Source organism: Sardina pilchardus, chromosome 1 (genome assembly GCF_963854185.1).
Source record: "Sardina pilchardus chromosome 1, fSarPil1.1, whole genome shotgun sequence".
Classification (NCBI taxonomy): Eukaryota; Metazoa; Chordata; class Actinopteri; order Clupeiformes; family Clupeidae; genus Sardina; species Sardina pilchardus.
In genome coordinates, this window is record NC_084994.1 from 46,006,381 (window position 1) to 46,146,268 (window position 139,888).

Below are 139,888 nucleotides of genomic sequence, written 5' to 3' on the forward strand. Positions count from 1 at the left end.
GAAGGCCATCAGCACAAGGATGGACGATACGAACCCTCATCACTAGGGTGGACAATACTAACTCTCATCACAAGGTCTGGATGGACACTACACTGAACAGTACTGACCCTCATCACTAGGATGGACCACACAAACTCTCATCACTAGGTATGGATGGACCACACTAACTCTCATCACTAGGATGGACCACGCTAACTCTCATCACTAGGATGGACCACACAAACTCTCATCACTAGGGTGGACCACACAAACTTTCATCACTAGGTATGGATGGACAATACTAACCCTCATCACTAGGGTGGACCACGCTAACTCTCATCACTAGGATGGACCACACTAACTCTCATCACTAGGATGGACCACACTAACTCTCATCACTAGGGTGGACCACACAAACTCTCACCACTAGGTATGGATGGACCACACTAACTCTCATCACTAGGATGGACCACACTAACTCTCATCACTAGGGTGGACCACACAAACTTTCATCACTAGGTATGGATGGACAATACTAACCCTCATCACTAGGGTGGACCACGCTAACTCTCATCACTAGGGTGGACAATACTAACCCTCATCGTTGGGATGGACTGAACTAACTCATCACTAGGGTGGACCACACAAACTTTCATCACTAGGTATGGATGGACAATACCAACCCTCATCACTAGGGTGGACAATACCAACCCTCATCACTAGGATGGACAATACCAACCCTCATCACTAGGGTGGACAATACCAACCCTCATCACTAGGGTGGACCACACTAACCCTCATCACTAGGATGGACAATACCAACCCTCATCACTAGGGTGGACAATACCAACCCTCATCACTAGGGTGGACCACACTAACCCTTATCACTAGGATGGACCACACTAACCCTCATCACTAGGGTGGACCACACTAACCCTCATCACTAGGGTGGACCACACTAACCCTCATCACTAGGGTGGACCATACTAACCCTCATCACTAGGGTGGACCACACTAACCCTCATCACTAGGGTGGACCATACTAACCCTCATCACTGGGGTGGACCACACTAACCCTCATCACTGGGATGGACAACACTAACTCTCATCACTAGGATGGACCACACTAACTCTCATCACTAGGATGGACCACACTAACTCTCATCACTAGGGTGGACCACACTAACCCTCATCACTAGGATGGACAACACTAACCCTCATCACTAGGGTGGACCATACTAACCCTCATCACTAGGGTGGACAACACCAACCCTCATCACTAGGGTGGACCATACTAACCCTCATCACTAGGGTGGACCACACTAACCCTCATCACTAGGGTGGACAACACCAACCCTCATCACTAGGATGGACAATACTAGCCCTCATTGGAATGCTCGAGTAATTTTTGCCCCCTCTTCCGCAATCAAGGTGTTTTAATAGACTTCTTATAATTCCATTTCATATCCAGTCTCAAACCTAATGACTAATAATTATCTTCACAATTGGGCCAAATGAGTTCACCTGTTAGCGTGTCTGTCGAATGAAAGGGTTCTCTTCAGTTTGAGGAGGAAGAGAAAGTGGCGATGGTGAGGAAGGGCTCTGCCAGGAGATGCCACTTCTCGTTGGCATCCTGCCCGAGCGGAGTGTCCCGTGGCCTGGGGGCGGGCAGGCTTGTAACTGGCAATCTGCAGCGCACGAGCACTTCATTTACTGATTTGAGAATTGATTGGGCAGACTGCGCGGCTGCCTGCGCTCTTTCGGGCCTTTAATAGCTAGTTAATGGAAAGGTTACCCTGCAGCACCCACACACACAAACACTACAAGGGCCTCCTGCAGCATGTATGTGTGCTTGTGTTTGTGTGTGTGTGTGTGTACTATATGCGCGTGTGCGTGCATGTGCATGTGTGTGTGTGTGTCTGTGTGTGCACGTTATATCAGTAAATCTGCTGAACTACCTACCAGATGACAGCACTCTGGGTCACAGACCCAAATCACCACAAAACAGGAAACAGGAGGCTGGCCCATATTATCGATTCCCTCTGCATTCCACGCCTACTGTAATCTTTCCCAAGCAGCCCGTCTGTCAACCTCCCCCCCCCCCCCCCCCCCCCCCAACCCCTCCCTGCTCCATTCTGGGTCGAGGACAGAGATGTCGGAGGCGAAGACAGATTGGGCCCGGCCCCCCCTCAGGTCGGCCGTTTTTCATTAGGCACTCACCGCCGTCCTGATGAGGCGGCCGCTTCTCCCTCAGAATTCACCGCGGCTAAAAATCAATAACGCTTCACGGGACTCCAAAACCCACCCACGGCGCTAACGCTAAATGTAGATCTGGCTTAGACCGAGCTCATTTTAACGGTTTACTGGTGTAATTAGGCGCTTGATTGTTGCCGTCGTCCACCATGACCACAACTGTCCGAATGTGAGCATAAAAAAGTGGAGCCCGGGTTTTTGCTGTTCTATTTCCCATTATAGTCCACAAGGTCACACAACATGAAGCCATTTCATCCATGAAGACTAGCCAGCTATCGCTAATGCTGCCCTGCTACGATGCTGGGAGTTTCTGAAGCGTACTGCAGCTGGATGTCATGTCAATCGCTTAAAAATAGATGGCGATGGCTGATAGGAGAATGTGTGTGTGTGTGTGTGTGGTGCGGTCATTCGCTGAGCTGCCGTCTAGCTCTCGCTGCGAAGACGCCGGTGAGGGAGTGATTGAGTGTTGTGAGGGGGACGCATCAATCTTGTCCCTGTCTGGCTGGAGACAAAAGACCTCCCAGCGCTTGACGTTTCCCTCAGCATGACACCGCCGTCACACGCTCACTTTCACCACTGGAGATGCACACACAGGCCGCAGTGCTTTCAATTACCTATTAATAATACACACACACACACACACACACACACACACACAGCAGTGGTCAAAACAGACTCACATGGTGTCAAAACACGAAAAGACCAAACAGGTAAACAATAACTTGTCCTTGATTATGTTCCAGCCACTTCTTGTTTGCTAATGTCTGCTGGAGCGGCCGGTCAGCCAAGAGAAAGCCTCTATTCTGTGCCTGAGGAAAGGTCAACGGCCCAGGGGCCAGAAGCACCTGATGACCTGATAATGGGGGTTCAGGAATGATGTTTACTGGGAGCGCGGGCATTGTTTACACACCAGAAGCTGCCAATTAACAATGCACAATGGTGATGCACAATGCCATTATCAGAACAAAGAAGCAACCTCCTGCCTGGCAACAGGCAGACTGTTCTGCATGATGGTGGTGGTGGTGGTAACAAGGGGATGGAGAGTGAAGAGGTGTGTGTGTGTGTGTGTGTAGGTGTAGGTGTGTGCGAGAGAGTGAGAATGTGTGTGTGAGTGAGTGAGAGAGAAAGAGAGAGAAAGAGAAAAAGAGAGAGAAAAAGAAAAAGAAAGAGAGAGAGAGAGAGAGAGAGAAAGAGAGAGAGAGAGAGAAAGAAAGAGAGAAAGAGAGAAAGAGACAAAGAAAGAGAGAAAGAGAGAGAGAGAGAAAGAGAGAGATGGGGGGGTTCTCCTGGACCTTCCTGCACACTCCCTCTGCTTTAACTCACATCCTCTGCGGCCAGCAGTTTTTCACGGCGCTAAAAAAAGACGCGAGAACAGAGATCCCTCCGGGTCACAACAAAATTTGGATAATTAATTGAACACCTGACTGCGGAGGGTCTTTTCAGGAAACCACGCACAAACTACACACACACACACTCTCTCTCTCACACACACACACACACACGAAAACAAAGACTTAGCGACACGAAAGGAGAACAGTGTCCCGGCGGCAGATCAGCCCTCGCCCTTGGCTGCACCCACTATGAGAGGCCTGTGGATTGATTACAGGGATCAATAGGAATCCGCCTGTCCCAGGTTTGTTTGGACATCCTGGGCTAATGAACACGAGTCGCTCCCCTGGAGGCCCTGGGGGAACGGCAGCGCTACACAGCGCTACGCAGCACAGAGCACGCCAAGGAGCGACAGAGAGATACGGAGAGAGAGAGAGAGATGGAGACACAGAGAGAGATGGAGGGAGAGAGGGGGAGAGAGAGAATGACAGAGAGGGGGAAGGAGAAGGTGAGAGTGATGGGTAGAAATAGAAAGAGTAATGGAGAAAGATAAATGGAAAGAGATGGAGAGAGAGCGATGGGGAGAGTGAGAGAGAACACGATTGAGAGAGACAGAGAAAGAGAGAGACCGCATGGAGAGCTGCAGCTGCGGAGGAGCCACGCCTTAAAGAGCAGACACTCCCAGACCTGTCTACACACACACACACACACACACACACACACAGATAGACAACCAGAGATAGTCCTGACTGCACCATGGGACAATGCAGTGCTCGGCGACCTTGCTGTTTCTCTGGGTTGTCATGAGCTGCAAAGAAACATGCAGCCAGGTAGGACACACACACGCACACACACAGTCTCTCATAAAAATAAAAATAAACACTAACAGACACACTCCACTAAGATGTGATAACAATAATAATAATAATAATGTGGCTGGAGGATCCCCACAACTGTGTACAGCCCAACCTGTTGTTACATGCCAAAGACAAGGGCACTCACACAGACACATCCAAAACAATAGACAGACACTCAGACAGCACAAAGCCCCCGCCAAGCCCTGGTGCTGTGCCTCGCAACACTACTTTAATGGAGGTACCTTGTGAAATGTACTCTTTCAAAATGAAACGTGTTCCTCTTTAGCCCATTCAACAGGTTTTGTAGTTTTCGCAAATTCCTACTTACAGACAAACAGACAGACAGACAGACTTGACAGTCTCCACTGAAAACACCAGGGAGGTTACAGGCAAAGTGCCTGAATGTTGCTGTGCTGCTGCAGCTCCCAGTGTCCTAACCTTAACCCTTCACCTGTGCTGGTCAACTCCCAGACGGTCCCAACCGTAACCCTTCACCTGTGCTGGTCAACACAGGCAGGTTACTGTGGGACAGTCGTGACGACACGGGTCAGGTTTATTCTCAGCGTCCGACCGGCTCAAAACAAGCTGAGGTCAGCTTCCGAGTGGAACTGTGTGTCGACGATGCTATATTAGGTCAATGACTGAAGAGGTAATGACCATGCGTGATGTTGGGGTGTGTGTGTGTGTGTGTGTTTGTTTGTGTGTGTCAGCGCACATGGAGGTGGGGTCAGGGGGACAGGAGGAGCAAGAGAGAGAGAGTGAAGGAAGAGAAAGATGGAAGACAAGGGAAAGTGTAAAAGCAAGTGTAAGAAAGAAAGAAAGAAAGAAAGAAAGAAAGAAAGGAGGAGGAGGAGGAGGAGGAGATGGAGAGTGTCTGATGCATTATCTTGGGAGAGGCAGCTTTTCCACATTACATCACTGGGTTGCATCCTTGGGGAGGAGAGTGAGAGAGGCAGAAGGAGGGAAAGGGGGAGGGGAGAGAGAGAGAGAGAGAGGAGAGAACGAGAGGAAGACAAAGACGACGACGCCACTACTTGGACAGAGCAAAGGGAAGATGTCTACACCTGCTTGTTTGTTTTGACATCCCGGCGCGCTTCGGCCGTCCTTCCCCACGCGCCAGCAGCCGTGACCTCTCGACCCCTGAGCCATCGCGCCGCCCTCCACCCCTCCCCCTGCCGCTCTGAGTTTGACCCCTGTTGTCACGGCCGTGCCACGCCTGCACCAGAACGCTGTGTGAAACTGCCAGCAGACACTAGAAGCCCATTTCTAATCACACACACACACACAAAACACAAACACACCCGCACACACACGCACACACACACACACACACACACACACACACACCCACACACACAAACAAACACACCGAGCTGGCGGTCGTTGGCACTAGGTCAGCCCTGCTCGTCTCTGGGCGCTGGCTGCATGGCAATCTGTCACCGATTAGCCGTCTGAGGTGGAGGGAGATTACGGCCGCCTCTCCCCCTCCACGCTCAGGACTTAAGGCCAGCCGAGCGCACAACACACCGGCCTGCCCTAACGGCTCACCCCGCGGCGCATGACACCGCACCGGTCAGTCAGGCTGCTCAATCATCCCCTGTCGTCCGTTTCTTAACAACGATGGAGCAGAATGTGCATGCTTGCACTCTAAAGGCCCTGGACTGAGGGAAGGGGGGGGGGGGGGGGTCACAGATGTGAGTACACTGCCCTTAGTCCTCCTTAAGTCCATTAAGGTCTTAGCACCGATATAGCCAATGTCAGGCAGAGCAGCTCTGGCCAGGAGCTGAAAGCTGCAGCCATGCCAGTGAGGCTCTCCAAGACCAGTAAACACAGAACACCACAGCCAGGGAATAATCATGGGGGGGGAGGGGGGTTCCTACGGGGCCGAGGAAGATGGATGTTAGTGATGCGCGGTTCAGCCCATTACCCGCGGATATCCGCGGGTTTACCCGCGGGTCGGGCGGATTTGGGTAGGCCTAATAGTTTTTTCTAAATATTGCGGGTGGGTCGGGTCAAAAAAGTAAAAATGCACATTTCTCACTTGTTAACTTCCGACATATTAGGTGGCGATGCGCCTGCAATACAGGAGGTGTGGTCGAGCGCAAAACATAATTTCTCCTAAATTCAGCACCCAATTGCGCCATGCGTGACTGACTGAAAAAGTCAATCGCGCATTCGCTACTTTATGGACATGGAGCCTAATGATCTGGGATATCGAAGGTTGTGCACAATGCGAGAACACCTCGCTTCTGTCATAGGCTACACGAATAAACAGCTGTGCTTGTTAAATGCTTGGCAGTGTTAAACGCAAAAGTAGGCTAGCCTATGAAGTTGCAAGGGGAAATATGAATGGCAACTTGTTATGAAGATGAGATTTAACACTAGCTATGTCTAGGCTGCAGATTATGAATGGTGTGGAGGAGCGCAGATTGTCAAAATGACCGATCATTGTAACCCGCTGTTGTCCTCATGTGGGCTAATTAGGCTAGGAAAGACGTTAAATGCGTTTTTTCCTTTCCGCGGGTCGGGTCGGATTTGGGTCACAATTCGAACATATTTTTGCGGATTGGGCGGGGCGGTTTGGATCTCCTGAAAAGTCGGGTTGGGGCGGGTTTTAAAAAAAGCCCACCCGCGCATCACTAATGGATGTGGGTGGGGTCTTTCTGTCATGGGGGGTTGGCAACACTTGAGCTGAGCTGGCAACGGTTTCAATCGCAGGACTTCTTTGAATAAAGATGCATCCCCCGCTGATGGCCAGGCAATTGATTTTGTTTGGTGGCACAAACAAATAAAGCAACTGAGGCACAGAATGCATGCATGCAAATAAGCTTTAAAGAGAAACGAAAACCCTGTTATACAGGATCAGACAGGAAAAACACGGCGTGGATTCCAAAACAAAGTCTTAGTATTTCCGTCACGTTTACAGACAAATTAAATTCCTGTCAGTCACTCCATCCGCGGGATGCCGTTCTCAAGGTGTCTCGACGTTCAACTTCTGCAACCGCTCGACTCGCCGCATGTGCTTATTTACGTTTCGAGCAATTACTCAGATTAATTGGACAACGCTGAACAAGGAAGGGGGAGAGAGAAAGAGAAAAAAAAAAAAGTGCTGCCACGGCCTAAATAGATTCGCTGACAGGAACATGCTTCCCTAAGTGAAGAGAAAATGGAAATGTAAAAGCCTATTTAAAGCGATCGCCAGCCCTAATTAGGTGGCGGCTATCGGCAGCCCCGGCACTGGCAGCGCTCGAACACCAGCGCGTACACAAAAGGGCCGGCCTGCAGGGGCTTGGCTGGTAACCAGTCGCCAGGTTCATCCAATAGCAACACGCGCACTCGCAGCCCACAGGATGACTGTGCAGAAAAAAAAAGCAAGCGAGCGAGTTGCGATGCTACATGCTAACGAGCGCTCGTGTGTGTGTGTGTGTGTGTGTGTGCTGCGTAGGTTAGGTCCTGGGCCGGGGGGGGGGGGGGGGGGGTGGAAGCATGGCAGATGCCTCATTGAACCCGCCTGCCTGGGAGGTGTTTATGGGTTCAGTGACATTTGACTCAAGAGGCCCCCACCATCAATCACTGGCACTGTTAACTCCATTTCCCTGAGTCGAGCGCGTGCAGAAACCTGGATGGGGTGGGGTGGGATGGGATGGGATGGGATGGGATGGGAGCGCCCTGCATTCGTCCACACTGGTGCTTAGGACATTGCCAGGAAAGACGTGACTCTTCTCCAAATTGCTTTGGAAGCAGCAGCGGTGTGTGTGTGTGTATACGCAAGTGTGAGTGTGTGAATGTGTGTGTGTCTCACAGCATCTCACAAATATTAAACAGCTCTGGCAATAAACATTCATATTCACCCACGCGAAAGCCAACCTTAGGAGAAACAAAACGAAAGAGCTGGCCACGCGGTTGGAGGCTATTGTTGTGAATGCTCCTGAGGGCCGCATGAAGACCGAGGCTGCGTCTAAAAATGGGGTGTGTGAGAGACTGGAGCGGGATAAGAGGCAGGAGACGCCAGCTCTTCATCAGGGGCTAAATTTAAAATAAAGAGGGGCCAAACGAGCTAATTAGCATAGCCTCCATCTGGCCCACTGCACCCAAGTCGACAGCAGACCTGGCCACATCACTCTCACCCACCCACCCCCCCTCTCCTTTCCATCCCCTCTCCTCCCCATCCCCTCTCCTCCTGCTGTGTCATCTCTCCAATCCTCCCCCTCCCTCCTTCTCCCGCTCCATCCATCCCCGGGGGATGGCCTGCCGGACAGGGCGTTGGCTCCTCATGACTTCAGCGGTGATGGGGCACTTAGCCTCTTCAGGCCTGGGGTGGGGTGGGGTGGGTTGGTGGTGGTGGTGGGCTCTTAAATCAGCTTGATCAACATGCCTTAACTTGATCAGCCTGCCCCACTCTCACTGTTATCTTAGAAAGCGAGACTCGCAGAAGAGCATACAGTCAAGTGTGCTCACTGACTTCTCGCTTTTAGGGACAGAATTTCACACACACACACACACACACACACACACACGCACAAACACACACACACACAGTCCAAGGTGGTGAGGAGGATAGAATGCCTTAGCGGGCATTCATTAAATAGGTTTCAATCAAAGCCGTGTCTGTGCAAGTTGTGCAGTGCCCCGTCTTATTAATCTGAAAAGTGTCTGCCTGCCAAGGATGAATTTCCACAACAAACAAATACTACAAGGCGGTGGGATGTTTTTTCAAAGGAGAAGGCATGTCCCGCTCAATAGCTGATTTTCATTAACAGCCCCTGTGTTGGACCGCGTGCTTGTGATCTCTATGGAGACCAAGGACTCACTCTGATGGAAGGCAACAAATATGTGTCGCATAAAAGCAATCACCTCCCAATGCCTCTACAAAACAGGGTCTTACTGCCACTGTAGAAATGCAACCCCTAAACTAATTGGATTTAGGCCCATCAAAAGGAGTTGAGGACTGCTGTAAACAGTCCTGTCTGGTGGTACATGTCAAAGCAAGGGGAGGAGCAGCAACAACAGCAGCAGCAGCAGCAGCAACCCTTGTTAACAGATGGTGGAAAAGTCAGGGGTTTTGGGGCGACAGCAATTCTGGCAGCGGCGGCTGCAGTCCAGGCCTGACAAATGGCCGTCATGGGATGCAGCAGCAGCACCAGATATAGCACAGTCATCCCCCAAAGATGCCCGGGCATCACTCAGATGGATCAATCTGACCTTCCTTCTAATGGTCTCTCGCCTGCAGCTAATCTGTAGTCGACATACAGCAAATTAGATGCAACTTCTAACCAACAAATATTCAGCAGAGATCTCGTCACTCAACCTTTCAGCCATCCTGAACAGTAATTGGTTCGCAATTATTATAGGGTCAATGAGAATTCACAAACCCACCCCACACAGCCCGGCTTTGATTGAATGACATTTCTAGAACAAAAAAGCCACCGAAGAATCTCAAGGTTGTGTTCTCATGGGGATATAGGTTCCAGACATCAACAGAAGCGAGGCGTGGTTTTTTTTGTAACCTTTTCCTTTTATAGAACTATATAGCATCGCAGCTTGGCTGAAGCTTGGCCGATGGCTAACGGGTGGAAGTCAGAAGAACAGAGTCTGTTTACAAACTGCCACGGACTCCCATTATTCCTCCACAGCCAACAAGATGAGGCTTTGTCATGGGCCAGAGGCCACACACCAGACTCAACCAGAGCGTTTCACGTCCACACAATGGACTGCAATGGGATGCAAGAGCTGGAGCACCTTCTAGGCCAGTCATGCTATGTTGGGACTCTGGTAGTCCCTGGCTGCATCTTTCCTCTGCCCCAGCAATTTGTCATGCATGACCATCCTTTGGTCAAAAAGCTGTGAAGATCCTCGCTGTGCAATTTGCATGATGTGACAGAGCAATTATGTGCTGGAGAGAGATGTCAGACTGATTGTGTCAAGTTTAAATCCTAACACAGCATTAATTAAACTGTTTTTCTACCACCGTGACAGTGATATGCAATTCCAGTAACAACCTTTTCCAAACGCCTCATAGTTGCACGCTGAAAATGGCAGTGAATGCTGAAAAATATTATGATTCTGATGGTCTTTAGGTGGCTTGCGTGCTCGGGACTTTTATCAAGTCAGCAAATGTGGACAGGATATGTCATTGTCACGTTCAAAGTTGTTTGGCAGGATTCCATCAATCGGGCAATGGGTTAACGTTAGCTTTTAGTGCACGGACCTTAGCTTAACTTGTCCTGTATGGAACATGAATCCCTGCACACTTCAGTACACTGCTTGACTGATGCACTGATCCTACATGCAGTCCTTACCATGGCCTGTTATAGTTCTTCCCGTTGCATTTAGCGAGTAGCTGGTTGACAACCAATTTGTTTGAGCTGACTAAGTCAGGTAGCTAGCCAGGCAAGCTAATGCATCAGTGCATTCCTTGCCATATTGTCCATTCCCTTGCGACCTTGCTGGCTAACTACTTCATATCGGGTGTTCAGCGAGGCGTTGTTCTGGATAAGACCGAGTTAGCGATAGTCAGCTAATGAGCACATCTTACGTTAGCTAGCTAGCTGACTAAAATGTTGGTGTGGTGCTGGGCATACTGGCTAACAAACGAACAAACGTAATGTTAGCATAACATTTCCCGGGCGTGATGCCCAGCCAACAATGAAATAGCCTAAATATGGTGAGAAAGTAGCGCTACATTTTACACTTTCAAAAATTACCTTGGTTTCATGAACGTCTTGCTTTACTCCATCTGGATACCACTGCACCCGAACGAAACCTCTTCCCAGAGGCCGTGTCCGCGAGTCCGCAGCACCGTTTTCTGTATCAGAGTTACCGGAGACAGCACATACCCCACAGCCACCACCACCTCCTTTACCTCCGCCATCGCCCGCTATGTCCACATCTATGTCCGAATCGGAGTCAAAATCATCCTCGCCATATATCATTACCACAAGGCCAAATCGGACCGACCCACGATGCCGACCTGAGACTAGGTCGTGGGTGAAAAGGAGTCGTTCAGATCCTCCAGCTGAAGGAGAAAGCGCCATGGAAGGAGGCTCGGATCCTGGGCTAGCTGCCGGGGAAAGGGCTGGAGTTGGGGATGGGGATGCTGCGTCTGTAGCCTCCGATGCCACGGGTTCCGCCATCGCTGCTGTTGTCGGGGAATGATGCGAAAGAGCGAGAGGGATGGTAGAGAAGGGATAATGAGCAGAAACCTGTAACCAGGGACCTGCACGTGTTTACGTCGGGACGTAGCACCGCACGTCGGTTATGTAGAAGAGACGAAGCGAAGCCCTTTCAAAAGAGGGAGTGGAATAACAGCCTGACAACACTTACAAGATGTTAACAAACCTGCAACGACATAAGGGCCACCTGTCAGCCTTTACTCATTTATTTTAAAAAATCAAGTCATCCAATTATTTAGTTAGCTAGTTTCATTGAGTTAAAAGGCAAATTGTGGATTTTAGTTTGACGCATAGGCCAACATAGCCAATTTGAATGCAGAGAATATAGCAGGTATAATCGCACAACTATAATAAGAACACATTAGACAATTATATTTTGTAGGACAAAACACCGGTAGTAATAGCCTATTCAACAATAAAGCACATGTTCAGCTCCACCCACGCAACATGGTAAATTCATTTGGCCGCACGGTGTCAGTATCGTTGTTCTACATGCGCGCTTCATCCCTCCTTGTCTGTGTCTCATACTTCTGTCAGTAGTGCGCGCTGAGCGGCGTTGTACCCACTATTCGATGGTTAGTAGCCTATTGTCCCAATAGCTGCACAGTATACTTAAATTAAGTATGCTATTTGATGTGTGCAAGTTGGCGATTTGAGAAGAATCTTTAGCCGCAGTCTTCACTAACTGGACTGACATCTGTAACTGTATCTGAGTAGGCTACTTTGACTAACGAGTGGTGCATGTTACTAATAAGCCGACCAGAATACAAAGGTGGTTACACAGAGTGTTGTACTTGTGGGTTCTTAGCAGTTCAGTGTTCAGTCGAGGTTGTCTGATTGTCGAGGTCCTCCTGATGGAATTTTCCTCAAGCACTCTCAAACAAGCATGAACACATGGCGACCAGTTTGCCATTGGAGTCATGGCCTAATTATAGAGGTCCATCATTCATCTACCATTCACCTAAAGTTTGCCAAATTTCATGCTATTTCTGCATTGAGATCTAACACTGGAAGTAGCCTATAATGCATCTTAAAAATAATTTAGATTTAGTAGGCCTAGTCTAAATTGAACACATGGCGACCAGTTTGCCATTGGAGTCATGGCCTAATTATAGAGGTCCATCATTCATCTACCATTCACCTAAAGTTTGCCAAATTTCATGCTATTTCTGCATTGAGATCTAACACTGGAAGTAGCCTATAATGCATCTTAAAAATAATTTAGATTTAGTAGGCCTAGTCTAAATTGAAATGAACAGATGCCTTATTGGGGAAAACTGTCAACAGGTGTAAACATTGTCTATAAATAATATAATCCATGTTCCACAAATGTAGGCTCTAATCCCCGTTAAAGTTTGATGATTGTTACCGGAAAGCTAAAGGGAAAATCACGGAATTAGTTAGTCATCAATCGTTTTGAGAAGGATTAACGAAGATTTGTTCCATCAACAAACAGTCTGATAATGACATGTGTGGCCATAGTTTAACAACAGGAATGTAAGATAACACCACTAGATGAGTTTTGAAAGTGAACTCGTGGTAGTCAGGCAATCAGGGGCCCATACATTAAGAAAAAAATGACGTGCTACTACTGACAGATGCGTCACCGCCAGTAAGAACGTGCGTAACGGTTAGGAGGCGAGATAATCTCAATCCCAATCCCCAACAAATGATGTAAACACGCCAGTTGAAAGTTTTCGTGAAAACAAACTGTAAATTGGTCATCACGCCCCCACTTATGTCAGCTCATGACTAAGTGCGCTTAAGCGCCTGCAGTATAAATACGCACGACTTGCTCCACCGTGGCACAGTTTTACGCATTGATCTTGGCAATCAGATGAACAAGTAGTTGGGTTTGGCCTACAGAACACAGAAGACGGAGCACCGAGGAACAGAAGCAAGTCAACTATAAAAGGGCTTCATTTTCAGGAAAAAGACAACAATCCACTACAATGTCGGTTGTGAGTGCCCTACCTTTTTTCAAACCGTTCCACATGCGCGCTCCGATTTCTCCCGGGCGTCAGCGTCGCCACACACTGCCGGCCAGCGAGTTTCGCTCCCTCAGTCCGGAGGACGCTATCAGTGTTTTTGAGATCGAGAGGGAAGGTAAAGTACCACCTTTGCTTTCCAAGTTGTTTCAATTCATGGTCAAGTAAACGATTTATATTACAAATTGTCAGAGTATATAATGAAACATGTTTGTTTTTGTTTAAAGTTGTAACGTAGACTTTATAGTAGCACACAAGGCTTAACATAAAGTAAATCTGTCTAAAGCCAAATTACCAAATAGTAGTTGTATAGGACCCAGGGACATACGATGCAAGTTCTAAATCTTCTATTTTTCAACAGCTTTTATCTCCGTGTCCGGTGAATGTCCCCTGCACTTGGACGAGGTGCGTCATTTTCTCACACTCTGTCCGGAGCTGTCTTTGGGGTGGTTCGAGGAAGGCAGGCTGGTAGCCTTCATCATCGGCTCTCTCTGGGACCAGGAGCGGCTAACAACGGTTAGAAACATTAATTCAGTCTCTAGCTCTTTTATCGCATATGGAGCGTATGCTCTTCAAGTTTGCACATTCAAATCCGTCAGCCTAGAGAAATAGATATTGTCCGTTGTATATTATTGCTGTTCTCCTTGGTGTAGTAGTCTTACTAACTTTTACAATTACAATTGTTTACTGACAAATTTAATTATTGCATTGTTGCTATTATGCCGCTTTGGACAAAAACGTCTGCTAAATAGCCTACTACAACTATAATCATAAGCACAGGAAATAATGTGAATTTACTTAGTTAACACTGGCAGAAAGGAAGACCAATTAGACAGCTTCTAAAGTAGTTTTACCTTGATTCTTTTTTTTTCTTTTGTCGGTACAGGATGCGCTGACTCTTCACAAACCCCATGGCTCCACTGTCCACGTCCACGTCCTGGCCGTCCACCGCACCTTCCGCCAGCAGGGCAAGGGCTCCATCCTGATGTGGCGCTACCTGCAGTACCTGCGCTGTTTGCCCTACGTGCGCCGCGCCGTCCTCATGTGCGAGGACTTCTTGGTGCCTTTCTACCGGAAGTCCGGGTTTAAGGTGCAGGGCCCCTGCGAGATCACCGTGGGCCCCCTTACCTTCACCGAGATGCTGTACCACGTCCGTGGCCACGCTCTCATGCGTCGCAACAGCGGTTGCTGAGCCGCCGAATGGTCCCCTGGACCGTGTGATGTGATTGATGTTGCTTGCGTGTTTTGTTTGGTTTCTATGGTCAGTCAAGTGAAGACGGGGAAGATGTGCTTTTGGCCAGTGTTTGGAGTTGATCATCAGCTTGTTGTGTAGGTGTAAACGTCTCACGCTTTGTTGGCTCTATGGGTGTAGATGTTTGCGAGGTAAAGTTTTCCTTTGTGTTAAGGAATGATGCGGGGGCATCCACTGCCCTGATCAGTAAAAACGACCCATAGTCAGCAAAGGACCAATATGAGCATAATTTGCTCGCTGTGCTGCTGGAGACTATACAGCAGCAATTAGAAAAGAATTACATTCATGTTTTATTGTCAGTTATTTTTATATTTATATGTGGACAACTTATTTATACTTTTTATTTTGCATATTTTTTTTTATTAAATGTTGGAATTTTTTTTTACTTAGAACATTTGAAAAGATAATTTCTATCATTATCTCTAGTGTCTTACAATGTTATCAGATTTCTAGTTTGAAGAAGAGGTTTGAGATGGCAGGAACTGGACTCTTTATTAAGTCTTTATTGTATTCATCCCTGCCCCAACAATTTGTATGTATTCAGCAGGTCCATCTTACTATGGTGCAATGATAGCCCTTCTTCTCTGTTAGTGTCTTGGCTGCACTGGTTGTGTATGTGTGCAATACAGGCATTAAAATACTCGTATAGCATCAACTCAGCACCACCTTTTGATTGTGGTCTCTTGTGATTCAAGACGCCATCACAGCTATTTAAACTATATGAGTAAACAATTTGCTGAGCATTGTATTTTTTTCATTGTGATTATTATATTTTTACTTGTCACATACGTATCATGCAGTCAAATGCAAGAGCGTCTGGTTACGGGTTTTAAATACGTAGCTCAAGCACAGAATTGCTCATTAGAAAGAGGAAACCTATTCAGTTGTATTGTAGATGTTGATGTTGGCTGTATGGTCCTAATGTGGTTAAGAAAGTTTCTACTGTTATTGATCGTTGTTTGTGTTGGGTGGGACTGACTCTGGATCAGCTTGAGCCACCTGTGTGTGCACCCAAAAGGCACTGACCCCATCACCTCCAGATGGACCTCTTCACTCCTCCGTGTGCAGCTTTAGCAGCTCAAGAGTACCACAAGCCCCTGCAGCGCCACCACAGAGCTCTAACGAATGTAAACATCTGATCTGAGGATTTGCTGGAGCAACAGTCTGCCATCTCTTTATCAGGCCTGTCAAAAGTGATACGATACGACAGTGATTTATCATGACAACTGCCCCCCTCAAAAAAAAAAGCTTAGAAACGTGTCATCTTCAATCTGCTGACCAGGTTGTATGGAGAACTGGTCATTACACCAACCAATGTGTCCCCAAATGCTGTAAGGCTGTAAAGCTCTGCTAGAAGGACTTGGTTATTTTTCTATCAGATGAAATAACTACCACTTTTGCCTCAAGTCTTGAATCAAGACACCTTTACATGTTTTACAAGACTTTTGATGACAGTAAAAATAAAAAATAAAATTGATGAAGAATTGATGCTGCTCTTTGTCTGATTCCAGGCAGACATTAAACAATAAACCACTAGCAAAATGTCCCAGAGTTGTAGTGATTTGGCTGGTAACGCACCATAGATGGGGAATCGAGATTATACTTGATGGTGCGTAAACGGTGGCACTGGGGAGGCCAATCCACAGAAATCCACCAGCGCCACCTGTTGCAGGTGCTCAGTCAGAAGCCCAGGACGCCCCACCAGTTAACATATGTCAGCCAGAGCGGTAGATAAAACAGAGTGGCGACACTCCCATAGACCTCCATAGGAAAAAATGGCAGCGCTTTTTCCAGGCTATTTCCTCGTTATGGGGCTTTTGGAACTGTTTACAGCCAATCTCTTGGTCAGTAGTCAATGAGTTAATTGATTACACCTTCCAGCATCAGAAGTACATCCCACCCTCCCGCGATTCAGCCATTCAGCACAGGTTTTTTTGGAACTTTTGATCGTGGCGGCAACATCAAAGAGTGTCGCAACTCTCTCTATCTATGGCTCTGATGTCAGCTAGTAGTACTGGTAAACAGACATAGGAGAAAAACATTTATTTACATTTGTTTTAAAGACGAAAACATCTTTTATAATCCACACATAAAGGAATAACATATAAAATCCATCAAAAATATCAGTATGTATAATTTTACAATTTCCCTTTTTTTTTTTTTTAAATAAATGACTATCTATTTGGTCCAATCCCACCTGTACAGTTTGTTAGTACAAATTAATGCAATCATAATAAAAGGCAGTCAAACTTGATTATTAATTTTTTTTTAAAGAAAAAAAGGCACGCTGCATTCCAATGTCAACAAGATCCTACTGAAAAAAAAACTGAAGGGGCTATAGGTCTCCGCAACACACTTGTGTGTCAGAGAAACAGGCAGTAGGGTACTAAAAACAAAACACGGCAACATCCATATCCATGAAGAGTGATGATCAGAGAGATAAGCAGTGGTACAGTATCTCTTCACCATCTCTACGTTACCAGTCATCCCCATGAATCCTAACTCCCAGATGTGATACGCAGAAGGGGATACATGATCACGCATAGCTGCATATTAGCCCCAATTAGGCCGTAATCCATTTCACAGTCATCTTTTCACAGCGGATAAAGCCAGACACTCACCACGGCTAAGAGCTCTAATCCAAGTGCACACGGGGAGCAAGGCGGGCAGTGGTGACGGATGTTTTTCCGGTAAACAGCGAGGGACGGCTAGTCCAGCGCCGGAGTGAGGCACAGTAAATGCAGTCCTGATGTTGGAGAGGCGTTTGCTCAGCTTGGCACAATCACATCCCTTACAGTTCATGACTCAAACGCTTCCCATTCAAGGCAAATGCAGCACTTTATATAAAAAAAATGGAGACAAATGAAATGTGATATTTGATATTGAAATGCATGTCTGACCATCCATAAAATCAATATAAATACTTAGGCAAAATTCCACATGGAACTTACTGAAAAACTTGAAATGTTCAGTTTGGTCAACTGAAATGATCCCAGAAAGGCGCTGACATTGATTATCAAGCTGCACAGTATTATGAATACCAACATGTTCAGTCAGTCTAACGGATGGACTCAAAGCAACTTGATGTTAGTTAGCTGACTTAAAAAGAATGTACCATCTATCAAGGCATTAAATAACAGCAACATTTACAGGAACTGACAATTGGTAGATCTGAAATAATGCGCACCTTTTCTTCTGTAAGAAAAAGGCAGATTTTGTCTTAGGTTTTCTTGGCTTAAATGTGAAATTCAGACTACTCTGTAGTGTAAGGCCTAAGAGCCATCTCCTATGATGACTTCCCACTGCCCAAAGCCTCCAGCCCAATAACATGTCTCACAAATACTTGAAAGAAAAACGTCTAAGTCTAGGATGGCTTCCTGTATGTTCTAATTAGGTCCTAAGCCATGTGTCCTGATGAGCCCCTTGATGAACACTTTAGTGAACATTTTCTTTAGTGTTGCAAAACAACAAATAAGCAGGAAGTGTAACAAATGTTGTGAGGTAACATGTCCATTCTCAGAGTAGATGTCCGCAGTTTCATGTCTGCTCGCAGTTTCATGTCTGCGCACGAGGTCCTCACAGACCTGTGAATTCTCTTTGCCCCTTCAGCAACCCTGTGAGAAGGGTAGAGTAACTCTCTCTCTAGTAGTGCTTTTGCTCGCTCGCCATACGCCCTCTCACAAGTTAACTTGTCCCAACTGCATGCAAACGTCCGACTGTCATAGAGCATTGAATGCTCGCTGTCCACGCTGAATCCAAGAGATGTGTCGTTCTATTGCGTTACGCTTGTATAATTCTAGAACAGCGCGAGCGACAGACAGAGAATAGAAACAGGGCGTTCCCGACAAAAGTTCTTAAGTTGTATTGACACGCATCCAGTTAGGACACTCTCACCGAAAACAAAGCAATCAAACTGATTTTTGTCGCCAACGCTCTCTCGCATTCGCATGCACTTGGGACATACGGTGTTTATAGCGTTAGCCATGCGACGGTTCCGACGTGTCCCGACGCGTCGCGCCCTCCCTAATGCACCACGTGGTCGATGTCGTAGCGCTCGCAGAACTTGCTGGTGAAGGGCAGGCAGGTGAGGTGCTCCAGCCAGTGCCAGTTGATGGGGTAGATGTAGAACCAGACGATGAGCGAGGCGAAGAGCCCCACGAAGACCAGCAGCGAGAGCAGGATGAGCGCCCGCTTGCGGTACTTGTCGAACGTGTTGAACGTGATGTACGGCAGGAAGGAGAAGGAGAGCAGCAGGCCGCTGAGGAAGCCGAAGATGTGCGCGATGTTGTCGATCCAGGGCAGCAGGCCGCAGAAGAAGAGGAAGAGCACGATGCCCACCAGCTTGAGGAAGGCCTTCCAGGGTGTGGCCAGGATCTGCCAGCACTGGATGAGCTCCACGAACAGGCACGCCAGCAGACCGAACTGGGAGCCGGCCGGACCCACCTGCACAGCAACACACAGAGAGCTCAGTCGTTACTGGAGAGCACATCGACTCCGAGCCTTTAGGGTCAAGTCACTTAGCTACACAAGTCATGAAAGAACCATCCAATACAACAGCATCAGCTAGTGTTGCCACTACTGCTGCTATGACAGACGACAGAGAGAGAGTGACTAAGGGCTTACTCACACTGGGCGCGGTTCACTTGTGCCATGCCGGAGTATGGTTGCCTCCTGTCCTTGGTCCGTACTCACACTGCACGCTATCAAACTGTACGCAGCCACGGTTGAGCTGCTGTGTTCTAGAATCTTTGTATACCAGACCAAAAACGGGAGAGAACTGTACTCTCTGACCATGCCCACTGCCCAGTTTGAGTGCGCCCTTAGCACAAGAAAGCTAATGTATGTAGCAACGCTCAATGGTGTTTTTTGCCCCCAACAGCACCTTCCAGGCAGCACAGCCTAAAAGGCACTACCTTTACCCTATTCCTAACCTTAATAACCCCCTCAACCCTCATCCTACCCCTAAACTGGGGGGGAGTAGTGCCTTGAAGGCAGCGCTGCCTGGAAGGCACCATTGAGGGCAAATAATACCAAAGACCATGTAGCAACTGCAAGGTTTCATTCAGCCAAAGTCACTGTTTGTAGGGAATCCATGTGAGAGGGAAAAAAAATCACAGATCAACATGAATACAAAAAAAGGGACAATTTGTTGTGAATGATTTACATTTTATGAATGAATCATTCAAATACAACTTGCCACTATTTCTAAATCACACACCCTGCTTGCATTGTTGGGCTTAATGTATCCTCTGTGAATGAAAAACGTGACCATTGAAAGCCAATGTCACATGTATCTCACTAATGGCAGTGTGGAGAGGCAAGGCTGTTATTATTTTACAGAGACATCACACACACACACACACACACACACACACACACACACGGAAGTCAGATGTGCTGGCTGAATGTGCAGCGTTGACCCCGTGGCGGTGGAGCGTGGGGTCAGATGCGAGCGGATCGTCATGTGAATGCTAATACTAGCTGAGCAGCAGGGTCGCCACTAGCCATCCATTACCTCTTTGTGTGATATTAATGAGCCACTCAAATATGGCCGGGGGAAAGAAGAAAGGCTCCCATCAAACAACAATTAGCAAAACAGACAACCAGGCAATTATCGCAGTAACCGACAGGAGTTACTCAGGCCGGCAGATGTTGGTGCCGTCAATACGGAGTTACACTTAGTAGGCTACTGTTCGTATAACGACTGTTCTTTCTCTCCTTTTCTGCCACGCACAACAAAATGTTATTGTACACAAGAGGTTGTTCAACTCATAGACTCTATAGAACGTTGAAATATTAAGGATGTAACGATGCACCATGAATCGGCTAAAAATCAACACAAATGTCTGAAAATGACAAACAGTCAAGATCAAAAAAATGAATCGCAATTCAATTTCTGAACAGAACAGGCCATAATCTGCTGTTGATTCCACTTGTTCAATTTCAGATGTCTACGAATGTTGATAATAATAATAATAATAGTAAAATTGGAGTCAGATCGGTCAAAATATTTAAATGACCTCACCATGCAGGGCGCTGGATAAGACAGAATACACATTAACTGTGACACTCAGGATTTCAGACCTTGTTGTTCCTCTCAGTTTGAAAAATATTCCTTTATTTATAGTTATAATTTGTCTGTAGCTTATTAATATTGTGAATCATACCGAATTGTGAGTTGAGTGTATCGTTACATCCCTATCAAATATGCATTATATTTCAATCACACATACATTTGCACACAGATTCCAAACACGTGCAATAGGCCTACCTCAATTTAAAGTGCAGTGTGCAACATAATGTATGGTTGTAATTAATGGTGTGGCTAAAGGAATTGTGCTTTCCAAAGACACTTTCCAAGTTCAACTTCAGTTCAGCCGTCAAAGCCCTTTCCCTCACACTGACTCTCTCATTTAGAAGTAGAGCAGGGCCTGCCTGACTGCCTGATGATCACCTGTCAGGCCTGACGTCAGGATGGTGGCGACAGGTCAGCTGAAGCAGATGGCTAATCTGAGGAGGGCACCTACTTCAGCAGGCAACAGGAAAGACAGGGATGGAGAGAGAGACAGGGAGAGAGAGACAGAGAGAGAGAGAGAGAGAGAGGGAGAAAGGGAGGGAGAGACAGAGAGAGAAAGAAAGAAAGAGAGAAGGAAAGAGAGAGAGAGGAAAAGAAAAGAGAGAGCTCTTCACATGCTCATGCAACACCCCCTAACACACGTCACACGCCCATAAAAAAGTGTCTCACACACACAAACACCGCCTGTGGCGTGCTAGCCACAACCACGTTAGCATTAGTGTTAGCATTAGGGAGAGTCACGCCGCACCACGCGGCCATGCTCACGTTTCTGGAGAGTGAGAGGTGAAAGCTGAGGCTGGACGACTCCCTGACGCCTGACTGCCGAGCATGTGAGAGGACTGAACTTCTCCAGGAGCTTACAGGGCTCACATTCTCTGACATAACATCAGACTCTCTTGTGCGTCTTTTAGAAATACCTCACCCAAAGAGAAGCTTAGCAATTAAATAGCTGAGATGTTTGCTCTCATTACTCCTGCACACTACGCACATTAGTTAAGTAGAGGTAAGAAAGACCTCATGCTTCTAGGTTGATCATGTCCAACCCATCATACAAGACACTTCAAACATCAGAAGGTCAAAAAAGTCAGATTGTAATTAATGAACTCTGCTCATTTGCTCTACATACAAATTTGGCACCAAATCAAATATTCACATGACCTTGTAAAGGGGTCAACATTGTGCTGCATAAGAGGGTCACATAATAAGGTGAACAAGGCCAGATGAAGTGTGGTCGGGGGCTTGCCATAGTGGCCCATGCCCAACCTTACAATATCACAGGAATCATCCAGAACATGTCAAGGGGTGAACAACTATCAACACTCTACGACACTGCATAGAAACAAAAAAAGAGAGTGTGGTTACTGATAATTAAATGCAAAGCACTTGTATCTCAGTAATTAGTTTGTGTAAGCACCACCTGTAAATACCTAGGTCGTGTCATGATACCTTGGCTAACAATTGCATAGCTGGTCAGTTTGGCTGTAATCTAGTGGCATCTAAGAGCCATCATGCCCCTCAGGGTGTGCAGATTGGACTAGGATGACCCCGACCGCCCAGTGAAACGTGCACTTAGCCGGGGGCACGTGCTGACCAGACTCCCTGCAAGACCAAAGATCACACGGAGAGCGAGAGTGCTAATGTTGAGATTAGCACCTAGCTACTCACCACCAGCTGCACTGGAGCGATGATGACAGGGAATCGGATTTGCCCTCAGGTTCCCAAACACAACCCAGGGTTAGTGCCAAGCAAGCAAAGGAGGAAGAGTGTGCTTTGCCTTTGAAGCGCCAACTGACTTGACTGCACAGTGCTCTGACTACAACACTTTGCCCTGTCAGTGCCCCTTAACTGAATAGCGAAAGGTGAGCATCCGCGGCAGTGCAACAGAATCAAGCCCACGGGCCCTGCTGTGTGGGCTAATAGGATAATTCAGCCTTATTACTGGCGCCCTAAGTGGCTTGGGGTTCATGGCAAGCCGTGTGTTGTGGCCACTATTTCAGTCACGAGAAAGGCAATGGGTTTATGATGCCTTCCCAGCACTGCAGTGACGCCAGAGCCTGACGGAGAGTCTACTTGACAGCCGGCCTCGAGAGAGACAGAAGCCACCTGAAACGCTGCTGAACACCTCAGCACAGAGACACATATGGGTCACATACATCCACACCTCTGTGAGTCTTTTAACATGAAATAACATATACAAACACACACATTGATGTATAGAGGTGATGAAGGCATAAATGGCAGGTTATTGCCGTTTTGGAGGAATGCCTTTCACAAATGGTGCAATTCCATCTTTCCGTAGCTAAATAAGCAAAACGAGAATCTTTAACATACTAGAGGAGTAGCAAACAAATATTTATGAGCAAATAGAATGTGTTGTGTTCTCACTTGACCAGGAATGCACTGGCAAGCTGTTGTGGTCAAGTGGTCTGCTTGGACGGTGAGAGTAAAGCTTAAAGGGTTAAAGTTGAGTTGGAGTGACCAGTGCCAATTAGGTAATCCCCCTCTCTGCTCAGCATATTTCTCTCTCTTCCAACTCTTCACATGCTTAGCTTCCTTCTAATCTTTGATAGAAATGACCATTGCCAGAAGATTGACGCACCAATGTATGGCAAAGAGCTTGATGGATTGCTTCCAATCAACCCAAAAAGACGTCAACTAGATGTACTGCAGAGCGGCAGTGTGAGTGTGTGTGTGTGTGTGTGTGTGTGTGTGTGTGCCTGCTTGCCTGCGTGTGTGTGTGTTTTTATGTGTGTGTGCGTATGGGTGTGTTTATGTGTGTGTATGTGCAAGTGTGTGTGTGCTTGTGTGTGTAAGTATGTGTGTGCCTGTGTGCATGTGCATGTGCATGAGTGTGTCTGTGTGCCTGTGTGGGTGCATGTGTGTGGGTGTGTTTATGTGGGTGTCTGTGTATGCGCATGTCTGTGTGTGTGTGTGTGCATTGTGTGTAAGTGTGTGTGCCTGTGTGCATGCTTGTGTGTGTGCATGTGCATGAGTGCGTGCGAGTGCATGTGTATGAGTATGTTTATGTGTGTGCCTGTGTATGTGCAAGCCTGTGTGTGTGTTGTGTGCAAGTGTGCCTGTGGGCATGCCTGTGTGTGTACATGTGCATGTGTATGAGTGCGTGCGTGTGCATGTGTGTGTGTGTGTGTGCGTGCCTGCGTGTTAGTGTGTGCCTGCCTCTGTGTGTGCATGTGCGTGAGTGTACATGTGTGCTGTGTGCGTGTATGCACATGCGTGTATGTGTTTATGTGTGTGTGCATGCATTCGTTCAGCTGATAAGGCCCTACATATAATCATATAGAAACCAGAAACTATCAGGATTGTTACTAAAGGCTCAAAGTAGTCAAACTGTCAGGATTCTTACTAAAGCTCAAAGTAGTCGAACGATCAAGACTGTTACTCAAGCTCCTGGTCTGTCCAAAGTAGTCTAACCGCGGTCAGGTAGCACACCTGTAGTCTAAACGTCCGCGGCCAGGTAGCACACCTGTAGTCTAACCGTCCGCGGCCAGGTAGCACCACCGGCCGTGTGGCCGTCCACCTGACTACCAGTCACTTCCTGCACGGCTAAAGTTAGTGTCGGCTGCCCCAGCGCCTCAGGCCCATTTATAGCAGGCTTGCTGAGACACTATTAATCCGCCCTTAAAGAGGATTGTGTCCTAACTTTCCATCAGCACATCAAACACACGATGAGGAGAATGGGATTAGCCGCTGATGACTGAGCTGATGGCACGCATCTATCGGGAAGTCCTTGTCCAGCGGATGTACACAAAGAATCTGGTTGTACTTCATATTAATTCGATTATTTATAACTGAAGCATTAATGCAGAATAGGGATAGATGCTTCAGCAACATCTCAAAACACAACAGGTCCAAGTTACTAGTTATTCTAACATTAAGAAGCTGTGACATATATTCGTGTAAGAGTATTGTCATTCAAAAGTTAGAAATAGTAAATGCAAAACAAAGCAAATAGTCCGTTAAGACTAACACAAACACTGGTGAAAAGGTCATAAGGTCGAGACGGTCACCGTAGACAGATAATCACAACAAAAAGCTCCTCCAGACAAGACAACACACACAGGTCCACAACAGACGCTTCATTTTCTCGCCAGCACTTTCTCTCATCTCTCTGTTGAGCTTTCACACCCCCCCAGGCACGTAACCGACCACGGCACCCCGTAACCAAGTACGTCACCACGTAACCAGTAACCACGTAACTAACTAGGTCAGTATTATTCACACCATCTTTAATACGTGCTGGTCAGCACAGCGTAGACGCTACTTGCCAGAGCGTGGAGAAGTCTAGAGTACCACAGGCTTAGAGAGAGAGTTCAGGAAAGCTGGGAATAAGCCATGGCCCACACAGCTAAACCTCAGGGGACCCCTGCTGACTGAGCCAGAAGGAGTTTTTTTTGTGTGCTTTTGTTTCTCTTGGTCTCAAAACTGATCACACACTGAACCCTTGTGTTTGTGTTCCCTCCTGAGTAAAAATGCAGTTCACAATTACCCAATAACAATTAAATGTTCATATCACAGCTTAAACAAAAAGGCAGAAAAAGAAGGGAATACCCTCTAATGAAAGAAGAGCTGTGCCAAAGGAGGGAGGGATGAAATGAGAGGAGTCGGGAGAGATAGATAGATAGATCATAGTGGTGGGTGAGGGGGGTGTGCATTGTGTCCTGCGGGGCTTGCCGTACCTCGGCTCTGTAGGGGAGGAAGAGGGCGCTGGCCAGGTTGCCGGTGATGCCGCTGAGGATGTAGATGATGGAGATGCGCAGCCAGCCCGCCAGCTTCTCCAGGTCCCGCAGGATGGTCATGTGGAACACCACCGACACCAGGCAGTGCAGCAGTCTGTACACACACACACGCCCACGTACACATGCCCACGTACGTACACACACACACACGCACACACACACGCACACGCACACACACACACACACACACATACACGTACACGCACACACACGCCCCCTTACACACACACACACACACACAAACACAAACACGCCCACGTACACACACACACACACACAGAGAATACACTACTTAGGAATAATACAAAATGACCTGTTATGTTTTCCCTCCATGACTGCTGCTCTAAGGACGGAGGGATAGAGGGGAGAGGTGGAGTCTTCCTCACCCGGCGTGGAGGAAGAGCGACAGCCACAGCCTGTAGAACTGGTCCGGCACATCTGGATTCAGGAAGGGCAGCAGCCCACACACATCATCTAAACAATTTACCTTTGGCCCGAGGAGAGAGAGGGCGGGAGAGAGGGAGGGAGAGGAAGAGAAAGAGAGAGAGAGAGAGAGAGCGCAATTAAAGCCAGCACGGAGCTCCTAAAGGGCTGTGTGCATTAAACAGAAAAGTTTAATATGTGCACCAGATCCTCTCTAATGCACACCAGAAACTCAAAGCCCCTGACAGGACATGGGCAACAAAAATAGAACTCGATTTCTGGGAAGCATCTTGTGTGCATGAGAAAGGTCTTATTTGTGACCCATATCCTGCTCACTAGGCCAGTAAAGCGCAGCTTAATAACAGAGCGTTCAGGTATTCAAATGAAAACGAGTTATACGACTCATAAAAGCACCTGTGAGCATAGCGTGGCCTCTTCGTGAAAGTATCCCTGCATGAAACTACAGTACTCCCGCGTTGTAATCTCACACCTGATCCAGAGAGAGAGAGAGAGAGAGAGAGAGAGAGAGAGAGAGAGAGACGAAGGGCAGGAGGGAGGGATAGAGAGAGAGAGCGGGAGAAAGAGAGAGAGCAGTATGAAAACAGATCACACAGAGCAACACCATGGCATCAAGTGCAGACATTTCTGAGCTACTTACAACCACTGCTGCCGACTAATTAATTTAATCCACTTGATCCATTTAACCAGAATGTGTGTTTCTTTTTAACTATGTGAACTCTAGAGCGTGTGTGTGTGTGTGTGTGTGTGTGTGTGTGTGTGTGTGTGTGTGTGTGTGTGTGTGTGTGTGTGTGTGTGTGTGTGTGTGTGTGTGTGTGTGCGTGCGTGTGTGTGTGTGCATGCCCTGAGGAGCTGTGGGTTACCTGCCCTTGGTGCCTATGCAGCAGGGCCGCCCTTTAATCTTGCAGTCCATGTGCCGAAGGCCTGTTTGGTTCAACCTGCCACGCTTGGTACAGATCTGAGAAGAGCAGAAAAGGTCCAATGTTTATCGAAACAAACTCATGCACAAGTACAACATAATTCTGAGATATCAATTTGAGGCTTGAACTGTTACCCAGGATGTAGAAGACCCACAAACACACTAAACAGTACATGAAGTAACCACACACTAAACCCACCAGGAAAGGCAGGTAAATATTAAAGGCTAATTTACATGTTGATGCTTTTAAATTTGCACATTTGTTTGAAAACTACTTCAAAATGTAAGATGAAAAGGAAGACAGCCAGACAGATACACCATTCATTTCCTGACTGGTCTTTCTAGTTATTTGCTTTCCATGAAATCCCGCATGATTTCCCTATTCCTACCCCACAAGGCTCCTACTTGAGCAAGTCTATTACACCGAACATCCAGCTTTCATTTGACACATCTGAAACGTCATCTATAGTGAGTTGCAGCAGCTTTGAACCTGACGGCAGTTCCCTTGGCTCCACAAAGAGCTTCCTCAGGAGACTAAACCTGTTCCACTTACCGGCCACTCGGTGATGTCATCGGGCCATATGTGCGGTGCTATGGAGCCGGGCTCTTCACAGATCCTTTAGCCAATACATGTTTATGGGCGAGAAGACCACGGAGGAACATCATGTTAAAGCATCAACATAAAACACGTCATGGATAAGCATAAACATAAATGTATCACAGAAAAGCATGAACATAAACATATCACACATAAGCATATCATGCATAAACATAACCATATCACAAATAAGCATATCACGCAGAAGTATAAACATATAACGCATAATAGACATATCACATATAAGTATAAACATATCACGCATATACATAAACATAAGCGGACGCAAGAGCATGAACAGATCTCTGCTGCTGGCCTTTATGAACAGCTATGGGAGTGGCCATCTTGTGAGGTCTCCCTCCAGGCAGTACCTTGGGTCCTGATGACACACAGCGCCGGACGTCCTGACGATGTCCACATCTTCATTTGTCCACTGGATGAAAGTGCCAAGTGTTTCCTTACAGGGGAGAGGAGAGATTGAGATTCACGATTCAAGTGAAACAACCCATGATAGTGGCCTGTAGGTGGCAGTATAGGGCTATGTGCTGTGCATGTGGATCAGTATGAGCTCGAGTGGTATGTGTGCATAATTTGGTGCAGCTTTGACTAGGAAAAATCCTGAAACAAATTAAGGTTAGAACACGCAATCTAATAGCATTCCTGCTATTAGACTCAAAAGTCCTGCTCAAAAGTTAGGAATCACAGAAATGGTCTTTTGCATCCAAATAACCTACAATTGATAAAATATAATGCAAAAGTGATCATTCTGAAAAGCAATATTATAGCTGGATTATTTTGGATTACGTAGGAGCAAAAGGTTCATTTATGGTAATCCTAATCCTATTTTAAAGTGTAAAAGGCTGATTTATCATCAGGGAAACACAATCATGTTTTAGCAGCTCAACATTGTCTTGCAGAGTCAAGTCCAGATAAATCAACTCATGTTCATTTATATACAGTAGCACATTTCATACACAGAAGTCATTCAATGTGCTTACATACACCTCCATGTATTAAAAACCTTTTTGGGCTATCTGGAGCACTAGACTAGAGAATGGACAGAAAAACAGCTTTCTATCGACTTAAAAAAAAGAGAAATCCCAGAGTTATCTTCAACGGTAATGAGTCTCAGGAATGCTGGCTGACCTCAGTGCAGTGTCAAAGAAAACAAAACCTATCAGACTAAGAAAAGGAACAGACTAAAATGGACAAGAGAAAACAGATGCTGGGTGGACAATTCTTATTAAATTACCTGTTATACATTGCCAAAAGTGAACTAATGTGTTGAGCAGAAACATTGAGAGAAACACAGCTTCAACATTTCCTTTTCAACAGCCTCATAATCTCTCAAGCAGAAAAAATGTGATAGTGTGAGGGTGCTCTGGTTTTGCTCAAATGTGTACCTCGTAAACACCGAGTATTAGGAATCTTAGGAAACAGGGAAGGCCATTACTCCATTCTACCATAACTCCATTGCCATTTCATATCCTATCCTAGACTTCTTTTGACAAATGGAGCACTCTTTAATGCGCAAGAACAAAAATAACATCTTCAAGCACTAACTATGAGTTTTCCTGTCACTTTTGGGGTGATTCAAAACTGAAAGAACGGTAGAGTATCAGCTTGGAGAAAGGTGTGTGCATGTACATATATGCAGAGATAAAACAGGTGAGCACACATAACTCTCTTTCTCTCTGTGTATACGTGTATGTGTGTGTGTGTGTGTGTGTGTGTGTGTATGTGTGTGTGTGTGTGTGTGTGTGTGTGTGTGTGTGTGTGTGTGGATGAGATGATGCGTATGTCAGGAGAGCCCACTCACTGAGCAGTCTTTGTTGAGGGTCTGCACACAGCCGGAGTTGTCGTTCTGGACGCAGCAGCCCGTCTGCCGCTCCAGGTCTTTGGCCTTGCGGATGAGCTGCACGATCTGCTGGTCCTGCCTGATGCAGGGGGAGAACTTGGCCCCCAGGTGGATGAGATCATCCTGAACGCGCCCAAAGAGCACAGATGAAGAGCCGGCACAAAGGCTTACAATAACGTGCATTACAGCGGTGTGCAGTTACATTCATCCGTACAAGCAAAAATGATTTTCTGATTTTTAAGGTTTCATGGTCATAATTTTATTGCTAAAGGCTTTCCGCACTATAAAATCATAACATTTAGTTTCGAGTTTCCTTGCACGCCGGGGTAGAAGAACGCCAGAGAGAAGGAGAGCCCAAACTCACAGAGGACGGCCCAAGCCAGAAGTTCTCCTGCTGGATGTACTTCACGCTCTCATAGATGCCTTTGTTCTTCAGCACCTGGAGGAACACATGAAAAACAGTAGATGAATGAAAAGCCACTGACAGGGCAGAGAGTGTGACTCCTCTGCGGGTTCGCATGAGAAACTCTTGAGTTTGTGCTAGCGGTGGGCAGGGAGCGGTGGGCAGGGAGCGGTGGGCAGGGAGCCGTGGGCAGGAGCGCTGGTCTGCTGTTAGTGTCTGACAGGAAGGCCACACTGGGCTCGTAACTGAAGCATTTCCGCTCACGCTCACGGAGCATCTGCTGCTGCGATTAGCCTCCATTATAATCAATGGAGCTGGCTGCACCAGATGTGATAGCAGCAGTCGTGTGTACAGTACGTAAAAAAAAAAAAAAATCTGCGAACGGTGCGCTTCACTTCCAGACCCGGTGTAGCGCAGGTGTGAGGCATCACCTGGCCATTCCATGCCACTCCTCTCTCCAAGATTATATCTAACATGTCTCTATATTATTGGTGTTAACTAACCTTTTTGTGGCAATGTATGCTTTTGTCTTTTTTGTCTAATCTGTGTCATCTCACTCCTAGGAGACAATAAAGACTCATCTTATCTTATCTAAAGCCCACACATCACTCTCTTTGTTTGTGGTAAAGAGCGGCGGGTGAAAATGGAGGTAATGACTGTGTAAGGGGAGCACCAACCAAGAAGCACCTTTCATGGCCTGAGCGTACAAGAAGCATCCCCAGAGAACCATTAAGGAGACCTTGCCCTTAAGCACCATAGAGGACATCTTGCCACTAATACCACCAGCAGTTATTAGTGATCTGGTTGTTTGGTTGTTGTGTGACTGGTTGCTAAGGAAGTGGTGTGGGGGAGCTGAGTGTGTGAACGTGGTGGGGGTCTCAGGAGGATGTGGGGGGGAGGGGCTGAGTGTGTGAATGTGGTGGGGGTCTCAGGGGGGCATTGTGTGTGTGTGTGTGTGTGGGGGGGGGGGGGGGGGGGGCGGGGAGTGCATAGGTGTGTGTGTGTGTGTGTGGGGGGGGGGGGGGGGGGGTTGGGGGGGGTGTCTCACCAGCTCGGTGGTGGAGCGCTGGGCGAATCCGACGGGGGCGAAGCCGTACGTGCAGATGGCCAGGAGGGTGATGACGATGTGGACGAACGTGATCCAGTACGTGAAGTACGGCCTGGAGGGAGTAGAACAGATGGTTTAGATCGAGTGTCCTCAGCACAGGCTTCACTGAGTGCCCATTACAGAACACACTGACCACTGGTCAGGTCACCACAGCAATTTAATAACTTTAGAGGCTTCACTAAGTGTCCATGAGGAAAAAGACTGATAACTCCATATTTTAGGATCTACAGTATATTCTAATAGCATGGGCAGCCACTGGCCACCGTGGTTACTGAACTTGATAGCAATCACTTTATCATGCCTGCACTTCTGCACACGTCCAACATTGTTTTTGATACTAATGGATGGGTTCATGTTCATTCCAAACATTTGAAAATATTATGGCCCAATCCCTCATGCTGTCCTAAAGCCCTGTGCACAGAGAGCTGGTGGTGGTGGTGGTGGTGGTGGTGGTGGTGGTGGTGTTGGTGCTAGAGGGCCTCACCGGTGGCTGTGGAAGTCCTCCAGCTGCTTCTGCACGTTGCTGCTGAGGCTGCGGCGGTAGTGGCGGTTCAGCCACTTGCCCACCACGCCCATGCCGTACAGGCGCTTGTGCTTGTCGAAGGCGAAGTGCTTGACCTGCGAGGCGATGCGTCGCCCGCGACGCTGCTGCGGCCGCTCACAAGGCAGCGGCGTCTTACTGATGTCCCGTCTGCACACGGAGAGGGAGGAGAACACACACACACACACACACAGATCATCAGAGACTGAAAGACAGGCTTGCTGTATATATATATATACAGTATATTTATATATGTATACTTTATACACACACACACATATATCAGATCAGATGCATTCAAAAAGTCACAACTTTTTTTTTTACAGTTTTAAAATATTGTTTTATTAGACATTATACTGTAATAAGATGCTGTAGTAAAAAAAAAACATCTCACAGACTGATATCAATCGGCTCTTTAGCAGTAGCTCAGTGCTGATTTCACATGGAGGTCAGCAATGTTTCAAACCAGTTCTTATGAATATACAGATTACAGATATACAGATTAATAATAATAAAAAAAAATAATAATCCAGATATTCATTTGTTATTATTTATTATCTCCCAGTCACCACCAAAATGAGCAAGTGGACAGAGGAACGTAGTGCTGTAGCACATGCAACAAGTATGCCAGGTCACCAGATTGGAATGGGGTTCTTCGCACTTTTCTTTCTTTTGCCGTGGATTTCCAACACATATCTGTTAATGTATATGTAGTTCTGTGTTGTATTGACTTGTGCAGGAACTAGATCTAATTAAGGCAGCAAATCTCAAAGAGGCTAAAGTCAAACAAAGAAATACGCATAGACACTTTTCTGGTCGACCTGTCACAGCACAGATACTGCACTGATAGCAGTGAGTGTGTAACATATCAATGTGGAGCATGGTCAGTCGGTGCCAAAGTATCTCTGGCCAAAATGTGTTGGAGCCACTGGGTGAACTTCCGTTGTCAGTATGGTGATGTCAGGAAACTCCTGAATGATTGATTTTGCGCCGTGTGGTGTAGAGAAAAGGCTGAGGAGGATGATGTGTTTGGCTTGCAGTCTGTGCTCTCGCAGAACTCGGACCGCTTCGATAACAGTGTTTCCTGTGCTGAGGATAGGGTACATGAGCAAAACCTTGCGGCGACTGATGTCAGGGGGGAATTTGGAGTAGTAAACTTTGGCTTTCTGTGTCTCCTCGTCGCTCTGGATGAGGATTTTCCCAATGCAGATGGACCGGCAGCAATCCCTCAGACCCTGTTCCATGGCCTCCCCACTTCTCATGATGCTGACTCCACAGTTCCCCCTCTCAAACTTGACGCCATCATATTTGTGCCCTGTTGGAGTGGTGACTGTGCACTCACTGTATGGAAGCTGATTGAGTCCTTCTTCAACCACTAACCTGATCAGTCTCTCTGCACAGAACACGAAATCACCTCTACTGGTCGACTTATCTCTTATGATGGTCTGTAGTTCTCGTATTTGGTCATTCAGTGGAAGGAGTTTCAACTGGGGTCTTATCAGACACCGCGCCTCGTTACTTAATGTAACGGTGTCGTTATGTTGTCCGTTATCTCCGTCGGTGAACGTTTCCGATTGTGTCTGGAAGCCGCTACTGTTGAACCGTACTTGTTTAGCCGCATGCTCTTGACTGTCATTTCCGTTATTGTTCATCTGCTGGTTATGGCAAGGCATTGTATTGTCGTTGAAATATGTTTCCATAGAACAAAAAACAGGACGAAGCTAGTAATCGGCTACTATGCAACCAACAACTGTAAATATAGTTCACAGCGCAAGGCAGTTAGGTAAATTTCCCTTGTCATCCCTGTAAATAATGTTCCGATCTTGAGTTTATTTAATCCGCATGACGTTGAAGTTACAGGAACAGTCACAACTGAACTTGTGAAGCAGTACAAAGTGGAGACTCCGACATCATCCATGCGTGCCCACAATGAGCAATGTTGCAGGGCAACCACATAACCGGTTTCATCGTGTACCGTGTATCGATGATTAAAGTTCTCAAGAAACGGATCATGAGTTCTCAAGAAACTTGAGGTTGGTGTGAGCGGGAGTGTATTGTTTGTGTGTGTGAAGGCCCGATCACATTACAGGCGGCATGCGCTGCGCTCACCGCTAGGTTGCTCTTGGTTGAGATAACGTTCTATGAGTTTTGTTGCTGTTACCGCTCCTATTTCTATGGTTACTGCTGGGCTCCGCGCAAAAGACCATTCACTTACAGCGCGCCACGGTCAAAGTTCAACATATTTCAACTTTGACCGCGGTACGCGCAACAGCGGCAAAACGACAAAATGCCGCCGGCGCTGCACTTTGCTGAGCACAGCGGCAGACCCGTTTTTGCGCTCTCAACCCATTGAAATGAATGGGTTTCATAGCGCATGCCGCCTGTAATGTGATCGGGCCTTGAGAGAGAGTAACCAAATGACTCATCCTGCACTGGATCATCTTCCTGAATCTCAATATTCCGATCACAACAAGTCTGGGCAAATGACTAAATCAGTCAGAGGCTGCATTCATTGTTTTACCCTTGATGTCATCACATCAAGGGTAAAACAAAAGTAGGCTATTGGTTTTATCAAAACTGTTGCCAGTATTTTTAAACTTAAACTAAATAAAATACAACTGGCAAAATACGATTTTGAATTTTAAATACATGCATCAGAAATACTGCTCATCCCCGGACGCTGACTGCAGCAACTCGAGATAGGTAGTTATGATTTTTTTTATGAGTTTGTGTTTTGCGTTTATGTCAGTGTTGATCCAGTTTGACTGCTTTGCTATGTTGCCCACCCAAAAGTAGTCGTCTAGAACCGGTCCTGGACCACTGCACATTTTTCTGAGGTCATCCTACGGTTGCTGAGTGACATTCAAATGAGTTAACGGTCACATTCAAATGCGCAGTGATCTCTTCTTTTTGAATATGACCGTCAACTCAGTCAAATGTCACTCAGCCGTAGGAGGACATCAAATGTGCAGTGGTCTCTTCATTTTTTTCCAGAGCTGAACATATACTGTACATATACAAATGTATATCTGGGAGACTGGAAACACAGAGAGAAAGGAGCTGAAAGGAGAAATGAAAGAGAAAGAGAGATGGCAAAGATAGAAAGACTAATAGAGATTGTAATGAGTGAAAGAGAAATTGGCCTGTGGTGTTGCCCAACCCTGGTTCTCCCCACTGTGACTCACAGGCTGTAGAAGGGGGTGCCGTCTCCAAAGGGCATGTCTCCTGGGCCGTACGCGGCGGACAGAGGGGGCGACTCGAACACGTCGTCGGCCATGGAGTACATCTCCTCTCGAGCGTCAATCTGGGACAGGGGACAGCACAGTGAGCTCAGCAGCAACAACACATTTCTACTATATACTCAGTCATGGCTACGCAGACTAGCTACCAGCAGGTACTGGGAATATGTAACTTGAGAGAGGTGTGTAAAAGCGTTTTGTAAACCCTCTATAGTATAACCATTTATATCACCATTGATATACTTATTAATACTTAATATGACTTACAGTAATACTAACACACTCTATTTCTCTTCCCTTTCCCCTATACCTCACCTGTGAGGTAAACCATTACCAGCCATCAACCATCTCTGTGCCTGTCCCTCATCACACCTGAAGTCACATCCCTCTGACTGCCCTACCATCGCCATTGCCTTCGCCATCCCTATGACTGCCCTAACATCGCCTGCTGTGGTTCCCTGCCCGAATCTTTGGCCCTCGGATCCCAGCGACCCATCACCTTCCGAAATAACTAATGGATTACTAATGGACAATTTATTCCCTACACTGGACTATTTGAACTTTCATTGTCATTGTAACTTTCAAACTACAAATGACTGTACTGTAACTGACCCAAGGCAGATGGGTTGGGCCCTTGAGTCGTGGGTCTGTCTGAGGTTTCTTCCTATATGTATCTCCAATTCTAGGGAGTTTTTCCTTGCCCCTGTTACTCATGGGCTCTCTTTGAATGTCTAACACTCTGTAAAGCGCCTTGAGACATGTGTAATGTATTGGCGCTCTATAAGCGACATTAAAATTGAAAATTGTAACTTCTATGCTAACTCATTAGCCTGGCTCCCATCACTTGAATGGGTACATTTAGCTTCCTTTTACTCCGCTGTCATACAATGGGATACATCTCCTCTTGTGCATTCAACCAAAACAAGAGGGAAACTAAATGAGACACATACATCTCCCTTTTGTACACACATCCATAGAAACAGACAGAAGTTCCTTCCCAAGCCTTTCACAACTGGCCACATACTCTTCTGCAAACATATCAGTCTGAGTCTCATTATGGATTCTTTCTATCAATGATTCATTTGAGTTTTACAAAGAAGCGCATAAATCCTGGTACACGGCTCCTTCTCAAAGAGTGGTCCTGACACGCTAGTTCTAATGGGGGACTCTGTGAGCCAATAGGCCCACAGGAAAACCCATCACGGTGAATGGGAACCAGCTCATCCAGTCTGCCAGTGCAGGGGAACCAAAAATAACATCTGACATTTCGTTTTAATTATCCAGGCCGAGGCTGATTCAAAGCTGATGTGCAGTGGGTGAGTGATTTACCTGTACGGAAAAAAACCCCGGAGAGAGAGAGTAATAAACACAGGAAATGGGGAGACGATAAACACAGAAAAGGTTACAGTCACACACAGAGGGTGGAAACTTCCCTTATTAGTGAAAAGTCAACAGAAAAATAAGAAACCACTTTTTCTATCCATCCGAAACCAAGCACGCAAACTTTGAGTGAGATAAACACTTGAAAAGGCCTTTCAGCTACTTTGGATATGACAGATACTAGAGAGAGAGAGAGGAAATGTTCAGGAAGATAACTGTACATTGAACACTAAACATTTCAGAGAGACACAGAGGGCACAAAAGGACAGCAGGTTAAATGTTGGACAGAGGGACTCTCTCTCACTCTCACTCTCTTTTCTCTCACTCTCTCACTCTCGCTCACTCTCCCTCACTCTCTCTCTCTCAATCTCTCCCTCACTCTCTCTCACTCTCTCTCTCAATCTCTCCCTCACTCACTCTCACTCTCACCTTGCTGAAGAAGACGGAGTCGGAGGTGTCGGCCGTGTCCACCGTGTCCTCCTCCATCCAGCTGGGCCGGGCGAAGCTGCGGCGTGGGAACCCACGGCCGGTGCCGGTGACCGATCCCTGCAGCCCCGGACGACCCTGCGCAACACAAAACCCAGCGGTCACTCAGGCGGTCTCACTCGAAAAAACACTGAACAGAAACCAACAACAACAACAACAACAACAACACCTGGGCATTCCCCATTCAGTCATGAATGACATCACCATCTTTAACCAGCATAAAGCCTCCAAAAGTTTCCAAAAGCCACACAGGTTATTTTTGCACTTGTGTATGTTTATTTGGTTAGGAATGTTGCAAAATATACCAAATGCCTGAGCTAACGACTCCAATTACAGAAAAATAAACAGGAACATCAGTACAACCAGATGCAACACACTTTTTTTTCCAACACCAAAAAACTATAAATTGCACATTTACCACAATAACCACACTTTACTGCAGCAGACTAAACTAAGACGCTCCACAGTTCTCTGTGCCCTTAAATTTGATCTCCGTAACCTTTGCCCTTTGACCCCGGCGGCCTGACCTTGATGAGGTTGGAGGCGGCGCGGATGCTCATGCGGGCGACGGACTCCCTCTTGCGGCGCGGCATGCGGGCGTAGCCGGAGCGCTGGCTGGAGAAGGAGCTGAGCGAGGTGATGCGGGGCGTGAAGGGCGTCCGCGGCGGCCGCTCCGTCTCGCTCGGCTGACGAAAGGCCCGGCCACGGGCCAGAGGGTCCACAATCTGGAGGAGGAGAAGATGTATTAGTCCTTTAAGGGACAATTAGGGACAGGAAAACTTTACATTTACATCTACATTATTATCATTATCTACATTCATTATTTCAGGGTCCACAATCTGGAGGGGGAGGAGGAGAGATGAAGATGTGTTACAGGATAGTGCTTTAAGGGACAATTAGGGACAGGAAAACTCGTCATACATCTTCGTCTACATTTACGTCTACATTTTCATTATTTCATGTCCCTTCATTTTGTTCTCTTGCCACTTTTAGGCGGAGGACTGGCCTACAATACAGTCAGTGCTTGGCTTGTATAGCATCTTCATATCCTTCATAACCTCACAGATGTATCACAGCCTCTCCTCATAACAGAGCAATCAAAACAACATATCGTCATTCAGGAACGTAAGCGTGGGGACAACAGAGGGATTACTGCTACTAGGTCAAAGGTCAGAAGAACACACCTCGTCAGGACATCTGAGAGAGCAGACACGTGAGACACCCAATACACTAACTAACTAGCTGCATGACATGGCATGGCCCTCCAACAGCAGTGAATGTTGGCGAGGGACGAACAGGAGCATGCCAAACAGAGAAGAGGAGAGGAGAGGAGAGTGTGTGCTGATCAGAGGAGGCAGCAGCCAAACAGGAAGAAACTCTGAGAGAGTGACATAGTGAGAGAGAGATAGATAGATAGATAGATAGATAGATAGAGACATAGATAGAGACATAAATAGATAGAGAGGAAGAGAGACCGATAGATAGATAGATAGATACATAGATAGATAGATAACGAGGAAAAGAGACAGATAGATAGATAGATAGATAGAGAGAGAGAGAGAGAGAGAGAGAGAAGTGAGTGTCAGCTGCAGCTGAAGCAACCCTACTGCACTGTGCCATTATTTCCAGTATTATGGGGAGTAGTGATCTCCTGAGATCTTCTTCACCCTCAGTCATCACTCCCTCCTCCTCCTCCTCCTCCTTCTGATCTCACCCACCCAGCAGAACTTCCCCATGTCCCAACCAGGGCCTCATCCACCAGCTAAACTGTCTAGGGCTGCCTCCATTAACCAATTTTATTATTGACTATTAAATTAATCACTATTTTGATAATCAATTAATCGGTTCTTTAAGGAAAATACATCAACATTCTCTGATTGAAGCTTCTTAGGCTTGAATATTTCCTTTACAGCTTTACTGTATACTCCTCTATGACAGTGAACTAAATATCTTTTGTGTGTGGACAAAACAAGGCATGTGAAGACATAATCTTGGAAAATGACTATTTTCTGATATTCTAACGATCAAACAACGGATCGATTTATCAAGAAAGTAATCATCAGTTGCAGACCTTGCCTGTTCTGTGGTGTCTGTTACAGTCTGCATATCTTTTCAGGGAGCGGGCCATTTTGTTTTGTGTTTCTATGCAATGGCCGGAACATAACAACAGTTGTTCTCTCCCACCCAGGCTCATGTTCCAGCTCCTACAGCAGTGTTCCCCAGTAGGCCTCACACTCTGCCACTGCAGACAGCCAGAGAGAAACTCACATAACGCCCCCTAGTAAAGAACTCGTAAAACGCCACATAAAAACAAAACTACTGGGCAGGAGCAAGGTCCACTTTCTTTTCCGGGGCTTTCAGAAATGCAAACTATTTTGGCCCAGCACACAGGTCCCTCGGGGGGAGGGGAGGGGGGGCAGGGAGGGGTGTGTGTGTGTGTGTGTGGGGGGGGGGTGTGTTGGCAGGAGAGCTGGCTGGCACCCGGGTACCTTTGGCATCTTGAAGGTGGCGGGCGACTCGAGCTTCTCCATGCTGCTGCTCCCGTCGGGCGTGTCGCAGTACTGCGGCTTGAGCTTGCCGTAGCGCTGGCTGCAGTGGCGCAGGCTCTTGCGCTGCCACACCTGCTGCTTGCTCTCAAAGTCACTGCCCACGCCGAACCACTGCGCCGTGCCCCTGTGGTCAGGAGGGGGGGAGAGAGAGAGAAAGGGAGGGAGGGAGAGAGAGAGAGAGAGAGAGAAAGAAAGAAAGAAAGAAAGAAAGAAAGAAAGAAAGAGAGTGAGGGAAACAGAGAGAGAGTGAGAGAAAGGGAGGCGTGAGAAGTGTAAAAAAAGAACATGGGAAGAGTGGAGAAAGTAGGGGGAGGGACAGAGACATACAAAACTAAATGAGGAACCATTACAAGGAATTCACTAAAAAACAGAGACCAGACTATAGTGGATAATGCAGCTCAACTGAAAATTAGCTCAATGAACGAATCCACCTGTGCAGTTCGCAGCGCCAGCTGATCCAAAACCAAGACATATTTCTTGTGAGACATTTTTATTCTGCGCGACTACATGTGCCTCGAAAAGAATGCCAACGGGGGCAGTTTTCTGAACATGCTTCAGGAACAGAGAGGCGACTCAGTTCCTTCCAAGGCCGGCTAATTATCTTCCATTGAGGCTGGCTGGCACAGTGGCAGCGCTCCAGCCCTCTAAAGCAATCTAGACTAATGGCACGGGAGTGGAGTGCATTTTCATTAGGAAACAAGATTACGGCCCAATCCAGAAAATTGCGGCGCGGTGCGTCGAGGAATCCAATTCGATTCGATTTGGTTCAGTGTTATTTCCACGAAGCCATTAGAGTGCTCGGTCTGTGTGCGTTTCAAAAGAAAAAAAAAAAAATCTCCTCATGAGTGGAGTATGACAGTGAAGGATTCATTCAACATGCAGGTGAATGTGTGTGAGAGTGCAGATGTGAACACAGGAATGTTGTGAGTGTGTGTGTGTCTTGGCTGCCCGAGTGTTGGCATTGAGGTGTGTCGTCGGTGTATGATGTGTCAGCAGCGACATGTGAGCGTGTGTGGGCAGCAGCGTGTGAGCCAAACGTGGTGGGGAGGTGTGTGTGTGTGTGTGTGTGTGTGTGTGTGTGTGTGTGTGTGTGTGGAGCGATGGCTCACTTGCGGATGCTCTGCGAGAGCGAGGTCTGCCGGCGGAACTGGGCTCTCCTCCTGTCGGCCGAGGGCTCGGACAGGGCCTCGCTGGACTGCTGCATGCTCACGCTCTTCTTCAGCGACGGACGCAGGGGCTGGGGCTGGAGAGACACACACACACACAAACACACACACGCACACACAAGTTGGTTAAATTCCACATGAATCACTTTACCTTTCGAGAAACGTTTCACAGCAGAGAGGAAAGCAAGGGATTGTTCACATGATTGTTCAGTCAAGTTCTCCACATGATAAAGCACACAGACTCCTAGTGCTGACTGATCTCTCCACAGCACTGGAGAAGGTGCACTGTATGAATGTATGTATGTAATCTCCTTACAGGTCATCACTCATCAGTCCCTGGACATCTCTGAACATGGTGCAAAGACCAGCATGTGAGCTAGCAGCCTGCCAGCAGGTGGGGTACCAAGCTGCATTGTGTGTGTGTGTGTGTGTGTGTGGGTGGGTGTGTGGGTATGTTTTGATACATAGAGACAGAGTGAGAGAGAGATTGTTTGAGTATGTATGCGAGTGTTTTTCTGTGTGTGTGTGTGTGTGTGTGTGTGTGTGTGTGTCTGACTGAGTGTGTGTGTGTGTGTATGTGTGTATGTGTATGTGTGTTTAAGCTTGCACATTTCTGATGTTGAAAATGAGCTAAGAGCTTGTTAGACTGTGTGTGTGTGTGTGTGTGCACGTGTGTGTGTGTGTGGGTGTGTGTGTGTGTGTGTGTGTGTGTGGTCTATGATCTAAATGGCTGAGCGGAGGATGGCTCCCTGCACGCCCCACGCTGGCCTGATTGCCTGTGACAGGTAGTGCTGCTGTGGCACTCTCACGCCTGGCGGAGCACATGAGCTCCGCGCTAAAGCAGCCAGTTAGTGCGGCCCAGTGGCTCACAGCCAGACACACACACATCCTTACAGCAGGATCTGGGCCACTCGCCTCTTAAGCGTCGCACCACAGAGAGAGGGTGGAGACACACACCGAGTGGGGGAGAGGAGGACAGGGGTGACATGGAGAGGGAGAGAGAGAGAGAGAGACTGAGTGAGATAGCGATAGAAAGAGAGAGAGAGTGAGAAAGAGAGAGAGGAGAACAGGGGCGACAGAGAGGGAGAGAGAGAAAGAAAGAAAGAAAGAAAGAAAGAAAGATAGAGAAAGAGAGAGAGAGGGGAACAGGGGCGACGTCTTCACTATAAACCAGGGAGGAGTTGTGTGCCATCACCAGGCTAGTGCCATCCATCTCCAAGATCTGTCTGTAAAATATTCATTTCCTGAACATTATGGGTCATTAGCCACTTCCCACTCCCAGCCAGTGCAACAAAGGTGATATTAACAGTAACACAGAACAATGACAAGCACAAGGAAACATCACCCAGGACAAGCTCTGTCAAAATTGCACAAATTAAACCATACCATGTGATATATAGCACACAATATATAAACTATGTAGCAAATATGGTGTATTTTTTAACTCAACAAATATTTGTCCAAACACATTCAAGAAATGCATCCCAACTCCTTATTTCTTGGCTAATAAAGTCCAAAATATAAATAACTTGCATGCCATCATCACATTCCTGTGATATAGAAGGCATTCACAAGATTAAATACAGTCGCGCATTTTCGGTCTTGCAAGACTCAGTTATCACCATGCTGCATAACTGTCACACCAAACCCTCAGTGAATGCCAGTCACCAGCCATGTGCAGCTGTTTCCTTCTCTCTCTCTCTCTCTCTCTCTCCCTCTCTCTCTCTCTCTCTCTCTCTCTCTAGTTATGGCCACACCCAGTCTGTCCTCAAACACTGCGTGCACAGCTGAACTGGTCATGAGGTTTAACCACTGACCTACAAAAGCCATGAGACAACACCATTAGTATTAATAACAGCATGAGAGCCAAACAGAGATGATCACCAGCCAGAGGTATTTGTAGACCATTCAAATAAAATACCTTCTGATAACAAAGACTAACAATTAACTCCAAACGGGTCTGTCTGGTCACTAAACGTCTGTATTAGACATGAATGTAATCCAATTGGTGGTGCAACTGGCTGGGGCACCTGCACTGTACACTGGCGACCCGGGTTCGATTCCCGCCCCGTGGTCCTTTCCGGATCCCACCCCTGCTCTCTCTCCCATTCACTTCCTGTGACTCTTCCCCGTCACGTCATTAAAGGCACAAAAAGCCCAAAAAACATACTTTAAAATAAAGAAATATGGTATGTTAACTTACATTGAACTATTGAATTACAATAAAGATGATGTAAAGAGTGCTACAAAGCCTATATCAGTAAAAGGCAATAACAGACAATAAACCCTTGGTAGTGCGACTGGTGCCAGTGGTCAGTCAGTGATGATGGCATGTGGGGAAACAGGACCTCTCACTTCCCACTGGAGGTCATCTGCGTGTGATGTCACGGCTCTAAGAGTACCTGTTTGCTGGACTCGGAAGGTCCACTTTGTGCGACGTGAAGGTTCTGAGAAGGTTCTGACCTGTTTGCTGGACTCTGCTTCGGGCTCTTCCTGGGACGGAGGGATCGCGATGGTCAAGCTCGGAGGCTTCTTGCTCTTCAGGCGGCTGTCTGGTTGGCTGCCGCTGCCGTTCGTCTCTGCCCCCTCCTGGGCCGACATCCTGACGTCTCTTTCAGTTCCTGAAGGAGACAAGTTTCTTTCCTTTAGCATGAGGAGACAAGTAAATAGTGTTTCTTTCCTTTAGCATGAGGAGACAAGTAAATAGCATTAATTTCCTTTAGCATGAGGAGACAAGTAAATAAAGTTTCCTTCCTTTAGTATGAGGAGACAAGTAAATAGTGTTTCTTTCCTTTAGTATGAGGAGACAAGTAAATAGCATTTCTTTCCTTTAGCATGAGGAGACAAGTAAATAGCATTTCTTTCCTTTAGTATGAGTAGACAAGTAAAGAGCATATCTTTCCTTTAGTATGAGGAGACAAGTAAATGAAGTTTCTTTCCTTTAGTATGAGTAGACAAGTAAAGAGTGTTTCTTTCCTTTAGTATGAGTAGACAAGTAAAGAGCGTTTCTTTCCTTTAGTAAGACTCCAAACGAATTTCTACCATTACATCCTGGCCACAAATAAGGACATATTTATTGGTTAGGTCCCCAGTCCCAATGCAATACACTTTCTCTGATTTCTCAGACAAAGGAAGACTTTGACAAACAATTGTCTGAGAAATCACAAAAAATTCTCAGTCTGTCTGGTGTGTGTGTTCAACTCCAGTGGTCATACACAGTCCAGTAACAATGTGGACCAAGGAGGCCAGACGCTCCAGCCAATGAACATGTTGCCTCAGGAGCACGGAAGGATATCGTGCAATGTGATTGGCTGATAAGCTCAAAATATGAACAGCTTTCCACTAGAATCATGGACAGTACATTAACTGACCTGCAATGTGACGAAATATGCTAGTTCCAGTCACTGACCTGTGGCTATATATACGGAAGTTCCTCGTTACTTGTTCAGGCTCTCATACAAGCTGACCATTCTATTCTGTGGTGCAATGTCCCATGTGAATAAAAGGAAGGACGACCTGTGACTCGTGAACAATACAAGACTGTCTTCTTGACAGATGGCTGTGCTGAACTGTTGAATGAATTATGAAATGATTGGAGAGCAAAAATATTTGCTGATCATAGAATTCCGAGAAAAAGAAAAACAGTCTGTAGACGGTTGGCAAAGAGGTGGGCTAACAGCGCCATCATACAATAAGGGAAAAATAGGAAGAAGATCATATGAGATTATGTTTCGCAATCAAACAAATAAATAAATACAGGAAAGTAAAATAATTGTCAATTACTATCTTAAAAGCCCTTCATTCTTTCTTTCCTCTCATGTCGTACACGATTCTTGGTCGTGATGGATCACGAACACGCCATGTTAGCTCACAGACTTCCTGTCCACTCTGTTCCGATGAGAGTGAGAGTGAGCCGTTTCTAGATCATGCATGACCTGGTGGTGCTCACATCCCATCATCCCCACAGGAGGCTCTGCATGACATCACCAGGATAACACACACACACACACACACACACACACACACACACACACACACACACACACACACACACACACACACACACACACACACACACACACACACACACACACACACACACACACACACACACACACACACACACACACACACACACACACACACACACACACACACACGACCTGTGTGATATCACACTCCCATTTCCCCCCACGCCCCCCTCAGACCCAGGGGAGAGTGAACACAAAAACACCAACACCACACCACCCCACACCACACCACACCACACCACACCACACCACACCACACCACACCACACCAACACCGCTGATGAACAAACAGGATAATCCAACACCCTCTCCACCCTCAAACAGACTAGCGATGAAGTTGGTGATGGGAAGAGCTCATTCTAAACAAACAGAATCAGTGGGACTCTGAACCCTGCTGCTAAACTAACAGAGACGTTCCTCTCCCATGTAGATATGTTTATTTTTGTTCGTTGGTACACGCTTCTATCTATAATGAGTTACAAATGAGGTGTGTGCACACATCCAAAGTGTTATGAGATATCAAAGGCAGCGTATCCTTTGATGTAAAGTGCACCATCAACCTCAGAGTGCTCATGTTGGCTTGGCAGTGGCGGCGGTTATGAGCTAGACCATCACAGACAGAAACGCGATCCTTCCCTCGGGAGGGTTCAGCAGGCCCTTCCTTACAGCGCTGTGGAAGAAGCGGCACTCTTTGGAGCCGATCTCGACACAAAAGTAGATTTGATTCGGTCTAGACTGACAATGCGGCAAAAAAAGAAATCCATCTATACTGATGATATCAGTGAAGTGTCAAAAGTCACCAGTTGTGGCCCCTCCCACTGCCCATAAGGTCCACCCTCCGGTGAGTTATGACTTACAGAAGGCGCCTCGTCATGCTGACAGGGACCGCTTCATCATGTGTGAGGAAACGAATGGCTGGGCTCCCAGGCATGATCAAACGCACAGGAATAAAAGACGTCTGCGGATAAAGAGGGGCATTGATCGTTCCCTCGCTGTGCTCGACTCTCATGCCTGTGGGTGAAGTCCACTGCTCTGGACATCTGACTTTGGCCCTATATTTAGACTGTTCTCACACACACCACAAGGGACACACAGTGGGGGATTTCACTTTCACACGCGTGATATGCAACTTGCCACAAGCAAGTCACAGTATCATTAACAATTTACACACCTGTATGAGACCCCCTTAAGAGCAGTTCAGACACCCTTCATTTCAAATGAATTGGGTGGTAGTTAAGTCTTATTTACCCCTTTATCAGTAAACAAATATTAGTATTGATTATTACTTGGTAGGACACGTTGAATAATGAATACCCCATAAACTGTTTATATGAATTGACATATAGTCTTTTATGTATGCACCATAAACCACTGTGTGATTACAATTCCATAGACACACAACAATCCCTTAGGTTGGATTTCAACAAGAGAGAATGTGGGGTAATACACAAGCACAGCTTTTGTTTTGAGTCCGTTAAAGGGGGAGTCCACGATTCGGATTAAGTTTCCCTAAAGGAGGCTGATATATTTGAACTCAACAACCGATCAAATTACACCCCTCCCTTCTGTGCACACAGCATTAATTGTTTAGAGATTGTTGCTGAGATTGTTTATTCCGCTGTTCAAACCACTGCGATTGGTACCACTTCCAGAGGCAAGCTTGTGTCAAAAAACACCAAACACTGGACAAAGGGCTCTCGCAGATGAACTGAATTTCACCAGATCTGGGATCAGACTCACGGACTGCTGCACCTTCTTTGCTCAACCGCATAATAAACTCCCACTTGGAGGGGAGGAGTGAAAAATCGATGCCAGCAGAGCGTGCGTGCCACGAGCTGATTTGATTTCATGAATGTTGATGTTATGGCAAGCCAAGCCGCAGTCGTGAAAGAGCCATCAGCGTGAGCAGAGCACATCGGGTCGGCTCCGGTTTCAGGGCAGCCGGCGCTCGGGCTTCGGGGAGGCGTAAATGCACGGGATGCTCACTCCCAGACACCTTCCTGGAGCCAAGAGGACCTGAAGGGAGGGCAAGGGAGACCATCCCCCCCCCCCCCCCGTCATACGAATATCAACAGTGCAGACTCACTGTTTCGCCAGACCAATCAGCAAATTCATCACGTGTGATCGTATTTCACAGCAACATCATCTGCTGCCTCAAACAACAGCCGAGAAGCAAAGCAAGCGGACATCATCCGCTGCTGTGACGTTGCTGGTGGAGACACATAAGGTGTTGGCTCAATGTTTCTCTGTGCCTGGTGAAGCCAACTGAGGGCCGGGCCAGTGGTGTTTTCTGATACAAACCACTTCCTCCCCACCCATAGATATAAAAAACACACGAGACACGCGCCGGTCGCCATTAGCGACCACACCTGATGCAGTCGCCATGGATGTCTGAGCACCCCTTGGGACAGTGGAAGCCACTGTGGCGATCAATAACAAAGCTCCACTGCCTCCCCCTCCTTCCCCCTCTACCTCAATCCATCATTAGCCACTCAGATACGCTGGTGTGCGCAGCATGCCAACAACATGATGTGCACCATACATGGTGTGCAGCCACCATCAGTGTGTGTGGGAGGAGGAGGGAGGGAGTGCCAGTGAGTGCGAGTGAGTGTGAGGGCTTTGAATTGGATGGGGCTCTTGCTCACCTCCACAGCCATGGGACTCTGCTCTGCGCTTGTCCCCCCTCCTCCTCCTCCTCCTCCTCCTCCCCCTCCACTCAACGCTAATGAAAAACAACCACAGCGCCCGGGAAACTGCCAGCGCTCCCTCCCCTCTCTCCATCCCTCCCTCCCTCCCTCCCTCCTTCCCTCCCTCCCTCTCACCATCCCTCGTTCCCTAATGGAGTCTTTTACGGTGCTCCTGAAAGGCTGCGGCCATAATTCCCCTACTGTCCGCGGAGGCATTCACTCATGTTGGCAGACAGACAGACTGACTCTCCCCACAGCAGAGACAGGCTCAAGGAAATAAAGGCAGTTTAATTCTTCAATAGCGACCGAAGAATTGTGTCTTGGCAAAAGCTAGGGCGCTGCATTTGAGCAGTGAAGCGGCCCTCTTAAAAACAGCATTGTTTATTGTTTGTCTAGGTGCAAGGACTATAGCAGGGCACAAAAGAGGACTGCTGAGAACATGGTGGACATGGTGGACATTGGAATGCTCCCGGGACGCCGTGGCCACAGGTTGCATCAGTTTGTTTACGGGGGAAGTCCTCCTAATAAGCAGATTAAAACTCGTCATTTTGCATACCGGAAATGTGGGACTCCCACTAATCCACTCAAGGACTCTACAACTAGCTTGTAAGATTAAATGTAGGAGTTTCCCCGGGAGAAAACAAACAGGGTATGGCTATTTACAGAAAGCCTTTAAGGTAAGATCCTGTCACAAGTGTTTGTTGGTATGACTCAATCGACCACAAGTACACAAGCAGCAGCTGTTGTTGAGACACCTGAGCAACTAAGTATTTTGTGGTGTACTACTAAGAGGAAAACAGCGTTAACTTGGGATTAACCAGATTTCCTTTCTTTCCACAAGTTCTTGGAAGTTCTGGAAAAGGTGCGGTGGGACAGCTCTGATCATGTTCACACGAGACTGCATAACAAATCTCTCACAGATGAGCAGTCAGTCGTCCAGCCTTTTGCCTGATACCATTCTGCAAAACTAATTTCTTGAACCAACATACCCAGCACACTCATTCTAGCTCACGCACAGAACACACACACACACACACACACACACACACACACACACACACACACACACACTCACGGGCATTATGGAGTCAGGTCAGGCAAGGACCTGTTGACACACACACACACACACCCATAACGCCCACATCAGAGAGGGCTGACATTTCATCCCGGACACAAGACATTCCTGAGTGGCGACTCCACCGGGTGACTGATGCAAAGTCTTAAGACGCGCTGCTGCCCATGTGACTCATGCTGCTGATGAATGAACTTACCCGCGCGGGCGGGCGGGCGGGCTTTACTCCGACACGACAGGCCTGTGGCTCATTAGTGTGGTCTGGCAGTGAGGATCCTGCCCTTGAGTTTGGTGCCACCATGTGTCAATCAAGTTCATCAGCTGTCTTACACCTTCAGTTTAACACCTTCTCTCTCTCTCTTTCTCTCTCTCTCTCTCTCTTTAAATCAGATCAATTCAGGGTGCTTTATTGACATGTCCATTTCAGGGAAAATAGTGTTGCAACACTACACTCACTACAGCAGGCTGTCTCACAATCCATTTTCCAGTCTCTTTTTTCCCCTACAGAGCCTCTAATGTTTTGACTAGCATTCAAGAGTTTGATTGCAAAGAAAATCTAGTCTAAAAAAGAAACTTTTCAAAATGCCAGGGCTTTGGTTGAGCTCAGGAATGACTTAAACAAAAGCAGGCCCCTGGAGAGCCAGTTAGTCTGTGGGAACGGCATCCAATCTTTCCCAGACATTTTTAAACAAGTACCATTTTGCCACTCGGCTTGACAGACTTTTCCAGAAAAAAAAAGTATGTGATCTCTCAGACGTATCTGGACACCATCTGCCCTACGCATACACTTCGGCATCAAAACAAAATTAGAGAGCGAGGAATGCTCGGTCACATCGAAGGCAAAGGAGCAACACCAGGCACAGAGAGAATCTGGACACTGCAAACTCACCAGAGGAGTGCGTCTCCAGAACATGCCAAACTCATAATGCCGAACATGCCAAACTAATAATGCCGAACATGCCAAACTCCATAGGGTCTCCTTACAGGGCAAACAACAAGGTGCAATGGCCTCTAAAATGGGGTCACTCCAATACTCTCTCACACTTGAGAGAGATAGATAGGTAGTCAGATGATAAGGCCTGACTGGGAAGAAGTCATCTGACTGAGGCATGAGGCTAAACAAACATGACAGGAAGACTTGACAGAGCTGTCTGGATGGACCAACAGTAGGAGGGACTCGCCGGGTAGCGTTGGCTCATCTTAACCCATCCCCCCCCCCCCCCCCCCCCCCCACCAGGTCTCCCAAGCTGTCACCCTATGTGGTAGCCATGGAGACCAACCAGAACAAGCTCTCTTTGAATGTCAAGGCGAGTGCAGCTTAGACCTGACGGGTCTTGCCTAGCACCAGGCAAGTGGCGGGGACCGAACACAGAGGAGAGCAGCTATCGGGTCAGGTTTCATTTCCTGTTGCATTCCAGGCCATCTGTCGTGCCGTTTGTGCGTTCAACCTCTGCTCTCTATGATCTGCTCCATGCCTCCATGTCACTGCGGCCGCACAGACCAACCGTCCGTTAGCCAAGAGCAGCTCAGTTTGAGTACAACCGGAGGTTTTGGTGGAGAGCCACATGAACAGCAGTGTTCATTCTAAAAGGCCAGTGACTTCCACTTTAAACTAACGTTACTGCTGTCAGGGGTCCAAACACATTACACAGCTAGTTGGGATCAGAGACAGTCAAAACAAAGAAGATATATTTTAAAAATAAGATATACAGACCTGATGTTCATACACACAACACAACTGAGAACAGAAATATTTCAACAACTAGCTGTGAAAAAATACTTACAGTTTTCACAAGAAGGGTGTCACTTCTCGGGCGGATTTATCCTAACACTTTTGGCTCATCGAAAGAGGAACTCTCACTGGCCTCAGCCTCATATTGCGACACAAGTGGCCGTCTTTGTGAGGGCTTCAGTCCATCTGATTGGAAAAAAAGTGGTGGGGGTCAGTGTAAGAAAGGAGAAGACAGCACACACATACGGATACACACACACACACACACACACACACACACACACACACACACACACACACACACACACACACACACACACAATGGCAATGGCACAAATAACACACACATCACACTCATATAGCCTAATGCACACACACAATGTGGCTTTCCTCACCGCCTGTGGCTATAGAGACTAGAGAGGAGAGCATGTTGTGTATACGAGAGAAGGAGGAAGAGGAGGAAGAGGAAGAGGAGGGAGCTCAGAGTGCGCCCACTGGGACCACAGCTTCTCCTTCTACAGAGAATCAATAGTGTCAGGCAGAGCAAGCGTCTAAACATGTCACACTGCACAGCCGCTTATATCTTGTCTCAAACACCACATCGCCACCACAGCTTATGAATGTACAGTACTCGCACGTCACAGAGCACAGGAGCCACCGATTACATCTAGTCTCCCACGTCACATCGTCACCACAGCTTATGATGTACTCGCATGTCACGGAACACATGGGTCCAGTTCACTTGAAATGCAATGAAAAGACACTTTGAGAAACTTGACTTGGTTTATGCACTTGTGATGCTTGCTTGAATTGAAATCTAACACACAAGCCATTCCTGTAGATACACTTGAACTACAAAACAGTCATGTGCCATAATGACAAATGTCACTATTCAATAGAAATGACTGTCTGCTGTAATTATACAAGGGAATCAGGTTGTACAAGGTTTTTGTAATGGAAAGGCCTTCACGGAAATTCCTCCACAAGTACATGTCCAGACTTGAAAGGCATGGGAGTCTGAAATCAATCTATACCGGCAGAGCTATGTCTTCAGCCCTTCATCGACAGGAAGGCCAAGTAATCATTTGAGACATTGCAGAAGTTGGATTATGCTTATCATCACACAAATGTGTACAAACTAATTCACAAGTTGTTTCACAGCAGGAATGCAAAAAGGCCCGCTGTCTTTTTCTGATCACACCCTCTGATCACACAGGCCTGAAGTCATGGCAGAGCATTTGTAGTATATGAGCCTTTCAGTCAGACTTCTATACACTACCAGACACTGGGTGACACAAAAACATGGATGCATGACACTGCATGGGAATCATGGCTGACAGCACGGGTAGTGGGGTTTGACTCTGTTGCTAGGGAAGGCCTGAGGTCCTGTTCCCCACAGGGCATGTTGTAGCACAGCAAAGCAGTGTGGGACTGCAGTGAAGTCACTGACATGAAGGGGGGCGTGGGCCTCCGGGCTAATTGTGGAAAACACCATGACAGAGGTACGCAGAGGGACAGGGGCAGGTCAAGAAGCCTTCTCATCTCTACAGTGATATGCTGCCAAAACATTAACACTTGACCCACATACTTTAACAACCCAAAATGTCCGCCCCCATGCTATAGCTCATGTTATATTACAAGAACAAAGAACAGTTTTCCCTTTCGGTTCATATGCAGGGACAAAGTGACAAAATGCACTGCAACAACATTGCAGAAATGCAGTGAACTGAACATGAAACATACAACTACATAACAACTGCAAGTTTCTGTCCCGCAACAACAGTCATTTTTGTAAGAGATTTCGTCACCGTAGCAGACGACACATCTGTGTTCCTCTTTTGTAACTGCAAAATGCTACTATCTCCTTTGGGAATCCAGGTGTTGTGTGGTGTAACCGTATTTTCAGTAGGCCTCCCACGCAACAAGGGTGTTGCATTGGCTAAACAATCGACAAACCAGCAGCGGAGTTGGCCCACAACGCCAACTTAATGGCCAGCTGCCAACCAGGCTACCAATTTGGTTAAATGAGTGTGATGGGAGCAGGGTTGGGTCAGATTACTTTGAAATGTAATGGATTACTGACTACAGAATACATGGCAAATTTTGTAATCAGTAACGTAATCAGTTGGATTACCCAAAACATGTAACGTAATCTGATTCCTTTAGGATTACTTTTTTACACAACTTGTAGGCTACACAACATACACAATCTTATTTTCCACTGTCTTTAATTCATAGATGTGGCGAAGTATTGAATGTTTTTTCCCCGACTGGAACAGGTCTATTCCCAGATAGCAAGAGACTGGCGGACCACTGTCAGCCCACCGGGGGTAGACCTGGCAGTCCGCTGGCGTTTTGCTCATCGGTTCTCTGGCGGTTCACTAGCGAGTTGCCTCAATATTTTTTCACTATAACACTTAATGTATTTTCTTAATATTCATGATAAGTTAATTTCAAGAGATGGTGGTCCAACGGTGAACCACAAGTGGCACGCAACTAGCGGTGAACTATTTGCCAATCTGATTTTGCTATCTGGGTTGGCTGACGTTGACGGTTCCTCCAAGAAACGACACAGGCAATTGGATGATAATGACATCTAGTGCAAACGAATGAGCTGTTTTTGTCAAATTAAAACACTAGCTAGGCTATCATTAAAAAAGTTGAATTGTTTGCATGATGAAATGTAATCAGGTAATCCCCAACAATGTAACTGTATTCTGATTACACATTTTTGTATTGTATTCTGGTCTGATTACAGTTACTTGTTTGTTGTACTCTGATTACGTAATCTAGATTACATGTATTCGATTACTACCCAACCCTGGATGGGAGGAACAAAGCATTGCGTGCTACACTGTTGTTCAAATTCTCCAATTCAAGCAGACAGCCAGTCCGATATGGTCCTCTCTTCACGCAAGCCACAACAGGCACTCGGCTTCACATACACACTCATCAGCCTGGTTAAAACGCAGCATAGTTGTATGGAATGGGGCAGGCCCTCATATTCGCTCAGTGTCGAAAGTTGCTGTGCGTAACCTTCACGGAGGAGACGGGGAGCCACTTGGCAATTTATAGAAGTTGGTCTGTTGCAAATTCTAACGAAACCCGAAATGTTGTGTCTCTCTAAAAAGTCTGTGCAGAAAACAAACAGCTTTGTTGATTCAGCTGATAGTGGGTATGCTACATTTGAATCAATCCAAAGAGATTTGGCGTCTAGTCGACGTTCAGAGCCCTCATCCAGTCTTCGGTAAAGAATAAATGAACGGATGAACTTCAATTTGAGATTAAAGCGGAAGTTCTTGGCAGTTTTATTGTGAGAAGAATGCGATAAGTAGGCTGATTACTACCAGTGTGCTCGGGCAACCGTAGCCCATAAAGCGCGTTTACACAAAAGTACACCGGGCAACGCTATACATAATCAGCCAACTGAATACAGTTCTGAATACGCTTCTGTTTAAAAATCAAACAACGTAACCTAAACAAATAGTCTATAGCCTCGTGTCTCCTTCCATAAAGTAGTCTAGTATTATTAGCGCTCTACACTTTTCGTTGTATGGAGTCTGTTTGGATACCATACATTGCCAACATGTGGAGCATATGCTATAGTCACTCTCTACTCACATAAAAGGACAGACTCAACGAAGTCTTACCTGAAATTTGTCCAGAACTTGGAGGTATTTGGCGTTGAGCTTAATGTAAATTCACTGAGAATACTGCTGTATCACCAAAAATTATGGTGGTGTTTCAAAGACAACCTATCTCCTCTTCCCAAGACAATTTACACTCGGGAGAGGAAAAGTGGGAGGGCTTATTTGGGCCAGTCTTGACAGAGTGTATCAGCTATGGCATTAATTGAGCGAGTCTGCAAAGATGAGAAACCAAGTAAAAATTGTGCTATTTATAGACGTTTACTATGCAAGTGTCTATTTAGAAAGTGTTTAGGCTACGTTCTGTCTGACATTCCAATCGTTAGGCTATTCCAACGCCTAGATAATCTACCCTGTGCCTACACAAAGGGAACCAAAGAAACGTATATAAAACAAAAGAAATCTGATAGTGTTCTATGACTGGAAAGCAAGAATTGGACCCTGGCACTGCGTTCCACTTGTGTAGGCTACCATTTCCGCACGCATTCAACTGATAATGCGGCTGGTGTTTCGCAAGAGAAGACATAACATTCACACTTTTACGCGCCACAGTAGTTTCAGTTTGACAGCTATGACTACATAAAATGAAGCTATAACGTTACAATACATTTACATTTGTATCATATTTATTCAATGCCAGACAAGGGTTAGAATGATTGTGCCAATTGCGCCCTTGCACTAAGACAGCCACAGACTGCAGAAAGTTCCGGGTCATAACATTTTTATGTCATAAATTGACATAGGTTCATGCTTCATAAAACACAGATGAGATTAGATTTTAACACCTACATGTAGTTTACTTTCCTTCTTTATTTACATGTCGTCACATAATAAAGTAAACACTGACATCTAGCGAACACAGTTGAATATGAACATGCACATACTTGACATAAGGTCAGTGCTCACTGCCAGCATAGACAGAACACTAGAATTTCAGGTATTCATTTTAATACTTCTACATTTTAACTTACAAGGCATTTGAGATTGTGATCTGATACGACCACCACAGAGTACTATATATACCAGACATATTGAACTGATCAAAACATAAAAAAAAAAATGGAAAATGAAACCAAACTGCTATTCCATTGGTTTACGGACATAACTCCACTACAAGTAGTAGAATATAATTCAGTTAAGGCATACATTTGCACTACATTACTCAAATAAGCTCAAATAAAAATGATTTATCCATGTAAATCCAATTAACCATTATAACTCATCAGACACAGCTGTGTGGTCAATAAAAAATGTCAAGTGACATGTATAAACCTTTACAGAGGCTGTTAGAAAACTATAAATTTATTTACATCTTTCAAATATTACAGATTTATTTTCCCAATGATTACAATACAATATTTAAAAAAAAAAGAAAGAAAGAAAGAAAGAAAGTGTCTCTATCAGTGGAAGCATAGGATTCACATTCATTTTTGTTGTACTTTAACGGTGGTCCTAAGTCATTTCTTTACCTTGATGAAAGGACAAATCAAGGAGCAGCACTAACATGCCCCTGAATTGACACTGCAAAACCACCTTCAGGAAAACCATTATGATTGCATTCCTTTGAGAGCATGTTTCCATTGCCTTGATTCCATTAAACATATGATATTCTTGATATTCAATTAACTTTGTTTTGTATTCTACTGAACTGGTTAAAGTTCATAGCCTTGAAACATGCAGAGTTTAGTGAAAATATTGAGAGGGCATTGGTTCACATTCTCAATCATGCCTGACACATCCAACTCTCTTCTTTTCTACAGAAAGTTCCCTACCACTTTACCGATCGTGTATGTAACTTACCTAACTTACCTCATGAAATCTATCTTTCAGGAGTAACAATCATCTTGGCAAACGACTTTATGCGTATATACTTTTGACAATAGATTTGTCAACCCGCCAAGCCAATTTATCATGCTTTACACCATATTAAAGATCTAAAAGGTCTTATTTGTATATCTAAAGCATGTTGATTAAAATTTCAATTATTTTTTCCCAAAAAGGTTAGATAAACTGATGTAAGTACCAGTGATGATTGAAGTTAGTGTATAGTGTACTGTAGCTTGTGACCGCTTACGTGCTCTCCCTAGCAGCACTTCTAGCTATGGGTCTAGACCCCACTGTCCCTTAGCTACCAGACTATATTAGAAATTATATGACCAAGGCCCTGCGCCTGTTTGATTGAGTGCAGACTCCCCTTTCTCAGGAGAGAAATGTTTCACCTCCATCTTGGGGTTGGTGGTGCTGACTGTGTAAGTGAGTGGCCCGGTGAAGTCCTCCACACACACACACACACATACATACATACGTGCACACAAACACGCGCACGCACACACACACACACACACAGGCACACAGCTCACAGTTTGGACTGCAGAGGCTTCAGATACTTGTGGTAGGACTGGTGCACCTGGAGAGGGGAAGAACACAGATGACATTGACAAAAATACACAGAAAGTTGTGAACTATTCGGAAGCAATTGCCTTTTGCATTCTGGTACGAGTCTGTGCTAAAATTCTTTTTTGATTGCAATACTGAATAGCCAAAAGCCATGACTGAAGACAACAATACTTTGTTATACTTTGCATTTACAAAGAGCCACGCAATGATGGTTCACTCTATAGTTCCCCCAGCTAATGATGGTTCACTCCATAGTTCCCCAGCTAATGATGGTTTACTCCATAGTTCCCCAGCTAATGATGGTTCACTCCATAGTTCCCCAGCTAATGATGGTTCACTTCACTGTTCCCCAGCTAATGATGGTTTACTCCATAGTTCCCCAGCTAATGATGGTTCACTCCATAGTTCCCCAGCTAATGATGGTTCACTTCACTCTATAGTTCCCCAGCTAATGATGGTTCACTCTATAGTTCCCCAGCTAATGATGGTTCACTCTACAGTTCCCCAGCTAATGATGGTTCACTCTACAGTTCCCCAGCTAATGATGGTTCACTCTACAGTTCCCCAGCTAATGATGGTTCACTCTACAGTTCCCCAGCTAATGATGGTTCACTCTACAGTTCCCCAGCTACCTCTGTGCGGTTGAGTGGAGACTTGCGGGCCCAGTCGAACATGTGCTCGTAGACGTTGCCGTCGTAGCGACCCAGCACGGAGTTGAGCATCTCGTCGCAGTAGTCGAAGGCGTCCACCAGCGCCACGGCGTTGGGCCGCACCTGGGCCAGGATGTCCTTCAGGCGCTGGGAGACGCTGGACAGCTGAGGGATGGTCAGCAGACCAGCCTGCAGGGGCAGCAGAGGAGAGAGGAGCTCAGGAGGGGCAGTAGAGAGGGGACAGAACCCACAGGGTCAGGGCAGTAGAGGGGGGGTAGAACCCACAGGGTCAGGGTAATAGAGAGGGGGTAGCACCACAGGGTCAGGGCAATAGAGGGGGGGTAGCACCACAGGGTCAGGGCAGTAGAGGGGGGGGGGGGTAGCACCACAGGGTCAGGGCAGTAGAGGGGGGGGGGGTAGTACCCACAGAGTCAGGGCAATAGAGGGGGGGGTAGCACCACAGGGTCAGGGCAATAGAGGGGGGGTAGCACCACAGGGTCAGGGCAATAGAGGGGGGGTAGCACCACAGGGTCAGGGCAGTAGAGGGGGGGTAGCACCACAGGGTCAGGGCAGTAGAGGGGGGGTAGAACCCACAGGGTCAGGGTAATAGAGAGGGGGTAGCACCACAGGGTCAGGGCAATAGAGGGGGGGTAGCACCACAGGGTCAGGGCAGTAGAGGGGGGGGGTAGCACCACAGGGTCAGGGCAGTAGAGGGGGGGGGGGTAGTACCCACAGAGTCAGGGCAATAGAGGGGGGGGTAGCACCACAGGGTCAGGGCAATAGAGGGGGGGTAGCACCACAGGGTCAGGGCAATAGAGAGGGGGGGTAGTACCCACAGGGTCAGGGCAATAGAGGGGGGGTAGCACCACAGGGTCAGGGCAATAGAGAGGGGGGTAGTACCCACAGGGTCAGGGCAGTAGAGAGGGGGCAGTAGAGAGGGGGGTAGCACCCACAGAGTCAGGGCAATAGAGAGGGGTAGTACCCACAGGGTCCCAAATGCAAAGTGCCAGACAGCTTATGTGTACCCTCATGCCGAATCTGGTACATGAGCATATTTCCAAAGTTTTGTCACAAGGATTTGTAAAAACACACAGGTATGTGTGTGACAGTCCAGTCGATGGGACACTAGGGCATATTTTGAAAGCAGTGCAAGTGGAATCGGTACCTAAAACATACTGTTAGGACTTTCTATTCTTGGTGGATTGAAATAGCTATTTGTGAACTTCACTGCCACCAGGCCAATACTGTGAATGAAAAGCAGCTGTCTCAATATGGGAGAGAGAGTGCACACACCACCCCTGTGACGTGATGTCTGACTCCATTTAATTACAGAAGTCAATCATTTTACAATAACATTGCTACACGACGAGTGAGGAGACGGATGAATTAAATATTATTCTTGTTTTCTGGTGACTATATACACGACTATCTGAAGTGTGGAGAGACACACTACATTTGGATTCCTCCAACATTTCACAACAACAAAAACAGGAACAAAACTGTGGTAAACAGATGCAAGTAATCAAAAAACAGGAACATGACTCACACCCTTGGATCAGCTGAACAATAATAGTTATTCAGCTAAATTTAGATATTACACAACACAACATGGTTTTGATAAATACTAAATAGCCATTGCAATCAAACACTGAACCACATACTACTACATAATATCACAATGTAGACGCATACCAAGGCTTTGTTGAAAACTCATACTGGCTTGTGTGTGTGTGTGTGTGTGTGTGTGTGTGTGTGTGTGTGTGTGTGTGTGTGTGTGTGTGTGTGTGTGTGTGTGTGTGTCTTATTTTATAGTGTTGCAGAGCCAACCGGGTATTATCAGTGTGGGCCGCGGCGCTCTGCCCCTCTGTGACGGCCGGGGCCCACCTGTGCGGGAGCGTTACCTGCAGGAAGTCTCCGGAGTTCTGGGCGACGCCGTGCAGGGCGTAGAGCAGCGCCAGCGTGCTGAGGACCGAGTGCACCGCCGTGTCCCCCACCTCCGCCAGCTTGGCAGCGAACAGCTTCACCACCACGTAGTGGCAGTGGGCCTGGGGGGGTTACAGTATACACACTTATCAGTTATGTTAGTGGAGATCATGGCAGTTAAATCAAGCAGTTTATAGTTCACAGTGCAATCAATACGTTTGTGCAACAGTGCAATGGATCAATGTATTGTTTATAGTGCAGTGTCACCATTCAATATGGTCTCTCAATTCTATTTATTCTATAGATTCTAGATTCTAGACATAAATGTATTCTTCCATGTAGGCCTCAGCAGTTGTGTTTTCCTCTTCTCTGTTGTTTGCCATCACTTGTGAGATGCTGATTGCTGGGGCTCATTACACGTTAAGTCACCTGTACAGAACACATTAACAGTGTAGTAGTAATGGAGGCTGCGTACGTCAGAGGCGCGGACGAGGTCGATGGAGGAGTTGTTCCAGGCGTCCTCAGGGCTCTTGCTCTTCTGCAGCTCCCCCTGCAGGCTCTTGGCTGCAACTTCCACCAGCCTGTCACACGGAGCATGACAAAACCATATCAGGAACACATTACAGTATTACATTACAGTACAAACATTATTGAGAGCAGACAACCTCCTCTAGGCCCACTTGTTACAACACTTTCAGCTAATTCGAGTGAATTAGACATTAGAACATTGGACATAGTTCTTTCTGATCAAAAGTGAAAGGGTGGTATGAATTAATGATTAAGTGGCAGACTTCTGACTTCCTGTTTACCAACCCATACTTGTCATTAGTCACCATGGGAGCCACACTTCCTGCTGTCAGGGCCAGAGGGTACAGATAAGAACGGTCACTGTGGTCATTATACTGTGCGTACTTGGCAGCGCGTAGCTTGTAGGCCTCCACCAGGCTGGCCAGGTCGTTGATGTTGACCACGGTGGGGCGGGAGGACACGGACTGGGCCTGCAGACGCTGCTGCGCCTCGTTCAGGTAGGACACGATGCCCGTCAGCTGCTCACCTTTACTCGCCTGCCTGTAGCTCTTCACCAGGTACCTATGAGGGAGGGAGGGAGGGAGGGAGGGAGAGTTTGTCACCAGCACATTACCGAGCCATGGCAATAGGGGCATTCAAATTGATGTAGCCGTGATAGATTCTGAGATTCTGATGCGCTTTCAAACCGGATTTGTGCATACGCATTGGTTGAAAAACTTATCAAGATCTCAGATACGATCGCGCTATGCAGTCATCTTAAAACAGCTGCAGGCGACTACATCAAGTTGAATCCCCACTATTGCCATCCCAATGTGCTAGCATGAACGTGCTGTGATTGGTTAATGACGTTAATACATGATCTGCAATTGGTCACTGAATGTTTGAGAAACAGGCACCCGATGACACAGACTTGTGGTGCCTGACGTGAGCACTGATTGGAGTGTGTGCTGCACATGTGAGTGTGTGAGGTCAGCTGAGGGGGGCGGAGCTAGCCGGGGCTCTGACCTGGCCGTCTGCAGCATCATGACCGTGTTCTCGCCCTCGTACGTGCAGGTGGGCGTGAAGGTGACGTAGATGTCGGGCAGGCTGCTGCAGTGCGAGTAGCCGTGGCCGCCGCACGACATGCGGCACACCTCGATGCCCGAGTTGGCCACCCAGGTGGTGAAGGCCTTCAGGCCCGCAGAGAGGGCGTGCAGCTGTGGGGGACGAGGGCAAAGGGAGGGAACAGGGTGGTGGGGTTAGCCAAGTAAACACAAATAACAAATAACAAGGCTTCACAGGACCCTTTCCACAGGTGTATCAAATCAAGCACCTTGATTATCAATGTAGACTGCATGGTGCTTAATTAATACACCTGTGCAAAGGGACCTGATGAAACCCATGAATAGTATTTCAAGAGCAAAACAACAATATTTGGAACTCTACTCATTTAAACACCTTTATTTTAAACCATAAAACTATATGAAGATAAAATATGAATATCTGATTCATTATTGGTATCCATACATCACATTACAAACAAGAACCCTTAATAACTCTGAAGAATTGTGCCTTTCATCCATGACCAGATGATCACATGAGCCAGTGGCAATAAGCACGTAAGCCCAGGTCCCCGTGCCCACCTCAGGGAGCTCGCTGAAGTCGCCCTGGTTGATGTCCCCGGTGATGCGGTGGTAGGTCTCCCGCATGTACTGGCCCACGAAGTGGAAGGCGTAGGCCGTGGCCAGCAGGGGGAAGAGCTTGTACTGCTGCGTCTGGTAGTCCAGGATCTGAGGCTCCGGCTCACTGTTGGACACGGGCCACAATCAACAGGACCGTCACGACACACACACAGACACACACACAGAGACACACACACACAAACACACACAGAGACACCCACACACACAGACACACATACTGTACACACACAGAGACAAACACAGAGACACATACACACAAACACACACAGAGACACCCACACATGCACAGAGACACACAGTGCAACACTTGTGTGGGGGTGGGCACAATCATCCACAGAAAGGCCAAGTGAAGAATAATCAGGCCTTCAATCTAACACACACACAAACAAACAAACATACACACACCTATAACTACAAACACACCACGCCTACATCTACAAACACAGCACTGGGTTTCTGCCCAATGGAGCAACAATTCCACGAGTGATATGCTAGTGAGTTGTGAGTGAGTTGTTTGAAGTCTAATATCAGTTGATTAAAAACGAGCCGTGTCAGGTGAACACAGCTGGGCGCCTGGCTGGAACGAGAGACGCACGCGGACACACTGGGGCCCTTTGTGAGGGAGTGGCCACCGCACCGTCCAGTGGGCCGCCCTGCCGTCTGACCATCGCACGGGACAAAAGCGCCTCACAAGAGGGTGGCCTTGAGGCACACGGACTCAACGGAGGACGACAATGGACAGAGTGTCCAGTGACCAACCGAGCGAGCACATACAGTGTTGCGGTCAGCGTGGGCCTGGCTAGTTCTGCTTGCGGTTGGTGTGGAAGTGAAGGCCAGTGAAAGGAAGTGCTTTAGCGTCCGTGACAGCAGGCTGACTGGTGCCCTTTTGCACGTATGCACATTGCACACTCTGTGTGGAAATGTAGGCCAATGGATGTGACTCATTGGGAGTGAAAAATGTGTGCAAACAACGTCAACTGTTGTCATCAAAAGAACACTTCTGATGTCTGACTAAATGTCTTGTTGCAAAACTGAGTTTTATAAACGCACGTAATTATAAGTGTATGGGTGAGTGAGTATGTAGTGTATGTAACTACATTTTGCCTAAATACATTGTGTGTGTGTGTGTGTGTGTGTGTCATGTGCTGGTGAGAGTAAGTGTGGATGTTCATGAATGTACATGCATACAGAGTAAGTGTGTGTACTGTACATTTCTCTGTGCAGTTCACATCTACTGTACGCACACACTCTTCCAGTCTTCCAGAGAGTGTGCATGTGTGTGTGTGTGTGTGTGTGTGTGTGTCCACGTGGCCTCCACTCACCCGGGCCGTATCTCGGACTGGTGGCGGACGGAGCTGTAGCGGATGGCGATGGTGGAGGACTTGGCCAGCGCGCGGGACGACTCGCCCACGATCATGGAGCGGATGAACACCATGGTGCCGTACGTCAGCTTGGAGCTCGGGGGCTTGTGGTACGTCCCGTCCGGCTCCACCTGCAGGCCGGGGCAGGAACAAACACCGAACTCAGCAAAAGTCCAAACACACACACACGGTATCAGTGCATCACGCTTGGCTCTCTCGCACTGGAATGTGTAATTACTGTACTGTCTGGGCCACAGGTGAAAAGAGTTCATTTTGAGTTTAAAGAGTTCATTAGTTTAGAGTTAATTTCTAGCTCCAGGGGCTTATGGGTAACGTGGTATGGGATTGCGCAATCTCAGCAGTTCATGTGGCCTCTCCACCTCTACTCACCTTGGCATACTTCATGAGCATGTTATCGCGAGGAATGCGCACGTTATCCATCTTCAGGTAACCGTTGTCGACCTCATCGAAACCAAACTTGGGCCCAATATCTCCCACCGTAATGCCTGCAGTGTCAAGCACGAGGAATTCAATCATTTGGACCTATCGATTTCTTTACAGTGTATGAATGGCTTTCTGTAGTCAAATATATAGGTTTACACTTTCATTTCTCAGTCACAAACAAACAAAAAAAAGACACACATATACATACATACAAATAAACAAACAAATAAACAAACACATACACACCTGGAAGAGGCTTGTGTGTGCTCATCGAACGGATGGGGACGATGAAGGCATGGAGGCCATGGCAGGTGCCTTGGGTGTACAGCTGAGCCAGGACTATGGCGTGGTTGGACGTCTTACCCACTGAGCATAGAGACAGACACACACACACACACACACACACACACACACACACACACACACACACACACACACACACACACACACACACACACACACACACACACACACACACACACACACACACACACACACACACACACACACACACACACACACACAAGCACACAAGCACACAAGCACAGACACACAAGCACAGTTGTCAATGCTTTGATATGCAGGTGAGGTGGATTCCTCCGCAGGGCTTTGGCAGCTCAGTCAGCAGCTACAACTGAGCGTATTTGTGATGCTTACCATAATCAGATTATAGCCACTCACTGTATTCACACTCACTGGAGTAAAGGGTGAAGAAACGCTACCAAGCCCAAGATTCTTTACAATCACAACTCCATCACAAATATGCTGCCGCGTCCGCCTGGTTTTAGCAGCTGTGGGGGAAGTCCCCGTCACCTAGCGTGACACCTTGTCAGTAGCATAAGGTAGGTCATAGGTCAAAATGTCAGAGGTGAGCACTCACATCCTCCAGGCCACCATTTGATGGAGCTGATGGTTGGGCTGTTCATGACAAATTCTTGCGTGGAGGGGTCGTAGGTCGCGGTGGTCTCCAACCCTCGGATGAAGGTTCCTGGTGAGGGTTAAGGGGCAGGCACAGGGGACCGCCACCAGAGCAGACAAAGAGCAGGGAAAGCACATCAGCTTACATTGACATCCACCTTAATAAATTGTACTGGATTTGTAATAATTGGAAACAACTGAGTGGGACCACAGCGCATTCAGGTTGCTTTTAAACAATAATGTTATTTAAATAATTAATATTTAATGATCTATTCACTAAAGCTGAACAATGAGAAAAATGTGGCTAATAATAAGTGATAAATGTTACTACACCTCTTGTAGATATTTGACAGCAAGTGACACACAAGTCTCATGATAGCTACCCCAGTGGCTGAAAAAGGTGTGGCGTGCTCTAATGTTGTGCCGTGTTAAAAACGCTAAAGGTCAGACATTCTGCTCTACAATAACAACTCAGTGAGTTCGGCTATAGCTGGAGCTTCAGAAGCCGACATGGAACAGTGAGTGATTCATGAGCAGGCATGCACAGTTGGCATGGCTGGCAGCCAAGCACTGCACATGCCGACCAGAACACATTCCACCGAGGCGGAGGAAAGGGTTGGGGGGATGGGGCCTCAGGTTATGGTTAATTGAGGTTAGGAGGGTGAAAGCCTATTTATCTTACATGTAACCCTTCTTTCTGCCAGGGAACAACTTTTGAATTAAAAGACTTCAAATGTTTCTTCTCAAGTTGATATGTGGACATTCCATGATTCCTGTGGTTAACTTAAACAGACGTCCTCTCAGAGCGCTAGCTCTCAAGGACAACAATAGCCTATATGTCCTTCATTTGAACTCTACTGGTCTGGCCATGGGCCTGGGCATGCAGCTCCACCGTGAGGCCCCGAGAGGACAGTGCAGGTCAGAGCTCTCTCTCTCTCTCTCTCTCTCAAGACAGGAGGCGTTACCGTGGCCCATCTCGGTCTGGGCGTAGGTGCCAATGATCTCCAGGTTCCAGGCGGGCATGAAGAAGGTCTCCTGCTGCTCAGGCGTGGCCTGGTTGAGCAGGGTGGGCAGAAACATCCCCAGGTGCAGGTCCAGGGGTCCTGGGCCCCCGCGGTGCACACAGCTAAGGGTGAGTCAGGTGGGGGGGGAGGGAGGGAGGTCAGGGGTCAGGGGTCAGGTGAGATATTTTAGGGGTTGTGGGGGGCACAGGTGGAGGAGAGAATGGGGGATTGAAGACCAGAACATTTGAATGGATGTGTGTGTAAAAGGTGGAAGTTAGGTGATGGATGGGAATGGTGGGATGCATGCATGGATGGATGGATGGATAAATGGATGGATAGATGGATGGATAGATGGATGGATGGATGGATGGATGACCCAGAAAGAAGAGAAGAGAAAAAAACAAAGACAGCTTATGAGCCAGTCATGCAAGTTGATTGCTGAGCGCCAATTTAATTTTCAATTTTCAAAAGCACTTGATGTTCTTGCAAAAAAAAATTGCTTAATGTTCTTGCATAGTCTTTTGCAAATATCTTTCAAATACACTCCATCACGCAGGATTCAAACAACAATGAGGGCGCTGTGAATTTTATGGTGGAAGCCTTGGATCTCAACAGCCATGTTAGCATTACTCTTCATCAAACGCAGCCTTCATTTATATTAGCTTCGTTAATTCAAAGAATTATTCGGTAGCAATTTTCCACATCTCACAGCTGAGCTTTGAAGTCAAAGCTCCTCATGAACCTTACCAGAGCAATAACACAGGCCAATTGATATCATTGAAGCAAGGAAAGCTTGCAAGGGAAACGTAAACAAGGCAGAAAAACAACAAAACAATGCTGTGTGAAAGCAGATCCATGTGAGACTGGTGTGGCTCACAGATTGGCCTACATTTCCCCCATTGTGCATCTCCTCTATTCTCAAAACACAAAAAGTTCCACTGAGAAAGTGAAACGGGTTTCACAAAGCTTGTGGCTTTTTCAGGGGTTTCAGCAGGGAAGGAAAAAAAACATGGAATAAAAAGGCAAAACTTGATTAGCTACATATCAGAGATTAAGATCAAGGCCGAGATTCATTGCCAGGTCGATTCTTCATAGAGAAGGAAGGGTTTTGGGGAAAGAGCAAGTTTGTCATTGATTTCAGACTGGGCAATGATGGCAGGGCAAGGCATAGTATGGGCTTAGAAGAGGGGCATGAGGGCTTAGCAATCAAAATGCACACCGGCTCTGATTTAGAGGCTACTGTAGGTCAACACAGACTACCAGAGCAGAAGGGGTGCGTGGGAGGAGAGAGAGAGAGAGAGAGAGAAGCCGTTAACTGACTGAACGCCGCCTCATCCGCGGCTAGGTTTAACCGGCCATTCCCCGGCTAGGTCAGTGAGGACAAGAGGCGAGATATTCCAAAGCCACCTCGGTGTAGGCGTAAACATAAGAACTGGGTGTGAAGTTGAACAGTGACGTACAACAACATAGGCGTCGAAGTCTCGTGACACTAGCCTACTGTCATTCTCAAAACAGCGGTGCAGCTCTCTGTCAAGTTCTCTGCTCATCCGTTTGATATTTCTAGATCTTCTGACTAAGTTTACTCTACTTATCCAAACTGACGACATCACCACTGTCACTAGATATAAAGCAAACATTGATTTTCACTCGGTGCTATTCACTGACCGTAAAAAAGTGTCATTAGTAGCCTATGCAGTATGCACCTGTTCTATACAGTCTGGTATGCACTGTTGTTTGTGGCTAGCTAGACTTGCTAGCTCGATGTGACACAATATTGTAGCGCGGCTCGGATATGCTTGTGTTACGTTCATGCAAGGGGGAAATGTAGCCTACGGCTAAGATGGTTAAGCAGCCTGTTGTCAAAAGATAGTTGACGGTTACGCATTATATAGGTGTACTGGACTAGTTAGCTGATGTGTTGTGGGATAAGGGGTTTATGTTACGGGATGCCACCCATGTTGTGGGATATAGCCACGGGGATCTTAAACAGGCCACTTCCATGTAATGTCATTCCTCATATTCATCTGGTAATAAACATTTCCTAACAGAGTAATTCTTGCCTCGTCACAATATCAACTCTCCACTCATTCCGCTTGGACTATGCATTATACATTTCACTGCCTCACGTCTGCCAGGTTCCAAACTGTCTTCCTAACAGTTACAATCAGTATTTTTGTGATAACAACAAAACAGCTCTGCAAAGTTTAAACCAACGATGCTAATCGCGACTAGCGATTAGCCATTTAAAATGCAGAGCCTACCCTCATAAGGAGACCTCTCCAATTCAGAAAAATGCATTAAACTAAAATTAGACAACGTTGTTATGTTTCTTAAACCTTAGGGTGGGTATGATATAGGCCTAGCCTACATGCTTTAACGAAATACGTTGTCAATGGTTATTTGAGCAAGCTAGCCAAGGTCTAGCTAATTTATCCTGGCTGTAGATAAAGCAGGATAGGCTATGTTTTCCCAATATGTTAGCAATTAATAAATAAATGCTGAGATGTTTGGCGATTTAATTGCCATTGACATTTGAAAGAACAGTGTGCTAGATGGACCACAAGGACCAGTGTTAATATGTGAACAGTATGATGATGGTCTGACAGCTGTGCTCAGCATACAGTCAGTCAGCTGTTTGCTGATTTTAAGTCTTTCAGCAGTGTGTGCACAACTCTCGTTGTTGACAGCTCCGCCCATGTCTCAGCTAGCCGCCGCATAGCCGGCTCGCGTGCTCACTGCAGTCGCCCCGGCGATATGTGTACCCTCAGGGGAGGACAATTGGCAGCGTAAATCACCTCGGCGATTAGCCGGCTATCAGTGAGTACAGTCGGGACTAGCCGCCTAAAAGCCCGTGCATCGCCGGCTAGCTGTGCAGTCAGTAAACGGCTAGTAAACGGCTAGAGAGAGGCCTGGCTGGAGGACTGGAAGAGCCAAATGAGACGAAAGACACTTTGGATTCGGCTTTGTCTCCTTCACAAGTCTCTCACTCACACAAATAGCCACACTGGGACCTACTGCAATTGAGCAGAGCTAAAGGGAGCAGGGGTTTTGGTTAGTGTCAATTTACACAGTACTGCGGGGGTTTCATGAGCTCTAATGCCAGTGACAGGGAGCTGTCAAGCATCTACAAGAGAAGCAAATCAGGTACTTTTTCAGTGTCTACTACTAGTTAACTAACTAACTAACAGGGACTTGCCAGTCCTTCGCCTGGAGATTTACATTTAAGTTGCGTAACAACTCCACCACAACAGTACACATCTGGGAAGCACCTGCAACGACAGATTTACAACCAGTTGTGCTCTGCTGAGGATTAGAGCCGTAGATCTCCGAGGAGAGGACCGACTGTGGAGGGGGGGAGGGGGGGAGGGGGGCACGGTGCAGCTCGTGTGTGCGCGCGTGTGGTCCAAAAACACTCCCCAGCGGTTTCCCCTAGCGGGACTGACCGTGACCCATCTCAGTCTGAGCGTAGGTGCCAATGGCCTTGAAGGACTCGGCCAGCGGGAGCCACTTCTTGCGCTGCTGCGCGTCACACTGGCTCTGCAGCGTGGGCACGAACATGGCGTAGTGAAGACCCACCGCCTCGTGGTGCTCCCCTCTGAACGTACTAGCACACGGACACACATAGAAAATAAAAACACAGACACACACAGACATACATACACAGAGGCGGACATGCCAGTTCCAGAAAGTAAAAGTCCGGCCATATATTTTTTTATACCTGTGCACTTAACACAGGTGATCTCATTCATTATCTGATCTACCTGGCTGCTAATCGGGATGAGCTGGTTTATTAAATGGTTGGATCAACTACTTGGCAGGACTTTTACTTTCTGAACCCGGGATGTCCGCCTCTGTACATACATACATACATACATACTGTACCTACATTCACAAAATAGTATACACACAGGTGAAGTGACCTAGCCCTCACTACTAGTACAATCTAACAGCAACAAGGTCCTGTGGGAGTGCTATCACTATAGCTCACAACACAAATACATTTGGTGCAACACACTTATTACCTGTTCAATGTCTCCATAGTATAATAGCTGCATATCAAAATCAAAAGAAGCATATGACTTTTTTTTGTATACAGGAGTTATTGATGATCATTAGCCTTTTGCTATTGTGTACACACACACACACACACACACACACACACACACACACACACACACACACACAAATGGTTGACCAAGTGAGGCCTTTGACACAGTTACTGTACTTTGCACTGTGTGTCCTGTGGTGACCTAGTGGCGGGACACGTAAGAGCCTGTGCAATTTGCTTACATGGAACAGTGCCAGCACTCCGTAGGAAACAGCCTAAAGGGGTCTAGTTTGCTACACCCATTCCCAACACTTATCTTCCATGCTTCCACCACAAAATTCACAGGTCGCTAGAAGTTCAAGAATGCAAACACTGAGGAAATGAGGCGTATTGATATTGGCTTTGGAACTAAGAGGTGGTGTGGCACGTCACAAAACCAAGATAAATATTGAATAGGTCAATAAATCAAAATTACAAGGGAAGGGCTCAATGCAATGACAGTGAGGCAAAATGTTTCCAATGACATACAGTACAACCATTTCTTATCAAAGACCATAATGTCATAAAACGGTTGTTGTACCTCTTGTAATTATAAATCTCTTCAGGATCGGAGATGCCATATTCTCGGAGTTTCATGATCATCTGAGCACTCTTCCTCACCGCTGCCTCATACCGCTCACTCCGAGACAGAAAGTTGGGGTCTTCCTGCTGGAAATCTGGATCACTGATAACCATTGCTTCTGTAACATGCATTTCAAACACAGGTTCAGCACGCCTGTTCCTCCTGGATCACAAGCCCATTTTAACGTTAGCCATTTGGTTAAGGGTGAACTGTAATTGGTACATAACAACAACAACAACAATAGACAACACCACGCTGAGGATGAGTAGACCAACAGTTAAGTCTCATTACAGATTATCCTCTTAGAACACACCGGTTGAGGAACATGTAGGGATCATGCGAAATGGAGTGGGCCCAATGTGTAACATTTGAACGGTTTGAAGTGACAGAATTGAAATCGCACGATAATATTAACGTTAGCCCATAGTTTATAATTCATCATTAACGTTAACAATTCTAGATAGTAGTTGATATTATTTGCTTTATTTGACAACATCGTTGTTGTTAACCAATCTAAACAAACTTCGTATAAGGCTTCTCTGAACTTGGGGAGACTTCAGGACTGACCTATTTCTCTCCTTCGTCTGGTCTTCTCTTGACCACCGTCCAAAATGTACGTGAGAAGGTCTGGGTTGAACGTCGCATTTTCACGTTCTCTCTGAATGTCTGGATTCATAACGGCGTTAAAATGTCTTGACTCCGTGCCAGAGAAGAAATAAACAAGCCGTCTTCTTTCGCCACTTATTTATCGCATCCCAGGCTAATGTGTTAGCGGCTTAGATGCACTCTGTTACTACCACTAGGTTTTGTAACAATCGCAACTTCCTCAGTTGTTCAGATCACATGTATGTGACGTCTGGTCATGTGATCACTTCCATGCTCCCTCTGTAAGAGAATCAGGATATGGACTGACTGAATGGATATTTTTCATCAAAATGTGCAACATCTACTAGCCTATGCACTGATCAATTTGTTTAACTACCAATTTTCTTAAGGAATGAAATGCTTCCTGCTACTGCGGTTTATCATTTTCCTTGGGAAATTCAACCTGGTGTCATTGCAGAAGGAACATCTGTACGAACTTTTGGAAGGTAGGCCTAACAACATTATAGCCCACTATTCAAGAAGTTAGTTATTCTCAGTCGCTTTGGTACAGTTCTCAGATCAGAATTGAAATTCTCAAAACTATCGATCTTTACATTATTGTGTCACTTGTGCATAATAAAAAAGCAGTTTGTCAATTCTTTGAACAAGTTGCAAATGTGTTTGTACATCCATGGAAAATATTATGCACCATTATAGTAGTCTCACCCCCACAACATTTAGGCATTAGTTCATAGCATAAGTCTTTACATGCCAAATGGTTGAACAAGTTGTCAAATGAGAATTTGTGGCCCAAAAGGCAGGAGGTGTAGGAAGACTGCACTGTAATTCCTACAGCACTGTACTTTCCCTCAGGAGTTTGTCCATAGTCACATTTCTACTTTTGTTCTTTTGTCCTTTGCACTGTGCAGTGCTGTCTTTTTCTTTCTGTATCACAATGATATGGTCTGTCAACAAATTACAGTAAAAACCAGTAAAAGCATAAATGTGAATCTTGTCCAGTCTCTTGCAATCAAACTCCCACATACAGTATGCTGTAGGTGTAACCTACAATTTCCAAAAAAATTCATCAACATTTTAGCCATAGTTTAGATCCTTACATCCTTTCACAGTTCACCGTTCTGACAACATGACTAAGCCATTTGTCTTATCCGTACACAATGATGCAAGGACTTGTCATTCTGATGACACTGACATGTTCATTGACACATATTTAGTTTTGAGAGAGGAAGTAAGGATTTCGAGCAAGAAGCTGGCTGAGGTAATCCATGGTGTTTTGCTATTTATACAAATAGTTTTGATAAATGCACTTACCGTTTTGCAAATCTCAAGGATGATTCGAGAAATGTACCAAAGCGACTGAAAAAAACTGTAATATTACTGTTGTTTTATTCTTTCCTAAGTTAACCTAACCAATTCTGTTGAAATCCAATACCACAACCATTCATTCACTTACTATTTATTCCTGAAGTGATGCCTTGTGGTTTTACCTAGGCCTATGTTGTATCATCAGGTTGACATGTTACCAACCAGAGGAGTCAAAAGCCATTCTGTCCTCACATCATTCATCTATGAAGTACCAAGTCAGCGTTCGGACGTCATATGTTGAGCCTTTCAACCCCATATGTGGAGCACTATATATTGTCTTGGGAGAAATTGAAAACACAGAAGGTAAAATGAGAAAGTATATGGTATGATTGTTTTTTTGTTTTTTTTAAGCAGACACTTTTTGGCGACTTGCAATTGCAGTATTACAGTAATAATATTGCATTAGCATTAAGTAAAGTGAAGTCATACTGTATAGCCTAATGACTAAATACAACTGTTAGTGATAGACCAAAAATATAACCAAATAACGATAACTAGAAAAGCCTTCAGAGAGGGCAAACCTCCGCCAAGCAAACACATAACCGCCTCCTGCATCCAGACAGTGTTACAGATCACTCCCAAAATGTAATCGTTTTTTCCTTGGGTCATTTTAGACCTTCACTGAAAATTTCATCGAAATCCATCCATAACTTTTTTAGTTATCTTGCGGAAAAAAAAAACCCAGACAGACAGACAGATAGATAGACAGACAGACAGACAAACAATCCCCCATGAAAACAACTTCCTTGCCGGAGGTAATAATCATATTCAAACCACAGGTCTAGAATTGATTAGTTAGATAGCCTACAAATAGCCTGTACAGGTAAGCAGACGACAGTAATAAAACTATCCCTAGAGTAAAGACCAGTAGGTAAACCAAACCACATAGTAATCACAGAAGGAACTTGACCGTGACCTTTTACCTGTGTTAATGGATGGAAGGCTGGGTGAGAGGGATTGTAGAGCGGTATCGTGGAATATGCGAGTATTCCATATATATTATGTGAAGATCCTTTATGTGTGTGTCAGACTCATTTTGACAACAGTTTTGGCACAGGTTAGATTATTACATGCACACTGTTGCTCACTGTTGGCAATTGTCCCATGCACGATTTACACTCATCATGAGCAGCAACAGTAAAGCACCATTCAGACACATCATTTGTCTCCCATATTTTGGAAAGAAGTACAGCCCTTCTCAACTGAGCATTTTCACCAGGGGTGCATGGCTGCATGTTAGATATACAGGAAAATTGAGCAGCTGAAGTCTAACTCACTACATGTATACAAAGTATCTCAATGTATAGACGAATAAAAATCTTTGTATCCTTGTACGACACATAGGTGGCCTAAGGGGAACAATTTGGATTATGTTATTTGCTAGTAAACCTTTCCATCAGTGCTTGTCCCCTTTGATTTAGAACTAACATTTCAGAAAATTTTTCATGGTAATGGTAGAACAAACGTTCTACACACTCTCAACACTCAACACTCTCCTATGTAGCTAAGTTCCATTTATGAAATTATCTATAATCTGGCGCTCGGAACGCCTGGCATTGCAATATGTAACATTGTTCTTGGGGTACAGTGGGATCATGATCCCTTTTTGTCACTTGTAGATGACTTGTGGGACCTTGAATTTCCCCTTGGGGATCAATAAAGTATCTACTGTATCTATCTATATACTGTATCTATCTATATCTATCTATCAATCTAATCTATCTATCTATCTATCTATCTATCTATCTAGATAGATAGATCCCCTAAATGCTAAATGAGTACTGGGTACGTTGTAAATTAATGAAAATGGGAATTCCTATACCGTGTTACTTTAGAGCTCTTAAGACCCTCTGGGGCACTCTTGGCTGTTCCTACAGAGGGAAGCGGTGTGATGCTGCAGGCCCGTGTGATGAACTGTGTGGATGGAGTGGACTTGGCCCTGTTGCAGAAGGCCATCAACGAGCAACGGAGCTTCCTCCAAGAGAGGGAGGATGACAAGGGAAGCACCTCAGGCTGACTCAAGACTCAAACCGAACAGAGAGATAGATAGTAAAGCACTGGCACAAACGTCACATTAGCCTGTGCTCTACGTGGCTGGATAACACAGTGGCTGTGTGACTTTTTATATATCATCAAACTGTAACAAAGGCTCTGGTATTGTGGATATTTACAGTATTTGGCATATTGGAAATATGTTGAACTACCCCTGTATCTAACAGTAGTAGTTACTTTTGATGAAAGCATTTTTTATGTAGGCCTAGCCTACCTTTTGTCTATCAAGGAGACAATGTTACATTAAAGTGAGCTCTGGCTGTTCCAGATGGACTGAATTGTACCGACTGTGTACAGTACACACTGTATCAAAACTAACATGAAGTTGGTCAAGACCGTATTCTTCAAGAAAGAGATGTGCACAGCTTCCAGTGGAACGAACATATAAAGGACTATTAAAAAGCAAGCTTCATGGCAGTGCCATTGTCATTTTCTCTCTTACTGTCATGGGAAGAGTTTACTGGTATTAAAACATTAAACATATGACAAGCTTCAAAGTTGACATTTTAATCAATGCATTTATTTTTCATACAATATCAAACAAAGTAATAACAGTATATCAGAGAAAGCCTTAAATTATATATGAAAGTATCGACATCCAAACCGTGATTGCACCAATGCCCATCATCCCAAATCTGGTAAATATTTTAAGGATAATGATCAGTAAGAATAAACTTCTCCTTCATAAATGAGTAAACACACATCTCAGCAGCAATATTTGTGACCCCTTACGTGAGCTGAATAATAATCCCTATTTTCCCTGAGTTATTTATAAACATTATATTTTATATAAACATTAATATTTGACATTTACAACTTGAGTTCCACTCGGAGTACTTCCCAATCTGAATGTAAACACATTTTATTCAAATTAATGGTTAGAAGATCGATGGCTAAAATATGCGGGGAAGGGGGAGGTAGGGGATGCATTTTTAGAGGATGCTGGTAACATTGGGAGACCTGTCCTTGGGTCAGTCTTGCAGCGATTCAGGGCCTGCTTATAGTTGATCTTCTCCTGTGTGATGGGATCTGTCAGCTCCTTGGGGTGGTTGGCCTCTTCCTGAAGCTCTCTCACCATGGTGCTGTCTACCATTTTAGAGCCTGCGGCCTCTACGATGTCAACACGTCCCGTTCGGTTGGGGTTCACTAGCCCCCCCGTCAGGAACTGGGCCTCCATGTAGCGCATGGCAGTGTCCTTGGGCATCCATCCCTTCTGGACAGCCTCTCCAATAGAGAGACGTTCCCTGGTGATGGGGTCCTCGACTCCAGTGTAGGCTTTCTGAGCATTGAGCAACCGCTGCAACTGGCTTGCTTCAATGAGACCCAGGTCTGCGGCCTTGTGCACAGAGTATCTTTCCTTGTTGTTGACGTCCACAATGCCCCCCGTGGCAGCCTGTGCCTCCAACAGCTTCTGGGCCGTGGTGGTGTCAAGCATCCTGTGCTTCATGGCGCTGCGTATTGACAGGCATGAGTCAGTGTGGGTGTCATAAATGCCACTGATGGGGAAGTCTCCCTCGATGAGGGAGTCGGTTGAGGCGGATGAGAGCCTGCTTGAGGCTGACGAGATGGAAGAACGTTTTTTATCTCCAGCAACAAGGAGAGCAAACTCTGAGATGGGCATTTTACCTTTCTTGTATTCATTCAGCTGTTCTGGGGTAACTCTGCCATCCCTTAAAGCATCTTTGATGGGGTACTGTTTGCCGCTTTTACGGTCCTGCAGTACAGAAGTCTCACCATGGGGTGTATTGGTGGTGACCTCCTCCCAGTCACATTCCAGCTCTTGCAGCTGCAGGTACTGTTTACGATCAATCATACCTCTCCGGTAAGCATCATATGGTGACATGTCCGTCCCTGTGTCAGGGTCTAGGATGGTGATTTTGGTGGAGAGGTTGGTCTCTTTGGTGCGTGACTCTTTGTTATTTTCTTCCTTCTTCAAGCTTTTCTGAAGTTCCCTTATTGTGTTATCACGCTTGTGGATCTTGTCTTTCTCATCCAAGATGTCCCTCTCTATACGCTGAACGTCCGTCTCCATCTTGATGCTCTTTTGCCTGCTCTTTTGGTTCTTCTCACTCATCAGTCGGGACTGCTGCTGGAACGAGGTTTTGATGTCTCGTTTCTCGGATTCCAGGGCTTTCAGCTCATCCTCGAGTTTCTCCTTCTCTTTTTCTAAGGCATCCTTTTTGCGGATCAGATTATTCTCCTCTTGAGAATTGCTAGTGCCTCGATTTTTGAGGCGATCCAACTTGTCAGTCAGTTTTTTGGCCTCATCTTCCAGGTCTCGTCGGGCATTTGTCTCCTTTAGCACCTTTTCCCTCAAATTGGACCTCTCAGCCTCTACTGCTTGGTCTTTTTCTACACGAATGACCTCTTTGTAAACCGTCTTCTCTCCACCCTTCTGCCGCTTCAATGCATCAAGCCTTGTATTAAGTTGTCTTACATCTCTTTGAAGGCGTATGATGTCATTGTTCTCTTTGTCCAAATCTGTGCGGAGTCCATTGCTCATTTTCTCCAGTTTTGGATCCCTCTCCACCTTCATAACTTCCTCAATCTCGATGCACTCCTCGATAGGTGGCGGCGCTGTCTCCAGGTCATGGATGCGTTTCTTGGTTTCTTTCAGCTCTTCATCCACTTTGGCTTTCTTCTGATGTTCATCACTTGACCGGATGTTCCTCTCCTTCTCCTCCACTTTGGCCTTCAGCTGCTGTACCTCAAGCTCCATTTGCCTGCGGGATGTGACTTCCTTATCCAAGTTTTTGCCAAGTCTCTCGTGGTCCACGATCTGTCTTGGATCTTTCTGGAGACGCACAACCTCCTGTACCACGACCTTCTCCTCCGGCTGCTGTCTCTCTAGCTGAATGTACTTGTTCTGAAGATCAAAGACCATTTCCTCAGTTGTGCGCCGCTTCTGTTGCTCCTCACGATAGTCTCTCCGCAGGCGGTCTGCCTCCTTCTCCAAGAGTGGGTCATCTACATACTTCACCACTTCTTTGTTCAGAAGTTGAGTCTCCACCTTTGACTTCTCTGCTTTGATTTCATCTCTCTCCTTTGTTAGACGCTTTATCTTGTCTTGAATATCATCGTAAGTGTTTCGCTGAAGGGACAGCTGGTCCGTGAGCTTTTTAATCTCCTTGTCGTCCTCAGGGGTCCGTTCCTCTTTCACGACTTCTTGGGTGACCTCTTTAAACTCAACCTCAGGAGGCTGTGATTTCAGGTCCGCTAGGTCAGCCCCCACTGTTGTGATTTCATACTCAATATCCGAAATGCGTTTTTTGGTATCCTTCTGTTCCTTCTTCAGACGGGCTATTTCCTCCTCTGTCTGTGGTAAGACCCTAAAAACCTCGTTTGTCACCTCTTTAACTTCCACTTTTGGTTTTAACTCTCTCAGTTGATTCATGCGCTTTTGTAGCACAGAAACTTCAATTTGGAGACCGGTGTTTTCCTTTCTTTCAACTTCCAAGAGTGATTTTAGCTTCTCAGCCTCCTTCAAGGCTTCAGGATCCTGTTCAACTTTCTTCACCTCTTTGGTAACAATCTTAGGCTCTAAGGTTGGAATCAGTCTCTCCAGTGTATTGATCTGACTTTGTGTTTGAAAGATCTCATTGCCAATGGATCTGCCCCTTTCACTTTCATCTGCTATCTCATTCTCAAATGTTCGGACGGCCTTCAACATCCCTGGGTCCTGCTCCACTTTCACCACTTCCTTCTGCACCACCTTCTGTTTGATGTTTGGCTTCTTCTGCTCTAAAATGGTAAGCTCTGTCTGCAGCTTCGCTGCCTCTTTATCATGTAACCGGATTTCGTCCTTCAGCTTTTTTATCTCATCGTTTAATTTGGCTGCATCAACATCGAGTTGGGGATCTCTCTCATAATTGGTTACTTCTCTGGTAACCAGCTTGGGCTCTACATTCTTGATTTCATTTTCCAGTTTTGCGACTTTTGAGCCAGTGACCTCGATTTCACTCTGAATGCCTGTTCGCTTCAGAGCTTCCTCGTGAGCTTTGTTCTCTAGGTCTTCCAGGTCGGCCTCCATCTTGGGGTCACGGTAATACTCCAGCACTTCCTTCTCTTCAACACGCTCCACACCCCTGCGACTCTTCAGGGACAACAATCTGCTCTTGTAGGTCTTGAGGTCATTCTCAGCATGGGTACGTCTAGATGCCTCCTCATCCAGCTCTTTCTTCAGGCCGTCAGTCTCGTCCAGAGATTTCTGAAGGTTCTGCTGCTGTGCTTGCTGCTGCTGCACCATGGTGACCTTCTCTTCATTCTGATCAAATAATAAAAAACACACATACAAATTCATATAAAATTATTATTAATAATATGTACTTGAGATAGAAGTGTTAATGCTATGACGGTTCAACACTATTTGTGAAGTGAATTGCCAAAATGTAAACATGAAAGTCAGTAAAATGAAAAACAGCGCTTGAATGAGTGTTTATATGTGCACCTGTCCCATGATGTTTTTGGCCAAGCCAAGTTGGTTCAGGCGCTGGTCATTCTCTGCAGTAGCTACAGCATATCGGTTCACCAATTCTTTTTCCTGTGAGAGAGCAACAACATAGCATAAACATTAATTGGTTGAAACATATTTTCACAGTAAACTGGAAAAGAAATTGAATTGTAGCATAGTAATATCCTGATATAGTTTGAATCATAACCAAAACTCATTCACCAACAAATAACAAGGGTGCTTTCAAATAATGTGCTATTGCTGGTTAGCACTTCTGCTACATTTTCCAGGCCCATACAATGTGTAAATTACAGAGGTATTTACAATGTGGTTTGCATTTCACTGCGTACCTTTTTCTGCACACTGTCTGCAAGGGCTGAAGTGTTTGGCTTTTTGGCATCTGTAGGTCCATCCTTCAGTGTGCCATTGTATGTGTCACAGTTGATCTCATATTCCTGCAGAAGGCAGTAGGATTATTGTATGTGTCACAGTTAATCTCATATTCCTGCAGTGTCACAGTTAATCTCATATTCCTGCAGGAGAAGGGAGTATTGTGTGTGCTTGCACATTGACTTTGGTGTTCCATCTATTCTGTTCAGTCAGTTATTCCACCATACCATGGTACTACATAATGGAACTACACACTGTATATGACAGGCTCTTCAATCAAAATAAAAATAAAAAGTCAACACAAAGAATGGTCACCTATCTAGGGTCTTACATTGAGGGCATCTTGCAAGTCAGCAGAGAGGTCGATAACTCTGTCAATGTCATCCCCCTTACGCTTGATGTCCTCTACCACTCTCTGTGAAGAAAACATGTGGAGTTTTGGTTGGCATATTTTAGAAAGTTTTGTCTTAAATTGCTTCTCACTCAAGAAATGTTAGAGAAAACAGTTAAAGAATGAAGTAAACTTGCCTCCTGAGAAGCTTGCTTTGCATTGACTTCTGCCAAGTCATCACTGGGGCTGGCGGCATTATTGGGCAGGTTTTCAAGGAAGGTGTCAAGGGATTGAGAGACATTCTGGAAGTCTTGATTTTTAATGGCAGCACCTTGCAATAATTTCTCCCTAAACAGACCATCATAACCCATCAATGCCATTCATTAGACAAAATGGTAAAAACTGAACACAAGTAATCGAAAGAAACGTGAACACGACGAATAAGCACACAGCAGTGCCTTGACTTGTCACCTCTCTTCCAGCTGATTGGACAGGCGAGCGTAGCGGCCCTGGAGGCGGGTGGTGTCCGTCCTCTGGCGCCCGATGTCGGGGCAGTACTCCTGGTAGCCCTGCTGGAGGGAGCTGCACAGCTTCTCCGTGGCCTCCAGGTCCTGACTGAGCTTCTGCACCTCTGGCTGAGCCTTGGCCACATCTTTCTTCAGGTCCTGGGGCCAGAGGGAGGGGAGGAAGAAACAAATTGTGTTATGTTTTAAGAGACTAGCTGAACTTCAGACCAGCCTCTCTGAGAAGCAAATGACAGATGAAGAATCCATAGGGAATCCTTTCTGTTATTGACAATATGGAGATTAATATAGAATGAAAGATCACAAGGGTAGCTCTACCATTGCCACAGTATACTACTCTGCTGGAGCATGCACAAATTATTACCTGGACCTCCTGCAAGCGAGTCGGAATGGCGTTGGGCTTATCTGGAATAACTCCATCTTCACACAGCTCCTTCTCTAACCCAGACACGATACCATCCACTTTCTTGATCTGGTTCTCCAAATCCAGAGAGGCATTAGCCCTGTTTTTGACACAGAGCCAGACATTATTGTACAGTTTGAAAATGCTCAGCTCATTTATTACTTATTTTGATTGAAGTGGGGAACATACATTAAATAATGAAGTATGTATAATTATATATCTTGGACATATCTTACTTTTTTGTGTATAAGTCAGACAGGGCAGCAAGGCTGTCTTGTTTGTTTTTGGTTGCGTTCAGTTTCTCTGGAAGTGAAGACAAAGTTGGCCCATTGGCTTTTTGGGCCAGGAGGGGCTCTAACTCTTTCTGCGTAGCTGCTTTCTGTTGGTCCAAAGCCTTCAGTGCGTCGGCAGCTTTCTGTAAGGGAAATGTAGACATGTACGGAATGATCATCTGCCCATGGCTCTGAGTCTGAGCTGTGGATCTGTGCCAATGGTGATGCAAATGGTGATAAGGATAGGCCTCGTCGAAGGAACTAATCACAGAACGGGGGGGACAGCAATGTAGACAATGTCTATGTAGCACTGCGACACACTTACAAGCTTGTATTTTGGTTAAGAACACACCTATCCCTACTGAAAAATGTCAAGCTCATTTATCAAATATAAATATGTCTGGACCTCATCTCAATCGACTGACTCTGTTGATTAAGTGGACAGTGTTTAAGAGCAACAGCTTTTCCCTGCCTTCAAGATATACCATAACCTGCAAACAGTCAAAAGATTACTGACATATTCTGATGTACTCAAAAAGTCACACCTGAACTTGTCAAGCCGTACAAAATGGAGACATTGTCAATGCATGCCCGGATTGAACAATGTTGCAACCACATATACCACATACCAGAATGCAACCACATAACCACATACCAGAATGACCCATGCAGTTTCATACATTTTTGTTGTCCTTGAAGTGCTAACCGTGACCTTGCATAGAAGTGTTAGCTAACTTTATAACCCGGGCGAGGCTAGATCTCACAGTTTCATGTCAGTGCTACATTGTTATGTACTGTAAGTGATCAAACTAGGACACTTGTTGTGAGTCCAACTCACCTCCTGCTCCTTCAGCCTATTAGCAAGGTCATTAGCAGCGTCAGTGCGGTCTAGAGGAGTTCTAAGACGGCTTAGGACGTCCTCTTCAGCTAGGGCCAGGTCTTTATCCAGCTCGTTGAGAGCTCCAGCCAGCTCCAGGGCCTTGGGGTTCTCTGGGGCGGCAGACACAGGAGCTGAAGAGAAGAGGAGTGTTACGTGGATTGTCATGGCATCATGCTTCAGAACTACAAGATGGCAGTGCTTTAGGGGCTTGCAGGACATTTTTATTTAAGAAGATTTAAGTGTGTCAAAGTCTTGTGGAGGTTCAGGCGTTACCTGCTCTCTGGGACTTTGAGGCGCTAGGGGCATTGTTCTTCAGGGACGCCTCCAAAGCGGCTCTCCTCTTTTTCAAATCTGCCAGCTCACCCCCAAGCCTACAAAGACAAACAATATCGAATTACATTTGACAATATATATTAATAAACCATAAGTAAGCCATACACTGATATTCCAAGCCGGAGATCTAGTTTGATCAATTTGATTTGATACATTCAGAAATTTGATTTGTGATATATTAATGTGCCATTCAAACTAGCAACAAGTTCGTTTTAATATCAACTGAGTTCCTTACAAGTCCACTTTATCGATGGCGTCTGTGTCTGGTGGGGGGATGAGGAAGCAGACTCCTGGGAAGCTTTTGGTGACTCCATCGTTGGACACCACCTCCCAGTTCTCATTGTCAGAGTTGGACTTCAGAGTGAAGATGTCCCCACGGTCCAGCGTGGCCTACCATTTTGAACGAGACATAAACGTTTTGAATGAGAATTCAATCTCCTGGAGAACCACATGCAGTCCAAAGACGCTGTTCTGCTAATATTCGAAAGAAATTATTTTTTATAAAATATAGAGTATCTGGGTAATAACATCATAAGGGAAAAACAATCAAGACCAAAGGCTCTTCGGCCAGGTGAAGGTCAACTGTTACCTTGGGCGTGCTCCAGTCGCACAGCGCTTCGATGGCCTTGGAGCGGCTGGGGTTGGAGCGGCGCAGTTTGAGTGGAGCGATGCTCGTGCTCCTCTTCCTGAGGTCGGCCAACTTCTGCTCACCGCGCTGCACTGCCCTCTCCTCTGCCTGAAGGGGCCGGTGAACATTTTCAGATTATAATCTTTCACTCAAGCCTAATTTCATCAGTGGTTCATTGCTCTGTAAATATCCCTGTAGCCTAATCTAGTTACAATATCAGAGGAAAGGGTAAAATGTGTGTTTTATCACACAGCATGCTCTGAGAAACTGAATAGTGGGGGAATAGAAGGAAATTGGTGGTTCAGATAACTGTCTGTAAGCACTGACCTGGAGCTGGAGTAAGATCTCAGGGTTGGTCTTGCCACTGAGGGCTTTGGGGTCCAGGGTGGAGCCAAGTCTGGTTAGAGACTCTGACAAGGTATCTGCATCAAGCTGATACTAAACACAAGCAACGCAGAACAAATGTAAGTGGCATTCTACACATGTTATGGAGACATACACACATGCATTAAAAATGAATTCACTTATATCATCATATCTTGCATTTTACAAGTTACATGGAAATAAAATGTATGATATTGATGCATAATATTGAATCTCCATTTATGTTGGATCGCCATTTAATTGTTTGCATGAGTATGACTTATTCCTGTCGTTTCAAATCACCTTCTTGTATTCCTCCACATTCTCCAGATGCACCTCTTGGCAGATGCACAGGTTGAGGAATTCCTGCCACTTGTTTCGCAGTTCATCCCTCTCGGCCTGAGGCACACATACAGACAACATTTTGTGAGCATTTACGCTGATGATCTCATTCTCCCTGGTTTCAAAAACGAAGGAGAGAACCAGCAGTAAAATCTCTCAGTAAGACCTTCATTTATCAGTGACCAGAGGTGGAAAAATCCAGTTTCAGAAAGTAAAAGTCCTACCACATTATCTGTGCCAACCATTCATTTAAACCAGCTGATTCTAATTAGCACAACTCTTCAGCTAGGTATAGCAGCTAACTGATGAGATCACCTGTTCTAAGTGCACAGGTAAGAACCAATACATGATTGAACCTTTACTCTCTGAAGCTGGAGTTTTTCCACCTCTGTCAGTGACAGAGATACTCCCATATGGGGGTAAACATGCATCAAGTTCCCATATGGGAGTAAACATGCATCTAGTTCCCCATGTGTAAGTGATCTCTCACAAAGTGGCTGAAGGAGCACTGCTTTGTTTTGTGTGAGACCAGAGCGTTCCTCACCTCCACTATGGAGCTGGCAGGGTGCTTCAGCTCGACGAGCCGGTCCCCATCGTCCTGCAGACGATTCACCTCAGCTTCGTGGGAGAGCAAGCTGTTGTTCTTGAAGTTCTGGTGAGACAAACAAAAACTGTCATTAACAGGCCTCTGTCTACAGGTTTGTGTATTCAATTCAGGTTTAAACAGTTGCCAGTCTAACTGCAGTCTGTTTCAAAGAAGAAAACACCATAATGAACAATGGCACCAAGTGGTCAACCCACATACTGTATGTTATGGTGCAATATATGGCAAGCAGTATATTGAAATATATGGCAGGCGGTATATTTGGTATAAACTGGTTTTAATGAGGAAAATAAACAGAGTCCATGTGTACAGTAGCTTCCTGACCTCGTATTCCCTGCGGACGTCTGGTGGGTCCACCATGCGGTCACTCCAGTCCTGATTGAGGATCTTGTCCAGCTCCTCGCCCAGGTACTTCTTCTCCTTCTTGCAGCCATGCATGTAGTCGTACAGGCTGCTCAGGTAATGCCGTCGCCATTTGGAGTTGTCCTTTGGAGACACATGAGACCATTTTCATCTGCTCATTTCCCCACACATACTACCATGCTCCACCAGATGGGGAGCTTTCCATTACTGACAAGATTGACATATTTCTAAGAAGCTCCTGGTCATGAAGTAGTAAATGAACTTACCAGCAGATTGGTGTACTGCTTCTTGATATCATTGTATTCCTCCTGAAATACAGAAGAGACACCCAGTTAGGTGATCACAATGGAAGGAGGTTGAAGTACAATAACTGCTCATATGCTATTGATTTCTACAAAGCACTGTAATAATTCAGTAAGCAAACATAATGACAAAAGCAGCCCTTTACCTTGGAGCTGGTGGTCCCCGGGCTCATCTGGGAATTGTAGGCCTCTATTTCTTTATGCAGGATGTTATGAGCTGCGATCTGTTTCTCCACATCAGTTAAGGTGGGTCCATACTCCTCCGTGTTAACCTGCCTCTGTCGGACACAACACACAGACAACCTTCACATTAATTTAAATTTTTTTTTTAGCAAATCTGGGTCAATTTAAAGATTAGGTCAGACTGTGCTTACAGGTACTTTTGAGTGCGCTGGGTAGGATTTCAATTTATTATTACCCAACCCGGCGTGGTCTCAGGTGTCAAATGTAGCCCTAGTTTTGGCTCAGTTGGAAACAATGGGCAGCTCTTTGATGTACAGTCGGGAGATGTCTTCACACGTGTATGTGTGTGTTTACCTGTTTCTCGTTGAGCACCGGGGCCCAGTTAATCCTGGGTACCAGCTCCACGTCATTTACAGGGTCGTACACGTCCTGATGAATGGAACAATCCTTCAGCCAGCGATCATGCAGGCGCAGGACACTGAGGGATTAAACGACAACATTAGTCAAAATTAGTCCTCAATATTTAAAAAACATTTATGGAATTACCATTTGTAGGGAATCAGCACGTTCATTATATTGTACAGTATATTTTGCACTGCAGAAAATAAGATCTAACCAAGAGTTATTAATCTTATATTAAGATTAAAAAAAAATGTTTTTAGTATAAAGATACTTGCCTAGCTCTCTCTCTATCTCAAGATCATTTTGACTTAATTTAATAAGAGGCATCTTATCAAGACAAATTTGCTGTACATGCTGGCCACCAAATTTGCTTGATTTCTTGACGAGACCTCTTCAAATGAGTCAAACTCTTATTGAATTGAATTAAGTCGAATGATTTTACTAGAAGGCAATACTTACTAGGTAAGTCTCTTTATACTAAAAACAATACCAAATAGATTTGTATAATATGAGTGTGTAGCCTAACACAGTATACACTAAAGAACCATGATCCACATACTCATTATCAATCTCGCCTGCCTGTGGGTGACCCAGCTTCTTAGCTTTGTCCACGTCCAGGAAAAGATCTTTCAGGAGCCCCTCGGCCTCCCCTAAACAGTCAGCCACTTCCTTCTGGTGCTTGAATGGCAGTTCTTTGTTTTTACTGTCATTATCCTGAGAGAGAGAGAGAGAGAGAGAGAGTGATAGAGAGTTATAGATCTGTTTTTGTACATGTTGTTGTTGTGAGTGTATGCTCATGTTTGTATTGTGCAGAATATTCAATATATTCAAAAAAATCTGCAGGCTAAATACATATACCTGATATAGGTATATGTACCTGAATTATTCAGTGCAGCATTGCTGTGCTGGCTGATTTTACTGAAATAGGTAAGTGTGTATTTGTGTGTTCTGAATTTCAGCAATGGATACGTTTCACACACAGTGAAACACATGTCCCCTGTGGGTGTTGGTGTACGTATGTCAGTGTGCAGGTGTGTGTGTGTGAGTGTGTGTGTGCAGGTGTGTGTGTGTGTGTGTGTGTGTGTGTGTGTGTGTGTGTGAGTGCATGTGTGTGTGCACAGCCTTGTCTCTTACCAGGACCATTAGATCCTCTGCGCGCAGCACATCTTTCTCCACCTGGTCGGCATTCTTTTGCATACGCGCCACCAGCAAGGCCAAGTTGGAGACCTGCTGCCTGTGAGGGAGGAGGAGGTCAGAGGTCAAGGTCAGAGCTTCAGCGCTAACACTCCAAAGCCGCCAGGTCAGGGTTCAGCGACAAGTACACAAGTACCACTGAAGTACTATTTGTTAAAACATCACCTGTAGCGGTGAGTGTTATGTGAGCTGTTGTTCTTTGGACATGGAGTACGGCAAGCAGGAATGTCAACACTGTGTCACTGCCACCAGAACTATGCTAGGAGTCCATTCATGAGGAAGGACCTTGGTGCGAACTGGAGGCATAATTATAGGCTTGGAAGGTGTAGTATAAGAGTGAGTGAAATTATCTTACGCAATAGTTAGTGGTTATTTAGTTGTGTGTCAGATGGTAAAGAGCACATACTCACTGCATACTAAAGTCTTGTTGATATACACTGTGCATGTGTACACAAGTATGAAGTACAGTATAATGTATACTACCCTCTACTCTATCAATCTAGTCTTGTTTGAAGATTTCAGGACGACATTTAGACTATGGAGGGGTTAGATATTCATCAGTTCCCTGATAGGTGTTACCTTGGACATGACGAGATTGACTCCGTCCTCCCTCTACAACATTCCCCACATGCTTTATGCTCCGTAAAACCACATGCCTGCCATTCCCATACTCAGACTGTGCATTGTTCTCTCTCTCTCTCTCTCTCTCTCTCTCATACACACACACACACACTTCTTCATTTTTTGTAACCGGTGTCGAAATCTTGTCGCTCGTTTGAAAACCATGCATATCTGTTCCCCTCCCTGCCTCAACAAAGACTGAAAGGAATTTGTGCTGACATGATAGTCGACTCTCCCTCTCTCACTCTCCCTCTCTCTCTCTCTCACACACACACACACACACACAAACACACACACACACACAACCACCACCTATGCTATGCACCTCTTTTCATCAGTGGAAGAGATCTACATGGGTTTTCTTTATCTTTAATACACCTGCACTGACAAGACACATTGTACTCCCAGACAAAGATGTCGTCTCATATCATACCATCACAGATAATCTATTATCCCGATCTCTCTGACACTGTTCATGCGATGCTCATTCTCCTCTATAGCTACCTGAGTAGGCTACACCAAATCCCTACTTAGAACATTGTATATAAAACAATACATAAAGACAAAGTTAATTTAGTAGTTGTCTACGTTTGGAGAAAAATAGCAAGAGTTATCTGTAAAAGTCAGGAATGTCAGTATGGAGTACAGTTGCTTTCCCTCTGGTCAGAGACTGCATTCTGTTAGTCATACCAAAGTCTATTCCCAGATACCTCTGGCAAAGACGTGGGTACACACCCAAATCTGATAGGATGGGTGAAATTATATCCTGTTAATGACCACAATTGTTGATGTAGGGCTGTTTACACACATATTACAATTCAATAAGAAATGCTTTATTTCCAATACTGGACCAACACCTCAGCATAGATACAAGACCTCACAGAAACACAACATTAGTGAACAAAGCCTGACAAGCTCATGTAAGGGATTAGGTCAAATCCAGTCCTATTAATGACCCTTCAAATGACCCATCAAACAAATCTTAAATGAATCCCTGATTGCAAACATTGAATACGACTCTTCTATACACTACAAAAGTCCCTGGAGGAGATCCAGTTATGTAAAAAGAACAGGTTTGCCTCCACCTCCATGGGCCACCTCAGCAGAACACTCTGCTGATCTCACTGCAAGATAAGCGTGGGTGTCACACGTTGGTGGCGGTGCCCTAACACCTGTGGAGACCGGCCCCCAGGGGCCTCAGCGGGCGTGGTGGAGGGAGACGGAGAGGAGAAGGGGCCCTAATCAGCCTCTTCCATCTGGCCCACGCTTATGGGAGACCATTCTCCTACATGGTGTCCTTTTAGCACCGGCCCCATGGTGCTTTTTCTCCCCCAGAGTTCCACTTTAGGAGAACCTTCTCAGGGAGATGGAGAATGCGTGTGCTGCGCCCCAGATCATTTGTATGGTAGGAGCAGGCTTCACTCAGTCTCTCTTATGTTTCTTTTTGAGAGTGCTTGGCCAAATGTAGGCCTATATGCTTACTCAGAAAAAGGAAAAAGGCCGCACTTTGCATACAAACGTGTTTTATTGCACAGGCGCATTTCGGCTTAGCGCCTTCCTCAGTGTGCTGCGCCCGTGTCAGATAGAGGAGAGGTGGATTTCTTTTTTTTTCTTTTGCTAACATTAGCATAGCGGAGCTCAGAGCTTTGCTCCTGCACCTGTAGAAGAGGTTCCACCGTCTGTATCAGCTTGATCAGCTGTTCCCTCCACAGGCATGCTGTGATCTTACAACCAGCAGCAGGCGGCTTTGCTGGCCTCCTTTCAATCTGTCGTCATATCACTCCATACTCTGCCTTTTAGCCCTAGGTTCCAGTTCGTCTTTTAAAGATGACGCTGATAACACGCCAGCTACACAAGGCTGTGCCAGTGGAATCCAAAACCACATGTTTTGCATCCATTTTTGGATTGAAATGTGATGTTGAGATGAGACCTGCGGTCCACACCCATGATGTGATGGCATGATAGGACTCCCAATCTTGATTATTCCCTCTGGGCCACTTACAGCCCTTGTTGCCGGGCAAAAGTCGTTCTGCCTAATGCTCCACCTCCTCTCCTTCTGTTTCAGAAGCCATTCTGCCTAATTAATGGTACACCTCTTACAACTGAGTAATTTCTCCACCTCCACCTGCTCCTGTATTTCTGGCTTCACCTGATGGCTCACACCCTGGATTAAGACTTCCGTAAGTCAGCTCTGTCGGACCAAGGGTAAAAAAAAACCCAGCAGTCACGTCAGTCAAACCAACGCCACCATGGGCGTTGTCACACGCCGGTGATGTACAGTAGAGATGATCCCATGTTTTTTGGACATCTCAATGAAAGACTTGGTTGTGACTGATGTCACATCCCATCATAGATTCATTACTTAGGCATACTCTCAGGCCAGAGGAAATGAAGATTTTGTGCACCACCTTTTAGATAATAAACTCAGATACTCATGACATCACTGATTCTTCTGAAGCTGTTTTTTGAGGTATCAACGGGGGAACCAGAGCTCCTAAAAGCCCGAGCCAGAATCTTCTAAACTGAACATTAAAACTTCAGTGTCAGGTAAAATACACACAGAGAGATTATGGTTGTCAGGGCATAAGCATATGCAGTTCATTCTAAGCTCAAGTTCATGAGGCTTACTATGAGCGTACATATTTGGAGAACACCACTTGTGTGCTTTCCTTTGAAGAACTCACGAAGCTACTCCGTGCATGGCTTATTGTTCACATGTCCCTAAGCTCCAAACAAACAATCAGGGTCAGAAGTCACCCTCACATCTGCTTAGCCCGTGTACCCTTAACCAATATTTACTAAGCAAAGCCAGCGCAGCACATACCCAAATACCAACAATGTTAAGGTAGGCCGAGGAAAAATATTGACAGAATACTTTCAGTCCTGGTTACATAACCAAAGGTATGGACTATTTGAGAATATCAAGCTGTTCACTGAGTGGAAACACAGTCTCTTGAAATGAAGCCATTTGACACAGATTTCAGCCCAGGAGGGTGGAGGTTTCGATCAAATTCATGGGACCGATCCCACCCAGTCCCTGAGACCCCTTCCTGAGACATCTCAGATAAATGAGCATAACAGCTCCAAACAAAACAAAACAAAAAAACACTAGTCAACTGTAACACCAAACAGACCTCAGGTCAGCTTACTGAGACTGGTGGAAAGTCAACACCACTTACTTGGACTTGCTGGAGCTCGAGCTCTTCAGGCTATCGGTCTTGGAGCCTTTGACCGTGTCCTTCTTCTTAAACATCCTGGATGTCTGTGAGAGTCAGGAGCCTCCTGCTCAAAGCTGAGTTGGGTTGAGTTGAGTTGAGCTGTGTTGTGTTGTGTTGTGTTGTGGTGGGTCTATGGGTGCTGCGCTGTATTCCGTGCCTGTGGGCCTGTGGGCTGTCTTGCGTCTCTCCGCGTCTGCTGTCGCGCACCCACACCTTCCCTCTCTTGTCCCCCCTTGCCGGTGAACGTCAGAGCCGTCCTCGAACGTAGAAACTGGTTTGTCACAAGTCTCCGCCCTGGTTGGGTCACCACCCAGACTCTTCTATCTTGTTCCTCAGGACCGGCCAGACCTGTTCCCAGGGCTCTCATTCTTCCCTGTCTTCACACACAAAACACACACACACACACACACACACACACACGCACACGACACAGAAGTCTTCCCTTCCCTGTCCCCTCCTCTGTTTCTGTTGTTCATCCAGTAGGAGTGTTCATCCCTTCCTCTACTCCCATTTCTAACAATGGTTGCCTAGGAGACCAATACTAATGCATACTGATAATAATAATAATAATAATAATAATAATAATAAAATGATGTATATAGCACTTTTATAGCACAGGGCACAAAATGCTTTATAGACAAACAAGCAGAACAAACAGTAATAATACTAATAACAAAAATAATAAAAAAAAGTGTAAACTTCCAAAGAGATAGGCTAGTTAAACTATACGCTAAAACTAACGTTATACTAACGTGTCTTAGACCAGATTTAACAAACTGCCACTGATGGAGCAGATTTAATTTTGTACGGGAGGCTGAGCTTGGGTTCTCTAAAAGCAAACGATCGGTCATCCCTAATTGAAACTTCCTGGAACAGTTAAAAGGCCCAGGTTGGTGGATCTGAAGGAACTACCTGGACAACAGGTAGTGGTTATTTAATGTATTTAATAATAATGTATATAGTCAGGTGTCAGTCCATGTAATGACTTATAGGTCATTAGGAGGACTTTAAGGTCTATGCTAAAACTCATAGGTGAATAAAGTCATCACTAAAGAAGCAAGAGAAGTTGGTTTATCATCTGAACAGCAAAAAGACCAATTTAGTAGGCCTGACAGAAACAATCGGGGGAAGTCTCACATCTTAAATGTGAAGTCAGCATCTGCTGTGAATACACTTGAGTAAGTCCATGGGTGAAGGAGGGCGACCTTGATGTTTACAACACTGTGAAAGTCGGAGAGGTGAGGAGAGCTTAGTCAAATTTGAGCACTTCAAACGGAAGTGTAATTGGTCATTTAGCTGAGAAGAATGCGTCCGAGCTGGACCTTCATGGACTCACTTAACCCACTTGCCCCAGGCAGGGGAGACTCCCAACAGGTAATTCAACCCTCAACAAAGTGCTCTTACTTCAGAACGAGAGAACATGTTGCAATACAGTTCATGACTGGGATCTCTGATACATTAAAACAGACACAGTCAGAGGGCTGGAACTCGCAGGAGAGGTGGCAGGCGGGAATGGAATGAAGCCGGGCCACTCTCCGTACAGGCTGCTGGGCTGGGGTAGAACGCCCACATTTCTGGAGGATTCCATCACAGAGGTTGGGTGCATCCGGAAACACACTGCCATTCCTGACTGATTGTGCGTACGGTCGACCTTGTCACCTCTAACCATATTTAGTGTTCAAACTGTGAATGGACAAAATTGTCTCTGCTATTGCCATCATCTCTATACTCAGGGAAAATCTCCTCAAATGGCCTCTCCCAATCACAGTTTTAAAGTATTTTAGCACAAATGGTTTATACAATCTACAATCTTCAGTGGAAGATGTGAAAATATCACAAAGTCATTACAACATTACTACAAATTAAAGTGAATCTATACCCGTTCATCACATCATTCCAAGCAGAAAAATCATTAGCTCGGAATACAGTAGATAAATAATCAGCAGATAATTGTCTGTCTGAAGCATGTGTTTATTTACGTACGGGGATCTCGAAGAGTGAGAGGATGCCAGTCGAGGGTGTGGGTGCTGATAGTTTCACATACCTCTCATCTCACACACACACACACTCTTCGTTGCCAACGCCGATGCCATCGCAATCACCTGATTCACCTAGACCCGAGATAACTTTAGCGCAGTGTGATCTGCAGTCGTAATTTTATGGGGCATCTCATACACACGGGACAAAATAGATATGACAAGAAGTGGTGAAGATGAGCGCAAGTGAAAGACTTGGGCCCATTCTCAACCTCTCTCCTCAATCCTCGGTCCTCCAGACTCGTTCCCACTAATGTATAACTGGATAGACTATCCCATTGTTGCTGCCCCATCCTTCTTTATCTAGAATCTAGATCATTGGGAATGAGGACGGAGGAAGGAAGGGAGGATGTATAAAAGACGAATGAGAGGCACCCCTGGACTCTAAACTGGGCCCTCATGTGCACTGGGCCAGTGGGATGTTCTTTGACCGTATAGAAATATAATGTGACATTGACAACCCTCACCCTAAAGGACAAACAGATGTCATAGCAGTGCTCTATGTAGGACCGGGCTCTTAGATGAGCACATTTGATATTAATGTTTGTTCTAAGGAGGAATGGGTGGGAATTACCACACGATTTTGACAAAGCAATCTATGAAAGACGAAACAGTGACTTTGATGCATCCTGACTAAATGACATGAAAGACTAGAGGTCGCAATATCCTGCAGTGTTGGCACAGGCAATAATTCGCTAACGTAATTAGAAAACTGACACCTACTGTACACCTACACAACACCACGCATACAAACAAAAATTCCGGTGGGCTGGGATGCACTTCCCCACGTCTTTTGACATTCCGTGTTGACAAGGCCATCAGTGGTGGCCAAGATAGTCATCAACAAAGGAATTCTAGGAGGGAGGCTACCAGAGTCTACACCCATGCATTGTCAGATGACGAACATTAAATCTCACACACACACACACACTCCTCAAAGTCAAAGCACGTCTGATTCAGCAAGGTAAAGATGCACGCCCAAAAACCTCTCCGCACACAAATATGTACACACAGGCCAACGCACAAATTTTCCCAAAAATAAGTTTTGGACAACAGTGGCCAAGACTGTCATCAGGCAGGTAGTCCACAAAGCCCAAGAGACATGCATACTTTAGCTCTGCATTGATGAGGACACCCATTGGCTGGCTATGAAACGCTTCTTTTCGCCCCAGGACTCAAAAGCTTAGATAGGACACCTTCAGGTCAATTGATTTGAATTCCACCAGTTATCTTTGAATATATCGTTCTTTATTTACTTGACTTACTTCATGACCACCTCACATCATTCATTCAGCACTGGGCAATATGTCCCCGAACAGCTCAGAAGACAGGACAATGAGACAAACACCAAAGAGTTAGGTGTGGTGCAAACAACTGTTCTTTAATTTCGTAACAGGCTGTGGCAACCTAAATGACAATTATCTCTGCTATACATTGGTCTTCATCTCTTTTCACCCACATGTCACTGGATTAACAAAAAAAGAAAGGTTCCGCAATTCTGCCCTGATCCGTTCCCTATCTGGTGATCAAAACAGTCTGAGCAAAAGACACCTTCAAAAGAAACGTTAAAAATGCAAATAAAAAGGAAAGGTTAGTTGGGGTACAACAAGCCCAAATGTGACTATCTGTCAAAACAAAAAGGTCAGTCATGGGTTTGAGGCGAAATTAAACGCTGCAGGGAGCCTGCCGTGTAACTTTCCCTGATACAATTCCTGCTGACTCCTACAAGCAAACAAAAAAAAGCACTTTGGTTCTTGCGAAGAGATCGTATGGGGCGCGATCTGCTAGATCCTACTCGCTCACCTAAAAAATCCTCTCCGAAAACAGTCGAACGCGCATCAGTCCACACCTACAGGGTCCTACACTGACAAAAAAAAAGCTCAAAGATGGTACGATTCCAAAAAAAGGGGGAAGAAAGTTCTCCTTTGCGTTCTTCTGTTATTCTTCCTGAACGATGGTTCACATTCACAGAAGTCGTTGATCCTCTCCGTAACAATAACAGCGTGGCATGTCTCGTCACTGAACTGTCACTACTGATCCTCTCCGTAACAATGATAACAGCGTGGCATGTAGAGTCACTGGACTGTCACTATTGCTATGGTTGGTGTATCGTCAGAGGTGACATCGGCTAAGTGATTGCCGTCTGCAACAGGTCCTTGCAGTAGCTCGACTAAACTGCTTTCCATGCAGGAGTTACAGAGGGAGGAAGACGTGCAAGACAAAGACAGATGGCGAAAAGAGACATGCTCCTTGACAAGCATAGGAGTCTGTTCCAGTTGATGGCGATGCTAGTTTCTACTGTCCGTAAAAAGCACTGTGTGAAATTCATGGCTTTATCGTGTAGATCACCCTGTGTCCTTAAATGAGTGTTCATGAAATGCTTGAGACTGATCCTGCACGGAGACTCCCATTTTATTCAATTGACGATGACTGGTGATCAGTGTTGCTTGTTGTACACTGACATCAAGAGTAGGTACATGAAGGCGCTTCATAAGACTTTGATTAAAAAAAAGAAATTGAACTCAATCAAACAAGATAAATTAGGTGGGGGTTCTCTCAGAGAAGAGAAAGAGAGAGAGAAGAATAAAGAAATTAAGAGAGCAAGAGGGAACATTTATATGCATCTCTGTGTGTATATGTGTATGTGTGTGTGTGTGTGTGTGTATGCAAGTTTGTGTGAGGGAGGTGTCTGGGTGTGCTGCATGAGCAAAAATGAACACCAGGCACGGAAGTCTCTAGAATCTGAGATGTACGTGGCGGAACTCCGACGGAACTCTGCCGGAACTCAGAGACTGGAGGAAGCCGGTGCTCGGGGCGACTCACGCAGCCCAGCGCTGGCGAGACCACCAGAGAGGCCTGCGCCCCACACTTAGCTGCCGAAGCCAAAGATGCCCTTGATGTACCCGGTCAGGCCGCCCTTGCCCTTCTGCTCCACCTTGTCGTCCAGGGGCGGGAAGGCCACGTGGTTGAGCGCCAGGTCGAAGAAGAGGGGCTTGCAGGGGATTGGCTGGAAGTCGGGGGGAAACTCCACCAGATTGGGCTGCTTGCTGACGAGGGTGGGATCCAGGCGGAAGGTTTCCAATCGGTCGGAGAGGGGCTGCAGGGAGAGGGAGAATGAAGAGGATCATAAGTGAAATTAACAAAATGACCTACTAATATTATGTAATGCCACAAGTAAAGGGGGGAGGGGTAATTATACTGTATCTACCCACTGGGACGAAATCAAGCACTTGCAGTAAACTCTACATTGCACAGGATGAGAATTTACTTGGTGCATTTTGTTGCTTTAGTGTATAAATTTACGCTGGTTATTAAATAATCCCACATGCTTCCCGCTGGTTCTCACCTTTTTGTCTTTCACATGGGGCAGAGTGGGTGTTTCCGCTACATCTTCTTTGTCTAAAATACAAACAAGCCCACAGATGCACTTTGTGAGTCCTGTCATGCAGAACACCTCACATAATCACTCACATGGGAGATCTGAATGTCACAGTGGAGACTGCTATTTAACACATAAACATGAGGTAATGTCTGTCACTCGGACACTGAAAAACAAAATGGCTGGTGACGTATGCAACCCACCCAAGATGGCCGCCGCCTGGAGAGAATATTTTTCCGCATTGACCTCAGCGATAAGCTCTTGGACATCCGGAAGGTCCTGTGAGAATCCGAAAGAGAAAGTGAGATCTCACAACAGACATCAGCACCGTATGACAGAAAAGTACCGGTACACATTTTTCATGAGACCTCGATCTCACGGTTGTTGTTAGGACAGCTCTACCTTGAGGCTGTTGTTCAGGCTCTTGGCCTTGGACTGGACCTCTCTGGCGTACTTCAGAACTCGTTCATACAGAACCAGGGCCTCGCTCCACTTCTTCACCAGCACATACGACTGGGCTATGAAGAAACACCTGCAACACAAGGACAACAGGGGGGACATGAGGCACCAATGACGATGAAGACAGGAACCGTGGAGACCTGGACCAAGATGGAGGACCTAGAACCTCAGCCGCGCACACATACCTGTAGGCCTTGTAGACCAGGGTCTTCAGGCCCACCTCCTTCTGGAAGGTGTGGTCCTCCTCCATTCCCTGAAGGCCAGCCAGTTCCGCCAGACTCTACAGACGGGGAGAGCGACACAGTCCATCACACACGGACCTCAACTCCCCCTCCTTATCTGTTTGCACTCACCACCAGCACAGCGGAACAGTTCACCCCTGTGTGGCTGTGACTCAAACAAAACAAAAACTAACACATGCCCTGATAAACTGCTGGCAGAACATGAAGAACTGTGTTCTCAAGCGGAACACTAATGACAATTTTGAGAGTAGGCGGATTGGATCAGAGTCAAGAAAGAGGTCACAACTCCAAACTTGATCCAAAATGCTGTGGGAACGCCAATGCTTGTCCACTTTATGATACAGTTTATCTGACAACTGCACTGACCGGTCCAGAGGCTACAATTGGGTAAAGTGACCAAAGCAGTGGAGTAAAAATCACGCCACGATTTGTGGCAGCATGCAGTGCCATGCATGTGCTGTTCCCAAGCCATCCAGCATTCCAACATATCATTCTACTGAAATGCATACTCAGGAAACATCAAAAAACAAAGTTGGTCACACATTTGTTGTATGTTGTATACAAAACAATGCAAAGTGTTATTCACACAAATAAAAGAAACAGTTCCAAATGAACATGAGAACAGAAGTTGAAATGCCTCATCAGCTTGGGCGGGGACGAACTTGCTGAGAACCAATCGTCTTCGTTCAGGGCCCATATTTACGTCTGGCCATCTGAGACCGTATGAGGAGTGTGTGAGCCGCCTCGGGTCAGAACAGAACTCGTCCAAGACTGAGGAGCACGTTTGTGAGCGTCACCCCGTTTGAGGGCTGGCTGGAAAAACCATGGCGAGGCGTTCACGTGGAGCTAATGTCACACCATGTGCTTACTCATGCACTCTTGCCTCAAGGCTGCTGTCAGAAGCTAATCGTCTGCTTTGTCATGTTTCGGCGATAACTTCTCATGACTCAAGATCTCTACTACTCCATCATTTTAAAGGAACGTTTTGCACGTTCTGCAACATTTTGATCATTCTGGAACATTCTTTACTACTTCTACTATGTCTGTATTTATGTTTATGGATTTTAGTAGACGCGGTTGTCCAAAGCAATTTACAGTGACATCAACAAACACTACATTAACAGTGAGCCTGTTAACTTTGTTATAATCTCATGTCTGTCTTTTAGGGGGCGGCATTTAGCAGGTAGGTGTACCTCATCAGCCTAATTGCTCGGCTGGAGGTATTCATGGGTTCATCAGTTCCCTTTCCACAGGTGTATGAAATCAAGCTCAATGAAAGACTCCTATTTCATTCCTAACAATACTGGCACAAGACCCAAACTGCTTCAATATGACTAACGACAAGGTGAGGTTTGGCGAGACTACAACTGCTATCCATCCCTACAACCTAATTTGCTTGAAACATTCCTTCAAGTACGACCAACAGAACAGCCCAATTCCACTCCCAGGTGGTGGCCAGGGCACCAGGTGAGGCGAGGCGAGGCGTGGTGAGCGTGGTACCTGCAGGATGATGTCGTAGAGGCGGATGAGGTCCTGGGGCCGCGGCCCCCGCTTGCTCTCGTCCGTCTGCGGCTCCTTGAGCTTGGCCTGCAGCGTGTGGGCCATGCTCTCGTTACGCTTCACCACCGTCCACAGCTTGATGTAGGTCAGGTAGCTGAGGTGGACAGGGGCAAATAAATACCCAGAGAGTTAGGAGGGGTAGCTGAGGTGGACAAGGGCAAATAAATACCCAGAGAGTTAGGAGGGGTAGCTGAGGTGGACAAGGGCAAATAAATACCCAGAGAGTTAGGAGGGGTAGCTGAGATGGACAGGGGCAAATAAATACCCGGAGAGTTAGGAGGGGTAGCTGAGGGGGGCAGGGGCAAATAAATACCCAGAGAGTTAGGAGGGGTAGCTGAGGGGGGCAGGGGCAGTAGGACACCTTTACAAAAAATGAAATGTTTGCGGCAAACTTGTGGGTGATTTGTGGGAAACAAATGAGCTCACTAGTAAATATTGCCACAAGTTTGCCGATGTTGCCTGCTAGAGGCAAACCTTCAGCAAAGTTCTGGCAACAATGAAGTTTGCCACTGGTGGCAAATGTGTTCACCAGTGATTTGCCACCACACTTAGCCAATAATGGCAAACTTCCAGAGAACTTCTGAGGACAAACCTAATTTGCATATGACATTGCTGCAAATTTGCTGTAACACTGCCAAAAGTTAACCACAACCGCAAATTTTAAGCAACTGTTCGCCAGAAACCTGACATGACTGTATTGGCATTTAAAAGGGTGTGGCAGGTGGCTAAGGTGATCAGGGGCAAAAGAACACTCATTAGGGTAAGACAGGAGTTAGAGGTGGACAGAGGCAAAAGAACACTCATAGGGGTAAGACAGGAGTTAGAGGTGGACAGGGGCAAAAGAACACTCATAGGGGTCAGGAGGTAGAGGTGGACAGGGGCAAAAGGACACTCATAGGGGTAAGACAGGTGGCAGAGGTGGACAGGGGCAAAAGGACACTCAAGGTAAGAGAGGTGCCTGAGGACAAGGTCTTGAGGTGACACACATCACATCAGTAGATACATATTTAAGCACCGACAGAGGCAGGGGCATCACACACCTGTGCAGGTACTGCAGGTTAGAGACCTTGCCTCCCTCTGAGTCCGAAGCCCTCTCTCTGGTTTTCTGTAAAACAACATCAACACCACGGTCACTTTCAGACAACAGATCCCTCATCATCTGGCCGGTCCATGGCAGGCCTGTGAAGGATCCAGAGCCCCAGCATGTGATTGTCCTCCACGGAGGAGAGGCGCCCCTGTGCTCACCACGTCCATCCTGATCTCCTCTCGCACCGCCTGGATGGTGTCTCTGCACTCCGCCAGCAGGGTCTCGTAGAGCCGCTCCTTGGTCTCCTCATTGGCCGCCTGACGGGCCAAAAAAACGAGAAACGTCAGCGGATTAGAGATGAACATGTCCTTTCCATCTTCACTAGAATTGAATGGAAATGAGAGAAACTCTACACAACAAAATCAGAGGCATTAAGAGAAAGGACTCGGCCATGAGGTTCAAGCACGAGGTTCAAGTTACTCCTGAAAATGCACCTCAGGTTATTGTCTAGGAACAAGCAACACAGACACAACCTACATAAATGCTTAAAATTCCAGATCGGATGTATACACAATTCCCAGATACCGGACAGGAACTGTACAGGTAGAGGTGTACACAATGAAGAGCAAGCTTTGGGCTTTAAACCCTTGTGGAATGTTTACACAGTAAGAGGGGAGAGCCTCCATTGGCATGAATGGACAATGTGCATTATGAGTCTCATTCTACACACTCTGGCTTAAGTTGGATTTCACCAGGGATATGTGGGCGTAGTAAACCCCGCACTAATGACAGATGTGTGACTGCTGGTGAATGGAAGCTATGCGACTGGGCAGGTTTCATATGCATACCTGTGACTGTAGAAATGCTACAGTTAATTCACTGAGACTGTTTCATCTAGTACTGACAGACACACACACACACACACACACATTTTTTCACTTACAATATGTTAGTGTAAAAAGTGTACAAGCCACAAATACGCTGAAAGATAAACAATGAGCTGTCTTGTAGTCATAAAAAAGGACAACACTGATTAACATGTTAGGAGCCTTGATTTTAAGATAACTCTGTCATAAGACAGAATAAGATAGCTCTCATTCCATCTATAGTGCATAGACATATGCAAGACATTGCCCTCTAGCCATTTGCTACTTGTGTGTAGAGTGAATCAACATGGATGCTTTGATATCTGCTGCCAGCAGTCTTCTCTTTAAGAGTATCAATCAAAAAGATGCAGCTCCAAAAACAAAGGTAGTCCAAAAAATGCAGACGTGGTCGTTAATGGGCTGTTTGTGATGGCACAGTGAAACTGCCTGGGCTTGGCACAGTCTCAGCCAAGTCATCATGGCAACGCCTAACATGACTGAGATGTACCGGAGGAACCGGTTCCCTTGCAGCGAGAGTGACCGACCGAGAGAGGGGGAGGATGAGGATGAGGAAGGAATAAAGCTACTAGCAGGTAAAAAATGCACACATTTAAAAAAAATAAAAAATATATAAAAAAAGAACACTGTTGGTCAGAATTTTAAAACACCAGACCAGTATTACAGAGCTACTAGGATCAGCAGATCGCATTGCACATTGATACTTCTACTGTGTGTGTGTGTGTGTGTGTGTGTGTGTGTGTGCTGGGCCGACATCGCGGCACCAGGCCTGCCATCATGGGACGGAGGAGAATGCAGCCCGGAGGAGTCACATGCCACTGGCCTGAGCTGTCTGCCCGAGCTGCCTGGGGAGGGTGTGTCAGGGTGGGGCCGCTCCCTGCAGCATCTCACACTCGCAAGGGCCGTGCCCTCTCGCTGACTCACACTCCGCGTACGTGTGTGTGGTGTGTGTGTGTGTGTGTGTTTTTGTCTGGTCCTATAGGGTAAAATAGCTCCACCTAGTGGAGTAAAGTAGAACAACACCATTATCGCATCTAATCCAACTGCAGCAGGGACTGTCTAGACAGTGTTGGGGAGAAGAAGAAAAAAGATTGCGCTGAAAAGAAAACAGCAAGGGCGTGTGCCTGATAGGCAGGTCCATTAGCTGTAATTACCACCTGTGTGAGACAGAATGGTTATGAGCAGGGCTGTGCACAAACACTCAGCACATCCATGGAGACTCGCTCTGTGTATACACAACGACGATGATGTGTTTTTCTAGAGCAAAGACCATGACAACAGAGCGCCACAGCTCCACAACAATCGAGGAGGAACGCAAACGTCTTCTTCTCTTTAATTAGTCTAGCTGAAGATTTAGAGGATGGTTTTAGAGAATGATTGGAGTAAACATGGGGTAGGGCCAGCACCTTTGCACACTGGGTGTGGCTGCAACACAGACCTGTCCACAGCATGAGTGCATTCATTTTATTTTTTTTGTAATTTTTTTTGGCTGTTTTATGCCTTTATTGATATAGACAGTGGAGAATGACAGGAAGCGAATGGGAGAGAAAGCGGGGATGGGATCTGAATAGTGCGGGAATCGAACCCGGGTCGCCGGCGTGCAGTGCAGGTGCCCCAGCCAGTTGTGCCACAGCAGATGTGGCATGAGAGCATTTTTTTGTTTTAAAAAGACTAATGTTTTCCTCATTCAGATTTGTCTGGGTGGATAATGACACTTTTTTCCCCCTTTTCTAAGGCAAATAAAACCCCCCGTGTGCCAGCGACATACTGGGGTCGTGAAAGTGATGAGGGACATCTCTTCACTGCTACAGAGCGGCGGGCGCCGAAAGACTCACCTGAGCGATGGCTGCCTCGTTGTCGGCCAGCCCCAGCAGGAAGATGCGCACCTTGTCGATCTTGACGGGCACGGTGCGGCCTCGCCACTCCACCTCGCTCATGGTGGCGGCCTGCTTGGCCCTCGTCTGGGTGATCAGTGTCTGCCACACACAACACACACACACACACAACCCTGATATGAGAACAGCATTCTAGCAAATTCCATTAGATAGATAGATAGATAGATAGATAGATAGATAGATAGATACTTTATTGATCCCCAAGGGGAAATTCAAATTCAATTCATTATGCAGTGACTCAACGATGAGTGTAGCTTATTGTTGTTGTATAATGAACTAGTTTAGATGTTTTTGCAGGACTTTGCAGGATACTGAATGCTTAAAAAACTGAACATCTTACACAACATACATATTTATCTTAAGGGAGACTTTAAAAAGAAGACCATATATAATCCCTGAGGTTGAAAGTGTGCTCATACTGTATGTAGTTATCATATAATATAATACGTGACTACACTATTATGCGCATGCTTATGATTCGATAAGAACCAGACGAGTTGTATCTGCATAGAGGTGCAGAAAACCAGAAAAACAAATATCCATGATAAAACTCCTATAGGATGAACACTGGTGTAATTGTCTAGGCATGTGTGATGAGTCTCTGACCTCCAGCTTCTCGGCCATCATGCCCCCACTGCCTCCTGCACTCAGTCTCATCTGCATCAGGTCATTGATGGCGTTCTGGTCACCTGAGGTGGAGAGAGACAGAGAGGTATTTTGATTAAATAATAATTTCACATTTTCACGTTTTAAAGTAAAAACCTTGCCTTCAAAATGTGATTTGGAAAGGGTTGGTATTGTATGTTGCCCTAGGAGCCAATGTTTCTTGTTTGCCATTCAAATAAGCGTTCTTATATGGCTTTTCGGAATGTTCTGATATTTCTGAAAAATTACCACTACAAATATAAAACGAGTGACTTCTGTCAATAACAATGCTTCTGATTCACCTCTTTTATGTCATTCCACAATTAGTCTGCTCACTTATCAGACTGATTTATATCATATTGAAAATAAATGTCATTGTCAGCGAGTAATGTGTTCCTGTGCAACGGAAACTTTCAAGTTCTATTTGAATGGTTAGCTATTTGTTTCTCATTTAAAGCCACAAAATGGTGACAAATACATTATAAAAGACATCATTTAGACATATTCTTTGAAGATCCACAAGCTTCCCGCAACCAAACATGATTCCCTACATAATAACCAGGCCTAAAACATTTCACTATGCTACAATGTCTGTGTTGTGGGTGTGTGTGTGGGCATGACCAGCTCCAGCGTTCTCACCGATGTTGTAAGCGCAGTAGCGGAGGTTGGGAGAGATCTCCTCCACTCTCTGGTAGTAGAGCCCCGCCTGCTCGTCAGTGAAGGCACTGGCCAGCTTCTCATAGATGGTTCTGCAGGGGAACACAGCGGGCACCGTTACTCATCACAAACACACGCTGCACTCCTTTAGGAATAGATACTCACTCTGGAGCTACAGCATGCAGACCTGACAACCTTGACGTTTGAGTAGCACCTCCTCGAGCCGAGGAAAAAATAAATCCTCATGTCAGCCCTTCACTCATTCAAATGTCTGCCAAAAACAGACGCAAGATACAGTTTGGATAGCGACGCATCTTTATTGTTGGATATAGATCTACATTTGATCCAATGTGTTCCTGAAAGTGCAAACTGCAATCTTTGACAGTTGCTCTACAATGTTGATACTATTTTATTTGGGTGCGCAATCTCCACCTGGAAACCTATTTGTTCTCACTTATTTCCATGCTAATAATCAAGAAGAATGATCTATGCTCCAAAGAAACAGAACACTCCTCACTGAGCATCTCAAAATATTATGCCTACTGTAGGTCCACTTTCAGACTCCTTAATGTCTGCATTTGGTGAAAGGTCTGCGCTCCCTGAGCGCCTTGTAGTTATGAAAGCTTTAACCATAAGCAACACATGGAAAGTATAATGTTAGCTGAAATAAATGAACCAGTAAAAACTTTCCAAGCCAACATCATACTGTGAGGCCTAGGTGAATTCACAATAGTGCTCACTGCTCAGTGGAAGTTTTGCAAAGCTGGGGAAACACGAATTTGTCAAGACTTTGATTTAACCCACCGTTGGCTGAGGGAAAAAAATATCATAAAGGAAAGCCACTATGCTATGCTGGTCATTCTCACTTGTCACTTTCTCACTATCTCACCCTCGCATGAAATAGATTTGCAGGACATTAGTGTGCTCCAGGGAGCTTTCCAGAGAAGTTGGATGTCTGCTTGTTTTTGTGTAGTTTTAAATTAAAAATCACACCAGCGTACCTTGATTTGAAAATGCGTGGATGCTTGCTATGCAAAACGAGTAAAGGTTGGCAAGTCTGAGTATGTGTGCATTCCACTAGGCTGCGCTAAATTAATCAAAACAACCAATACAAAAACATTCCCCCCTACGGGCCACCGCTTATCTTAACACAGCAATCCAGCACATCACACACTACTGTACAAGTCAACCATCACTTCCGAGACTCACTTGCACTTATTGAAGGCCTCCATCGCAGATTTCCACTCCTGCAGCTCAAACTGGACCATTCCTGTCAGGTATGCGGTGTAGGCCTACAAGAACCCAAACCCACCATTTAAAATGAGTCAACACTTATCAACAGACCTCAACGTACTTACAACAAACTCTCAAGACCAGGGGGGTATTCCAAGTACATGGTTTAGTGATAAACTTAGGTAAGTTAAGTCAGAGTAAGTGGTAAACCTCCTACAACAAGAGCCCCATGGCATTGTTTTGTAAGGAGAATGAAGCCATACAGCTTCTATTAAGAGGTTTTCCACTTACTCCGAGTTAACTTACCCAGGTTCGTTACGAAACCACGTACTTGGAATCTCCCCCAAGATCCATGTGGCCCCCAATCAACATATGTGACACGAGCACCAGAGCCCCCCCCTCTCCCCGCTCACCTGGGCCTCCAGCTTGGTCTTGGCGTCCACGCGTGGGCTCTCGCACAGCCGCTCCAGGTGCTCGCTGTGCTTGGCGGCCTTGCGCAGGCGGGCCAGCAGGTGGAAGCGCTTGCGCGGCTCCGTGTTGGCCTCCTGCTTCAGCTGCATGGCGTAGCTCCACGCCCGCTCCGCCTCCATCAGCACCACCAGCAGGTACCTGAGGGGACGCACCATCCCATGCCAGGTTACACTCAACCACTCACTCAAGACTCAGCCCCACACACAACTGGGCTAAGACTGGGCGTCACTCATTTGCACATTACAGCACTGCACATGAGGATTCATTTTCCAGAGTGCGCTTAAGCCTGTGTATCAAAAATAAATCTTTATAGTCAGCCCATTTTACAAGATGTCGCTACTGTGTAAACCAACATCCTCTGGAGGAACAGCACAGACCACAGGAAAGGGAGAAACAGGAGGACATTTCACCCTGCCAATTAAAGCATCATTACATTCAGTGAGGTCGGACACTTGGACACTGCGAAATGGGCTTATTGAGGAGTTGCTGTACGAGCAAACCTACTTTCTCTTGTTGCGCAGGCACAACCCACTGCAGATATGAATCTAGTATACACTGAAATGGTCTTCAGTATAACTACTGTATTGACAGTATTACCTGCTGTCAGACAGCATCTCCACAGTCACTTTCTTCCCGGTGAACTTGTGTCGGTTGCCCAGTCTGAAACCAAGAGTTTTCCGCAGGCGACGCATGCGGCGCGAGCAGTAGCCTCTGTGAAATAAAGACACTTGTGCATTTCATAGCTGAAAGATCACTGGAGACGACCAAAGCCATGTTTCTATATGGCCCTAAAAGCAACCATATGGTTTATCAACCCAATAACATGTTGATATCAACCGCTCATTCACAACTTGTAGAATTTTTACTGCTGACGTTCTTACCTGTATCGCTGATAATCTCCATGTCTCAACCCATGTTGTTGCTGTGATTCCTTGATGATCTGAAGAACTGGTATTAGTGTTAAGGGCAACAGGGGTTGTTGATGTGACAGCCTTAGAACCGTTGGCTGTAATCTCAACGTTGTTCATATGACTTTGATACCAAAACTATTTAATCACATCGCTACCACCAAATAACCTACATATTTCAATGCTTTCATGGTTTAACCAGCATGATTTTCATCCATCTGTTAAGTTTTCATGTTTGGAACATTACCAAAGTCATTATGAATGGGTACGTACAGTGTTTTAATGCCAACATCCATATTACAAAAGAGTGATGCAACATTATTTTAGCTGATATATTAAATATATTGTCGGCTGCTAGCTATTTAGTGACACGTAGGCTTAAGATAAAGCAAACTCCCAGCTAGCTAGCAAAGCTTTGCTACACCGGCTAGCTTGCTATCTACCAACACATGACAGACCATAGCTATTACTGCCACTTGGAACATACAGAATGAAATGTATTTTAAAGTCATGCACTACTCAATAAGGATACTCTCCAGTCCAAGGCCTGCATCCACAGAGTTCTCCTTATTTTCATCCATCTTCGATGTTTTAATCTCACTTTGCTTGTCTGCGGCCATTTTCGTGCTAACACGTATTGCGAGGATGTAGTGATGGTAACCCCGGAAGTACTTCTAAGGTCACAGTCAAAATGCGCAAGAGCCTGTCAAGCTCTGTTCAAATCGTCAAATCCCCCTTTTTTTCACTGGGAAAATGCATAAGTTTTACATGGGATAGTTGCAAAAGTTATTCTATTTCAAGACCAAAAAATATCCAGAGAATTACCTTTTTTTTTTACCTTCTTTATTCCATTTATTCATATTCATCTTATTTTCATGTTGCATGTAGATACAGTAGTAGGCTATATATATATGTTATGAAAAAACATATAGATTGTACAAGTATAACACTGTATAAAAATTTTTATCGATTTTTACTCTGCGTTGGATGCAAAATATAAATCTGAACGGACCAAAATATGTCTTCTCAAATATGTATTACACTACATCACTCCATTCAATACTGTTCTTTTGAGGTAGGATATGTTTTCTATGACAATATGATGACAATCAAACAGAGTAACTTTGCATGGAGCCAAAACAGACTTAAAATTAATTAAGACTTAACATTAATGTCAAGATATTCTGCCTTCTTCACCATCAACTCAGATGTTATCAGCTGCACTGATGTATTTCTGGAGGTATGCCTTGACTTCAGAGATGTGCATGGTCTCCGTGATGGTGGTGTCTCGGCTGCGCACCAGTAGCAGGCCATTCTCCAGTGTGCCCTCACTGATCATCACTGTGAAGAGCACACCCATCTCATCATACCTGCAGACACCCATCAAAGACAGTCAAAAGAAGGCCTCCAGAAGGGTCACATGGAGTGAAATGGTACAGGGCTGTAACCAGTAAATTTGATAAACAACGATACAAAAGCTTAAACTAGTTACTTGCTGTGCAGCTGCTCCAACGATTGAGGCATAGTCTCAAGGTACCCTGGCCAAACAGAGATGTCTGCGTCAAGGAATTCTGTGAGCAAACCCTCACAAACCTACAGAAAAAAAAATAACAGAGCACAAACTCTGATTTAAAAAATGTAGATTATCACTTCATTTTGATAGTAATTTCCAACAAAGGCAAATAGCAACTGTGAAAGGAAGTAAATAGCAACATTTGTGTCTTACTAAAATACTCCCCAGACAGTGGACCCTGAGCAGTGGAGCTGGTCATCACTGTGTATGTGCGGGCTCAATGGTGTTTTTTGCCCCCACCGGCACCTTCCAGGCAGCACAGCCTAAAAGGCACTACCGTTACCCTATTCCTAACCCTAACCCCCTCAACCCTCATCCTACCCCTAAACTGAGGGGAATAGTGCCTTGAAGGCAGTGCTGCCTGGAAGGCACCATTGAGGGCAAATAATACCAAAGACCGTATGTGTGGGGGAGGGGAGGCATCTGCAAGGTGTAGTAAGAGGCCAATATACCTGTCTCCGTTCCACAGTAGCCCCTCTTCCCATGTCTAGAGCTACTTTTATTGGCGCCAGGGTGGGATGGAGCTTCAGTACCTGTTGATCAAGCCCAGGCAGTCTTTAGAAAACCATACAACCCCAAAAGCTGTTTTCTTTTTTGAGTCACGTATTTTTGGTAAGCGGAGTAGAGAAAGAAATATGGGGATCTATTCAAAAATGAGTCAACAAATAGAGTCAACAAATGTGTTCCAGTACAGTGCTTCATGCACACTTAGTTAATAAACTCAGTTAGTTATACAGTAAGACCACTAACAAACCTTTCTTTGGTGAAGCCTCTGCTTCCCGCTCACTTTTTTCTTTTCCAACTGTAGAGAGTTGAAGAGGTACGCTAGCAGACCTCGGTCCATGTTTCCATTCACAGCTACGACATGCGGCACGACTAACTTCCGCCCGTCTTTGCACTGCAGGAGGAAACACAAGACATTGAATATGTTTCCCTCCCATTTTTTCACAGTCATTAGGGGGAGTCGTCTGCAAACGTGATCTATTTCTGAGATTCTGATACGTTGCAAACGTCATGGTTGAAAATGAAAACGTATCAGAATCTCATAAATAATCACGTTTGCAGTTGTCTTAAGATGGCTACATCAAGTCAAATCCCCCTATTGGTCTTTACCATCTAGTTGCTAATGGTTACGGACACACCTGCAGCTTGGCTCTGTCGTTCCCGTGCGTCTTCAGCAGCTCAGACTCGCCCAGGTTCCACAGGGTTTCCAAGGGCTCCGATCCCCAAGGGAACCTGTACATCACTTGGACCCCGCGGGATGCTCCGTCTGGCAGCTCTGCTTCCACAACACCACTGGAGCTGAAGTCGGACGGACTCAAGGCAAACTGAGGCAAAGCACATTAACTATAAGCAACCGGTCATGGAGTAAATGCAACTGTCCAAACCAAAATGAAAACAAAGATAAATCTAAAATGTACAAAAAAAATGCACAAATTAAGATAAGACAAAGACAGATTTCTGTAATGTGAATGCATGCAAAAACTTCTGCCACAGTTTGCCCTTACCTTTCTCCACCACTTTAGCCGCTGCTGTGTCCAGTGATCCAGCCACTGCAGAGAGGTGCGTGGGGAACAGAACCATGCCAGGGAGGCTTCAGTCAGCTCAGACGAGCTGGGAAACAACAGCGTCCAGTTTAGACTACACGATAGTGGCAACACCACTAGTCATTCAGACATGATGACAATTCAGAGATCTGATGACAATTGCATGCGAAGAAGACATGATTGCACTGTTAAAAGGCTTTTACATTTAAAATACTGTGTAAAACCATTTTGAGAATAACCTTAAACTTGATCAAAAATATCTGGTTATGGTACTATGTCAATGAAGATGAAGAACTCAAAGACATGGACAGAAGACAAATCTGTATGTGAAATCTTGTGTCCTCCTCACCAACCAATAGCAGCTTTGTTTTGATCCAAGACTTGGTGGCAGGTACCAGTTTCAGCCAGGCCAAAGGGTAGCTTCCTTTTAACCAGCTCCATGGAAGGCAGACACTGCTCCAGAGCACCTTCAAGGCAACACAGACCACAAGCATCACTACGGGTGCATCTCAACATCCCTCCTCGATCCTCGGTCCTTTAGGCTCGTTCTCACTGATCTACAAACACAACTGGATGGACTACCCCATTGTTGCCGCCCCATCATTCTTTGTCTAGATCAGTGGGAGCGAGGACCGGGGAAGGAAGGGATGATAAATAAAAGACATTGCAGGCCCATGTTATAAACTCATAATCACCTTGGAGCAGGTTTGTACGAACTGGTGAACTATTCTGAAGCAGCTGATGCAGCCTATCAACTACTTGGTTTTTGGTCAAGTCCTTGTCGTTAATGATTTGTCCAATAGCAGAAGCATCCACCAGCTTCAAACTCCCCGCGTCATTGCGGACATGTTGCAATGTGTCAATCCCAAACACCTGCGCTTTTGATCTAGTGATAGAGTTCCACCACTGGTCTAAAATGTTCTTTTTGAGGTCCTTCCCCAGAGGCCCATAACCACAGGCGTTTCCACGTCTGAGAGCCCGAGTAGGAGCCTCGCCAGGCGCTATGAAAGAGCGATCTTCACAGAGTTTCAGGAGAGTGGTAGTCAGGTCAGACTCAGACTCAAGCTCTTGGGTAGAATGCGCTCTGTTCAGCTGTAACGCACATCGGTTACAGTAATGGCTACTTTGGAGACACATTTGCAATGCACGTCTCCTTACACAATAAGTAAACATCTTCATGTGAGCACTGATATGATCTGAAGAGAAACGATGCTACTGTAGAATAGAACAGCAGTGTCAAACTTCTCCTACATTAATGACACAAGCGCTTTGTGGCTCTCCAAAAGTTAACGTTAAATGGTGATGTTTCGCGGCGCTGTCGAGTCGTCTGCTGTTGGGGTAGTTGGAATTGGTTTGTAGTCTTGACTAGTTCTCCAGTGGCCTATCAGCAAAATTCATATACTGCAACATCAGAATCTTCATTTACAGACCACACGTGGACCAACACCACAGTCCTGAGCATAGGTCTTGAGCGATGGGGAGCGGACGGTTATGTTTTCGCAAACACTTTCCGGGTGGAGTTGGAGTTCCGGATGGAGGTGTCTCCGACTTTACAGAATATATTTGAACTACTTCACGACATTTAAATGCCGACTGTTAGTTTATTGTGCTATCTCCACTACAACTCTGGTGGAAGAAAGACATGTGAACATTTCTATACATGTACTTCCTATTACCACGAGGGACGCTGGCAGTCCAACCACAAAAAGCGGTGTGGTGAATCATGTCAGCTATCACTAACAGTTCCTCTTGTAATAAAGTAGCCTACTGTAGATCCGTCAAAGGAGCTGTATAGATAGCTGTATACACTAATCCAGCGCGAACTTTATGGGCGCTGCCATCTTGAATATCGCCATTACTGCGTGCCTGCGAGTGTGACGAGTGACACTTGTCTGTGCTTTTCAATGAAAGCATCCTGTCAAAGAATGTCTAACGAGAGGACTGCTAATGAATGAAAATGTCAGGTGAAAGGGAACATTGGATCAATGATGTCAGACTGTACCAAAACTTACCAATGAAGGTAATTTATTAACACCATAAGGTATTAAGACGTGTATTAATGACAGCTAACTTCTGCAACAGCCGCCTATGGAACCAACGAGCTAATTTCTTAGCAGCCAGGCACGCAGTAATGGCGGTTTTGTGTTACTTCCGTGTTTCGCTGGATTAGTGTATAGATAGCTTACTGTGAAAACTTTTAATATTTAATGCTGACATTTTCAGATTTGTTTGTGTTTTGTTGTGGACCTCATTTAGGAAATAATGGACATGATTCATCCGATTAAAAGCAGATTCTCGACAGCATAGATGTTGCATCGTAAAAAGAACACATTCTACAAAAAAATCATGTTCTTGAATGTGACGTCACATTCACGCTTTGGTTTTGTAGCCTAGGCTACTACAACTGAGATGCTCTCTGTGTGGCAGGCAAGAGGACTCAAGCTTGTCTGACAGCAGCTTGCTATTTTCCCCACTAACAATAACGGACAAATGGACAGCTGTGAGTATAGTTGTTGTGATTTATTGGGACTTGCAGACTAGCCAAATCCAAGTTTAGCAAAATTATAGGCTACTAAGATATGTAAATGTCATGTCATGTCATGTCAAGTAGCCTAGCCTAATAAGTCAAATAAAGAAGTAGGCCTACGGAGCAGCAGACTACATGAAACACTGATTTTCATTCATTTTCTTTAGGCACTCAGACTGATGAGCTTGATCTTCAAGGTGAGGAAATGCCCTAGATCGTACCTACACAAATTAAATTGTATTTGTCACATACAATACAAGTGCAATTATGTACATATTTACATGTTTTGTTTACTGACTCCATCCTATGACTGCAAGTGTGCAATAATGAAAAGATGTAAAATAAGAGTGATATAGGCCTACAAGATAAATATAGTAATGGGATATTTACACAGTCTTAGTTAAAACAAATGTTTTAAAACCAACTTGCATTGTTTTTAACACATCTCTGTGTCCATATAGGCCTAGGCATCACACAGTTTGTGTTGTTTCCAACACATTGCTTTTGTTATTTGTTACACAGTAGGCAATGTGTTAGAATTGTTTTATCATTATTATATATATATATTTCTTTTTATCTGAGTCCAGATAGGGACAAAACTGTTTGCGTTGTTTCCAACACATTTATTTTAAGTGAGAGTGCCTGTTTACAGAATGTCAGTATATGTTTGTATACAATATGAGCAGATGAAGATGTAAAGTGAATGCAATGTCATGTGCCCCTGGTACAGTCCTCAATTCAGTATACACGTAGACTTGTGTATAAAAGCTTTTCCCCAGTCTCTCATTATTACTGGCCTCAAGACTGCAGTAACATTTCCCTGACCTTACCACGTGAGAGGACGTTATTCATTTGGATAACTGTTATCACTGATGGGTTTTGTTGGCTCTGGAACGACACCCAATAATATGTCAATCTTTTTCTGTTGTTATGTCCACCACTGACGGTCATTTAAATCATCTTCAGACTGTGAGGTAAGACACATAATAATGAATGAATGAATGAATGAGCGACAAAAGATTATATATCGGTACAAAAACAAGCTTTCTTATTGTGTAAAAACATTGAAACATTGATGTTACTGACTGACACTTTTATCCCCATGCTTTTACAAAGTACCTCAACACTGAAGATGATGAATTTGAGTCACAGGCTGAGGCTTCTCTCACAGTGCCCTTGTCAGATGGTGAAAGTCCGCCAGCATGTAGCACGCCAGTCCCGGTCAGACCCAAGAGCCCATGGGGAGCACATGACCCCTATCTGTCCATGGAGGTCAGAAGCCGAAGTCCTTACATGGTTTTCCAATCACATTTGCTGTAGTAACTTGAAATGTCTGGCAGCCTAACTCCTTCTCCTCATATTTCCCACAGGAGCTAGGGAAGTCCTTTGTGGGCTTTGCCTCTTTACCTCACCAAATTCACAGGAAGAACGTGAAAAAAGGCTTTGAGTTCACGCTGATGGTTGCAGGTAGGGAAATGGCATGTGTGTGTTATGGACGAGACAAGGCTGTGGGGCCCCATTCAGTTCTACTGTACAGCACTTTGTGGTGAAGAGACTGGAGAACACAGACTGACTCACTCTCTTGCTCTCCTTTGGTTACTCAGGGGAATCTGGCCTGGGGAAGTCCACCCTGATCAACAGCCTGTTTCTCACAGATCTTTACAGTGACAGGATCATACCCAAAGCCTCAGGTACATCTGCTGGACTGTCTACATCTAATGTCTAATTCATCTAAGGGCATTGATCATGATCAAACACGCCTTGCACAGTAAAGTGTAATAATTAGGTGGAGTCAGGGTGTCTAATTGAAGGCTTGCTTTGACTTACAATATGAAAGTGCTTGATTGTCTTTGGTTTATCCCTTTGTAGAGATGTTAAAAAGAACAGTTGCTATAAACAAGAAGACATTAGACATTCAGGAGAAGGGAGTCAGGCTGAAGCTGACCATTGTGGACACACCAGGATTTGGGGATGCCTTGGACAGCACAAAGAGGTGCTAGAGGTGTTAAGAGCGTTAAAGCTATGACAAGACAAGCACTTCATGCACATTTCTGTCAGGAATGCCGTAGACATGTTTGTACAGAATCATAGGGCAAAAACAAATTCCTTGCTACAGGCTTTAAAAACAGGGGCCGGTGTCTCTATTAAATTAGGTTTGATATTAAGGTCGTCTTTGACATCAACAGTTCCGTTGAGGCATGATGATCCTGTGATTCCTTTGTAGCTATGATCCTATACTGGACTACCTCGATCAGCAGTTTGAGAAGTACCGTGTGGATGAGATGGGCACGCATCGCACGCAAATCAAAGACAACCGCGTCCACTGCTGTCTCTACTTCATCTCCCCCTTTGGCCATGGGTAGGAACACTGTGTCTGCCCTTGTGTTGACCATAGAGTTAGGTTGCCAAGTGATTACAACATCATTGCCAATTGTATTTCAAAGCACAGGTAATGCTTTAGAGAGGGATTGTGTTGTTGACCTTAAGCTTGATAGACAGTTCCTAATGTTTCTCCTCTCAGTCTGAGGCCCATAGATGTGGAATTCATGAAGGACCTGCAGGGGAAGGTGAATATTGTTCCTGTAATAGCCAAAGCCGACTGCCTCACCCAAGCCGAACTGCTGCATAAGAAAGAAACGGTACATTAAAGTTTAGTGTATTGATTTGAATGGAACTCAAACACGTATCACTTAAACACACCTTGCACCACAATTATAAATTCACCTATAAACTAATGTCACAACATTGCGCTAAACAATATGATGCTTTATTACAGATACGGATGGAGATTGACCTTCATAAGATCAAGATCTTCCAGTTTGCAGATTGTGACTCTGATGATGACATAGAATGGACCAGGCAGGATTATGCGATGAAGGTACATACATACCATCTTAAGCAGCACCCACTGGTCTTGTTAGGAAGGTGACCTCACTGTAGCATAAAATAAACGGCAATTGTTGATGCTTGTTTTCACATTAAACTAGTACATATACTCTGAGCATGTGTTAACCTGCGGTTTGGTCTTGTGACGACAGAACAGCATCCCTTTTGCTGTGGTCGGGAGCAATATGGTGTTGAGGACCCAGGGGAGAATTGTGAGAGTGCGGGGGTACCCGTGGGGAGTGGTGGAAGGTACTCGTCCTCATCTCCACATTTCAGTAGATTATTCAGAGCCTTTATGATGTATTGTGTATTAATGATTTAATTAATATATTAATAGTGGAATTGGTTATGACTTTTAGTAGCAGAAATGACAGACTATTTTACTTCTCCACAGAATGCACTTATTGTTACTTGAGATATCGTATTACTATTATTTAATATAGCATTACATTTAGTTTACTCAAACAACAATTGTACCTTCTTAAAATAGTTCTATTTAATGAATTACTACCATGTAGTCAATTATCTTCCTCTTTGTGTTGTCCAAGTTGAGAACCCCGCCCACAGCGACCTGGTCCACTTGAGGACTATGCTGGTGCGCACGCACATGCAGGACCTGAAGGAGAAGACCCAGGAGAGCCTGTACGAGCAGTACCGCATCGGTCGCATGCAGACGCGCACGCCCAGCGCAGTGTTCCAGTAGGCAGGCAAGAGACACACGTTCCCCCACACAACACCGCATAGCCATCCGGTGATTTGTGTGCCGTCTGTGGCCTCACATTCATTCTTTTTTTTGTTGTTGATTTAGGAATCCAACTGTCGGACATCAATGCAATAAATTCCAGTGTGCAATTAAGCAGTGTTCCTTCCAAAGGTGTCATTTCTCGTAATGTATTGTATTTGAATGAGTTTTCTGAATTATAACATTATTTAACCTCTAAAGGTATTATAACATATTACAAAACATTCATTCCTTGAGATCACTGCTTAGTTGGGATAACAATACACCACCTAGTGGAGAGAAGTTGTCATTACACTGATCTAGTCCTGAACATAAGCTGTATCATTCAGTCAACTCCCCACAATCAGAACTCGCCCGAGTCCCCTATATTTTACCTTCATGAACAAGAATAAAACACAGGAAAGAGATCGTTTTCCTTTTATTTTTATTTAAAGGTCCAAGCCTGGCCTTCCGATCAAGATTTAAACATACCACTTTAAACATACACTAAATCATGAAAATGTGCATTATCTAGTAAAAATAAATTATCGAGGAATGTAACAAATAAAAATGGTAAAGAACGTGCAACTGATTAGCTGCACTAGAGATCACTTGGACTTTAGGTACTTTTAGACTGCTGGAAAAAAAAAAAAAAAAAAAAAAACTTCAACCCTGCTGGAGGCAAATAAAACAAATAGTACAAAGTATAGTAATAATAAGATTCTTCTTCCTTAAACATAAAACGACTTCAAGGGCTTGTGCGCTCAAGTTTAGGTGTATACGAGTGTGTCTGTATCAATGTGTGTGAGTATCACTGTGTGTGTGTGTGTATGTATGCGAGTGTGTGTGTGTGTATGTGATTTTACTGAGGGAACGTGGGGGGCATGGGGTAGGGCACCATGGGCTGTGGGGGCTGTTGAGGGGGCGCCTGTGGGGTGAAGGGGAACGGCGGGTGGCTCATGCCGTTCTGGCCTGCCGCCTGGTTCCCGCCAAACGGCTGGGCCTGGAAGTTCTGGTTCTGAAAGGCGGCGACCGGGTTGCCGGCGCCACCGTAACTGTTGGCCTGTCCGTTGTTGTAACCGTTGCTGTAGTTACTGGTGTTGCTGCCGCCCTTGTCATAGCTGTTGGCCCCGCCATAGCCACCGTTCTGTGTCTTTGGTCCGCTACCGTAGCCCCTATCGTTATCCCTATCCCTATAGTTACCAAAATCCCTTCTCCCCCCAGAATACCTATCACGGCGGTCGTCCTTATAGCCACCTCGGCCCCCTCGAGAGCGACCTGCAGAGACAAAAACAAAACAAACCAGAGAACAAAGGCAATTTAGAATTAACACCAACAAAACTGGAGGAGTTGAAGATAACACAATGAAGACTTCATGGTTTATCAATAAGAATTTGTATCGTTACCATTATCAATTTTTAATAATACATTTATAACTAATAAAAAAAATCTATAGAGCACTTCAAGACAACACTATTAACAGCTTATCACACAGACATCATGCATTAATGGGCACGAACCTCCTCTGTCTTCCGCCATCTGGAGCAGCTTGGGGTTGATGGCCTGGTTGGCCTCGCGGAGGACAGAGATCAGGTCGTTGGCCTGCCTCATATTGTTGGGCGTAAAGAACGTGTAGGCCGTGCCCGTCTTTTGACTACGGGCCGTTCTGCCGATGCGATGGATGTAGTCCTCGGATGAGTTAGGGTAGTCATAATTGATGACAAATTTCACATCCTCCACATCTGGAAAGTGTTGCAGTGTGGCAAAAGAATGCAGCGGAATGCACAGGATTTTGCACACCACAACAGCCAGACCAAAAACACAAGTTAGCAAAGACTAGGAAACACTCAAGAAGGGGGACAAGACTGGACGCTACAAAAGGGCAGACCTGAAAAGAAGGGCTGGGAGTGGGGGGTGGGGGGTGGGTTATGAACACTGAGAAAGAGGACAATTAAAACAGGCATTTAAACAAAGTTACTACTCCAAGGGAATACTACTGTGGGAAGAGAGGAACAATGCACACTCCATTTTGCTTACGGGAAAAAAAAAGAAAAAAAGTACGACACTAAACGCTTTTTTTTTTACACCGTCTTTTTTTTAAAAAAGATTGCTTAAAAATTAAAACTCAAATACAGGGTTACAAATAAACTGGGTTCGAAGCCTTACCATTTTTAAGGAGTATGCATTCACTAGTCCTTTCCCAATGCAGCCAACTTTCCCCACAAATTGTCAAGTGACATCCAGGTGCTTCTACGCAGTAGGGCCACTATGCGCACTGGTGCCTCCTCATGTGCCGATATGAGGACGCTTCAGTGGGTTTTGGGGTCTGAAGGCCCTTTGCTTAGCGCTCTTCAGCACACTCATCAGAAGCATGCTAATAAAGGCCACACTGCTCGTCTTGCCCAGACCCAACAGACCAGTACTAACTTTTAGACGGGCGGGGGGACCTCAAAACCAGTCGATTCCGGAGAAACAACAAAAACAAAAAATTTTGAAAAACAAAAACAAAAAAAAAAAACAAAAGAACAACTTGACGCGTACAGAACTTAGCCACCCCTTTCGCCTTCGAACAGTTTATACGGGCCCCCCGGCTCATCAGTCTCGTCTAGGCAAGATTTTCCAGAAGCCAAGTGTTCACTTGAGAAAATGTCTCTCGCTGGCAGGTCTCGACATGACTTTTTACAAAAAAACACAGGTGAGGGAGGAACTTCGGCTTGGAATTTTTTTTTTTTTTTTTTTTTTTCTCTTTGTCACTGATTGAGCTTTGCTTGCTCATTTTACAAACACTCGCTCCTTTGTTCTAGAGGTTTCCGCAGCCCCTTAACACATGTGCCAGTTTGTCACCAATTTGTGAAATGAGATGAAATTAATACCAAAGGTGGTAACTGCTCTCTCCATTTTCCAAGAACACCAGCACTTTTTGTAGGAAACAAAAAAATTGAAAAATAGAAAGAAAATAAGACGTAAAGCCCTACATGTTTGCAAACACCCATGCTTTGACAAAGCTCCGCGGACGCTGTCAATCAGTCACTACCAAATCTATAAAACAACCACTTGCCATACAGTGCTTGACAAAATGCATGCAAGGCAACCAAAAAATTATAACAGCAATAAAGCTTAGTTGTGTTTGCTTTGGTTTTGAACTTTGACTTGGAACAAGGGCTGGATGAACTGCATTTAAAACGCAACCAAAAAAATATATAAATATAAGTGTATGTATATATAAATATATAATAAGGAGACCCATGGAAAGAGAACAGGTTATATCAAGTAGTTATATCAGAACAAGGCTTTAGCCACACTGCCTTTGGAGGATTACTGGCACACAGGAGCTTGAGCTCGGGACTTTTTCACCTCTCTAAGCGACTGGGTGGCAGCCAGTCGCTTCACTTCCAATAGTCCTCCTTCCCCCTCTGCAGACCTGGGACTTGTCATGCCTAGGCCCTGCCACAAAGACTGCACCTTTAGGTGAGAAAAACTCAGAAAATGCATAGAGAAGTTAAAGAAAGCAATAACACTTTCTTTAAAGTGAAAACATTTTGTTGCTTTTTTTTGTCTGACGTTGGGGATTTCTCATCTTTTGTGAAGAGGACGACACAAAGTGTGGAAAGAGACAAACAGTTCATCTACAGACATACTGACCTAGACCGCGGGAGGCGACGTCTGTGGCGATGAGGATGCATGCCTTGCCATATTTGAACTCTATAACAAATAAGCATAAAAAAAATGAAATTATCTTACATGTTAGCAAATACCCATACTCTGCTTGTTAACAGTCACTTCCAAATATGTTTTTTTTTTATTTTTTTTTTAAATGTGTTTTAAATTAGTGTTTTATTTCACAAAATAGAGGCACAGCAATTAAAAAATGGCCACAGCAACATAGCAAAGCTGTGTTTTTGTTTTGTGGTTCTGAAATTTTATTTGGAACAGCTCAGCTGTCACGCAGAGTAGAATGACATTTCTGTGTGTGCGCATGTGTATCTCTGCGGGGCTTACCGTTAAGCACCCAGTCTCGCTCCTGCTGACTCTTGTCTCCATGAATGCCCATTGCTGGCCAGCTGTAGAACAAGAGATGCAAAACCATTAGATTCCAGAACATTCCACACCAAACACATAAACACTATTCTGAAGGTGTTTGGTGTGTGCCCTAACAGTCTGGTAGCATTTCTTACCCATCTCGCCTCATTCTCCTGGTCAGCTCGTCACAACGCCTCTTGGTCTCGACAAAGATGATGGTCTTGTTCTCCTTCTCGCTCATAATCTCCTCCAGAAGCCTCAGGAGTCTGTGGAGAAGAAAAACTCCACTGTTATCCCACTGGGATCCGCATAACAAGCAAAAGCTTCTATTTCATCAGCAGCGAAGCGTATGCTTTGGGACCAGCGGCTCCCAAGGTGGACAAACGAGCATAGACTCACTTGTCATCCTTCTCGCCGTCGTTGCACACATCCACTATCTGCAGGATGTTGTGGTTGGCGCTCAGCTGCAGGGCGCCCACGTTGATCTGTACGTACTCCTTCAGGAAGTCCTCTGCCAGCTGACGCACCTCTTTGGGCCAAGTGGCGCTCCACATCAGAGTCTGTCTGTCGGGCTAAGATGAGAGCACAGCAATGTCAAGGGTTTGCTCCCATCACACGGAGGTTCTCGCATGGTATAGAAGGGCCTTAAAGCAACACGTCACCATTTTTTCATATTAACCCATTAAGGCCTAAAACACCTGGAAAAACAGGAATAACATTGGGAGCACTTAGCGCAGTAATATCCTCACTCCAAAGTGAAACTGATAGTGCAAGAGTGAGGATATTACTGCGCCACACAATATAGTTATCCCTCTTACCTGCTTAGAAATGCACCACGTTTTATTTTGTCTCACCATACTTGGTCGTGTGACTACTGGTATAACTGTATTTTAATGGAAAACATGTAAGTGTTTGGTTGCTTCCAACCTCATCTCTGTTCGGATCCTAGTGAATGCATTGGGCTAGCTAAGTGCCATCACCGTAGCGCCGCGCAACAGAGCCAGTGAGTGCACGGCACGCATTGAAACGTGAGAGGCATGTATCAACTCGTCTTAGTTAAGGGAATAACATAGTTTAATATGAAAAAACGGTGAAGTGTTCCTTTAACGTTCAATAACTTACTCGGATTTGGTCCACAATCTTGCGGATCTGGGGCTCGAAGCCCATGTCCAGCATACGGTCAGCCTCGTCCAGAACCAAGTAAGTGCAGCGACGCAGGTTGGTCTTTCCGACCTCCAGGAAGTCAATGAGACGTCCAGGAGTGGCAATACAAATCTCCACACCTAAAAAGTGGGTGTCAGCAATGTAAGTATGTGTGCCTTGCAAACACTTAATTCAGCCAGTCATGCATCTGATTAGTTTGACGTGAACACGAGCGGAACCAGAGCGCCGCCTCACCTCTTTCCAGGTCGCGGATCTGTGGTCCCTTGGGAGCGCCGCCGTAGATGCAGGTGGTCTTCAGCCGTGAGGCTCGGCCGTACTCAGCAGCCACCTGCTGGACCTGCTGGGCCAGTTCACGCGTCGGCGCCAGGACCAGACACTGTGGAGGAAGCAACAGATGAGCCAAATACCTCGTCACGGAGGAGAACGTCATGATGACAGAGAGAGGGCAACATCATGACATGGTGAGAACGAAAGGTGCAATAAACGTCTGTACTTACGATCGGGCCATCGCCATGTTCAAGGAATGGCTGGTGATTGATGTGGACGATGGCTGGCAGCAGGTACTATCAACAGACAGGATAACAGAGAGATTAGAGACGGAGTTTCCACAGACACGGCTAAACGAGCAGGTGAGAGCCCAGCGTTGCTGCCCTCATAAAAACGTACAGCGAGTGTCTTTCCGGAGCCGGTCTGGGCGATGCCAACCATGTCTTTCCCACTGAGGGCCAGAGGCCAACCCTGAGCCTGAATGGGGGTCGGCTCTGTCCAGGTTTGTTTGCCAATCACATCCATCACATAGTCTGAGGGAAGACAACAAAAATGCAGTCACCACCCGTCACCATGCGTGAGGTCAAAGTGGAGGGAATAGATTATGCAATAGCAAGAGATATAATGCTGATAAACACTTACTGGGAAAACTGGCTTCATGGAACTTCATGATTGGTTTGGGACATTCCCTGCCCTTAACAGTCACCTCTTTAGTCCTCCTGTACATCTCAACCTCTTGCTGTAATAACAACAGGAACATATTAAACCACAAGAGTCATGATTAAAGCCTTCTAGTGGCTTGCACTGAAGATTCAAGGACTAACTTTGTGGAATGTGGAGGCTTACCACTGATTTCCTTGTGACTTCAGGGTGTTCCTTGTAGAAGTTCTTCTCGAACTTCGGGAGTTCGTCCAGGTTCCAGTGCTTCTTACGCAGTCTCTCGCCGGGGTTGCCAAACTTGCCCTGAGGCGGTCCATTTCGACTACCACCGAACCGGGGAGCGCCACCATAACTGTTGTTGGGCAAAGATCGACAATATTAGAAAGAACATTGCGTAAACACGTCCACCTACCACGTGTGATCCTGTCTACTCGTCCCCCTTCATGCAGGAACAATGCATTCATGTCATGGCCAAACATCACGAAACATTGACATCTTTAATTACTCAGAAAACTACCAAAACGTGACCGAGGGTGGAAGCTACACGCATTTATTTCTGCGTCACAATTTAGTCTCCTGCCATTTTATTTCTGGCCGGTAGAGGAACAAAGGAGATAGAAGAGGCCGGCATTTTGAAATACCATCCATTTTTGCCACATGGTGACCTTAAAACATGCAATTGGACAGTCTAAGGCCAGTGACAAAATGAACCAATTCAATAACGTGTAATGTGGTGTCACCAATTGAAACACTTCAGCCCATCAACTCGCATTACACATCACTTCTATCTACGACATAGACAGCACTGCTAGCATGTGATTGACCTAGCAATGGCTAGCTTACGTTAGCCTGCAGGCAAGCAGTTCCCTCTCGAGTAAACTTAGCCACCCAAGGCACCTAACGTTAGCTAATAAGATACCATGTGAGCAACCTTACGTTAAGTTTACCGGGTGTATGTAGTTTACTCTAGCAAACGAAAAAATCCTTTTTATTCTGACTAGCAGTAAGATCCAACATCAAGGTTAGCCTCAACGTTATAAAATGAAAATGCGCTTAGCTAACATTAGCTGTCTTCCGTGATAAACCAGGGACGAGGCTAACTAAATTGTTATATCACGCTACATGATGAATACATTTTCGACTTACCCCCTATCTCTACCACGGTCTCTGTCATTATATCCAGGCATTTTAAATTAAATAAAAAGGGATAAACAAAAGAACAAACGTATTTCCGAGACCAATTCTACTTTGCGTCGTCCAACCAGATAGAAAATGGCTACGAAAAAATGCCGGTAGAAAAAAAATGTGACGAACTGGATATAAAGGTCGCTTCACCCTAACACAGAGACAATGTATAAGTACGCCAAGTGAATGCACTACTTGTTTTCCTTATTAGGAAGCGGAAGTTAGTATTCAGATGAGACTTTCTTCTGCTTTCTTCTACTGTCATGCTTGGACCTAAGGGATGGATCAGCCTAAATAAAATTCCAAAATAATACATAAAAAGTAAAGCCGTTTACTCTGTCATTCCGAGAAAAATATTTGCCATATATTTGCAAAAATGTAAACAAAAAATGTAGGTGACCTATGCAGCCTACATTATTGGATTTATCAAGGCCCATTCAGAACATGATCTTTTACTGTCTTTTTCTGGATTTTTGAATTACTGGTGCAGTGACCATGCCATTCCTGTAGAAAGCCTAGCATATGTAGACCTGCTTTAAAAATGATAGGAACGCCACTGCTGTAGTTGCAGTGTCTTTACACCCAGGAGACTTGTAGCCATTTGTAGAGAAGTGAAATATTACATTACAGCTGCACAAGTTGGGGAAGATATTGTGACAGCTTCTGTCCATTAATCAAAATTTCACGTTAAGTTTGACCACTTAATTCTGCTTGATGAGCATGCCATGGCGCATGAGAAGTAGCAGTCCTGCATGAGCCGTACTGTCTGCCACAGAGAGAAGATGAAATGAATAATCTATATAAATCTAGACAAGACTAGGCTAATCACTGAGTCGTGATCTGCACAATTAATTGCAACCTTGGCAATGAGTTGCATTTGTTAAAATTAAAATACACGGATCGTGTAATGGTCCGTAACGCTTATAATCAGTTCAATTTTCTATCCAAAACTTAAAAATCGGAAATTGGAACATGTATTTCAATTTCCTAATACTGTGTGTGTGTGGGGGGGGGGGGGGGGGGGGGGGCATATGTGTTGAGCTTGATGGAAAATTGTATAATATAAAAAAATAAAAGATCGGAAAGTTTTTGTATCTGCATGCGCATCTAGGCTGCTTAGTCAGCAGGCCAACATCAGGGAATGTGCTTAAAAAAATACTTTTGATGGCATTTTTTGTTAAAAGTTGGCAACCATGTTATAGTTATTAGAGGGCTCTGAGGTTCCAGAATCCAGTGGTTGCCAAAATCATATTCATAATTTAAGGTCAGATTTGAAGGTCAAAAGGTCAAAAACAATAGATTTTATGGTTTGTCTTTTTGGGGGGCTCTGTTTTCATGGCATTCTTTGATAATAGTTGGCAACCATGCTAGAAGTTATTAGTAGGGTCTGAGGTTCCAGAATCCAGTGGTTGCCAAAATCATATTCATAATTTAAGGGCAAATTTGAAGGTCAAAAGGTCAAAAATAATAGATTTCATGGTTCGTCTTTTCGGGGGGCTCTATTTTCATGGCATTCTTTTTAAAAAGTTTGCAACCATGCTAGAAGTTATTAGTAGGGTCTGAGGTTCCAGAATCCAGTACTCCTTTATGGTTCGAATAACACAAGAACGCATGTCAATAGATTGCTCCTTTATTTCAAGGCAAAAAAATATATAGATAGACAAATTAACTTGAGTTGATAAATTTGAGGCTTGCATAGGCCTACTTAAAAGTAAAACTGTACCTTTCAGGTGCTGTATGTATGCACAGCACAGTAGTGTTATATATTTGTTGAAAAAATGCCAATAAATGTGCTTGTGTTGGCCTTCAATGATGTCTGTATTTGTCACATGACAGTTTGGCATTAGGCCTACATGTCTGTCTAAAAAAAGTGTGAAACCATTATCAAACATGATGTGAGCAACTAATACTTAATGCACAATAGCATGCAGTTTAATCAACATAAAGCACTACTGTGTTTTGCATACACTGGCTGTATTTATTTCAAACACAAGACAAATGTAACACAACCTGCCCGACTGTCCAACTAGTATGTCTGTCTGAAGGCTTTTTCAGCTCTCTTTATTTAAAGCAGCAGAACACAAACACACAACAAAGGTCTATAAGTGTCATGCTTGACTGTAATATATATATATATTTTTTTTTTCAGGCTCATCAGTTTTGGGATTAAAACTGTAACAATAAAACTGAGAGATTGACACATCCTTGTCATACTGTACATTTAAACTGAGTGCACACTGAGTGTCATTCATCAGGAAAATGACAAGAGGGGAAGCATTGTTACTTTCTCCTCTAGCTTCAGGATCATCCGTTTTGGGCTTATTTGTTACTGACCATCATTACCATTTGTTACTGACCATCATTACCATCATTGCCAAGAGTTTGGGAAAGCTTTTTTCACGTTCACACAGTGATTCTGTTAGACAATGCCGATTCAAGGACATGTTTCATCATTCACCGGGACATAATGACATTCCATAAGAGGGAGTAATCTCACAAGGGTCCCATTCTTATGACTATTTTTTATGACTATTTACCACCATCAGCTACCTCCACGGGCCAATAGGAACCAAGAGGAGGCAGCAATTTGGAATGTCTGTCTGTCATTCGCATGTACAGTATATCAAACCATTCCTCCAATTGCTTTCAAACTAGTGTCTTGATATGGGCACGAGTAAGTGCAATGGCAAGTTTGGCATCGTTTGCTAGGCGGGGGCCCCTCCGGTTCAAGCGGCTTGGACTGAGTCTCTGGAGTATTTCATTTTTCTCTGTGACCCATGGCGCACCAAGGAATAAATAAATAAGTCTTGGCCCTGGAGCGTTTGCTGGTCTGGACCTCCTGGGGGACTTCCGCTGCCTCACAGCCTGCCTGGACCACAGGACTTCCCTACTCAGGCCAAACCTCCAGGGCCAGACCGCCAGGCCTACCCCGGCCAGAGGGATCGGCCCACACCGCCCTGGACCTCGCCATGCCCAACTCTGGACAGCTAGCACCCTTAACCACCGGTCACCGTGCCCACCTCGAGCTAACCTGTGTTCTCCAGCTTTCACAGTCCGTATCCATACTGAAAATCAAGATCAAGCGAGCTTTTGCCCTTCTGCTCCATGGGAGGTTTCTGCCCTCAGGAGTTTGCCTTAGGACACCTGCGTTACAGTTTGACAGGTATACTGGGCCAGCCAAACTCCCCACCTGCCACTGTCCCCGGAGCGGGTCGCGACAGTTCGCGCACCGTGTGACATCAGAAGCGAGAGCCCGTCAGGGGCTCGCCTCCCCACCTCACTGAAACAATAAGTGGTATTTCACCGACTGTCCAGAAGGGCCTTAGCCTAGAAATCTAGACGCCCCTAGCGGCAGCAAATGTAATTTGGCTGGCGGGGCAGTCTAGGCACGATCCATTGAGCCAGGGAGCTGAGAACCCCCAGCACCAGCGGGCCAATCACAGGGCTTAACATAATGGTGACTGACATGCGACCAGAAGTTGCGACGGTAACGCATCCTGCTATTTGAAAACAAGAAGATGATTTGTCTAGCGTTATCCTATTGCGTGGAGAGGGAAGGTTACGCATACTGCTACTTGAAAACAAGAAGATGATTCGTTTAGCGTTATCCTATTGCGGGGAGGGAATTTGAAAGACAACTGTTTATCCTACCCCTCCGATTGAGCCCTGTCTACGGTGAGTGTCCAGACCCTACATCTTGATTAGGGGTGGGAATTGGCAAAAAAATTAAGATTCGATACTATTGCGATATTTGGGCCACAATTCGATAATATCGCGATTCTTAACATATTGCGATACACCAAGTATTGCAATTCGATTTTGCGATATATTGCTATTCATATCTCTCATATTATTCTAAGTCATTACAAAAAATTAACACTGTTCAACTCACTTTGCAATGGCATGGTGCATGTCAAGGTCCTTACTATTCACTTTTTGTTGAAAACCAAAATACACCCACCTTTTTCGATGTGAAAGTAGTGTAGAGTGTCGTGTATAACCGGTTGTGATTGTGAAGCCATTTTCATTTATTATTGCTGTTGAATGCACAATGAAACACCACAACACGTGCCCCCCTTATAAGCGTAATAAGCTAATTTAATGTGATCAGAGTAAACCCTGAGTAAACTCGACTCAAATAAAAGTAAAATGGATAATTAAATTATATAATTAAGTATTGCGATACTTTGAGCTACAAGTATCGATTTAATTGTGTGCACAAAATATCGCGATACTGAACAGAATCGATTTTTTCCCCCACCACTAATCTTGATGTGGGTCTGGCTCGTCAGGCTAGAAGAGCCTCCCACTCATTCTACAGCCCTCATTAATGAGAAAGGCCCTCGGTTGCCTTCCATAGGCCATGCATGTTGAGACGCGGCGGGTGTGTACGCTCCATGTTAGCGACACTGGCAGGGGACTCGCTGTGGAACAAACAGGTTCACTCGGGGCTTCCCACAGTTTGGCCCATAAACACCGTCTACAGGTGCTATATGGTGGTGGACACCATTTTTCTCCACTTTGCTCAGACCGATATTGAGGGTTATATTTGAAGGGCTAGCACCTCTGGGCACACCTACCAAGCCCTGTTTCTTAGGCCACTCAGGCATACGAGGCAAAACCGTTACAGGGACCCATTCCTCCTTCTGGTGCTGTAGTATTAGCAATCACCGCAACGAACCTTCACACTACCGTTAGACTTCGCATCGCGGGCAGAGGAATTGCTTTTAACTGCAGCAACTTTATATATACGCTATTGGAGCTGGAATTACCACGGCTGCTGGCTCCAGACTTGCCCTCCAATGGGTCCTCACCCATGGGTTTAGGATACGCTCATTCCAATTACAGGGGCTCGAAAGAGACCTGTATTGTTATTTTTCGTCACTACCTCACTGTGTCAGAAATCGGTAATTTGCGCGCCTGCTGCCTTCCTTGGATGTGATAGCCATTTCTCAGGCTCCCTGTCCGGAATCGAACCCTGATTCCTTGTTACCCGTGGTCACCATAGGCGCTGAAAGTACCATCGAAAGTTGATAGGGCAGATATTCGAAAGACAAATCGTCACCACCGAGGGCGCGCGAGCGGCCCGGGGTTATCTAGAGTCACCAAAGCACGAGGCCCCCGGATGGGTTTTTGGATCTGATAAATGCACGCATCCGCAGGCCCCCTTGAAGGGGCCAAGTCAGCGCTCGTTTGCATGTATTAGCTCTGGAATTGCCACAGTTATCCAAGTACGGGTGGGAGCGATCAAAGGAACCATATCTGATTTAATGAGCCATCGCAGTTTCACTGTAGGCCTACCGGCCCTGTGCACTTAGACCTGCATGTCTTAATCTTTGAGACAAGCATGTGTTACTGGCAGGATCAACCAGGCAGCTGCTGGATAGCTGGCCCATCCCCGGCGCGCGCTGGGGCCTTCGTTGCCTTTGGGTTGGCCTCCGGGGAGGTTGCCCCATGTGGATGCGCGCAGCGTGGGTAGCTGGTGCCACACGTCCGTGTGTGTGGACCTTGAGGACCGGGGGATCCCCTCAGTATTTTGTGATAACGCCTATTCAATGTGCATTCCACGGTCTTCAGTTTCTTAAAGTAATTTCGGGCTTTTCAATGTATTAGGCTACTTATTAATTCAAACAAACAAAGAAAAGAGCTTTGCTGTTCAAGACTCTCCAAAGGACCTATATCTTTTCTTCATCGTCGCAAGGCAAAATGGAAGTAGTTCGGCTCTCTGACGTCATCAAAATATTTTATTGAACGCTGAACTTTTATGCTATATTTGCGGTGTTGCATTCAACTGTGAAAACAACCGCATTCGTTGTTTTTGTGATCAAACTGAATACATTTACGTTTCAGTTGCATCAACATCTAACGTTACAGAATTTTCTTTTTGAGTACAGTATTTCCGGAAGTAGCGTTTCAATGTCTTGGCCAATCAGTGATCTACCTTGTTTTAAACGTCTCAGCAGTAATCGTACAAACGATGTGAGGGAAAGACAGCAGACACAGCCACCTTCTGGTGAAATTTTATCATTGTCTGGCTGACCTTAGATGTCGCGGACTGGGGCAACTTAGACAAGAAGTAGTAACTTAAAGAAGGATTTTGAGTAACTGTCGTGTTGTTTACGAACTAGCCAGTCGTGTGGCTAACTGGCTCAACACATTCATGGGAACCGAGGAGCGAGGTTAGTGGTTGTACGTAAATGGAAGTCCAGTCATAACGCTACGTAGCAGTGCTTAGCCAGTCTGATGGCTAACGTTAGCTATATGTTTTACTTCTGGTGCACATATTAACGTTACTACTAGTCCTACCTCTGATGTGAAAGCTTCGTTTGCTTTTCTCAGTGGCATTAGTAGAGACGATGTGCACTGCTAGGTCAATTAAACAATGTTGTTCTTTAAATCTAGTCTAATGATTCTGTTGCTAGCTCGGTGACCAAAACCGGCTTGCTATGCTAACGTTACTTAACGCTAGTTAACGTTACTTTCCCTCGGCGGTCCAGTTAATGTTAACGTCAGCTATATTTAACAAGTCTAGTATGTTAATGTCCGTCTAATGTTTCTGTTTCAAGATGTTGTAAAGTTTGATGGTGGAAAATAATACAGTTGCTATATGTTTACAGCCTCTAACGTGAATGTGAAAGTTCATCTGTTGTTGGTGAGCTAGGCTAATAATCTAGTTAGCAAGTTGACTGATGCGTTGTCTTGTTCGCAGGCTTTTGCTGGCTTGCCAATGTTGTAAGCTAACGTCAACTAAAGAAGTGGCGTCAGTAGCCATGGCCACTAAGTTAGCTGAGCGATTTAGTTTAATTTCCTCAATGCCACACTGAACATGTCTTCATGTCAAATTTGGTACAGGGTTGTATATCAGTTGGCGCACTTCTACTGACTATGATGTTTTGCCGGTCGTCAAGTATACATTTGGGAAGTGGTAAGGTTTGACTTAATGTAAATAGACATAACTCACAGTGCCCTGAACAAATATAACGTTAACATTAGTAGCAAAGCGTAGCATTTATCATAACCAGTTTGCAGACTATTTGATTAGCATTCATGCAAATAATGTTCTTTGTGTCGGTAGCAGACATTTGTTTGCAAAAGTGTCTGTTAGTTGTGCATACCAACATACACGCTCAGCTGATTTTGTTTGGCTGGAATGTTTGGCCAAGTTCGTAATCATCTCCTACGTTTACTTGCTAGTCCACTTGGCTAGCCAAGGTTAGTCGCGGTTAGTCGTTGTAACCACAGGTGAGGGCTAGCATTGCTAAAAATAGATAGGTCGTTGGTGAAGTCAGTTAGCTCAAGGTTTGGCTCGTAACCCTAGAAACGGCATCAACTACTTTTTCAGGACACCCCGTCCCGCCATTGGCAGAAATGTTGGCGCTTGTGTACTGATAAGCCGCACAAACTACTTGTGGTTGTCCTGTATGTTGTTGGGTACATGCAGTGATGCTACTTCAAGTAGACTATTAACCCGCCTACTCAAAGAACTGCACTTGTTATTTGTGTTTGCATGCCTATTATAGATATCGTTAATTGAATCTGAAACAATTGTTTTATTCTACAGATTGGGTGGAAGTAGCCAATGATCTCCTCTATAAGTGCCACGTAAATTTGCGACTCAAAAGACTGACGGACTGTGACGCCAATGTTTTCGTCGCGCTGTATGAAGCCATCTTGAGTGACAAAGTTCCAGGTAAATCTTTGATTCCTTTGAAGTTGTGTCACTGCATTTCAGCACTGCCTCTGCAGCCCTTTATACAACAACCACCGTTTGCTGTGGGAAGAGTGTTTGTTTGATTGCACATTTGCTCTTGGCGTAGACACGCCATGCTCCAAGGCAGTCTCAGAATGTGAGGAATGTGACTAAGGAGGAATCAGACCTGTCAAAACAAGGCTCTCCTTGTGTAAAGCCTGAACAGGTGATCATCACCCTGGGCCAGTGTTGTAAAACAACCCCCCCTTTTCCTTCCTCTGTTGTTGTGGCCTTCAGATTACATAGCTGTCCCAAGAAGCCAAGAAGATGACATCCACAATGTGCAGTCGGTGATCGACTCGCTGGCCTTGGACTACCTCCACATCAGTCTGTCCCACATCACTGGTGAGAGAAACAGTCACCCGATTCATCACACACCAGCACACGCTCACAGCATATCTTTTGCTGCCTCTAAGATGACGATCAAGTGATCTTGCATCGGGGTTTTCCCTGGTGGGGGGAAAAGCCTGGTGGTTGTGTGAAATCAGACGCTCTCTCCTCATAAGATGGGAACACAGGTCCTTTTGTGCTGCAAATTGTTTGGAGCGAGCTGTGACGAATCGGTTGTCCGATTGGCGTGCCAATTTGGCAGCAGGTAGCGGCCAAGTCTCTCTTGTTGCGTCTGGTCTTATTGAGCCTCTTTTTTGTTTTTCTGTCTCTAGGTGAGAACGTTGTTCGAGGAGACGGGGAATCTGTGCGGAACCTGCTGGAAATCTTTGACGGGCTGCTGGAGTACCTGACAGAGCAGCTGAGCGAAGATGAGGAACTGCAAAATGGAGGTAACCGCTGCTTCTCATTTTCATTTTCACGCCTTAAAGTGCACATGGGAGAGCTGTAGTAGCTGTTGGTAGTGTCGTCAGTGGTTAAGCTGGGCTAGCTGGCAGTGGCCAGAAAGTTGTGGGTTCAATTCCTCTCTTCCACCATTGTGCCCTTGAGCAAGGCACTTTAACCCACAGTTGCTCCGGAGACAATGGCCCTATATTGTAATATAGTTGACATGTGAGTCACTTTGGATAGAAGCGTCTGCTAAATGATTAGATGTAAACGACTATGTAAATGTGAGAGAGCTCGTGATCACGTGGGCCTAACCGCTGTTAAGTGGCTGTCCCATATGACCCGCTGGAGTATAAGAGGACTTGGCGTGTAACTGATGAAGGCCTGGGCCTCATTTACTTCTGTCACACAGAGGCCACTCTTCTCACGCATCAGGCCTTAAGCCATCAGGAGACTGCTGCTGCTGCTGCTTAACACAAGGGTGCAGGATGTCCATCAATTATCAATCCATACTCTGTGCACCACTCAGGGAGGGGGGGAAGTGAGTGAGCGCGGGCCTCTGAGTATGGGGTGGGGGATGGATGCTGCTGCCTCTACACACAAGCGAGCCCTTCAACTGGCATGTCCTGGAGGGTGTTTTGCTCTGTCTGTTCCACGGAGCACGTGGGGGGGGGGGGGGGGGGTCGAGCTTGTGTTGAGCACCGTGGTGGTTCAGAGGCACACACTATGGCCTCACTCTCCCTGTTGTCAGAATGCGCTCCAGGACATGGCTGATCTTCACGTCTGAGATGTTATTGTCTCGCTGGTGCTGGCGTGTGGTGCTGTGCCTGAGTCGTAGGGAACAGATTGACAGAAGTTGGACTCTTTCGCTCTGTCTCTGTCTCTCTTTGTTGGACTCTTTCCCTATGCCTTTGTCTCCTGTCTCTGTCTGTCTCGGTCTTTCTGTCTCTGTCTCTGTTTTGGAGTGAGCTCTTCAGCTCATTGCACATGGCACCATTTCCAAACATGGCCGACAGAACAGAACAGGACGGAATTTGCTGGTACGCCTGGCAGTGCCTTGCCTGCTCGGTGTCTTGATCAGCATTAAAGCTTTATTCTCACACGCCTCCTGCCTGGTCACTGTTTGAGCTGCTGGCCAACGCTTGCATTGGCACTACAGACAAAGGTCATCACCGTGCTCATCACCGAGGGCGCACATGGAACCCTTCCAGCATTAGATCACGTTCAAAGGCACGGTCAGGACACAGCTCTCCCTTTAGAGTGACCAGTGACGTTGGCAGGCCTGTTTGTGCCAATGGAGTAGTGTTGATTATAGCAACTTGCAACCACGCTGTGATTCGTGGAAATTTGTCTTTCTTTGAAAAACTTTTCGCCGTGTGCCATTTCTCATGCGTCAGTGGGATGTACAGAGTGTTCAGCTGTAGTTGTTTTCATTTCGGTCAGCTGTCTGTTTTGTTGGCTCGGTCCGTATGAGTGAGAGCGCTGCCAACGCTTGCCCTTGCATCATTCCCCCCTTATCGTGTGTGTGTGTGTGTGTGTGTGTGTGTGTGTGTGTGTGTGTGTGTGTGTGTGTGTGTGTGTGTGTGTGTGTGTGTGTGTGTGTGTGTGTGTGTGTGTGTGTGTGTGTGTGTGTGTGTGTGTGTGTGTGTGTGTGTGTGTGTGTGTGTGTGTAGGATTACATCAGAGCTCTGGCTGGAGAAGAGACCGTGGAGGTGGCTCTTTGTTTTTATTGTTGTTGTTGTTGTTTGTGTTGTGAGTGAAAGTGTGAGTCATGTTTTCCCCTCTCTGTTGTGTGCCCCCTCTCAGCAGCGCTGCAGCCCAATGGAGAGCTCCACAGGACGGGTCCTCAGGCAGCGCGGCCAGGAGAGCGAGAGCGCGAGGACATGTCCCAGGCCTCCAGTGCACAGTACGTGTGTGTGTGTGTGTGCGCGCTCTGTAATTCCATCACTGACTTTCACTTTCTTCCTTTCACTTTGTTTTCGCTGTCCATCATTTTCTTGCCTGTTCTCCTTCTGCCTCTTCGCTTCTGTCTCTTGGCCTTGCCATTGTCTTGCCCCTTTCTCATGTGCAGTCTATACACATTTGTCATTCGTTCATTCTTTATTTCTATCTCCTTTTCACTTTTTTCTCTCTTTCTTTCTCCCTTTCTCTCTCTCCCTGACTGACTCATGTATACATTCTCTCACACACACACTCACACACACACACACACACACACACACACTTACACACACTCACACACACACAACCTCCCTCCCTCTCTCTGTCGTCCCCTCAGTATGACCTTCCTCTCTCCCATCAATTGTTCCAAATGACTTCCTCCTCCGCGTCTCCCTCCTTTCCTGGCATTTGATCCGGGCCGGCTCGTTGAGGAGGTGAAAGTGGCGCGCGGGGAGCCCTGTCAGGTGGGGTGAGGTTTCCTGCCGGGCAGCGCTTAACGCTAAATGCTCCGGCCATCCGGCGGGCGCGTGGGCCCCTGAAGGGGCACCCAGAGGAAGGGTCAGCAGGGGCAGAGGATGCCATGCAGCGTGGACACGTATGGGCCATATGGCCTCTTGTGCTGTACAGTAAGGCCACGGTCAGGAAGGGCCACAGCTGCCACCGCAGGGCTGTTACCTACAGGCTGTTAGTATGAGCCTCCTGTTCAGTGACCGTGTCCAGTTTTTTCTTGTGTCTTTGATAGAACCGTTAGAATAAGAAATAGGCCGGTCAGTTTGTTACGAAGCCACATGTTGGGCTTAGAATAAGAAATAGGCCGGTCAGTTTGTTACGAAGCCACATGTTGGGCTTAGAATAAGACATGGGCCGGTCAGCAGAGGTGGACATCCCGGGTTCAGAGAGTAAAAGTCCTGCCAAGTATTTGATCCAACCGTTTAGTAAACCAGCTCATCCTCAGTAGCAAACAGGTAGATCAGATGATTAGTGATATCACCTGTGTTAAGTGCACAGGTAGAAAGAATATATAGCAGGACTTTTACTTTCTGGAACCGGGATGCCTGCCTCTGCCTGTCAGTGTGTTACTCAGCCACATGTTGGGCTGTGATCATGTTGGCCTTTGCCCATCTGTAGACGCATTCCTCCTGGCCTGAACTTACCAGTGGTTGAGTCGTCATCGTCGCGTGTGTCTGTCCTGTTTACACAATGGTGAGTCACAAGACAGCGTGTGTTTGTTTGCGCGCGTGTGTGTGTTTGGTGAGCTAAGCGCTCCACTCGTCCAAAGGGAGCGTCTCTCTGGAGTGGCCTGGCCTCTTGTTTTGAGTGGCTGTCGCGCGGCTGGACACTTGTGTCACTCCCAAACTGCACGGTCAGCACGCCCGAGGAGCCCGCCGCTCCTGCAGTGTCTGTGGTCATAAAGCAATCAACATGTACTCGCTGGACAGAGGCTCCTCTCAGGGCAAGACCATGAGTCAGCAAATTGCACAACTGCCCGTGGCCTCTTAATGCACATAAAGTGCACACGTAATCATTACTCGGGTTTAAAGTGTACAGACTGAATGCTTTTGTTAGCCAGCCGTTGGTATGTATAGAAGTTTTTGAAAAGGAAAAAAATGTGGAGGGTTTACTTTTTTAAGTTGGCTGCTAAGCCAGTCCAATCAGATAGGGAGATTAACAGGACTTTGGAACAGACTGTCTGTGTGTGTGTGTGTGTGTGTGTGTGTGTGGGGGTGGTGGTTTGGAAACACAAGAGTTGTTGTCACTCTCCAGCTCTAGGAAGACAAGTGGTGGAGAAGGAGAAGCGAAACTCAAACGCACCCCCTCTCCTCTCCGTTCCTCACTTCTCCTCTCCTCTTCTCTCTCCTCCCTTCCTCACCTCTCCTCTTTTCTCTCCTCTCCTCACCTCTCCCCTCCCTTCCTCACCTCTCATCTTTTCTCTGCCCTTCCTCACCTCTCCTCTCTTCTCTCCCTCCCCTCCCCTCGTGACTCCGTGCTCTTCCATATGACACACTATCTCCACATCCTCGTGTGTGCGCTCCAACGTCCTCCTGGCCGGGTGAGTCCACATTGACTCATAACTCACGAGGAGGAGGAAGCCCAAACACGTCCTGTGCGCTCTGTTCTAAAGAACCCGCGCGGCCCAGACACATCAGAGTGGCCCCAGACGTGACCGCGCCGCCGTGATGATGATGACCACCATCATCGCCTCCGCCAGTCCAGCGGACGGAGCGAGACGCGTGCTTAGAATGCCAGCAGCGTGAGGTCATGAGTGCTGATAGGGCTGCCCTTGCCAGAAACAATGTAGCCGAGCAAACACAACCAGCTGCTGCAGCCACACAGGGGGATTGGAGAGGGAGAGGGGGGATCTTTTCATCATTATAATTGCTCTGTGTGTGTGTGTGTGTGTTCTTTGCAGGTCAGTCATCCAGTCCAGCAAGCACTCGGTCCACTCCTGGAACGGGGATGAGTCCGAGTCCACCGCCGAACTCATCCGTCTAGGAGACTCGGCCCGCACGTTCACCAAGAAGGAAGGTCAGTCTGGACTCTCTTTCACCGTCCAAACCCCCCAAAGCTCAGCAGGTCTCTGTGTAGCAGGAGGTCTCCGTGTGTGTGTGTGTGTGTGTGTCTGTGTCTGATTGGAGTTGAGGCCTCACTCTCACCTTTGAGAACTCCGGAGGGTGTTGAAGAACACTGGCTTATTGGAAAAGTTTCTCACGGGAGCGGAATTCCTGACCTGCCACCTTCCCTTTCACCCCCTCCTTTCCCCTCCTCAAAGCCTTGTCACATTCCACGTAATGACAAATCCTGTTTTTCCGGTTTTCCCCTGAAACCTTATTCCTCCCTCAACCACTTTGGAATTGTTTTCGGAGAGCATAGATTTCTGTGTTACTGCGCGGTCATATTGTACTTGTGTATCTCTCTCGCTCTTTCTCTCTTTCTCTCTTTCTCCTTTTCTCTTTCCATGGAAGATTTATAAATATAAATATCACTATTAAGTCACCTTTTCCTCCATTCGGAATCCATCGTTTCCATGTGTTCCCACACGCAAAATATTCTCCGGGTGGCAGTTCCCACCGAATGCCCTTGCCCTCGCGGAAACTTGGGCAGAGCCCTTTTCCATTGCAACGGACGATTTGAGCAGATTTGTTGTCAACAGTTAATTTGATCACTTGGCCCATGAAACCGCCGTTTCCCTGCAGTCTCCCAAATTGCCCAGTTGAAGGTGCTGCAGTTTGATCATTGAGCCGTGTTTTGTATGAGGGAGTCACGCACACCCACACAATACACACACAATACACACACAGACTGAGGTGACCTCGAGCTGGTCATCTGTCCAATCAGAAATGGGGCATTGTTATTACCTGGACTTAGGTAGAACTGTTAAAAGTTTAGAAACGGATAGAAATGTATTGCAACTTAAAGTCTAGCAAAGCCATATATGTTATGAGTGACCTTGATGAACCCTTGGTGGTGTTGAATGTTATGCGGGTAAACTGGCAGAGCGAGTTTCTAACACTTGTTTTTGTTTTTGTTTTGTTTTCGGTTGTGCAGTAGTGCCTCCTGCACCCGGTGCCCCCTCTCAGGGTCCAGATGCCCTCTTCGGTGCCCAGGCCGTCCCTGCGGGCGCCCCTCTCGCCACCGCCACCACCGGTGGCACGCAGGCCACCTTACTCCGGGAGCCGCTGCGCTCGGCCATCCCGCTGCAGCCGCCCTTCCAGACCACGCCGCAGAGGTCCGGCACCATCGCCGCCGCCGCTGCCCTCTCGCTCTCCCCGCGCTCCGCCACCCTCTCCCCGGCCAGCGGCTCAGCCAGCCTGAGGGCACCGGAGCGGCTGCAGCAGCAGCAGCAGGAGCCAGGTGTGGCTACAGCTCTACAGGTGAGTGGAGCCTGCTGGACGTCTGCTCAGTGAAGCTGGGTTTTGTTTATGTTGCTTGTCGTCATGTGCCCTGAAGGACTGTAGCATCTGAGTGCAACCTGTGAGTGCGTGGAATCCTCTGCAGCAGTGGCGTGAGTGGGAACGCAAGGGCAACACCATTGAGCATAGGACACTTACAAGGACTTTTTGATAGATTGTCTGATAGGAGATGAGGACGGAATGATGAATGTGCATTTTGAATTCAATGTCAACAGTGTGATCATGGAGGGGGGTGGGGGTGCATGACATTAATACCAACACTGTCTTAACCTGCTCCACCACTTCACTTGGTATTGCTGCTTGTTGAGTGAGTGAGTCAGTCATACTCATCCTGAGAGTCATGTCCTCACCTGTTGCCTTGGAGCTTGATACACTTATTCCTCTACTCTTTTTTTGGGGAGAGAGAGGGGGGGGGGGTGTTGTTTTTGAATGGGGAGCTTTTTTTCTCTCCCCCTCTCTCTCTTTCTTTCTCTTTCCCCGCGGACTGAGTCACTGGAAAAAAGGGGCGAGTGGAAAAGCCAGCCAGCGCCCAGCGCCACGCGCGGCCCCGTCCGCCGGGATAAAAATAAACACCTCACGAGATCACGCAGGCCAGGCCCGAGAGGTGCATTCCACCGCACCGCCGCAGAGCTGCAGATCTCATCCTGTGTGTGTGTGTGTGTGTGTGTGTGTGTGTGTGTGTGTGTGTGTGTGTGTAGCACGACAAGTGCAGATTCCTCCGCATCACGCGCACATGCTAGTACTTAGCCGCACTTTTATGTGTACTTTGCAGGCAGGCTGACCTAAATTACATGGTGGATTAGTCTAGACTATCTGAGTACAATTTAATCAGCCGAGCGGGCGTTTGAAAGGACTAGGATCAGATCTTCTCTTCACAGAGTCTCTCTGTGACTCCTCATCACGGCACACTCAATGTAGTTAGGCAGTTATATGTACAATCCATACATTAGTGAGGGACAGAATGATCTAGAATCTACTGTAGATCTTGCTGGATAGTATTTAACAGTGGCGGCCCCACTGTGGTGGGTTTGGCTGTGGAGATATCAGCGCCTACTTGGCCAGTGTGTGTGTGTGTGTGTGCTCATCACAGGGCAGTATAGGCACGGCAGTGAGGTGGTTTCTCTTCCGCTGTCACTGGTGGCTTCATTGTTTCAGGTTGACTGTCTCTGTAGAACAGCTGATGGATGAGTTTCACTCTTGCTTTCTTCCTCTTTGTGTGTGTGTGTGTGTGTGTGTGTGTGTGTGTGTGTGTGTGTGTGTGTGTGTGTGTGTGTGGCTACACTGTTTCTGTCTGGTCGTATGTGCAGATAAAGGTTGAGTTTCTGGGTAGCTCTCTTCCTGTTGTGGCTGATTGTGTCAGAAGCAGGTTAATACTGTAACACTTCCCTCTGCTTTGCATGATGATTTGACTTTTACTCTCTCTCTCTCCCCCTCTCCCTCTCCCTCTCTCTCTCTAGAACGGTCATTCTCTGAGGCCCACGGGTGATGGTCTGCGCTCCGGTCACCTCCTGTCCCCCTCATCGCCCCGCTCCCCCGGTACGTATGAAGCTCATGCTCAAACCCCCTCAGCCACACAACAGCACTGGATGCCAAATGCATGTCAGCCATGGGCAGCTATTGATTGGGCCGTCATGTGCAATAGTGGTGTAATGTGCCCATGACCTAGATCATCATCTGGGAATGTCTGACTGCCGTAATGGCTCTCACTGTGTTTCATTCTCATGTAAACCAGAGCCATATATCTATATGGCTCTGATGTAAACATAAAGTAAAGTACTCAAATAGAGTAGCTCATTGGTCTAAGGGCTTACAGGGGAGCTGAAGCGTTCCGTTCGCGACGCGTAAAATCCAGTCTATTTTTTTCGAATGTACGCGCCACTGTCGCATCTGGTGTAGCTACTTCCATTGATTATAATGATTATTAAATGCAGCAACATACGCGTCGCGAACGGAACGTTTCAGTTACACGTCTGGTGTAGCTCTCCTGTTAGGCTGCCAGTTGTGAGATTGCTGGTTCAAGTCTCAGATGATGACTTGGTGTTGCCCTTGGATAAGGCACGTCATCTGCATTGTCTCCGTCCACCCAATGGTGAAATGGGTATCAGCTTCTGTTGGGAGTTGCCTGCGATGGACTGGAGTCCCTGGGTCCGCTTAGCACCACGACAAACGGACATAAGCACTGGCCCAGTTGGCCTGCATGGCTAGGAAAGGATAAACAAACTCTATGAACTAGATGACATGACAACTGCTGTCTGATTGCTAATTGTAGTTTCCCAATGAGACAGGAAGCTTTAGAGAGCAGCTATTGTTTGATGTGGTGGTGGGTGCACTGTGTGTTGTTTGTGAGATGATCCTAACTCGTGCACCCTCTGTGTTGTTGTCTTGATGTGCAGTGACCAGTGAGAGGTCTTCGTCCAGTCAGAGGAGAGCCAATGGAGAGAGCGGACACCAGCCAGCGGTAAGCCTGACCCCTGACCTCCCCCATCAACACACCACAGATCCCACTCTCATGCATCCTCTCCACTCGGCCAGGTGTCCATGGGATGGACCGGACCTTCCGTCCAAATGTTTATCAGACAAAAACATCTCTTACCAATAAAACAAACTACTTTTGCACCGACCTGAACACGTCCCTGAATTTTAACAGAGATTTCAATGCAAAACCACCGTCTCTCCACCGCGCTCTTTAAGAACGACCTCACGTCATCGGGTCATCGAGCCGAGGGCCTCGCGGCGTCCAGCTGGACCCCCTCGCCCAACGATTATGCAATTATTACCAGCGCGCTCGCTTTGGTAAAGCCAGACCTATAAATATCTCGTGGAGAGAGTGGGCGAGAACACCCAAAACATATCCTGTTTTGTTTTCCAGTGCGCCTCTGCCAGGGAAATGTGCACATTGTCAGCTGTAGGCATGGCAGCAGCAGCCCCGTTTGAACACTTTTTTTTTTTTTTTTCCTGGCGCCCGGCATTACGGTTCATACATTTTACATCCCCACTCCTCTTGTCTTGTGCCAGTGAGAAAAGACTCGTAGTAACATCTGAATAGGCCAAAAAAAAAAAAAAAAGAAGCAAAGCAAGGTCTTAATGAAATGGGAAAATGTGTGTGGGTGTGTTAGCGTGAGGTGTTTTAGATGGAATTTCTTGTGGTCCTGTTTGGCTGTCAACGGTCACTCAGCTGTCCCATTCAGTCGATGAGCTCTTTCCCACCGTGCGTCCAGCGTGTCAGTCATGTTTTAGCGGCGTGCTTTTTGTTTTTATAAGAAGCTCCTTAGCTACTTAACAAGAGCTAGCGGCAGCACTGGTGATGAAGTGTGCCTCTGGTTTACGCTGAAGACATCAGGTTTAAAAATACCCAGCCTTCATGTCTTCAGCCCCTTGGCACCGAGGCTCAGATTGCAAGCCGCATGCCACGGCTGCCGGAGAATTAACTCCCTCGAGGTGATGAGTCCGGTTCTGCACGCAGAGGGAAAAAATGAGCCCCCTTAGAACCGTTCCCCCATGGTTCAAGGAAAGATCTAAAGGTTTGGCACGGGACCTTTTTTTAACAAGCAAATAACCCTTGACAAGGGCTGTGGTTCCTCCCATACGTCATCTCCATATGGTAAAAGTCAGATGTGTCTGTGTCTGCTCCAGCCACGCTTGGTCTGAACTGGGTCAGTGAGGCTGTGATTAGCTGAGCTCACAGGATCTAGATCATCAGGAGCGATGGCGGAGGAGCAGCAGACGGAGAACGCTCACTGGCCATATTAAGCTCCACTGGCCTAGAGGGGGTTCTGCCAAAAGTCTGTGGGTGCCTCTCAACATCTCTCCTCGATTCTCGATGCTCGATCCTCGAGGGGCGTTCCCACTGATCTATAACTTATACCGGATAGACTATCCTATTGTTGCCGCCACATCATTCTTTATCTAGATCAGTGAGGACGAGGATCAAGGAAGGAAGGGAGGGTGTATAAAACGCCAAATGACGCCCACTCAGCGGCCATATTGCATTTTAGGCTCTTATCGGGCATCTGTGGCTCCACGACGTCAACTTCGTTCCAACTGCGAGATCACAATACATGATTGCAATAACACAATGTATTCACAACATACCACATGATTGGCCCAATGTATTCACAATTTCACATGTCAACTTTTGGCAGCGGAAGGGGCGAAATAAGTGTAGACGATTGCCATGTTTGCATTACAAACTAACCCCATGCATTTCTATGAGATATTTTTTGAGTGTCTCTTCATTGGACAGTCTCTGGTTCTGTTTAGAGGTCCAGTTTGTGGGGCTGTTGCATCTCCACGCTTCATCTCTCTCTCTCTCTCTCTCTCTCTCTCTCTCTCTCTCTCTCTCTCCGCCTGCAGAGGACAGCAACGTCGGGGCCCAGGCGCGTGCTGTTCCGCACGGAGCCCGAGGTGCTGCTGATGTCCCTGCGCGAGGAGCTGGAGGGAGGCGGCGCCCTGCACAACGGCCACCCGGAGGAGGTGCGCGTCAACGGGGAGACGCGGCACCAGGAGCAGGAGGAGGAGGTGCTGCAGCTGAGCTCCAGCTCGTCGTCCAGCCGGAGGAGGGAGCACGGCAGGGGGGCCAGGGACAGAGGCCTGCACAGGAGGTGAGGGGAGGGGAGAGGAGGCGGCATGTGTGATGATGGGAT

General features: G+C 46.0%; 12 protein-coding genes across 18 annotated transcripts in view; 4 read left to right on the plus strand and 8 right to left on the minus strand.

Moving 5' to 3' along the window:
• ube2o (ubiquitin-conjugating enzyme E2O) overlaps positions 1–11,647 on the minus strand; it is a 33,224-nt gene extending 21,577 nt beyond the window's left edge. The window contains exon 1 of the mRNA XM_062546186.1: positions 11,123–11,647. Coding sequence (XP_062402170.1) covers positions 11,123–11,551 — 429 coding nt within the window. The 5' untranslated portion in view covers positions 11,552–11,647. The remainder of the gene's footprint in view (positions 1–11,122) is intronic.
• Positions 11,648–13,542: 1,895 nt separating this feature from the next.
• On the plus strand, positions 13,543–15,637 carry aanat1 (arylalkylamine N-acetyltransferase 1). Its single transcript, XM_062535639.1, has 3 exons — positions 13,543–13,696; positions 13,940–14,094; positions 14,465–15,637. Exons 1-3 carry the CDS (start codon positions 13,543–13,545, stop codon positions 14,768–14,770), a joined length of 615 nt encoding a protein of 204 aa, XP_062391623.1. The 3' UTR covers positions 14,771–15,637.
• A 1,221-nt stretch (positions 15,638–16,858) lies between these two features.
• Positions 16,859–53,703, minus strand: LOC134092981 (inactive rhomboid protein 2-like). 3 transcript variants are annotated; one of them, XM_062546198.1, is made up of 19 exons: positions 53,524–53,703; positions 49,926–50,059; positions 42,815–42,972; positions 40,295–40,428; positions 39,126–39,309; positions 37,164–37,361; positions 36,580–36,714; positions 34,717–34,835; positions 31,475–31,681; positions 30,931–31,042; positions 29,844–29,918; positions 29,441–29,602; positions 27,993–28,078; positions 27,577–27,640; positions 26,968–27,062; positions 26,501–26,576; positions 26,050–26,150; positions 25,604–25,757; positions 16,859–19,273 (listed from the first exon to the last, which is right to left on the minus strand). In XM_062546198.1, the coding sequence occupies exons 3-19, from the start codon at positions 42,950–42,952 to the stop codon at positions 18,854–18,856; spliced, it is 2,460 nt and encodes an 819-aa protein (XP_062402182.1). In that variant the 5' UTR covers positions 42,953–42,972; positions 49,926–50,059; positions 53,524–53,703; the 3' UTR covers positions 16,859–18,853. The 3 variants fall into 3 exon arrangements, with proteins under 3 accessions (XP_062402182.1, XP_062402200.1, XP_062402191.1); XM_062546216.1 differs by lacking the exons at positions 49,926–50,059; positions 53,524–53,703 and adding an exon at positions 45,240–45,319; XM_062546207.1 differs by lacking the exons at positions 49,926–50,059; positions 53,524–53,703 and adding an exon at positions 44,943–45,141.
• On the minus strand, positions 32,231–33,379 carry LOC134093031 (uracil phosphoribosyltransferase homolog). The gene has a single exon (XM_062546290.1). The coding sequence runs from the start codon at positions 33,229–33,231 to the stop codon at positions 32,416–32,418; it is 816 nt and encodes a 271-aa protein (XP_062402274.1). The 5' UTR covers positions 33,232–33,379; the 3' UTR covers positions 32,231–32,415.
• Positions 53,704–54,310: 607 nt separating the features above from the next.
• acox1 (acyl-CoA oxidase 1, palmitoyl) lies at positions 54,311–69,944 on the minus strand. Of its 2 annotated transcripts, none has more exons than XM_062546321.1 (14): positions 69,665–69,944; positions 69,056–69,215; positions 64,389–64,549; positions 63,386–63,493; positions 62,752–62,871; positions 62,452–62,567; positions 62,023–62,192; positions 60,641–60,803; positions 60,024–60,214; positions 59,403–59,579; positions 58,966–59,071; positions 58,469–58,612; positions 56,550–56,756; positions 54,311–55,927 (listed from the first exon to the last, which is right to left on the minus strand). In XM_062546321.1, exons 1-14 carry the CDS (start codon positions 69,771–69,773, stop codon positions 55,877–55,879), a joined length of 1,983 nt encoding a protein of 660 aa, XP_062402305.1. In that variant the 5' UTR covers positions 69,774–69,944; the 3' UTR covers positions 54,311–55,876. The 2 variants fall into 2 exon arrangements, with proteins under 2 accessions (XP_062402305.1, XP_062402294.1); XM_062546310.1 differs by lacking the exon at positions 64,389–64,549 and adding an exon at positions 67,871–68,031.
• Positions 69,823–73,532, plus strand: ten1 (TEN1 subunit of CST complex). Of its 2 annotated transcripts, none has more exons than XM_062546332.1 (3): positions 69,823–70,188; positions 71,195–71,371; positions 72,946–73,532. In XM_062546332.1, exons 1-3 carry the CDS (start codon positions 70,095–70,097, stop codon positions 73,083–73,085), a joined length of 411 nt encoding a protein of 136 aa, XP_062402316.1. In that variant the 5' UTR covers positions 69,823–70,094; the 3' UTR covers positions 73,086–73,532. The 2 variants fall into 2 exon arrangements, with proteins under 2 accessions (XP_062402316.1, XP_062402326.1); XM_062546342.1 differs by having other exon boundaries at positions 71,214–71,371.
• Positions 73,533–73,618: 86 nt separating this feature from the next.
• evpla (envoplakin a) lies at positions 73,619–89,146 on the minus strand. Its single transcript, XM_062546354.1, has 22 exons — positions 88,885–89,146; positions 85,025–85,124; positions 84,450–84,604; positions 83,843–83,966; positions 83,452–83,583; positions 83,270–83,311; positions 82,965–83,126; positions 82,581–82,688; positions 81,998–82,093; positions 81,659–81,769; positions 81,293–81,439; positions 80,939–81,093; positions 80,644–80,741; positions 80,329–80,501; positions 79,455–79,633; positions 79,180–79,318; positions 78,763–78,956; positions 78,489–78,639; positions 78,292–78,375; positions 77,921–78,025; positions 77,568–77,660; positions 73,619–77,384 (listed from the first exon to the last, which is right to left on the minus strand). Exons 1-22 carry the CDS (start codon positions 88,956–88,958, stop codon positions 73,992–73,994), a joined length of 6,015 nt encoding a protein of 2,004 aa, XP_062402338.1. The 5' UTR covers positions 88,959–89,146; the 3' UTR covers positions 73,619–73,991.
• A 3,173-nt stretch (positions 89,147–92,319) lies between these two features.
• srp68 (signal recognition particle 68) lies at positions 92,320–104,978 on the minus strand. The gene is made up of 16 exons (XM_062546366.1): positions 104,852–104,978; positions 104,293–104,359; positions 104,009–104,122; positions 103,354–103,549; positions 102,917–102,999; positions 101,690–101,799; positions 101,012–101,094; positions 100,346–100,486; positions 97,845–97,943; positions 97,640–97,704; positions 96,540–96,693; positions 94,983–95,077; positions 94,741–94,870; positions 94,542–94,617; positions 94,306–94,358; positions 92,320–94,056 (listed from the first exon to the last, which is right to left on the minus strand). The coding sequence occupies exons 1-16, from the start codon at positions 104,937–104,939 to the stop codon at positions 93,829–93,831; spliced, it is 1,782 nt and encodes a 593-aa protein (XP_062402350.1). The 5' UTR covers positions 104,940–104,978; the 3' UTR covers positions 92,320–93,828.
• Positions 104,979–105,292: 314 nt separating this feature from the next.
• On the minus strand, positions 105,293–109,114 carry polg2 (polymerase (DNA directed), gamma 2, accessory subunit). The gene is made up of 8 exons (XM_062546380.1): positions 108,135–109,114; positions 107,789–107,906; positions 107,401–107,506; positions 107,035–107,220; positions 106,647–106,790; positions 106,345–106,425; positions 105,812–105,912; positions 105,293–105,689 (listed from the first exon to the last, which is right to left on the minus strand). Exons 1-8 carry the CDS (start codon positions 108,616–108,618, stop codon positions 105,524–105,526), a joined length of 1,386 nt encoding a protein of 461 aa, XP_062402364.1. The 5' UTR covers positions 108,619–109,114; the 3' UTR covers positions 105,293–105,523.
• A 1,972-nt stretch (positions 109,115–111,086) lies between these two features.
• LOC134093086 (septin-4-like) lies at positions 111,087–113,708 on the plus strand. Of its 2 annotated transcripts, XM_062546402.1 has the most exons (10): positions 111,087–111,238; positions 111,337–111,433; positions 111,571–111,657; positions 111,836–111,959; positions 112,191–112,325; positions 112,488–112,605; positions 112,743–112,844; positions 113,005–113,101; positions 113,401–113,559; positions 113,661–113,708. In XM_062546402.1, the coding sequence occupies exons 1-9, from the start codon at positions 111,233–111,235 to the stop codon at positions 113,553–113,555; spliced, it is 921 nt and encodes a 306-aa protein (XP_062402386.1). In that variant the 5' UTR covers positions 111,087–111,232; the 3' UTR covers positions 113,556–113,559; positions 113,661–113,708. The 2 variants fall into 2 exon arrangements, with proteins under 2 accessions (XP_062402386.1, XP_062402378.1); XM_062546394.1 differs by having other exon boundaries at positions 113,401–113,708.
• Positions 113,709–114,001: 293 nt separating this feature from the next.
• LOC134093322 (probable ATP-dependent RNA helicase DDX5) lies at positions 114,002–120,991 on the minus strand. Its single transcript, XM_062546451.1, has 13 exons — positions 120,831–120,991; positions 119,871–120,036; positions 119,667–119,763; positions 119,424–119,557; positions 119,255–119,320; positions 118,992–119,133; positions 118,716–118,876; positions 117,993–118,165; positions 117,749–117,859; positions 117,573–117,634; positions 117,216–117,275; positions 115,094–115,315; positions 114,002–114,851 (listed from the first exon to the last, which is right to left on the minus strand). Exons 1-13 carry the CDS (start codon positions 120,869–120,871, stop codon positions 114,436–114,438), a joined length of 1,851 nt encoding a protein of 616 aa, XP_062402435.1. The 5' UTR covers positions 120,872–120,991; the 3' UTR covers positions 114,002–114,435.
• Positions 120,992–126,816: 5,825 nt separating this feature from the next.
• LOC134093227 (centrosomal protein of 95 kDa-like) overlaps positions 126,817–139,888 on the plus strand; it is a 21,162-nt gene continuing 8,090 nt past the window's right edge. Inside the window, exons 1-10 of one of the 2 annotated variants that reach the window (XM_062546443.1) lie at positions 126,817–127,048; positions 128,431–128,559; positions 128,857–128,964; positions 129,282–129,398; positions 131,200–131,299; positions 133,745–133,860; positions 134,881–135,206; positions 136,703–136,781; positions 137,639–137,703; positions 139,599–139,846. In XM_062546443.1, coding sequence (XP_062402427.1) covers positions 127,030–127,048; positions 128,431–128,559; positions 128,857–128,964; positions 129,282–129,398; positions 131,200–131,299; positions 133,745–133,860; positions 134,881–135,206; positions 136,703–136,781; positions 137,639–137,703; positions 139,599–139,846 — 1,307 coding nt within the window. In that variant the 5' untranslated portion in view covers positions 126,817–127,029. The remainder of the gene's footprint in view (positions 127,049–128,430; positions 128,560–128,856; positions 128,965–129,281; positions 129,399–131,199; positions 131,300–133,744; positions 133,861–134,880; positions 135,207–136,702; positions 136,782–137,638; positions 137,704–139,598; positions 139,847–139,888) is intronic. The other variant, XM_062546444.1, reaches the window with a different exon arrangement.

What these genes read in the sequence shown, in the direction of transcription:
- ten1 (XM_062546332.1), top strand. Translation starts at nt 70,095, where the DNA reads ATGAAATGCTTCCTGCTACTGCGGTTTATCATTTTCCTTGGGAAATTC. An exon ending in TCTGTACGAACTTTTGGAAG is followed by an intron (nt 70,189 to 71,194) that starts GTAGGCCTAACA and finishes GGTTTTACCTAG; the next exon opens with GCCTATGTTGTATCATCAGG. An exon ending in AGAAATTGAAAACACAGAAG is followed by an intron (nt 71,372 to 72,945) that starts GTAAAATGAGAA and finishes CTGTTCCTACAG; the next exon opens with AGGGAAGCGGTGTGATGCTG.
- srp68 (XM_062546366.1), bottom strand. Translation starts at nt 104,939, where the DNA reads ATGGCCGCAGACAAGCAAAGTGAGATTAAAACATCGAAGATGGATGAA. An exon ending in GAGGCCTTCAATAAGTGCAA is followed by an intron (nt 101,800 to 102,916) that starts GTGAGTCTCGGA and finishes GTTCCCCTGCAG; the next exon opens with AACCATCTATGAGAAGCTGG. An exon ending in AACCTGCAGTACCTGCACAG is followed by an intron (nt 96,694 to 97,639) that starts GTGTGTGATGCC and finishes TGTCCACCTCAG; the next exon opens with CTACCTGACCTACATCAAGC.
- LOC134093031 (XM_062546290.1), bottom strand. Translation starts at nt 33,231, where the DNA reads ATGGAAACATATTTCAACGACAATACAATGCCTTGCCATAACCAGCAG.
- LOC134093322 (XM_062546451.1), bottom strand. Translation starts at nt 120,871, where the DNA reads ATGCCTGGATATAATGACAGAGACCGTGGTAGAGATAGGGG. An exon ending in CCATGAAGCCAGTTTTCCCA is followed by an intron (nt 119,558 to 119,666) that starts GTAAGTGTTTAT and finishes GTCTTCCCTCAG; the next exon opens with ACTATGTGATGGATGTGATT. An exon ending in AACATGGCGATGGCCCGATC is followed by an intron (nt 119,134 to 119,254) that starts GTAAGTACAGAC and finishes CTTCCTCCACAG; the next exon opens with TGTCTGGTCCTGGCGCCGAC.
- aanat1 (XM_062535639.1), top strand. Translation starts at nt 13,543, where the DNA reads ATGTCGGTTGTGAGTGCCCTACCTTTTTTCAAACCGTTCCACATGCGC. An exon ending in TTTTGAGATCGAGAGGGAAG is followed by an intron (nt 13,697 to 13,939) that starts GTAAAGTACCAC and finishes ATTTTTCAACAG; the next exon opens with CTTTTATCTCCGTGTCCGGT. An exon ending in ACCAGGAGCGGCTAACAACG is followed by an intron (nt 14,095 to 14,464) that starts GTTAGAAACATT and finishes TTGTCGGTACAG; the next exon opens with GATGCGCTGACTCTTCACAA.
- LOC134092981 (XM_062546198.1), bottom strand. Translation starts at nt 42,952, where the DNA reads ATGTCGGCCCAGGAGGGGGCAGAGACGAACGGCAGCGGCAGCCAACCA. An exon ending in GTGTGTCATCAGGACCCAAG is followed by an intron (nt 27,641 to 27,992) that starts GTACTGCCTGGA and finishes TATTGGCTAAAG; the next exon opens with GATCTGTGAAGAGCCCGGCT. An exon ending in TCGCTCTTCCTCCACGCCGG is followed by an intron (nt 25,758 to 26,049) that starts GTGAGGAAGACT and finishes GTGTGTGTACAG; the next exon opens with ACTGCTGCACTGCCTGGTGT.
- acox1 (XM_062546321.1), bottom strand. Translation starts at nt 69,773, where the DNA reads ATGAATCCAGACATTCAGAGAGAACGTGAAAATGCGACGTTCAACCCA. An exon ending in CCAGACCGAGATGGGCCACG is followed by an intron (nt 63,494 to 64,388) that starts GTAACGCCTCCT and finishes AACCCTCACCAG; the next exon opens with GAACCTTCATCCGAGGGTTG. An exon ending in ACTCCGGAGACTTCCTGCAG is followed by an intron (nt 56,757 to 58,468) that starts GTAACGCTCCCG and finishes CTGCCCCTGCAG; the next exon opens with GCTGGTCTGCTGACCATCCC.
- LOC134093086 (XM_062546394.1), top strand. An exon ending in GCCTTGGACAGCACAAAGAG is followed by an intron (nt 111,960 to 112,190) that starts GTGCTAGAGGTG and finishes ATTCCTTTGTAG; the next exon opens with CTATGATCCTATACTGGACT. An exon ending in TGCTGCATAAGAAAGAAACG is followed by an intron (nt 112,606 to 112,742) that starts GTACATTAAAGT and finishes GCTTTATTACAG; the next exon opens with ATACGGATGGAGATTGACCT.
- evpla (XM_062546354.1), bottom strand. Translation starts at nt 88,958, where the DNA reads ATGTTTAAGAAGAAGGACACGGTCAAAGGCTCCAAGACCGATAGCCTG. An exon ending in CGGGGACCACCAGCTCCAAG is followed by an intron (nt 83,312 to 83,451) that starts GTAAAGGGCTGC and finishes TCTGTATTTCAG; the next exon opens with GAGGAATACAATGATATCAA. An exon ending in AGATCTTACTCCAGCTCCAG is followed by an intron (nt 81,440 to 81,658) that starts GTCAGTGCTTAC and finishes CGGCCCCTTCAG; the next exon opens with GCAGAGGAGAGGGCAGTGCA.
- polg2 (XM_062546380.1), bottom strand. Translation starts at nt 108,618, where the DNA reads ATGAAGATGTTTACTTATTGTGTAAGGAGACGTGCATTGCAAATGTGT. An exon ending in AACAAAGCTGCTATTGGTTG is followed by an intron (nt 107,507 to 107,788) that starts GTGAGGAGGACA and finishes GTTGTTTCCCAG; the next exon opens with CTCGTCTGAGCTGACTGAAG. An exon ending in TTGGAGCAGCTGCACAGCAA is followed by an intron (nt 105,690 to 105,811) that starts GTAACTAGTTTA and finishes GGGTGTCTGCAG; the next exon opens with GTATGATGAGATGGGTGTGC.